The sequence below is a fragment of the Piliocolobus tephrosceles genome, chromosome 3 (genome assembly GCF_002776525.5).
Source record: "Piliocolobus tephrosceles isolate RC106 chromosome 3, ASM277652v3, whole genome shotgun sequence".
Taxonomy (NCBI): domain Eukaryota; kingdom Metazoa; phylum Chordata; class Mammalia; order Primates; family Cercopithecidae; genus Piliocolobus; species Piliocolobus tephrosceles.
Window position 1 is genome coordinate 135,688,371 of NC_045436.1, and position 130,322 is coordinate 135,818,692.

The window sequence follows — 130,322 nt, forward strand, 5'->3', positions numbered from 1 at the left end:
ATGATCAAGTGGGCTTCATCCCTGGGATGCAAGGCTGGTTCAACATTTGCAAATCAATAAACGTAATCCAGCATATAAACAGAACCAAAGACAAGAACCACATGATTATCTCAATAGATGCAGAAAAGGCTTTTGACAAAATTCAACAGCACTTTGTATTTTTTAAGCCTTTTTTAGTCTAGAAAAAATGACCCTTTTTTATGCCTTTAACTTTTTAATAACAGTTTGTGACATATAATTCAGGTGTCATAAAAGTCACCCTTTTAAATGCACAAGTCAGTGGCTTTTAGTATATTACTAGAGTTATGTGATTACTCACCATGATCTAATTCCAGAACATTTTTATGTTTAACTTTTCCCCATCTCTCTTCCCCTCAGCAACCCTACTTTCTGTGTATGGATTTGCCCCATTCTGGATATTTCATGTAAATGAAATCCACACAAGATGTAGCCTTTTGTATCTGCCTTTTTTCACTTAGCATAATGTTTTCAAGGTCTATCTATGTTGTAGGAGATATCAGTACTTCATTCTATTTCATGACTGAATAATATTGCATTTTTGCAAAATATGGACATAGCATATTTTGTTTATCTATTCATGAGTTGATGGATATACCTTGGACTTTTTGAAGAAAGCAGGTCAGTTTTCCTGCAGAGTTTTCCACATGCCAGATTTGGCTGATTGCTTTATTAACGGTACTGTTAAACTTCTCTATCCTCTGTTTTTCTTGTAATTGCAAGAGAAACTCCATGATCTTGGAAACTTGGTTGTCAAACTTTAGTGTGTGAGTCACCTGACACACTTGCTGAAGGTAAAGAATTCTAGGCCCCATCACGAATCCGATTTCATAGGCTCAAGAGGGGACCCAAGAATCTGCTTTTTTTTTGTTTGTTTTTAAAGATATGGTCTCACTCTGTTGCCCAGGCTGGAATGCAGTGGCATGATCATGGCTCACTGCAGCTTTGACCTTCTGGGCTCAAGCAGTCCTCCCTCGGCCTCCCAAGTAGCTGGACCACAAGTGCATGCCACCACACCCAACTAATTTTCTTTACTCTTTATAGTAACAGGGTCTATTTTGTCCAGGCTAGTCTCAAACTCCTGGGCTCGAGCAATCCTCCCACCTTGGCCTACCAAACTGTTGGGATTACAGATGTGAGCCACCACTGCCTGGCCCACTTTTAACACACTTCTTGATTTTGATGTAGGTATTCCCAGAACACAATATGAGCAAAAACTGGCAGGTATCCAACATTTTTATTTTAATAGCACTTGGCATTTCATAGGAAAGCCACAAAAAGGTTATTGACTAAAACTTTTTTTTTTTTAATTTTGAGACAGGTCTCACTCTGTTGCCCAGTACACCATCACAGCTTACTATAGCCTTGACTTCCCAGGCTCAAATGAGTCTCCCATCTCAGCCTCCTGAGCAGCTAGGACTACAGGCATGTGCCACCACACCAGCTAATTTTGTTTATATTTTGTGAGACGAGGTCTCACTATGTTGCCCAGGCTAGTCTCGAACTCCTTGACTCAAGCAATCCTTCTACCTTGGCCTTCCCAAAGTGCTGGTGTTACAGGCATGAGACCTGTACCTAGTCTTGATGAAGACTTTTTAAAAAATAAAGTTAGAAATATTACTTACAGAATTACTAAAAAAGACCTAAGTATCCTGGCTGATGTCTTCTGGAGTGGAAACAGACATTTGAAAGAATGTTGGACAAGAGAATTGTGTTGTGAATGTTAACTACCAGGGGGTGAGTTAAGTAGCCAATTTAACATTAAAGGCAATGAAAACCAAACGGTCTCTAAGAATTAAATTACTGCACACATTTTTACAGTAGTGACTTCAAAATTTACAGATGCACTCAGATTAATTAATTAGAGTAGTTTTCATTCAGGAAATTTAAATTCTGAATCTGAATCCATTTTCTTCAAGGTGAACAGGACAAAGTAAGTTGTAGATGCAGCATTCTAAGGTAACTCTCCTTTCATTCTAGAAACATGTGATAGTGAAGTACAACCATTGTTGTTTCAACATTTTATCATTATTTAAATAATGTATTTTACAACATCAAAAACTCCTGAGTCTGGACAGCTGTTTTTTCCTTATTTAATGAAAAGAGTTTGCTTTCACTTAATAGCTATGTATGCTTTTTAGGGTCTTTCAATGGTTCTCGAGCAGCCAACACTATAAATGGAGTTCCAGTTACTCCATGCATCTCATTAAGCCTTTTAGAGAAGGGAGTAATGCAGTACAGGGAAAAACCACCAGTGCTTTTTTAAGCTTTGACTCAAGGATTTTTTCTTTTTCTTTTCCTTTTCTTTTTTTCTTTTTCTTTTTTTTTTTTTTTTTTTTTGAGACAGAGTCTCACTTTGTCGCCCAGGCTGGAGTGCAATTGCATGATCTCAGCTCACTGCAACCTCCGCCTCCAAGGCTTAAGCAATTTTCTGCCTAAGCCTCCCGAGTAGCTGGGATTTCAGGTACATGGCACCACACCTGGCTAATTTTTGCATTTTTAGTAGAGACGGAGTTTCACCATGTTGGTCTGGCTGGTCTCGAACTCTTGACCTCAAGTGATCGGCCCGCCTCAGCCTCCGAAAGTGCTGGGATTACAGGCGTGAGCCACCGTGCTTGGCTTTTTTTGGGCTTTGAGAAAAATAATAGATTTCAGGATATGAAAACTGAGTTTTGACTTTCTGGAAGGACATTTATAGGGGAGTTATTACGTGAAAGAAATGTTTAATTTCTGAGTAATAAGAACTTCAACTTCTTGCTAAGTCTTCTTGACTTCATTAGCCTGACTTGGAAGAGGAAGGTGCCTACAGCTAAATCATATTTTAAAAACTTTTTATTGTGGGAAATGCCAAGCATACCCAAAAGTAGACAGTATAATAAACCATATATACAACATTAAGCTTCAGCAGTTAGCAATATTTTGTGAGTCTCATTTTATCTGTCCATCTACCCTTACTTTTGCTCAAGTGTTTGCAAAAATACTTGATTCCTCTGAGCATCTCGGAGCTGTCTTTTTACAGTCAGTTTCTTTTAATTAGGATTCAAATAAGACCTACACATGGCATTTAGTTATGTCCATAAGTCTCTTTTAGTTTGAACAACCCTCTTCCTTCATTTGACCAGTGATTTGTTGTAGAAACTGGATTAATTGTCCAAATTTTAGACATGATCCACATTCTGGATTTGTCTTATTATGTCATTTTAGTGTAATTTAACTTATTTATTTTTCTCCCATATTTCCTAAAAAGTGGCTTGATGAAATTCAGGTTGACTTTTTTGCAGAAGAAAACTTCATACTTCCTGGAGCATCATATCACGAGGTACATGTTGTTATATTTGCCCCATTTTTCTGGGCTTCATCAGTGGGCTCAGGTGGTGTAAATCTGATCCCTTCAGTATAAAGCTAGCCATCACCCAGGCCAGGCACTGTGGCTCACGCCTGTAATCCCAGCACTGTGGGAGGCTGAGGCGGGTGGATCACCTAAAGTCAGGAATTCAACAGCAGTCTAGCCAACATGACGAAACCTTGACTCTACTAAAAATACAAAGATTAACTGGACATGGTGGCGGGCGCCTGTAATCCCAGCTACTCAGGAGGCTGAGGCAGGAGAATTGCTTGAACCCAGGAGGCAGAGGTTACAGTGAGCCGAGATCACGACGTTGCACTCCAGCCTGGCCGATGAGTGAAACTCCATCTAAAAAACAAAAAAACAAACAAACAAAAAAATAAAGTTAGCCATCACCCTTTCACTAAATGGCCTTGACATCGGTTTATGTTCATTCCTTACACAACTTTTTTTAATGTTAGTAATTGTAAAATAGTGATTTAAAAAATTTTAAGTCATTCCTTCTGTATTTGTTAGCTGGGCTTCTATAAGGATGGACTTTTCCTCATACACTATTTGGTTACTCTGAAAAACAGTTCATATAGCAAAGGCAGGACACATTATTTTTCTTTTCCTTTATTTATCAAATTTCATAGGAAAACAACCTTCAATAATGACGGGACAGGTTTTGTATTATTATGAATTCAAGACATATATTTGACAATGTATTAAAAACATGTTTTAGAAATTGATGCTGGAGATGGAATTATGAAATGTTGCCATCAGCCTTCTGAGATAGTGTTTCTCAAAGTATGGCCACAGACCATGTAAGCCAGAATCCTCTGGAGGTACTGGTTCATACGTAAATTCCTGGTCTCCATCTGGACCTACTAGGTGAGAATCTTTTAGAGTAGAGCCCTAAAATCTGCATTTCTGGGCCAGGCATGGTGGCTCACATCTGTAATCCCAGCACTTTGGGAAGCCAAGGTGAGTGAATTACTTGAGGTCAGGAGTTCAAAACCAGCCTGGCCAACATGGTGAAACCTCTTCTCTACTAAAAATACAAAAAATTAGCCAAGCATGGTGGCATGCACCTGTAGTCCCAACTACTTGGGAGGCTGAGGCAGGAGAATTGCTTGAACCAAGGAGGCAGAGGTTATAGTGAGGCTGAGATCATACCACTGCACTCGAGCTTCGATGACACTCTGTCTCAAAAAAAAAAAAAGAAACAAAGAAAAAGAAAAAGAATATTCACTTCTAACACACTTCTTCAGAGATTTCTAAAATGGCCGTGGAATGGATAGCCTTATGGGGCAACCTCATTAGAGCCTGGGAATGTCAGCTCCATAAGACAGGTTGAAAAAAAAAAAACCCCACAAAAAAGAGCTTGGGAATAAATGACTAAGTGGATGCACGGCTGAGCAGTTACTCCAAAATGAGATCACACGATCAGCTACTGGTGATTCAAGAGAAGGGAAGGTAGATAAATTAGATCCTTCAACAAGAGCCCAACAGACAGGAGTAGTGCTATGCAGTGCTGAACTCCTTGTGGTGCTGCATTTCTGTTGAGACCATCTGGGTTCTGGCTATCTGTTTTTTTTTGTGTTTTCTTTGAGACAGAGTCTTTCTCTATCGCCCAGGCTGGAGTTCAGCGGCACAATCTTGGCTCACTGCAACCTCCACCTCCTGGGTGCAAGCGATTCTCATGCCTCAGCCTCCTGAGTAGCTGGGATTATAGGTGCCTGCCACCACGCCCAGCTAATTTTTGCATTTTTAGTAGAGACGGGGTTTCACCATGTTGGCCAGGCTGGTCTTGAACTCCTGACCTCAGGTGATCCACCCACCTCAGCCTCCCAAAGTGCTGGGATGACAGGTGTGAGCCACTGTGCCTGGCCTATCTATTGTTATTGGAACTTTAGAAGCTTTTACCACAGTAAATCCTGTAATATATAGTTCTATATGTGAACTAATTTCCCCTGTGGATTGCCAGGGACACAGTGTTGCTCATATCCGTAGCCTCAGATCCTGCACAGCTGCTGTCCACTGGGCCCTTGAGACCCCCACTGCACGATTTGTGTCATCTCATCAGGTAACACAGCTCCTCTTCCATTAGGACATGGAGTGCCATTTGTATTTGAAATATCAGTTAGCACTGTTGCCATATGCCCTATTTTTTGAATTGTTCACCTCCCCTAGGGAATGTACTTTCAATATTTTATTCAAGTCCCCTAATACTTGACATTCTGAGCAAAACATTTGTTTAGTTGATTTTCCATAAAAGTGATAATCCATTTTTATAATTTCATTTGTCTTTATTGAATTTTAAATAGCATTGTTGAATGCACTGATTCACAGGGGAAACATACAGAGGCTTAAAAGGAGAGTCAGACGCACAGATCTCTTTGTCACCTGAATTTCTTGCAGATTAGAGAAAACTGAACTACATCTCTTAGCACTTTTCTGCCCATGTGCAGTGCTTGGGAGGAAGGAATGAAAGTTGGGTTCATGGGGCATGACAGAAGTTCCAGATCTCTCTGGCTAGGTTGTATGCCAGTGGAGCTCTGTGTGATACCAATATCCAATCCATAGAAAGGGAATGAATAAGGGCAGGGTTGGGCAATCCACCAGGGCCCTGCAGGTATCACAATCATATGCAGCCTGTTTTGAGACTTTAAAAAATTGCTGGCAATGTGCAACCATTGTTTTCTCCAGGCAGAAACCTGACCTTGAGGCCATTTGACTAGGGAAGGGGTTGTAAACTCAAATGCCTATGGAGGCCAGGAAAGGGAGAATAAAGCAGTAAAGAGGCCTGGACGGGAGACTGTGGTGAACTACAGAGACCTTTCTCCACGCAGGGAGGCCACTCTCTTTCAGTTACACCTGGCCCATAACAGGAATCTTGACCCTGAATGGCTAGAGCTTTTCATGGTTCAAGAGAGGATGATAATCTGAATTTTTGTGTAAACTCGCTAGATTTCAAGTGTTGGCTATAATTCAAATTTAAACCAGTGATAGTGAAACCAAATATGTCTGTGAGCCACCATTGTGGGGCCTTTGATTTAGGGGGTATAGTACCTGAATGCCACAGTGAAATAGAAAAGAACATCTATTTCCCAGATCAAGGTTAGTGAAAGAGTTTGTAGCTGGTTTGCTGATGCTGTTAGCAGAGACTCAAACCATAAACCTTATAAGGACAAATTAGTTTTATTTTGTTACTTAGCAGTTCTGGATGAATGTATTTGATTAGTGCAGAGCCATGACTTAAAGTCCATGCTTTACTGATGGTTGGCCAACGGTGACATCTTCCTACAAGAAAGCTATCGCATTATGGAGCTAGCCCCTTCGAGTTCTCAGAGGAAAAGAAAGCTAATTATATACATGGATTGCTTTATAAAACTCTAAGCCTTGACTTGCTGGCGAATAAAGTAGTGGGAGTTTAGATAGACTGCTTTTGTCTTTCTGCAGAGTGATAGCCAGATAACATGTTCTGTTGGGACTGGATTTCAGTGTTGAGTTGTCTCCTAATTAGTCAGGGAGAGAAAGCATGGCTATGTAATTACAGCATATGAACATACTGATCTTTTTCACGCTTAGCTAAGTGCATTTACAGAATTAATCTGAACTTTGGCCAATTAAATTGAGTTTAAAGAGAAATTTTAGACTTAAGTATGTTGAATAAAATTCTGGGTAGGGTATAAAAAGCCATGGGTGTATGGACTAGACTTCTAGTTCTGGCTCTGTCTACAGCTGGTGTGGATCTTAATCACCTAATCTCTTGGCTTTCATTTGGTTGTATTGGATGAGCCAAATTGAACTATATATTCTACATTTTACATTTAATTTTTTTAAAGGTAGTTCTCTGTTATTGATTATAATTTTTGACTATTCATTTTTCTTTTCTTTTTTTTTTTTTTTTTTTGAGACAAGGTCTTGCTCTGTTGCCCAGGCTGCAGTGTAGTCTTGATCTCGTGGGCTTAAGTGATCCTCCCACCTCCTAAGTGGCAGCTAATTTAAAAATTTTTTTTGTAGAGATGAGAGTTTAAGCAATGTTTCATATTCTCCTCATAATTAATATTGTCAGACTTTTTAACTTTAGCAAACTTTAGCCTGGCTATGTTGCCAGGGCTGGTCTCAAACTCCTGGCCTCAAGCAATCCTCCTGCCTCGGACTCCCAAAGTGCTGGGATTACAGACATGAGCCACTGTACCCGGCTGCTATTCAGTTTTCTATCATTCTTTGTTTCGAGGAGATATTAAATGAGTCCTTCTCCTTAACAGATGGTTTGGACAGCCCTGTCACATCCTATGTTGTTATCTTTGTATTAGTTGGGACATGGACTGATCATCGACACCATCCTAAAAGGAAATAGGATGATGTGGACTCTTTGCCAAAAATATTTTTATGAGCATTACCAAGTTATAAATGGTTCCCTCTTTTCTGCTATAAAAGGAAACCCAATTGGTTGTTTATTACAGTATTTTAAATTAATACCACAATGAAATACAGCTGTATACTCACCAAAATGGCTAAAGTTAAAAAGCCAGCCACGTGTGGTGGCTCATGCCTGTAATCCCAGCACTTTGGGAGGCAGAGGTGGGCAGATCACCTGAGATCAGGAGTTCGAGACCAGCCTGGCCAACATGGCGACACCCCGTCTCTACTAAAAATACAAAAAAAAAAAAAAAAAAATTAGCCGGGCGTGGTGGTGCGTGCCTGTAATCCCAGCTACTTGGGAGTCTGAGGTGGGAGAATCATTTGAACCTGGGAGGCAGAGGTTGCAGTGAGAAGAGACCATGCCATTGCACTCCAGCCTGGAGTACAGAGTGAGACTCTGTCTTAAAAAAAAAAAAAAAAAAGGATGACAATACTAAGCATGAGGACCATGTGAAACAATCAGAATTCTGACGCTCTGCTAGTGGGAATGTTAATATGATACCTTAAACCTGCTTGGCATTATAAAGTTGAACATATGCACATCCTATGACCCAGCAATTTTACCTAGGTATCTACCAATCAGATATCTGTGCATATGTACACCAAAGGATATACAGAAGAATGTTCATAGTAGCATTTTTGGTAATAGCCTCAAACTAGAAACAAGCCCAAATCCATCAATATTGAATTTGTAAATAAACTGTGGCATCTTCATTTAATAGAATACTATACAGCAATGAAAACTAATGACTACAGCTTTTCTGAGCAACATGGCTGAATCTCATAAATATAATATTAAGCAAAAGAATCCAGACACAAGAGTATACACTGTATGATTTTACTATTTATTTATTATTATTATTTGAGACAGAGTCTCACTCTGTCACCAGGGCTGGAGTGCAGTGGTGAGATCTTGTCTCATTGCAAACTCTGCCTCCCAAGTTCAAGCGATTCTCCTGCCTCAGCCACCTGAGCAGCTGGGATTATAGGCGTCTGCCACTATGCCCAGCTAATTTTTTATATTTTTAGTAGAGACAGGGTTTCACTATGTTGGCCAGGCTGGTCTCAAACGCTTGACCTTGTGATTGGCCCGCCTCGGCCTCCTGAAGTGCTGGGGTTACAGGCATGAATCACTGTGTTCAGCCCCTATTATTATTACTTTTAAGACGGAGTCTTGCTCTGTTGCCCAGACTGGAGTGCAGTAGTGCCATCTCAGCTCACTGTAACTTCTGCTTCCCAGGTTCTCCTGCTTCAGCCTCCTGAGTAGCTGGGATTACAGATGCCTGCTACCATGCCTGGCTAATTTTTATATTTTTAGTAGAGATGAGGTTTCACCATGTTGGCCAGTCTGGTCTTGCACTCCTGACCTCAAGTGATCCGCCCATCTCAGCCTCCCAAAGTACTGGGATTATAGGCATGAGCCACTGCGCCCAGCACATATATATATATTTACATTTATATTTATATATTTATATATTTAGAGATGGGATTTCGTTTGCTGCCCAGGCCAGACTCAAACATGAGCTCAAGTGTATCCTCCTGCCCCAGCCTCCCAAGTAGCTGAGATTAAAGGAGCCCACACGATACCCACCTCACACTACATGGTTTTAGTTATATAAACATACACAAAAAAACCAAGCAAAAGTAAGCTATAGTGTTAGAAGTCAGAATAGGGGTTACCCATGGGGAAGAGGGGATAGCGACTGGAAGAATCAGAGAAGGTTGGGGGTTTAGTGATACTGATAATGTTCTGTTCTTTCACCCTGTCTGGTAATTACACAAGTGTATTTGCTTTGTGACAATTTACTTAAGATTTATGTACTTTTCTGTATGCATGTTATGATTTAACTAAAAACATTAAAAACATACAGAAATTGTGATGCTTTGTGTTGAGACATAAAAACAATAACTCTTTAAAAAGTCATAATAACCTATAGGAACCTACTCCTATAGGAAGTAAATTGAATATAGGAAATACATGAAATAATTGAAACTCATTATTTTATCAGTGATTTCTGTGAAATGGTCATAATCACTGTGCCCCTCAAAGATAATTAAGCTATCCTTGTGTTTCCCTTTTTATTTAAAAAGTCCAAATGGCAATGAATGCAATGCTGAAAATGGAAACATCTACAGTGTCACGTTTTTCAAAGGTTTCAGTTGAACCAGAATTCCGTTTAAAAAAAGCACAAGACATTTGTGATCATTTGAATCCATTAGCACCCTTGAGACTTTTGAATTCATTTACCTGGTTCATGTAGATCTTGAAAGGCTTAACAATTGAGTAAAGAATTTTGCGCTGGTCAGTTACAGCCTACCTCTTTTTGGCCACTGGTGACGGTAAGCAATGTCTGGCATTTGCTTAGTGCTTTCCGAGTACAGAGTACCACAGCTGCCACTAGGAGGATGCTATGCCTGTGGCCCTGCCACTGTAAACCCTAATCTGGCTGTCTACCTAATTTTCCGAGAAGAAGTGGAAGAGTGAAACCCTCACCCCAACTGGGGACAAAACTGTACAGCAAGGACATTTAGAATGGTCTTACCTTGTTTTCAATGGGCCACATGGCTTACAGCTTTCTAGAAGGACAGGACCAAAGAAAATTATAGGGTGCTGCCCCTCTGAGAGAAGTCTCGTTCAGGGTGCCTCTTCGGAATACTTGCCCTTCCACCAGGTGGTGGTGGGATTGTTAAAGTTGTGGAAGTGACCCATAGTAAGGGGCTGGGAGGACACTGAGGAATAATCTGGATAGAAGAAATAGCTTTGCCTTTATTGTAAACAGTGTTTGTGGCCATGGAAGGAATGTAAACATTCCCAAAGAAATTTTGTTCTAAATAAGACCAGGCTACATGTGGAGGCCAAAGCAACTCTATCTTGGGTGCTAATTTACCATGTTAGCTTCTGATTAACCCCAGTGCTGGGAAGGCCTCTGAGATTTCCAATTTATCTATTGTTCCCTGTGTAAGAGCACATACTGACCCCCAGTCCTGGTCCTGCCCTTAGGTCAAATAACCTTGATGTTATAATACTTCAATTGTCCTACAAATCCCTTCTGAGCCACTGCTTTCCCTGTAGTATTTAAGCCCCGGGTCATGGGGGTAATGGTGGGGAATCCACCATTTTGCCTTATGCCACCTGAGACACATACAAGGCTACTGTTCATAAGTACCTATTGAATGTTTCTTTCTGAGAAACCAGATTTCTCAGCCTCTTTCTTCGCCCTCTCAGCTGCCTCGGACTTTGGAGTAGGTTTGCATAGACTTGCCCACTGTGGAACTCTATATTACTTACCTTATCCTAGAGTCTATGCTTAGCACTCTTCCAGTGTTATCCTCTTTGGATCATAACTTCATTCAGCAAAAATGTATTGAGCCCTACTATGCGTCTGCTGTTCTGGGGGACTGAGCAGTAAGCAAGGCAGTGGAACTCCTTGAGCATAACGAAGGAGAAGATATTTCTGTCTATGGAGAAGAGGTACGGCATCTCAGATTAATTTTTTCAACCTAATGAAACGACTTCTCCCTTTCTAAAGCTTCCGGGCACTTGATCTGCCCCACCCTCCACTCCTTCTAATAACTTCCCCCATCAAACCCCCCTGTTCATGAACCTCTCACCTTTTGATGACAAACATACTCAAGGTTTTTCACATGAACTATTTTGATGAAAGGAACAAATAAATCAAAAAACCTATTTATTCTCTTGTCTCCCTGAAGCTGCTGTTTGAGATCTCTCTTTATGGCTAAACCTCTCTAGGAAGTCTCATTTCCATGGAAGCTTCTTGGCTTCAATTTCCTTCCCATGCACTTACCTTCTAAATTCCATCCTCCCATATACTCAAGGGCTCTCAGCTCCATATAATTCAGACCAGAATGTGGAGAAGGGAGAGAACCATCAGGAAAGCAGGGTGGTGAGTATGCTGGTTCTGATCAAGTAAGCCAAGTGTTTCAGGTAAAATCATTCATTACCTGGTGAGTATCTGAGAACCACCTGTGCAGGTGCCTAGCACTGTGCTGGGCAGTTTAGGTTTTTATAGAATTACAAAAAGTGACTTTTAATGAAAACTTACTGAGGAAGATGAGGCTGAGAAGACTTCCTATGGAAGTGAAGTTTGAACTGAGTTTTGAGGAACGAGTCAACTTGAAACAAAAGGAAGATGACAGGAGGCGTTGTGAGCCTGTAGGCCTGGAAGTATGAAGTGAGTGCTGTCTTTGGCTTAAAAGTTGGAAGAGTCAGGGAAGAGCCAGATGAGAAGAGGTCTTTGCAGACCAGGCAGAGAATCACCCACTGAAGGCATTTTTGAGATCTCCAATTGTCTACTACCTATCTCTTATTTCCTTCACAGCCAAACATCTTTTAGAGTCTGTCTTTTCATGTGCTTTTCACTGATCAACCCCTTCCCGTATGTATTATCTCCCAACCATTCCACCCAGACTGCCCTTGATAGAATTCAAAGAACTCTTTAGTAATAGGCTCTGCTGAGACAATGCTCACTGGACTCTGGAAAGTTACTTAAGTTCTCAGCTTCAGCTTCCTCTTCTCTGCAGTGGGGATTTTTTTAAAAATGTCTTTTTTAGAAATGGAGTCTCACTCTGGTCATCCAGTCATCCAGGCTGTAGTGCAGTGGTATGTTCATAGCTCTATGAATTGCAACCTCTAACTCATGGGCTCAAGCAATCCTTCAGCCTTAGTCTCCCAAGTAGCTAGGACTACAGGTGTGTGCCACCATGCCTAGCTAATTTTTTTAATTTTTTATTTTGTAAGAGACAGAGTGTTGCTATGTTGCCCAGGCTGGCCTTGAACTCCTGTCCCCAAGCGATCCTCGCAATAGGAATTTTAATATTACCTCCTTCACAGGGTCATCAAAAGTATTAAATGCAGCTTAAAGTCTTGTTCAAGAAGTGACCATTGTTAATATTATTATCTATCTTCCTTGGTCACTTGGCTGTATTTGATATATTTGACTACTCCCTCCATCTTGAAATACTCTTTGGCTTTTGTGATGTTGTGTGTTAATTTGGATTTTCTTTTTTTAAAAAATTGATTTATTTAGTTTTAGAGACAGGGTCTCACTCTGTCACCCAGGTTGGAGTGCAGTGGTGTGATCATAGCTCACCGCAGCCTGAAACTCCTGAGCTCAAGCAATACTCTGTCCTCAGCCTCCTGAGTAACTATGTCTCCTGGCATGTGCCACCATGCCTAGCTAATTAATTTTTTTTTTTTTTTTTTTTGTGGAGATGGGTATCTCACTGTGTTGCCCAGGCTGGTATTGAACTACTGGCCTCAAGCGATTCTCCTGCCACAGCCTCCCAAGATGTTGGGATTATAGGCATGAACAACTGTGCCAGGCCAATTTGGCTTTCCTTCTGCCACTTTGGAATTTCTCTTTTGATTTTCATTGGCTACTCTTTATCCACCTGCTCTCTGCATGGAGGAGCTCTTCATGAACTACACGCTTGTCTGTATCTCACTTGACACTCTCTGGGCATTTTAATACATAATTGTGTGTCCTCCATTATCTTCTATATGTTAATCACTCTTAGATTTATTTCTACAGTGCAGACTTTTCTTCTGAGCTCTACATGTGTACAGCGAAGGGCTTATTTGATAAAATAATTCAAGTGTTTCATGGTTATCTCAAAGGCGACATTTCTGAACCAAACTCATTTCTCCCTCATTACCTCACCTGAACCTTCTCCTTCAGCATTCCCAATTGTGAAACAAAACAAAACAAAAACCCAAAATGACATTTCTCTTCATTCCAGTCAGAAATCTCAGAAATCTGGGGACTGGCCCTTGTCCTTTATCCCAGGCAATCACAAATTCAGCTGACTACCTCCAAAAAAAGTCTTCAGTATGCCTGTCTCTCTTTTTCCATGGCCACTCCCCTAAATTCAGACTATCAACAACTCTCCGACTCTCTCACCACAGATTTCTAACTGGTCTCACAAAGAAAAATGTTGCTATCTTTTAACCCTTTTTCCCCAGAGTGTAGCCAGCTAGAGTAATCCATTCTTTCAGTTAATCAAAAGGTATTATCAAATAAAAATCTAATCACATTCCAACGTAGCTTAAAAATCCTTCAGTGGCCTTTCACTTGGCAGTTCAAAATATGCCAATTGTTTCAAAGGCTTAAACAACTTTTATTATTATTATTTTTTAACAGAGATGGTGTCTCACTATGTCAGCTAGGCTGAACTCGAACTTCTGGGCTCAAGTGATCCTCTCATCACAGCCTCCCAAGTACACGGGACTATAGGCGTGTGCCACCCTTCCTGGCTAACTTAGGGCATCTTAACCACCCATAAATACACCTATGGTTTTAGATGTAGTTTCCATTGTAGGAATTCTAATTTGATACTCACGCCAAAGTTATCTTATCCTTATACTAATAGCACACAAAAAGTAGCAAAGACATTAATTAACAATGCCAATGAATGCTGCATTAGAAATTGAGTTACGTAAGCGCCAGTTCCACCTTCTTTTATCCCAGGATGGCAAGTGCCTCACACAGTATCTGGCACAGAATATGTCTTTAATAAATATTTATTGGATACATGGTGATTAAAGAAAAGGGCTGTTAAAAAGTTCTGCACAGAATTGAAATATAATTCACAGAAATCAATTTGGTAATCAAACTCAAGTCTACAGCCAGAAAAAATATTTTTCCATATCAGACAGCCAGTGTTTGCATATCAAGTGAGTGGCAATAACTCATTTGGCAGTGAGGGGAAAAGAGGAAAGGAATTAATGTGCCAGGCACAGTACTTAAGACTGGATACGATTTTTTTTTTTTTTTTAAATGCACAAGACAAGATTCCTTCCCTCCAGAAGCTTCTAGACCACTTAGAGAAAGCCAATTGTCCAAATTCAGTATTCAATTTATTGGCTACTCCTATGGACATTTTTCTCTTTTCTGCTTCCTTCCTTCCTTCCTTCCTTCCTTTTTTCTTTTTCTTCCTCTTTCTCTCTTCTTCCCTTCCTTTCCCTTCCCTCCCTCCCTCACTTCCTTCCTTCCTTCCTTCCTTCCCTCCCTCCCTCCCTTCCTTCCTTCCTTTCTTCTTTTCCTTTCCCTCCCTTCCTCCTTCCTTCCTTCCCTCCCTTTTCTCTTTCTTTCTCTTTCCCTCCCTCCCTTCCTTCCTTTCTTCTTCTGACACAGGGTCTCTGCAACCTCCACTTCCTGGGCTCAGACAATCCTCCCACCTCAGCCTCTAGAGTACCTAGGACCATAGGCATGCACTACCATGCCCAGCTAACTTCTGTTCTTATTTATTTATTTATTTTTGTTTTGTAGAAATGGGGTTTCAACATACTGTCTAGCCTGGTCTCAAACTCCTGGCCTTAGGTGATCTGCCTGCCTGGGCCCCCCAAAGTGCTGGGATTAAAGACATGAACCACCATGCCTGGACTGTACTTTCCTTTTTATTTAGTTATTTACTTAGTTAATAGAGACAGAGTCTTGGTTTCTGTTGCCCAAGGATGGAATGCAGTGGCCTGATCATGGCTCACTGCAGCCTCAAACTCCCAGGGTCAAGCAATCCTTCAACCTCAGCCTGCCAAGTAGTGAGGACTACAGGCACACACCACCATTTCCAGCAAATTTTTAAAAATTTTCTGTAGAGATAGCATCTTCCTATGTTGACCAGGCTAGTCTTGAACTCCTGGCCTCAAACAGTCCTCCTGCTTCAGCCTCCTAAAGTGCTAGGGTTACAGGAATGAGCCACCATGCCTGGCTGCCCTCTTTTTTTTTTTGACTGAGACAGGGTCTCACTTTGTCACCTAAGTTGGAGTGCAATGGCACAATTATTGGATCACTGTAGCCTTGACCTCCCAGGCTCAAGTGATTCTCCCATCTCAGCCTCCTGAGTAGCTGGGACCACAGGCACACACCACCACACCCAGCTAGGTGTTTTGTTTTTTTTTTTGTAGAAATGGGGTTTTGCCATGCTGCCCAGGCTGGTCTCGAACTCCTAGGCTCAAGCAATCCACCTGCCTCAGCCTCCCAAAAGGCTGGAATTATAAGTGTGAACCACCATGTAAAATGGTGATCAAAAGCAGACCTATTTTTTCATGTCTGATGGGAGTTGGGATACAGACATCAAATAATCCCACGTACAATAATAATAGATATCACTTATACAGTGCCTATTATGTGCCAGGCACGTTCTTAGGACTTTACATAAATTAACAAAATCACACTCTGAGGGGGTACTCTTAGTATCTTCACCTTATAGATAAGGGAATTGAGGTATAGAGAGGTTAAGAAACTTGCCCAAGGTCATATAGCTAGTCCAGGTAGGCTCACACCAGGGTCTATGTTTGAACCACCCACTTGACTGTCTTCATGCAGTACTCTGTGGCATGAATATATTTACAAATATAAGTGCCACAAAGGGAAGACAGGTGGTGCTATAAGAACATATAACAAGGGTATCCCACCTGTAGCAGGGGACATCTACAGGTTGAGTGGGTGTCATCTAAGCAAAAAGAGAGAGGAAGACAGAGGTGGACACAAAACTGGTCACAGCTGAAGGGTAAGTGTGGAACCATTAGCCACCTGGACACAGGAATTCACTGATGGGCTGGGGAGAGCAGTATGTGTGGGAAGCTATATGGGAAGGTCTCAGGCAAGAGGCACATCTGGAGGAGGCAGACTTTGAACCCTCTAAACTGGTTTAGAGAGCAGTGACATAGTTTGCATATTTGTCCCCCATGTGATCTCCAATACTGAAGGTGGGACCTGGTGGAAGGTGTTTGGGTTATGGGGGTGAATCTTTTCGGAATGGCTTGGTGTCCATGCCATGGTAATGAATTAATTTTTGCTTTATTAGTTACCACGAGATCTGATGGCCAAAAAAAAAAAAACAAGAAAAGAGAGAGAATTCTCCCTCCCCTCTCTTGCTCCCTCTCTCGCCATATGAGACACCTGCTCTCCCTCCGCCTTCTGCCATGAGTTAAAGCTTCTGGTGGCCTCACCAGAAGCTGAGCAGATACTGATGCCATGCTTGTGTAGACTGCAGAACTGTGAGCCAAATAAATCTCTTTTCTTTATAAATTACTGAGTCTTAGGTATTCCTTATAGCAATGCAAAATGGATTAAACACAGGCAAAGAAGAGAGGAAAAGGAAACATCAAAGATTCAGAATGAGCCTAATGAATTTCAGGGACAGGAAGAGACTGATGTATTAGGATTCTTTCAGTTGGAACTAGTAGACATCCACTTTGAACTGGTCAAAGAAAATGAAGACTATACTGGCTTGAGTTACTAAAAATCCCAGGATTCAGATCTGGTAGCGAGTGGATAAATGAAGTTGTTAGGATATCTTTCATTTCTCAGCTTCATTTTCCTGTGTTGGCTTCATTCTCAGGTAGTGGAAAGATGGCTGCTGTAGATGAATATCTTACCAGCTCAGCAAACTCAGGAAGGGGAGCATTTCTTTGCCAAAAGTACCAGGGCTAAGTCTCATTGGCTCAGCTCATATTACATCCTCTTGGCTGAACCAGTCACTCTGGCTGGGGCATGAGGCACTGTCATTGGCCAGGCCTGGATCATGTGCCTTCCTCTGGTCACAGGGGGCTAGGTTAGCCACATTGGAACCCTAGGTCTGAGTGTGGGAGATGGAAAGTTCCCCAAAGTAGAAGCTAGGAGTTATTACTGAAAGGAGAATGGATGCTGGTGAGGCAAAAACAGAAGTCATTCTACCACAAGTCATTGGCTGGAGCAGTGCTCCCCATACTTTTTGGAGAGTCTGATTTATTAGGTCTGGGATGGGAACTGAAAGTCTGTACTTCTAACAATCTCCTGGTGATGCCAATGCTGTTAGTCCATGAACCATACTTTGTGAAGCAAGAGACACATCACCTCCCTCAAATTAGTTTAGGCTACTGTATTAGGCCATTCTTACATTGCTGTAAAGCAATATCTGAGACTAAGTGATTTATAAAGAAAAGAGGTTTACTTGGCTCATGGTTCTGCAGGCTGTACAGGCAGCATGGCACTGGCATCTGCTCGGCTTCTGAGGAGGCCTCACAAAGCTTTCAATCATGGTGAAAGGCAAAGGGGGAACAGGTATCGCATACAGCAGAGCAGGAGAAAGAGAGAGAAACTATACCATTCCACCTGTGGCCCTTCCAAATCTCATGTCCTTCTCACATTGCAAACTACAATCATTCTTTTCCAATAGGCCCCCAAAATCTTCACTCATTCTAGCATTAGCTCAAAAGTCCAAAGTCCAAAGCCTCATCTGAGACAAGGGAAGTTGCTTTCATCTATAAGCCTGTAAAATCAAAAACAAATTATGTACTTCCAAGATACAATGGGAGTATAGGCATTGGGTAAACGTTCCCATCCCAAAAATGTGGAAATTGGCCAAAAGAAAGGGGCTACAGGCCCCACACAGGTCCAAAACTCAGGAGGGAAGTCACTAAATCTTAAAGTTCCAAAATAATCTTCTTTGACACCATGTCCCACATCCAGGCCACATTGGTACAAGGGCGGGGGGTGGGGGTCCTGCTCCTATGCCTTTGCAGGGTAGAGACTCCAAGGCTGTCCTCATGGGCTGCAGTCTGTGGCTTTTCCAAGTATAGAATACAAGCTGCTGGTGGTCTATCATCCCTGGGTCTGGAGGGTAGTGGCCCACTTCCTATAGTTCCATTAGGCAGTGCCCCAGTGGTGACCCTGTTGGAGCCTCCAACCCCACATTTCCCCTCTACACCGCCCTAGTAGAGGTTCTTTGTAAGGTCTCCACCCCTACAATAGGCTTCTTCCTGGACAAACAGACTTTGCCATATATCCTCTGAAATCTAGGCAGAGGCTGCCAAGAATCCATGATTCTTGCACTTTGTGTGCCTGCAGGCTTAACACCACATGAAAGCTACCACGGTTTACTGTCTGAATTCTCCAAAGTGGCAGTCCAAGTTTTATGTAGGCACCTTTGAGCCACAGCAAGAGTGGGAACAGGAGCAGCTAGGATGTGGTGAGCAGTGTCCCAAGGCTGTGCAAGGCACTAGGGCCCTGGGCCCAGTCCATGAATCTATTCTCTCCTCCTAGGCCTCTGGGCCTGTGATGGGAGAAGCTACTTTGAAGTTCTTTGAAACGCCTTCAAGGCTTTTTCCCTATTGTCTTGGACAGTAGCACTTGGCTCCCCTTTAATCCTGCAAACATCTCTAGCAAGCAATTGTCCCACAGCCTGCTTGAATTCCTCTCTTGAAAAAGCTTTTTTCTTTCTCTGCCACATGGCCAGGCTGCAAATTTTCCAAACAATTTTTTGCTCTGCTTCCCTTTTAAACATAAGTTCTACCTTTTGTCTTTGCTCCCACATCTGAGCATAGATTGCCAGAAGCAGTCACACCACTTCTCGATCACTTTGCTGCTTAGGCATTTCTTCTGCCAGATACCCTAAATCATCACTCTCAAGTTCAAACTTCCACAGATTCCTAGGGCATGAACAGAATGCAGTCAAGCTCTTTGCTAAGGCGTAACATTGCGTGACCTTTGCTCTAGTTCCCAGTAAGTTCCTAATTTCCATCTGAGGCCTCAGCAGCCTGGACTTCACTGTCCACATCACTGTCAGCATTTTGGTTTGAAGTCCAGGCTTCTGAGGTCTCGAATGGAAATAAGGAACTTATGGGGAACTAGAGCAAAGGTCACACATGTTTTGCCTTAGCAAAGTGCTTGGGTGCATTCTGTTCACGGCCTAGCCATCAGCATTTTGGTCACAACCATTTAACCAGTCCCTAAGAAATTCCAAACTTTCCCTCATCTTTCTATCTTCTTCTGAGCCCTACAGACTCTTCTAACCTCTGCCTGTTACTGAGTTCCAAAGCTGCTTCCACATTTTCAGGTATCTCTACAGCAATGACTCACTTCTCGGTACGTTTTCTGTATTAGGTCATTCTTGCATTGCTATAAAGAAATCCCCAAGACCAGGTAATTTATAAAGCAAAGAGATTCATGGTACTACAGGCTATATAGGAAGTATGGCACCAACATCTGCTTCTGAGGAGGGCAAATGAAGCTTCTAATCATGGCGGAAAGCAAAGGGGGAACATACATCTCATATGGCAGAGTAGGAGCAAGAGAGAGTTGGAGGGGTAGTGGGGAGGTGCCACACACATTTAAATGACTAGATCTCGGGAGAACTCACTCATTATTGTGAAGACAGCACCAAGCCATGAGGGATCCTCCCCCATGTTCCAAACACCTTCCACCAGGCCCTGCCTCCAGAATTGGGGATTCCAATTTAATATAAGATTTGGGTGGGGACAGATATCCAAACCATATCAGCCGTTTAGTGCCACCCTCTAACCCATCCTTCCATTTTCTTGCTTTTCCCAGCCCTAACGATACCTGCATATCAGCTTATCTCAAAGTTCTCTCATTAGCTTGTCAATATTTTTAAGGTTTTACCTTTATCATCCCTGAATAATGTTTCCTCAATGAGTGAAGCTAAGATTATGATTATTCTTCTTCAACCCAAGAATTTTCCAATTTCGACCTGTGAATACTACACTTGTGGAAATGTAAAATGTATTTAATCTTTCATGAGTCTGACAAGCTCTGCCATGTTCAATTGATTTGTTGTGTATGTAATTCACTGCCTGAGTTTCAATCTGGATGTTTATATTGAACACTTCAGTTTTAGGATATACACCATTAAAATGTATGCAAAAGATCCACTTAACTTGCTGATATAGCACTCAGTAATCAGATGCTGTTCAATTTCCATTATGTTGATGGTGTTTTCAATCCTGTGGACTTTGCAATCCATGTGCCAATGTTGGCAGAAATACTGAACTCTTATTATAAAATTTTCATATCATTTAAAGATTTGGATTAATGCCTTTATAGTGGAACTTCTGTGAAATTGAGTCCTGAGATCTGAGTTTTAGCCTTGAGGTTGCTCCTGACCTTGAGACATTAATCCTCAAATCTTAAAGTTTTCTGGGCCTCTGTGTTGGGACTGGTCATAGCTCAGTTGTTTTTTGTCTTCCCTCTTCTCTTCCTCTCCCAGAGTGCTCAGCCCAGGTTACCACACCAACATCATCTGTAGCATTTCGGTAAGGCATCTGGGCAAGATACTTGATCCTCTAAGCCTTATGTTACTGATCTGCAAAAAAGGAGATAATAGCATCTACCGGCTAATAGTTATAGTGGCGATTAAAGGAGATCATGAATGTAAGCATTGGGTGCAGTGGTTCACGCCTGTTGTCCCAGCGCTTTGGTAGGCCAAGGTGGGATGATCACTGGAGCCCAGGAGTTCGAGATCAGGCTGGGCAACATAGAGACCCTGTCTCTTAAAAAACAAAGAGAGGGTGATAGAGCGAGACTCCGTCAATGGAAGAAATTATCATCAGGATGTATTTGGAAATAATATTTAGGTTGAAAGACTTAAGCAGGAATATTATTTCTTATGTCCACTGGAAAACACAGTGACATGACTCCCAAAACCTTCAGTCAACGAGTCTGTCTTACTGTTTCCTCCCCAGATCCTAGGGATATTAGCAATCAACGGCTCTCAAATGTTTACTCTTGGTTAGATAAAAGCTATCTTCAACTAATTTTTCTTCTGATTCAATTTGTCATTAAATATATTAAGAATCTATCACGCATCTCACTTGTACAACTTCTCCCATGAAAGCATCGAATTGCAACCTTGTATGTGTAACTGTTTCACACATTCAGAAACCGGCCCCTTCAATTCGCGTGGACCTATCTGCTAAGTGGTGCACAGACTCACCCTCTGAACCCACAGACACGACCTTTAATGCGGGAAATGTGCATGATCCCATACAGCGCCCATCTCAACAACTGGACGCTGGGCATGCCTGAGAGGGGTATGCCTGCCTTGAAGATATGGAAAAGTTTTGTTTTTGTTCCTTCCGCTCCTTAGTGCTTGCGCGGAACCGGGACATCTCCTTTGGACCCGCTAATGTTACAAGCCGCCCAAGCACGCCGCTGCTGGCCTCCGCCCAGACCCGGATTCCTCTCCCCTCCCGGCGCCCTTTCTCGGGCGCCCGGCCCGCGGCTGGCGAGGGCTCTCTGACCGCTCCGGTGTCCTCGCCCCATTTTACTTCTTGGGTCCCCGCCGGATGCCATCTGGTTGGAACCCTCGGGAGGAACTAAAAGTTGGACGTTGCCACCCCTACCCCTCGCCAAAAACTAAACACCGGAGGCTGCCGAGGCGCGGCGGGAGGAAGGCGACGAGGAAAAAGCGAGGACGGAAGGCGGCCCCGGGTTCGCCCTGGCCCGGGCCTCCCGCCTCCCCACCCCGCGCCCGTGCCGTCCCCGGCTCCCTGGCTCCCCGACGGCGAGGAGGGCCGCTGCTTCCGCGTCGGAGTCGGCCAGGGGGACCTGTGGGGTGCGGCTGCCGCAGCGGCGCGCCCCGGAGCCTGGCCCGGCATTCCAGTCCGAATAGAGAGAGGCAGGGAATCAAATGGAAAAGCAGGAGGCCAAGCCGGGCGGGGAGGGAGGCAGCGCGGCGGGGCCCGGGAACCCAGCCCGGAGCGCTCAGAGCGGCCGGCTCGGACTCACGCGGCGCGCCCGGGCTGCCCCTCCTCCCCGCGCCGCCGGCCGCGGCCCAGGCTCCCTCGCTCCGCCACTCCCCGCCCCTCCGCGCTCCCTCCCCGCCCTCCCCGCGCCGCCGCCTCCTCCTCCTCCCGGCCTCCCTCTCCCAGCCAAACTGAAAGCTGGACCCCAGGCCGCCGCGCCGCCGCCCGGCCTCCCCGCCAGCGCGCCACCATGGGCAGTCCCGGTTTCCCCTTGTAAAGATGGCGGTGAGGGATCGCTGCAACCTTTAGACTAATGACTGTCCGAAACATCGCCTCCATCTGTAATATGGTGAGTGGCCGAGCCGCCTCGGGGTCGCGCCCGACTCGCGGCGAGGCAAAGAAAGGGAAGCCCGAACTGCACCACACGCCCGGCGGCTGGGGCGGCGGGGTCCGCGCCACCAGAAGTTACCGGCCGCCGAGCTGGGCGCGCGGTCGCAGCCCCCTCAGCGGCCGGGGAGGGTCCCAGAGCCCCCCGCGCCCGTCTCAGCCCCGGTACATCAGAGCCCGCCCGGCGATCCCGGGGCCCAGCTGCTGCGCCCCCGCCCTTGGGTTGTGGTGGAAGCGGCTTGAGGGAAGGGAAGCGACCGAACCTGAACGTCCCCAGGGAGGGGTGGGGGATAAGGTGGAGGTGGGGGCACCCATCCTCTTCTTGCGGTCAAGTCGGCCTTGTTGGACGCCCAGACTGCCCTCATGTCATTTTGAGTTCAGTCCTTCAGCGGTGTTTAAAATTCACTTTGCAACACCAATTGTGTATCTGGAGAAATTGGAAATGTAATAAAGCTGTAAAAAAGTGCAAAATTGTGGCTAGAGAAGTGAACTTCAACCTGGTTTGAAAAAGCACCGTAATTTGCTCCGCATGCCTCAGTTTCCCCATCTGTGAAAAAGGGAGAAGGGTCTGTAGCGGTAATATTTGCAGGCCCTAAGGGTGGGGCCGACTGTGGGCTTGGAGGAGGTCTCCAGGGTTATCCTACCTTATCCGCTGTAGACCTAGGGGAGGTTGGCGGGCATGGATACAGCCAGGGACATCACTGGGTTCTGATGCAGTCCGAGCCCATGACGCGGTGGTCACTTTAATTTGGGCTTCCCCCATTGCTTTCCCTGTTTCTGTAGGAAGAACCTCCAGCCCTTGGGTCCCCAGGGTGGACCCTGCTGGCACCTCCACTTGTCAGAGCCTTTGGGAGCTCAGACTGGAGTAAGGCATTGCTGTCCCTTGCAGGGTGAGATGATGTGTGCTTTGCTCCATTCTTTAGACTGCACCCCGCCCCCCTCCAGCCCCCTCCCAAGCTGGTCCCCGGAGGCAACACGTGCTCTTACAGTGCCAGTTTGAGGAAAACCTCCCTAGAAGCTAGTAATACTGGCCCCTAAAGGGAATCCAAGGAAGCTTGATGGAGAAGCCCTGGTGTAAGGTGATCTGGCTGCCCTTCCCCCATCACATAGCTTTTTAAATCTTCTGTCCCACATTCTGTTGCAAGATCAACACATGGCAAAAGGGCATTAAGAAACCTTGTGTTAGCTCAGGGGTGGAATTGAGACCTGCTGGCTTCAGCTTTCAGCACAGTGGGACATGCCACTGTCACGGCCAGCAGAGCAAATGCTGGGGCCTCCCAGAGTGATAGCTGCACAGGTATTGGTTGGTGCCGGGCGAGTTCCATACAGGGAGTGGATCCTGGAGCCTTTCTGTTTTCTCTTTTTTCCTTTCTCTGCGAGGAGACAGATTTACTCTTACTCTTGTGGAGGGGCTGCTTGTGAAGAGGTGATGCCTTCTCAGTTTCTCTCTCCTATGACCAGCTTCTGAGGGAACTGTGAATCGGGAGCAGCTTGAATACTCTTTCATGTCTGCTGGTGTGGCCGCAGGCCTAAGGATACCACAGGGTAGTTAGGCTCCGTCCCAGCGCTTGGTGGTGGTCTTGTCCAGCTTGTGTGTGGTTACACCTCTCTGTGTAGAAGCAGGCTGGAAACTTGAGAGCTAGCATGTCCCCCCTAGAGGAAGCCAACCCTCAACCTCCCCCCACCCGCCTCCCTCCCGCCCTCAGTGCTGTTGGGGCTTTCTGGCACACCTGGGCTGAATGTCACAATGTGTTTCAGTGAAACTCAGCCAGGGAGACAGGGTGTGGGGAGGACCTGAGAGGAGCAGGCCAATACTACCCTGAGAGTTGACATCTCGGGTGGAGACCTAAAAAGGTACCAAATTTAGGACCATCACCCAGATGAAGTGAGGAACGAGTAATTCATTAAGGAGTCCGATGTGCCTATTTAGACGCCGTGTCTAGAGAGAGTGACAGAGTTTGGGTTCTAATGTCAGACTTTCTGGGTTCAGGTCCTGGTTCCTTTTTTTTTTTTTTTTTGACAGGGTCTCACACTGTCACTCAGGCTGGAGTGCAGTGGCATGAACATGGTGGCTCACTGCAGCCTCCACCTCCCAGGCTCAAGCGATTCTCCCACCTCTGCCTTCTGAGTATCTGGGACTACAGGCACGTGCCACCATGCCTGGCTAATTTTTAAATTTTCCATAGAGACTGGGTCTCCCTTTGTTCCCCAAGCTGGTCCCTAATTCTTATGCTCAAGGAGTCCTCCCACCTCAGCCTCCCCAAGCGCCAAATTACTGCTGTGAGCCACCATGCTCGGCAGGTCCTGGTTCTAACATATGTTGGCTTTGTGTCCTTGAACAAGTTGCCCAGTCTTAGACTTTCCTTATCTACCAAAAGGAGATGTTAATATTGTATTACTTGGGCACAGGGCCTGGTACATGGCTAGAACTCAGTGTCATTGTCAACATCATCTTTCTCATTGTTATGTCATCTACCAGGTGTTTAAGGGACAGTGGAGATCATGCCATTTCAGACCTGGTGGAAGCAACCACTAATATAAACACTGCCCACGTATAGGAAGGCTGGAGTGGGAATCCTTAACCCCGCCCCCTGCTCAGGTCACCCCCCTCACCGCCCCCACCGCCCCTCCCGCCCCTCCCAGTCTTCCTTCCCAGAGGAGAAATGATATGAGAAAACTGCTGTCTTTTCACTGGATCAGACGTAAATATTCACTGGACCGTGAATCTTCGCTCAATAATGAATTGTTTCCAGGTAGGTGTCTTACAGGTCCTTTCTCACTGCTTAGCTTCTCTGTGGGCCTCTTACTGACCCTTCCCACTCCTAAGTTTGTTTGGTCCCAGCTGGTTTGAGTAGTTGTAGTAAGAGCAAGTGGGGATTGCATTTTTTTTTTTTTTTTAAGCAGATCGTGTGACATATTTTGAACAGGCTGATATGTGACCAGAAAGGATGTTAGAAGATACCATTTTTTCTGGGTAACAGGAAAAAATGAAGATCTATCATTGAAAGTGGATTTGTTTCCTCCACCAGATAAGAAAGGACCCGGCAGAGTAGAAACCAAACTTGTGGCAGATACTTCGTGTGATTGAGAACTAAACATCCCCTCTTTTCCCCATACTTCTTGTGCCAGTTTTAGATATAGAAAACTCGGAAAATATCTTCATTTCCTCCACTTACCCACCCACTTGCTGAACTTTTATTGTCCACTGGAAGTTTAGTACTAGTTTCCATTTGTTTTAATTTTTCTTCCGTGTGAATTCCTGCCATGGTAATTCTTGATGAACTTGCTCAGGGCAAGGCAGCTTGGCCACACAGCAGTGTCTGGTTCAGATATAGTAAAGCTTGTTTGGCTGGTGTGTTGTAATTTTCATAATGCACTAGCTGCTACCAAGCATGAGGAAATGTCTTCTGTTGATAATCCTCTGATTTTTATCCAGACCAATGGATTTAACTTCCTATATATATTTATGGCCCTGCAAATGGAAGGTTTTTGTGTTTGGGTTTTTTTAAGTTTCCTGTTTGAAGAGCTTGAGGAATTTTCTAAAAAGGAAGCATTAGTTAGAAGAAACCAAATGTGACATATCAATGCAAATTGGTCCAGATCTTCTAATCTTACTTCATTTGTTAATAATGCTGTAAGATGTACCTCTGAGAAAATGTCGTGTATCAAATAGATTACGAGTTTTGTTCTGATAAATGGCCATCTGTTGAGGACCTGCTATGTTAGTGTTGGCACAGACTGTATTCAACTGCTTAATAAGTGAATGAGGTGGGTCCCTGTCCCCAAGGGGCTCAGCTGTTCCTTATCTTGTGGGTGTAACATTGGTAAAGATGAAACCATTTCAATACAGTGTGATACCAGCACAGAGAGAGGTTGCACAAACTCCCAGCAGCTGTACAGTAGAAAGACCGATTAATACAACAGGACATTTCAAAAATATATTCTCATTTGACCAAAGTTGGATACACGTTCTACTTCTGGCTTTTATTTTATATGAGGACATGATTATAGTCAATGTGAGTTAGAATTAAAATCGGCACCATTGGGTGTCTCTCCAGTTAAGCATGAATCTAATGGTGCTTTTGGGCAAATTGTTGTATTTCTGGGGACCTTCGTTTTTGTCATCTTCTAAAACTGATTTTCTGTTTTTGGTCATGAAAAGCTTCTTAGTATAATTTCTTAGATAAAGCCTTTATAAAAATCTGCACCTCTTAATTGGTTAGCAACCACTTCGTTACCTAACTGCCTTGTTTAAAACTGCATTAAACTTATGAGATATTAGCATTTTAGCATCTGTAGAACAGCCTCAGGATAATTTTTGACACCAGTTTGAGTACCAGATTTTAGTTCTTTTAAATAAATGAAGTAGGCTGGCTATGGTGGCTCACTGGTAATACCAGTACTTGGGAGGCTGAAGCAAGAGGACTGTTTGAGCCCAGGAGTTCAAGATCAGCCTAGGCAACATGGTGAGACCCCATCTCTACCAAAAACAAACAAATAAAATCATGTAAATAAAAACATATACATATAAATAAATGAAGTTATGTTGAAATAAAGGGAAAGTAAACGTTAAAATTTTGAAAGAAAACTAGAGAATTTTTATAGTTTTATCTTCATAACTACTTACCTAAGGCAAGTATTTTGAGAATGGTTGGAAACAATTTTTTAATTATTAAAAAATATGTCAGTCTTATGATTTGGGGGAACAGATATCTTGCCTTTTCCTCTGTTATTGTTATTCATGCTTTCCATTCTCAAAGATAGTTGGCAACTGTAAGTTTAGTTAATGTATCAGCTAGGTGTAAAGTCATGTGAGGGTCTACTCTGATAGTTGCTGGGGTTAGAAAATACAGTCTGAGGTGAGGTGAGTTAATGTTTAAAGAAAAGAAATTCTGTTTTTCTGGCCCCACTGGTCTCATATGCAGAGGTTTATGTTAGGTTGGGACCTGACAATTAGTTCTGCGGATTTTTCTGTTTTTCTTGCACTCCTCCAAGAAAACGAAGTTGAATGCCGATATTTAGTTAGAAGGAAAGATTATGATACCTTTTCTGAATAGCAACTTTATGTGCTTCAGTTCACTCATACCGAAAACCTGTTTATTCTTTACTAAGTGGAATTTTGGTATGTTTGGGTTATAATTGAAAGACATTTTCAATTTTTATTCTCTTAGCAATTTAGAGAAATTTCTCTAGCTCAGATGTCTTTTTTCCCCCTTCCTGGTCTTTCTAGTTAGTGTGAATGGATTAGGGTTCCATGATGGTATTAAATTCTGTGGTATCATCAGAAGGATATTTGGTAACCACCTATCTCTATCACTAGCCTACCCATGAAGCCACCCAAAGCTAACTAACTAGAAGAGATGCAAAAGATGGTGTCTTTTAGTCTAGTTAACTTTTCTGGTCTAATTATTTTAATGCAGCTTCTTATAACAAACCTTCAATTTTGGTGGAACCAAATGCTGGCCTAAGGGTTTGAAAGGCCTTGGTGGTCTTTAAGAGGAAAGGCCACCCAAAAATCAACCAGCAAAATCTTTTTTTTTTTTTTTTTGAGATAGAGTTTTGTTCTTGGTACCCAGGCTGGAGTGTGATGGCTCACTGCAACATCTGCCTCCTGGATTCAAATGATTCTCCTGCCTCAGCCTCCCGAGTAGCTGGGATTAAGGTGCCTGCTACCATGCCTAGCTAATTTTGCATTTTTAGTAGAGATAGGGTTTCACCATCTCTACTAAAATTGACCAGGCTGGTCTCAAACTCCTGATCTCAGTTGATCTGCCCGCCTCAGCCTCTCAAAGTACTAGGATTAAAGGCATGAGCCACTGTGCCCTGCTGCAAAAACATTCTTGAGACAAACTCTGTATTACCAACCAACCCCAATGAGTAAAGGGTTTTTGGAATATTTCTCTTCTGGGACTATGGCTTGAAGTTTGAGGGATGTTTTAAGTGCTGTACATGGAAGTTTACCACAATTCTGAGAATGATTCTTTGTGATGGATAGTTTTAAAATCATGGTGGTGGGACTCCGTGGTCCCCAAAGCTTCACTTTACACTCATAGGGCCAACCTTCCTTTTCTTCCTCAAGTTCCAATGCCACTGTCAGAACCCTCAGATACTTTTAAATTAGCTTAGACTTTGGCTTTTTTTCTGAGTGATGGTGATTTTTAGACATACAGAAATGTAGAATAATAGAGTGAATCCTCGTGTACTCCCCACCCCGTGAAGAAATAGAATACTATATATACATTTAAAACCACCTGTGAGTCCTTCCTGGTCTCGTTGCCCCTCCACCACTATTCTACATTTGTTGTTTATTGTATATTTTTATATTTTTACTAGATTTGTGTGCATTCATAAACTAGATATAGTGTATTTTTTCATGTTTTAAACATGCTTTATAATACTAAACATTCTTCTCAGTTTGCTTTTATTGTTTAAATTGTGATTTTGCTATTGAGAGACACATAATCCTAGTTTATTTTAACTGCTGTATAACAACATTTTATTATATAAATATGCTATGACACATTCATTGTAATGTTGTAAGCAGGCTTACAAATTTGTGAGTGCTGTTTTAGTGCAATGAACAGTTGTGAACCCATCTCCCTGTGTATAGTATACACAGTTGACAGTTGACAGTTTCTCTGTGGTGCAAACCTGGAAGGGAATTGCTGGGTCAAAGAAATTAGACCGTCTTCTTTAATAAGTTGCCAGATTGCTCTCCAAAGAAGTTGTCCCAATGTGCATTCCAACCAAGCAGCATTTGGGGGTTCCAGTTGCTTCACATGTTTATAGATATTTGATATTGCTAGACTTGATGTTTTGCCAATCTGATGGGTGTGAAATTGTGCCTTTGTGGTTTAAAATTTCACTTTTTCTGTTTGCTAGGGGAGGTTGGACATCTTTTCATGTGTTTGTTATGCTGGTTTGTTTTCAACTCAGGGGCTTGGGAGCAGTTTTCCAGGGCTTGAAAGTCAGGATTGTAGTTTTGGTTTTGTCTGAAAACAGGGACAATGAAGAAAGGACAATGAAGAGGAAAATCAAGGAGACCAAAGCAAAAGTCATGAAAGGTAGGGATGGATTGAAAGATGCAGGCGAAAAGAAATGATGACAAGGTAATCACTGTGGAGGGGTGAAAACGAGTAACAAAAAAATAATAGAGTAGCACTGAGAAGATATCTTGAATTTTGATAGTAAATTCAGGAGACCTTCCTGTGCCAGCCAGGCCTTGGTCAAGCCACATTTGCTTGGTTTAATTGAAATTGGCTTTAGTGAAAATTGTGTCTGGGGCCTGTTCTGGTGAGAACAGCAGCAAAACTGGACTTGCGGAATTTTCCTGTTTACCCAGTTGCTTTTTCAAGTTCTTTTAGAAAGGCATTGTGAAATGATGGTTATCTTCCTAAAATACATTTCTTTGTCCTTCAGGTTAGGTACACAGTGCAGGAAAATTTTTATCTGGATCTGCTTGAATATATACTGGTGGAATTACTGTCTCAAATATTTAGAAAGTATTCTCCACACTTCATTTTAATTTTCAGAGTATGACGAGTATTACCTCATTAAACAAAGAAATGTATGGTTTTAGGTTCTTTGGTGTACCAAAGAATGGTGCCCACATGTGCATTCTCTTATTAAAAATTTAGACTCTGGGGTTCAACACCCAGAGAGTTTGATTAAGTAGGTCTTAGTTGGGGCTCTGGAATCTGCCTTTTAAATTAGTGTTCCCTCCTCCTTCCTACTCCCTCCACATTCTGTTATAGGTGAGCTGAGGGCCATGCTTGGAGAAATATTGCTTCCCTTGGGTAATAACCCTAGCCTCTTAAGAAATATTGCTTAATAAATTACTCCATGTGAAAGTTTTTTAAAAATGAATGTAAAATTATTTAAGCTAGTAACTTAACTTTTTCTGTTCTTTTTTCTTTTTCTTTTTCTTTTTGTTTTTTGAGATGGAGTCTCGCTCTGATGCCAGGCTGGAGTGCAGTGGCGCAATCTCAGCTCACTGCAACCTCCACTTCCAGGTTCAAGCGATTCTCCTGCCTCAGCCTCCTGAGTAGGGTACTACAGGCACGTGCCCCCATGCCCAGCTAATTTTTGTATTTTTAGTAGACACAGGGTTTCACCATGTTGGCCGGAATGGTCTTGATCTCTCGACCTCGTGATCCGCCCACCTCGGCCTCCCAAAGTGCTGGGATTACAGGCATGAGCCACTGCGCCCAGCCAACTTAACTTTTTCTTGATATTAAATAGCCAGGTTTTTTATTAGTATATGTTCTCAGAACGGAGATTTTGAGCATTGGCTTTGTATCACATCACCTGTGAAGCTTTTGAAAGAAATTTTCAAAATAATAATTGAATCACAAAACATTAACATACAAAAAAGCATGAAAAAAATAATGTTATATATGTTTACCTACCCTTCAGATTTAACAGATATTAAAATGTAGCCATATTTGGTTGCTTTTATTTTTAGACACATTACCTTAAAAACAACACTAACTCTTTTTAGACTCTTTTACCTTAAAAATGGACACTGATTCACCCCTATCGCTTTCCTTTCTCTTCCTCCCAGAGCAAACCATTTTCCTAAAGTTGGTATGGTGTTTACCAAACATGTCTTATACTTTACTTTGTATTTATGAATTCATAAGCAATGGATTGCAACGTTTGTGTATGGATAAAACTGTGTAGCGTTTTGCAACCGTCTTTACTCAACAGGTATGTTTGAGATTATGTCAACACATAGAGGTCAAGTTTATTCATTCTGACTGTTCTGTAACAGGATTCTTTGACTTAACCATGGTTTACTTATTCATTCTCTTATTTAGGGGCAATTTGGTAGTTTCTACAATATTCTCTCTGGAAACAGTGCTGCAGTGAATGTTCTTGTTTCTGTCTTCTTTGCTCAAGTGTCTTCATTTCTTTAGGATATAATCCTGGAAATCAATGCGCTGCTTTTAGGATGCGCCCATCTGCAGCTTTGCTACGTGTGTCAAATTGCTCTCCGAAGTGGTTCCCCCAATTGGAGCTTTTTTAACATGCAGTTTCTAGGGTCCTAGTCTCAAGCGTTTCTGACAGTATGTAGATGTAGGTAGTCTGGGGTGAATTTTAGGCACCTGTGTGTGTATGTGTGAGTGTGTATTTTACGCGCCACAGTTGATTCCGATGTGAGCTTCCAAGGTTGAGAAACCACCATGTGAGACTGACAACTCTATGAGGGCAGGAACTATATTTATTTGTATTATTCACTGTTGATTTCCCAGCTGTCAGCACAGTGCCTAGCACATATGTGGTTAGTGCTCAATAAATAAATATTGATAAATGAATGAAGGGATGTAATTTTGTAGAATGGAAGAATTGCCCTGCAGTACAGCAGTATGCCTCCAATTTTATTATGCATAGGCATTAGCTGGAGCTCTAGTTAAAATGTAGATTTGGATTCAGCAGGTCTGGGGTAAGGCAGAGATTTTGCACTTCTAACAAGCTCTCTGGTGATACAGATAATGCTGGTTTCAGGACCATTTTTAGAGCAGCAAGGCTTTGGGAAAAACAAAACAACTTCTATTTTCTATATAGTTGTAAAGTGGAGAAGTTTGGAATTCAAAATCCTGTTTGGTAAATCTTGGAGCCTATTTATCTTTTTACAACAAAGGTAGTCAATGAGATACCGTCTTTAAAGCTGTGGTGTTGAGAGAAACAGGTAGAGACAGGCCCACAGGACTCTTCTAATCAGCGCTGTAGCGGGTGATAGGACAACAGGAAACTGTCTAATTGGGTTCCGAAGTCAGATACTTTTCAAAATGAAAAAGAATGCTCAGAGTGATTATAAAGCATTAATTGGTCTATAGGTGTGATCTGAGCTATTCAGGGCAAACTCGAGGTAGGTCACTCTAAGGTTAAGCCACCACAGGACACTCCCATTTAAATGCAGAGTTTCAGGATGCTTTGGGAACTGGGTTTCCCTGCCTGGTGAATCAGAGGGGTACTATAGTAATGGAGAGAAGGCAAATACAAATAAATAAATAAAAATAACATTCAGAACGAATGCATATTGTATGGTTGGCAGGGTAGGGGTGAATAACCTATTATTTCCAAATTTTTCTTACTCTAGAGAAAAACTGTGGGATGGATCCAGTTGCTTAGGTCAGTGATACTCAAATGTCAGTTTGTCATCATTCTTCATGGTTTTTGCTACATCTGTGTATCACTTGAACTTATTTACTTAGTTTTCCTTAATCTATTCACCCTCATTTGACCTCATTCTGAAACATCTGCAAAATGATGGGTTTGATGAGCTAGTTTTATGCTTTTCTAATCCTTTTCAAAAACATTATTTCTACAGTTAAAACTGTTCATACTGGTGCCATCTAAGAGTAATTCCTCTCCCTCCAGGATTCATGGCCCATAGTTTGGGTGACATTGGCTCAGATGAGAGGTTCTTTGTAGTGGCTCAAATAACCGGCTCTTAGGGGAGCACCATTTGTTGAACTGCTTTGTAGATGATGGATCTGGTCAGTGAGCTTCCTTGGGAGGCAGGTGAGCACATGGCTGAGATCTGGTTGGACTTTCTATACCACTGTTGATTGGGTATGAGAGCTTGATGTTCTCTACCCTTGTGAAGACATGCTTCTTATCCATAGCCTGTGGGTGATGAGAGAACTTACCTTCCTCGGTTATTGTGGGGCTTAACCAGAGAGATTGATGTCTAGTGCTTAGCCTGTTGCTTGGGCATTGCATTACCACTTTCTTCCAGTGCCCTTCTTGTTTCCACTAGTGAAAGAGTCCATGAAACACTGTAGTAGACAGAGCCCTGAGCTAGGACTCAGAAATCCTGGGCTCTGATTGCTTTCCAGCTTTAGCGATGTTGGGCAAGTCACTGAGGCCTCTCTGGGTCTATAAAATAAGAACCACTCCTGCTGGTGAGCAGTGGCAAGAAGACGAGTGTGTGTGTTATAAACCAGCTATGGTTTTCAGTCAAGGAGAACTAGGGAACGGCTGCAGGACAAAGGGAGGAAGAAGCTATGATTTCTAACCAAAATGCCATTGGAAGACACATGCTGGTGGGGTGTGGCCAAGCTTTTGTTGTCACTAGTCAAGATACAGTGTTTTTTCCTTTTTCTGAGAATGAGGGCACGTGGTGAATAAAAGATATGTTGTCTTTGAATGAGCTTATACCACACTCTTTTGTGTCATTTGGCGCACACAGCCTTCCTAACTGAGAAATACATGAAGTAGCTAAGTGCAGTTTCTTTTTTAAATTTTTAAGTAAGGTGTCTGAATAGGTACTCTGAGTTTATGTGGCAGACATTTCAAAATGTGGACAAGGTTGTATGTTGAAAATAGACCCACTGTCCAATTCTTATCTCTGGCATCTATCAATAGTTATAGTTTCTTATGCTTCCTTTTAGAGTTACATGCATATACAAGCAAATGTGTTTATATTTCTCTCCTAGTTTTTAAAAACACAAACAGTACATAGAGTATACCCTGATCTGTCCTGATCTGCCCCTTGCTGTTTGTGTCTTGTAGGAGGGTCCGTGGGAACAGCCGCCTCATTCTTTTTTTTATCACTGCAGAGTATTCAGTTGCTTGAGTGTATTGAATTCACTGAACCAGGCCCTCACTGACTAGCAGAACATGTTGTAGGTAGTTTTCTAGTCTTTGGTTTTTACAAACAAGGCTGTAAGGAACAACTTTGTCCATATGTGGGAGTATATCTGTAGACCGAGTTCCTAAAAATGGATTTGCATTTGTAACTGGGATGGATTTTGCCAAATTGCCCTCCATCAGCAACATGTGTGACTCTGGCTGCCTGCAGCCTTGCCAAAGCAGTTTGCTACCCAGAAACCTTTTGATCTTTGCCAGTCAGGGGAAAGATGGTGTCTTAATTTGTAGTTTGCATTTCTCTTATTAGAAGTGAGCTTTAGCAGCTATTCACACATTTAGGAAAATAAACTCAATTTTATTTAAATGCCTTGCTGTTGGTAATTATTTTCAGAGTCTGCAGGGAAGGACCAGTTTTATTGTTATTTTCAGTCTGTCTCAGACCAATATATTTGTAAAATACAATAAAAAGGAATAACTAGCAAAATTGAATTAAAAAAACCCAAAAGAGAAATAAAATGCAAGCCTTAATTTTTTGTGACTAAACTTGACAGATACAAAATTACTCTATCCACTCATTTTATCTCCATGTTTTCAGTTTCTGGATGTAGCTCACCACAGAGCATTTTGAGTAGCATTGCTGTAAAGAACAACTTGCTCATATTTTTTCTCCCATTGCTACCCTATTGGGGGTGGGAGGAGAGAGCCCAGAATTTTATATTTTATATTTCTTAATCAGCACATTTCAGGATGTTTTTGTTACATTTGTTGAAAAGATCTCTGATGGTGCAATACTGACCCAGGAGGGACTGGTTCCCGAGGGCAGGGTTGCTGCATAAGTGCACTGAGGCATGTTGATGCCTGCAGTGCTCCCCATGCTGTGAGGTGGGAATGCAGGAGTTGTGATTTTCACTGATGAAGACCTTGAGCTTGGATGAGAAGATAGGAGGATGAAATCACCCTATTAATAAAATTTGCAGAGCAGGCCTATGTTAGTGCATTCTCACACTGCTATAAAGAACTACCTGAGACTGGGTAATTTATGAAGAAAAGAGGTTTAATTGACTCACAGTTCCAAAGGCTTAACAGGAAGCATGACTGGGGAGGCTTCAGGAAACTTAAAATCATGACAGAAGGTGTAGGGGAAGCAGGCACATCTTACCATGGTGGAGCAGGAGAGAGCAAGAGAGAGGGAAACGGAAAGTGCCACATACTTTCAAACAACTGGATCTTGTGAGAACTGTCATGAGAACAGCAAGGGGAAAGACCACCCCAATGATCCAGTCACCTCCCACCAGGCCCCTAGAATTGTGGGAATTACAATTCTAGATGAGATTTGGGTGGGGACACAGAGCCAAACCATATCAAGGCCTCTTTGACCTGGGATTTTGCAAGGACCTCAGCCTCCTCTGCTGCCTTTCTGGGAAGAGATGGGAAGTGTATTTCTGCATAAAGTAGGAGCTTAAGGGACACAATAATTCAGGCAGCATCTTGGTGGCTTTGTAGAAAGATTGAATTGAAAATGAGGTTCTTGCTTCTAGCTCACTGAGTTCAGTGGCATGAGTGGCTACTTCCTTGTCTTCCACCTGCAGCTAGAAAACAGACATGGTCTCAAGATTCTTTGTTCTGCTTTTGACTTGAAGTTTTAGTTTTGCATGAGGACTTCATTGTGTTATTTCTAAATATATGGAGAATAGTTTTGCCAGCCAAAGCTTCTTTCTAGATATTTTTTAACGCTCCTTGCTAGAATGACTTGGGATGGTCATGTAGTCAAGTATCCCAGGGTCAGCTTTCTTCAGTGGCAGATGTTTTGGCCTCTGTGTACAATTATTAAATGGAGTCATGTTGAGGTTTTTGTTTGTTTGTTTCTGAGATGTAGTCTCTCTCCGCCTCCCAGGCTGGAGTGCAGTGGCGTGATCTCGGCTTACTGCAACTTCTGCATCCCGGGTTCAAGCGATTCTCCTGCCTCAGCCTCCCAAATAGCTGGGATTACAGGTGCATGCCACCATGTCTGGCTAATTTTTGTTTTTGTTTTGAGATGGAGACCCTCTCTGTCCCCCAGGCTGGAGTGCAATGGCATGATGTCAGCTCACTGCAACCTCCGCCTCCTGGGTTCAAGCAATTCTCCTGCCTTAGCCTCCTTAGTAGCTTGGCTTACAGGTGCGTGCCACCATGCCCGGCTAAGTTTTTGTATTTTTAGTAGAAACGGGGTGTCACCGTGTTGGTTAGGCTGATCTCAAACTCCTGACCTTGTGATCCGCCTGCCTTGGCCTCCCAGAGTGCTGGGATTACAGGCGTGAGCCACTGCGCCTGCCCCAAGGTTTTTTTCAGTTTTTTTTTAATTCAGTATCATGTAAGATAGCGGTCCCCAAACTTTTTGGCACCAGGGACAGGTTTTGTGGAAGATAACTTTTCCACAAACCTGGGCAGGGCTGGGGATGGTTTTGGGATGAACGTTCCACCTCAGATTATCAGGCATTAGACTCTCAGAAGGAGAACGCAACCTAGATCCCTCTGCTGCGCAGTTCACAATAGGGTTCACTCTCCTGTGAGAATCTAATGCTATTGCTGATCCGACAGGAGGTACAGCTCAGGTGATAATGCCTGCTTGCCTGCTGTGCTGCCTGGTTCCTAACAGGTCACAGAACTGTTCCTGGGGGTTGGGGACCCCTGATATAAGACATAGAAGTGACACTCTGTCATGCTGTGGAATGAAAATGCCCCTTAACTGCCTTCTTGTTCATGATTGCTTTCCCTGTTAAAGCCTGGAGAGGAATGGGCTGTTGAAACAGGAACCAGTGTTGTAGAATAATGGTGTTAAGATCATAGGTTCACCACTTACCTCTGCCTTATGCTAACACTTGACCTTGGCAAGTTAGTTAACCTCATTTCCTTCAGCTATGACATAGGGATAATGAGTTCCCATCAATGATTTATTTGGCAGAGAGAGTCACATTCAGCATTGCTCAGTGGGACAGGGGCTCAGTGGTGACATGTTGCTAACTAAACAGGTCAGGCATTTGTAGCCACTCTGGGTAAGTGCCCGGTGGTTAGGTAATGTGTGACAGCCAGCAGCCAAAGTGGACATACTCAGAGACAGTTCTGGCTGTCTGCCCAAGCCTTACATCTGTAGCTAAAGAATTACTGAAAATGTGAATGAGAATATCTTCTCTCCTGGCTTGTGGTCCAGAGCTCAGACTCAGGAATGGAATTGACGTAGGTTTGAATCCCACATCTGCTCTTACTGGCTGAGTGAGCTTGGGCAGGTTCCGTACATTTTTTTCATGTGTAGAATGAGGATATTAAGAGTAATCTGCCTTGGGTTAGCAAGCAAGATTAAATGAATATGTAGATGTGAAGTTGTCTGAATGAGTGGCACCTACTGCTAACGTTCCCCCTGCTTCCCAAGTTTATTCAATGAGCAAATTTATCAAGTGCCTTCTATACACCAGACATTCTACTAGGTGCTGGCAAATGAATCATACCTAATTGCTGCCCTTATAAAGTTTATGGCCTAGTACAGGGGTTGGTAAGCTTTTCTGTAAATGTCTGGACAGTAAATGTTTTAGGCTTTGTGGGCCGTAGTGTCTGTATCACAGCTACGCAGTTCCGCTGTTAATATTGTGAAAATAGCTGCCATAAGTAAATGAATGATCATGGCTGTGTTGCAGTAAAACTTTATGTATGACAACAATTGGTATAATCTGCCCATGGGCTGTTAGTTGCAGACCTGTGGTCTAGTGGGAAGACAATTGTTAAATAATTACAATTATGATGTTACAGATTGTTCTAAGGGCTGTGGAGGAACAGACAGGATTCTATGAGTGGGAAGGGTCAGGGAAGGTAGCTTTGAAGAGTGACGTTGAAATAAATGATGAGGAGAGGCAGCTAGAGGAGGAGATGGATAGTGCTCCTGGCTGGTCTGTGGGTTCGTATCTTTTAAAGGCATAACAGATATTCTGCAACTTTCTTTGGATTAAAATAAATAATTTCTTTCCTCGGTTTAATTCATTGCCAGTTCTCTCCTTCTCCACCCCTCTCCCTGCAGTAATCTAAGAGATAAGATATGTTACCAAGAGATAAGCTATAGTCATATATTAACACATTTTGTTCTGCGTATGCACTTTCTCTCTCTCCCTTTTCCATTGTTTTTGTTATATTATTGTCAGTATCTATCCAAGTATTTAGTAGAGAAGATTGCACATTACTTCATTATTAGGTGTAAAATGGTTTACTCCCTAGAATTCAAATTCGCTTTTTGATATGGTTTTCTCTTTTAGCTTTTTAAAAGTTGACATTATTTGTTTTTATTATTTGGCTAGATAAAAGGTCCACAGTCTTTGAAATGATTTTGAAAAAAAATCTGCTTTCCTCTTGACTACATCTCATGTCTCCCCTGACTCCCGATCTCAATTTTATGTTTCCTCTAAACAGGTTGCCAGTACTCTGTAGAGATTTCACGGAAAAGGACTTGTATGTTCTCATTCTGGAAAATTTCAAGGGGTGCTTCAGAAGGAAGGGGGTTCTCCTGACAACTTCGTGACCTCTTCGGTTTCTTCACTTCTTTCAGTTCTGTGGTTCCAAGGAGACTCTGCCTCCTTGAGTGTCAATATTATGTAGTAGTTGGGGGTACACACCCTGGAGCCAGATTGTTCAAGTTCAAACCCAATTCCAGTACTTAGCAGCTGTGTGAACTTGAATAGTTCCCTGCCCTCTTAATTTTCTTATCTTTAAAATAAGGCCAGTAGCAGCATCTGCCTCAGAGTTGTTATGAGGATTAAAATGAATGAAATACAGGTAAAATCCCTAGAATGTGACTATACACAGTCTATGCTATTTATGAGTTCTCTATTATTATAAATTACATGAGAGGCATCAGTGGCCATAATTCCTCTGTGATCACACTTGAATTCTGTCAGGTGACTTCTGACTCATCCTGAGATCTTGGGCTGAATCACTTCATTTTTGCTTCACTTTCTCCATAAGACTATAGGAATGATCTTTGTTATCAGATTTCTGGAAACACTAGTCCTTTTGAAAATAGGTCCTTTATGTGCTTTGTACTTTGAAAGTATAGTTGATAAGTAGAGTAGCCTTTTGAACCATAGATCTACAAATGTGGTTTTAGCAGCAATGTTCACCTCTCCTGTCATCTACTTTAATTATGGTGTATAATTAATGACTTATTCTCTATGTACTTAGAAATCCTTACATGTTATCTTTGGCCTTTCTTGTGTCCCTTCCTTGTACAAACTTGAAAGAAAGGTTGCATGTCCTAGGACGCAGATAAATGAGCTGCCTTGGAAAGATCTTGGGCAAGTACGTTTACTTCTTTGGGCCTTCGTTTTTTAATCTGTGGCATGGTCTGGCTCTTCTCCAAGGACCCTTCCTGGTCCCTGTGTTTTTGTTTTAGGCTCTTCCATATTTCGACAGAGTTCTCATTGGTTTTTCCAGACCTTTTAATGCCATTGTTTTCATTGTTTCCTCCTTCTGGGCAAGGCCATCTTCATCCTTTACCTCCCAACCAAGGAAGAAATTCTAACTTGTTTTTCTTGTGAATTGCTTCAAAACATTTCTTTCTTTTTCCATCTTATGCATTTATAAATCATCCTTCCTGGGATTTTGTTATTGTTGTTTGTGTTTTAGTAGCACCCCTTGGTAGTCATAGAATTACTTTCAGAGGTGCTTTGAGGAGCTAAGATTATAGTCTTGTTGGAACTCGTCCCAGCTCAGATGCTATTTTTAATAAAGTTGGCTGCATTGTTTTTCAAAGGTTACCACATTTTTTACTGATGGAAATAAGAACCCTATGTTTCTTATGCTTCCAGACCCTGTGATTTAGCCCACTAGATAGGTACTTTGTTCACCATCTGGTCATATAGCAATTATTTTTCAGTGCCCCTCATTGCCTTTTGTGTCTTGTGCAGGGTGCTAGCAATAGAAGTGCAGTCTCTTGGATTTGTAACATACTTTACGATTTATACAGTGCTGATAACATTCCCAGTTTTTGCCTCATTCTCTCTGCTGCCCTGAGGAATAGTCAGACTGGATATCAGCAGCCCAACCTCTCAGCCAGGAAGCTAAGGCCACAAAGAGGTAAAGTGACTGAAATCAAAGGCATTTCATAGTGGTGAAAAAAAAATGGCCAAATACAACTCTGAGGTATTTGCCAAGGGCCTTAGGCAACTGGTCTACAGGGCATTCATTTACTAAACTTTTATTTACATTTTTTAAAATTTGTTAATTATTATTCTTTTTTTTGAGATGGAGTTTTGCTCTTGTTGCCCAGGCTGGAGTGCAATGGTGCGATCTTGGCTCATTGCAACCTCTGTCTCCCGGGTTCAAGCAATTCTCCTACCTCAGCCTCCTGAGTAGCTGGGACTACAGTCATGCGCCACCACGCCTGGCTAATTTTGTATTTTTTTTTTAAGTAGAGATGGAGTTTCTCCATGTTGGTCAGGCTGGTCTTGAACTCCCAACCTCAGGTGATCCACTTGTCTTGGCCTCCCAAACTGCTGGGATTACAGCCATGAGCCTGACCTAAAATTTTAATAAAAAATAATATATGCTAATAGTGCAAATTCAAAGAGTTAAAAAGATAATAAGAAAAGCCCGTTCTTAACCTCCTCTTCTTCTAGGCCTACTCCCCGATGCTGGGGACCACTGTTATAATCTCTCAAGTGTTCTTTCAGAAATTTCCATTAAAATGTAGATGTTGAATACAGTGGCCTGGTCTGCTTTGTTCACCTTGTGTCCCTCAGATGTAGAATAGAGCCAGGCACACCACAGGGCTCAGTGTCTGTTGATGGAATGAACCACATTTACAGTATTGTCCTATACAACACGTTGTTACTCTGTAACATGTTTTTACTTATCATTGTATCTTAGGCAAATTTTCATAGCAGTACCTGTAGGGTAACTTTACTTTTTAAATTAGCTACATGGTATTCCATCATATGAATTACTATAATTATTTAACCAATTCAAGTTCCTTTCTTTTTTCTTTTTCTTTTTTCCTGATACAAACCTTGCTGCAGGGATATGACTGCTGATTGTCCCCTCAGTATCCATTTTTCAGCCAGGCACAATGGCTCACACCAGTAATCCCAGCACTTTAGGAGGTCAAGGGGAAAGGATTGTTTGAGCCCAGGAATTTCGAGACCAGCCTGGACACATGGCAAGACCCTGACTCTACAAAAAAAAAAAAAGCCAGGCATAGTAGCACATGCCTGTAGTACCAGCTACTCTTGGGGTCGAGGTAGGAGGATCACTTGAGCCTGAGAGGTTGAGGCTGCAGTGAACCCTGTTGGCACCACTGCACTCCAGCCTGGGCGACAGAGTGAGAAGCTGTCTCAAAAAAAAAAAAAATACATTTTTCATTTCTAGAGATATTTTACCTGGTCATGGCTGCCCAGGTAAAGACCACCTTTGCCAAGCTCCCTTGCAGCTAGGTGTGGCCATATGACTAGATTAGATTCTGGCTAGCAGGATTGTGAGCAAAAGTAACTTGTGCAGCTTCCAGGAGCATCTTTGAAAGAAGAGGATCAGTCCTTTCCCATTTTTTTTTCTGCTTCCCCCTGGCAGAGGTCATTTGATGGTATGAGCTAGAGTAGCCATATTGGTTCGAAAGATAGAAACTGGCTCTTCAGGATGATAGCGCAACAAGGTAAAAGGACCCTGAGTCCTCAACACTGCAGAGCTGCTGTATCAAGCCCACACTGTGTCCTCTTGCATACTTACATAGAGAAAAATAAATTTCCATCTTGTTTAAGCCACACTTATATTATTTGAGTCTTTTTACAGCCTTTATCTCTTTTTCCACCTGTATGAAAATATAGTAGAATAAAAAAAGTCGAATTGCAGAGTTGAAGGTTGTGGTCATTTAAAACTTTGATACTACTGCTTAATTTATCTTTAAGCAGTTATCATCATCATCTCATGAAACATTCCCCATCATGTCTGTGTTCTTTTATCATGCAAACATTTACATTTCACATATTTAAGCCCTAAGTCTGTTAAGGATGCACAAAAATTCACGTTACCAATGAAAAATGCTAGCATGTGAAGTAAGAGTTTGGTTCCAAATGTCAATATCAGTGACATTCTGTATCCATGGAAACCAATTCTTAGAGTATGTGTCTATAAAAGGGAAGGGAGAATGGGGAAGTGATGAAGGGTACTGCTTATGCCTCACTGAACAGTACATAGGGAGTGCACAAACATATGTTTCCAAATTATCATACACATGGAAGCTACCCAGGCAGCCCTACCCATCCCTGTCCACGCACGCATTCATCCAGGCATCAGTTCATGCAGCAGGTATTGTGGGACTACTATGTGCTAGCCACTGAGAGCGCAGTATTGGGCAGGTCAGACACGTTCTTTGCTCCCATGAGCAATATCTATATATATTCACACAAAATTATATATATATAATTTATATATATAATTTAGGGCATTGGACAGATGTTAATAATTATATAAATAATAACTGGAATATACTAGGGAGACATACAGGATGCTATGAGTGGGAAGTGGAGCTTGGGGAGGGGTGTATTACTTTCCTATTGCTGCTGTAAAAATTACCAAAAACTTAGTAGGTTAAAAAGACACAAATATATTATCTTACAGTTCTGGAGGTCACAAGCCTTAAAATCCAGGTGCAGCAGGGCTGTACACCTTCCAGAGGCTCTAGGGGAGAGTCTATTTCCTTGCCTTTTGTACTTTGTAGAGGCTGCCTGCATCCCTTGGCTCATGGCTCCTTCGTGCCTCTTCAAGGCCAGCAGCATGGCATCTTCAGTCTCTCCGTCTGACCTCTACGTCTGTTGTCAGTCTCCCCACTGACTCTGACCTTCCTGCCTCCCTCTCTTGAAGTCACTTGTAATTACACTGGGTCTCTTGGATAATCCAGGATATCTCCCCATCCCTAGGTTCTTAATTATTTAATCATATGTGCAAGGTCCCTTTTGCCACATAAGGTAACATTGTCATGGGGTCTAGGGATTAGGGCCTGGACAACTTTGGGAGGGGCAGTATTCTCTCTGTCACAGAGGCTGACTTAACTTAGGGGTGCCAGTGTAGAATTCTCCTGGGAGCTGACCTTTAAGCTGGCCTTGCAGGATGCTGGGACACAGGCGTCTGAAGAAGCAGGGAAGGAGGAGTACTCAGATAGTAAGCAGGGGGCTTTTGAGGTACCAAAGAACAGCACGAGGGCCACTGGGACAGGGGATGGGGGCAGGAGATGAGGTTGGAGACAGCAGTGAAGCTCACTGGAGGATTTTTAGCAGAGTCATATTTTACAAGAGCACTTTTTGCAGCGTTGATGTTGGGGTTAGAGGTAGGTAAGATGGGTGGTAGAGGCCACTCAGCATGTGGTTGTCATTCAGATGAGAGATCTGGTAGTCTGACCTAGCTGGTGGCAGTAGAGTAAAAGAGAAGCACATGGGATCGAGAGATTTAATGAGGGTGAGGCAATAGGACAGTGATGGATGGGTGAAGAGCGCAGAGGACGATGTCGGCATGACCCGTAGGTTTCTGGCATGAGCCAAGAAGAGGAGGGTATTGTCCTTTTCTGAGCAGGGAAACACCAGATAAGTGAAAAATCTAGTTTTAGGTAAATTGATTTTGAGATCCTGTGAGACAAATAAGTGGACTTGCCAGTATTCATTCAGCCTGGAGCTCACAAATGAGGTTTCCAGGCTGCTGAGAAAGAGTTGGAAATGGTTGGCACATAGCAGCTGATTAAAGCCATGTGAGTGGTTCCTGCCTGGGCCTGGGAGAGGGTGGAGGGCCCCAGACAGCCCCTGGAAAAAGTCAGCCACCTAAAAGTGCCATGGAGTTTGCCACATTTGAAACTCAACAGTGATGAAGTGAGGGTAGAGCCCAGAAGGGGCTTTTTGAGGAGTGATTTGGAGATGAGGAAGTAGAGACAAGTCTTAAGATTTTATTAGGAGGCTGGGTGCGGTGGCTCATACCTGTTATCCCAGCACTTTGGGAGGCCAAAGTAGGCAGATCGCTTGGGCCCAGGAGTTTGAGACCAGCCTGGGCAACATGGCACAACTGTCTCTACAGAAAATACAAAACTTATCTAGGTGTGGGGGTTCGCACCTGTAGTCCCAGCTACTTGGAAGGCTGAGGTGGGAGGATTGCTTCAGCCTGGGAGGTCAAGGCTGCAGTGAGCCGAGATCACACCAGTGCACTGCAGTCTGGACAATAGAGTGAGACCCTGTCTCATAAAAAAGAAAAAAATGATTTTATTATGGAACGCCTGAGACATTTTGTATTAATTTACTATTACTGCTGTAACAAATTACCATTAATTTAGTGTCTTTTTTTTTTTTTTTGAGATAGAGTCTTGTTCTGTTGCCCAGGATGGAGTGCAGTGGCACCATCTCGGCTCACTGCGACCTCTGCCTCCCAGGTTTAAGTAATTCTCCTGCCTCAGCCTCCCGAGTAGCTGGGACTACAGGTGCCTGCTACACGCCTGGCTAATTTTTGTATTTTCACTAGAGACGGGGGTTTCACCATATTGGCCAGGCTGATCTTGAACTCCTGACCTTGTGATCCGCCCGCCTTGGACTCCAAAGTGCTAGGATTACGGGCTTGAGCCACCACACCTGGCCAACTTAGTGTCTTAAACAATATACATTTTTGATCTTACAGTTCTGGAGGTCAGAAGTCTGAAATGGGTCTCACCGGGCTAAAATCAAGGTGGTGCCAGACTGTGCTCTTCCAGGAGACTGAAAGGAGACCCATTTTCTTGCCTTTCCTGTTTTCCAAAGGCTTGTCTCTGGCCTCTTCCTCCATCTTCAAAGCCAGTGAGGGCGAGCTGAGACCTCACACATTGACTCACTCTGATCTCTTCTGCTTCTGTCTCTCACTTGGAAGGACCCTTGTGATTGATCCCATTGGGCCTACCTGGAGAATACAGGACAATCTCCCTATTGTAAGGTCACTGGGTTAGCAAATTAATTCCATCTACAGCCTGAATTTCCTTTTGCCATGTCAGGTCATGTATTCTCTAGTTATGGAGGTTAGGGGGGCTACTATTTTGCCTATATACATATATGTGAAAAATAAACAGAAAGCACAGTGAGCCCCTACACACCCATCACTCAACTTCAACAACATAGCTTTATCCCCCCAACCCCCACTTGTCCTCACCTCACCACCAGATTGTTTGAGACCCATCTCAGAAATCATCTGATTCATCCATAAATGTTTCAGAATAAACAGTTGTTTAAGAAAGTTTAGCTCTGAGGGGGAAGTGAGGAGGACCTGATAACTGGAGGTGATGTTTGGGGCAGTGTGGGTGTGTATATTTTTGATATGGGAGCTGGAGCATGTTTAAATGCTGATGGGAAGGATCTGATAGAGGAGGAGAGATTGCCCTTGGACAAGAGAGACCTCTCTGTCATTAGCAAGAAAGAGGCATGTAGGAAGTTGGGGGAGTCCCTGTCTAACAGTTAATGTTTTGTTTTGCTTTTTTCTGTTGAGTGGAAGGCCAGTGAGAAGGGTCAAGGGGATGGCAAGGTTTTGAGGAGCTTGGGGACCGCTGGAAATGAGCACTGTGGAGTGGAAAGTGAATGCACTGGAGAAACCCTGGAATATGGGACCTGTTGTGGGCCACTTGAAATGGGGGCATTCCAATGAATCTAGTCAGCTTGGTTGTTTGACTTTTTTTCCCTCTAGCATTGCACATTTGTCTGGGTGTATGTTCAGAGAGGAAAATGTTTGGTTTACACTGGGTTGGCTTTCTTACCAGATGGTATGGCCAAAGGGCAGGGTGAGGGCTATTTAGAAGAGCAGCTGGATCCATTATCCACAGACTCAAAGCTGAATGAGAAAGTAGAGGACTAGAGGTTCTGGAGAGATGTAGGTGTGGCTAGGACTGCGGGCTTAAAAGAAGCCAGTGGTAACATTGCCTGGAGGGTATAAGGAGGCAAAAAAAAAGAAGAGGTAGAAGCAGCCAGCTGACAGCTGAGTTTGGGTAGATTGTGGGCAGCTGCATTTGAGGATTTCAGGGTGATGACCAGATCCAGGGTGTCTATGGGAGGGGTAGCTGAAGTGGAATGGAATTTTAAAAAGTGGAGTGAAATAAAAGACAATTGAAAAATAGGACATCAAGTTGCTGCGAGAGCATGTGTGGGATGGCTCATGGGTGTTGAAATCACCTGGGATGATAAGAGTTGTAGTATAAGTGTAGGTCTTCCATGAGCTGGGGTGAGCCAAGAAGAGGGGCAACGAGGGAGCTTTACAGTGGTGGGAGTTATAGACCTCAGAAAGGGAGATGTTTTGACTGGGCGTGGTGGCTCACACCTGTAATTCTAGCACTTTGGGAGGCTGAGGCAGGTGGATCACTTGAGGTCAGGAGTTTGAGACCAGCCTGGCCAGCATGGTGAAACCCCATCTCTAGTAAAAATACAAAAATTAGCTGGGCATGGTGGCGGGTGCCTGTAATCCTAGCTACTCAGGAGGCTGAGGCAGGAGAATTTTTTTTGTTTTGTTTTGTTTTTTGAGACGAAGTCTTGCTCTTGTCAGCTAGGCCAGAGTGCAATGGCACGATCTCGGCTCACTGCAACCTCCGCCTCCTGGGTTCAAGTGATTCTCCTGCCTCAGCCTCCCGAGTAGCTGGGATTATAGGTGCCCACCACCACGCCTGGTCAATTTTTGTATTTTTAGTAGAGACAGGGTTTCAACATGTTGGCCAGGCTGGTCTCAAACTCCTGATCTCAAGCAATCTGCCCGCCTTGGCATCCCAAAGCTCTGGGATTACAGGCGTGAGCCACTGCGCCCGGCCCAAGAGAATTGTTTGAACCTGGGGGGTGGAGGTTGCAGTGAGCCAAGGTCAAGCCAGTGCACTTCAGCCTGGGGACAGAGCAAGACCGCGTCTCAAAAGAAAAAAAAAAGAAAGGGAAGTGTTTTTACAAGAGGGTGAGGGTATCATGGTCTAGAAGCAGCGCCAAGGATCAGGGCCCAGCCAACTTCTCCTCATGACCCTTCCAGACCTAAGCAACTCAACCTGAGGGGTGGTGAGGACTTGCTGACCTCAGAGTAGAGCAAGGTTTCACTGAAGGCACAGAGAGCTCACTTTGATTTTTTGCTGTGCTGTGCTGTGCTGTGCTGTGGTACACCCAGCTTCCTGCCTGAGTGGGCCAGGCCTCTGTCTCCAGCGTATTTCTCTTGAACACTGGCCCCTGGGTTGCCATCCTTTGTATGAGTCATGACCTCCACCTCCAGGTTGCCACCTCCCAAAATGGGAAAATATTAAGATAGGTAGAAAAAGCAAACCGAACCTAAGAATTTCCAAATAGCAAAAATCATGGATTAACTTGAATATGTTCCTACCTCATAAAGAAAGATTTAATGGTATCTGTCTCCATGTGCTATACTTTTATATCTGATATTCCTCCTGGGCTCTAAGCCATATATCCTAATTTTGCTTGAAAAATGGCTATGGGGGTATATTTAATATGCATTATTTACATTGATTTGTGCTTGAGATATAACTTAATTAAAAATTTTTAGTGATTTTTGTCTACACTATAAAGTCCTACCATCATTTGATATGTTATTTCAAAAATTCAGCCTTGTATATAATGTCACATTATTGTGAAGGCAGTGACTAATGAAAAAACATGGAAACTATCCTAGACACAAATGATCCTTGAACTCTAAGTCTCAGATGACAGGTAAAGGGAGTTATTAGTTTGGTGCAACAGTATTAAGGACCTAGGAAACAAGTGGAATTTGAAGGATGTTATGATGAGGGGAAGCTGTGTACCATTTCTACTGTAGTTCTGTGGTCTGAGGAGGGTCATTTTGCATTTAGTGTTTACTTAGGGACAAGTGGCCATTTTGACTGGTTCTCAGTTATGTTTTGGTCATTTCTTTCTGCGAGAGGAGATGGCAGTTGTGAGTCCAGAATAAATAATAACAGCAGATCAGTTTTTAAAAATGAAACTTCCTTCCTTCCTTCTTTCGTTTTCTTTTTCCTTTTCTTTTTCCTTTCCCCTTTTCCTTTCCTTTCCTTTCCTTCTTTTCTTTTCTTTTCTTTCTTCTTTTTTGAGACAGGGTATCACTCTGTTGCCCAGGCTGGAATGCAATAGTGCCATCACAGCTCACTGTAGCCTCTACCTCCCCAGGCTCAGATGATCCTTCCACGTCAGCCTCTTGAGTAGCTGGAACTACAGGTTTGTGCCACCACGTCCCGCTAAATTTTGTATCTTTTGTAGAGACAGGGTTTCACCATGTTGCCCAGGCTGGTCTCGAACCACTGGGGCTCAAGGGATCCGCCCACCTTGGCCTCCCAAATTGCTGGAATTACAGGTGTGGGCCACCATGTCCAGCCAAAACTTTTTTCTTATTCATTTAAAAATACCTGTCTCTCAAGTCTTGACTTTCTGTGAGCTGTTAGTCTTCCATGATGGCCTGCGAAGGTAGACAGAGCCTTCTCTAGAATGATGATAGAGTCCATGGTACAAATGGAGTCTTATTTTACCTGCTTCCCAAACTACTTACCATATTGGACTGAACTTGGGTCACTTTTCCTAATCCTAGAAGACTCATTCAGGTCTTGTGAAGTGATGATAATCATTTGCCAGTAACTGACCCTTAATGGGACTCAACAAAAGGTTTAATATTAGAATTGCTCTGTACAGCATTTGCTTATGATTGTGGACTCTCAAGTCTGCCTCTTGGGTTCAAGTCCTAGCTCTACCACTTACAATGGACCTTAGGTGAATTCTTAAATGCTTTTGAGTCTTAAGTTCCTTGTCCGTGCAATGGGGATAGTAATAGTACTTACCTCACAGGATTGTTGTGAGCATAAATAGCACAGTCCGTGGCACATGGAAGGTGTACCCAGTAGCTGTTATCATGTCGGATTGTCATGTGGCTTACCAATTTGATGCATTTGGGAAAGGTTAGGTTTTAACTTGTATTTCTTCACTATTTACAATATTCTTTGGACATTTGCCTTCTCAGTAAGGCCTTCCCTGACCACTCTATTTAAAGGTACAGGCTGGGTGTTGTGGCTCACACCTATAATCTCAGCACTTTGGGAGGATGAGGTGGGAGGATTGCTTGAGGCCAAGAGTTTGAGACCAGCCTGGACAACATAATGAGACCGTGTCTCTACCAAAAATAAAAAAAATTAGCTGGTCATGGTGGTGTGCACATGTAGTCCCAGCTACTTGGGAGGCTGAGGTAGGAGGATCACTTAAGCCCAGGAATTTGAGGTTATAGTAAGCCATAATCCACTGCCCTCTAGCCTGGGTGATAGAGTAACAACCTGTCTCAAAAAATAAAATAAAAAAATAAAAGTGCTGCTATCCACCCTCTACAGCTTGCATACCTCTCCCCCATCCTTACTCCTTGTCTTCCCCATCCCCATTTCCTACTTTATTTTTCTCCATTACAGTATTTTCCTCCCTCCCTCCCTCCCTCCCTCCCTCCATCTCCCTTCCCCTTCCCCTTCCCCTTCCCTTTCCCCTTCCCATTCCCCTTCTCCTTCCCTTCCAGTGGAGTCTCATTCTGTACCCAGGCTGGAGTGCAGTGGCACAATCTTGGCTCACTGCAACCTCCAGCCTCTGGGTTCAAGCAGTTCTTATGTCTCAGCCTCCTGAGTAGCTGGGATTACAGATGCCTGCCACCACACCTGGCTAATTTTTGTATTTTTAGTAGAGATGCGATTTTACCATGTTGGCTGGGCTGGTTTCGAACTCCTGACCTCAAGTGATCCGTTCGCCTCGGCCTCCCAAAGTGCTAGGATTACAGGCGTGAGACACTGCACCCAGCCCCTGCACTATTATTTTTAAATAAACTCTCCAACACACTTTTCCTTTCAGTCTGTCTTCATCTGCTAAAATGCGAACTCCATGAGAGCAGGCATCGTGTGTTTAGTTCACTGTTCTGTTATCCATGCCCAGACCTAGAGAACAGTGTCTGGCTTAGTGGGTGTTCAGTAAATCTTTATTAAAATGAAGACATTGACTTTGATAGTGGTAATGTGATTCTGTATGCCATCAAATATTACAAAAGCTGCTGTAGCTGTTTGAAATGCCCATGTTCCTTATTCAGAAGTTCTTGGCGATTGTTTGTTCATTTGCCTATCTCAAACTTTCTTTTCTAATTGGAAGAAAATTGAAGTCAAGTAGATTAGGTTTGAGGGGATGAATAAGTTCAATGAGGAGAAGAATAAGGCTGACATTATTAACTGCTCTCCTCCTTTACTTCTGACACATTTTCCTTCAGCGCAAACATCACCAAATATCATGTTGACCGGGGGAGATGCTTGTCTCAATAGTAGACTCTTCTAAGTATGATTTTACTTTTCATCTATTTTACATGCAACAGAACTTTTGCTATTTTTCTCTTTTAGGGCACCAATGCCTCTGCTCTGGAAAAAGACATTGGTCCAGAGCAGTTTCCAATCAATGAACACTATTTCGGATTGGTCAATGTAAGTATGTAAAATGTTTTATTTTCATCAAATGTTTTAGGGTATATGAAGCAACTCCACTCTAAGTGCATTTTCATCACTACCAATTTTTAAATGATTGGTTATGCCCCTTAGTAGAATGCCAACGTTGGGGAGGAGGCAACTTAACCTATTTTTGAAAGTATGAGTTGTCCCAGCAAAAAACATTTAATTATTGCAATTTGGGTCAAATTTACATTCCCACCCCCCCATGCTTTAAGGAATTTCCTTTGCACACATAACTTTCATAATAACTTCATTAGTCTTTGTAGCCAAATCTGTTTTTTTTTGTTCTGTTTTGAGGCAGAGTCTTGCTCTGTCATCCAGGGTGGAGTGCAGTGGCGCAATCTCAGCTCACTGCAACCTCCACCTCCTACCTCAGCCTCCCGAGTAGCTGGGATTACAGGCGTGCGCTACCATGCCTGGCTGATTTTTTAGTAGAGACGGAGTTTTGCCATGTTGGCCAGGCTGGTCTCGAGCTCCGGACTTCAGATGATCTACCCGCTTTGGCCTCCCAAAGTGCGGGGATTATAGGCGTGAGCCACTGCACCAGGCACCCAAATCTGCTTTTATATGTTCTCCCTGTGTCCTCTGGATGAACTGTTTAGCCAGTCTTTCTTTAAGTTTGCATCAGTACAACCAGCGTTTTAAAAACGTTACCAGCACATTGCCAGTGTCTTTCTTTAACAGTGTAAGTTGGTGGTGTACCTGAAGCAGGACAGGTTGGGAGGGAAAACTGGGACCATTTTATCTCAGAAATTCCTGGCCTCATTTTTTTTGTGCTCAGCAGTAACCTCCTTTGTAGAAGGCTGGACCCAGCAGCTCTGCTTCCTTGGTAGGTTGATGATAACGGAGTATTAACACGGTAGAGGTGGTGTGCCTCTATCCTCATGAGCTTTCTTCCTCACTTGATCCTTTTTCTCTGTGATATAGGTGTTAAGTGACATCAAATACTAACTCATAAACAATTGGTTTTCTGAATAATTATGCTGAACGTAGTCTGTCAGTGCCCAGGTGTGGTAAATAGTAATTTCCACTGGGAAAGCTGGAAATATTCTCTGCAAGTAAGTGCTGCCCATGACATAATAGGAATAACATTGGCTTTAATGTAATACAGACTTCGGTTTGAATTCTGCCTGTGCTACTCCCTAGCTTGTGTGATCTTGGGCAATTACTTGCTTTCTCTGAGCCTCCATTTCCCCATCTGTAAAATGGGGGTCATAATGGCTTCTACCCTTTGGGTGATAATGAAGGGTAAATGAGAGCGCCTATTTAAAACCCTGACATGAAGCTGAGACATACTGTGGACACTCGGTAAATGTTAGTTCCTTTCCCTTCCCAGGAGTTATCCACTGAATTGGGGCCAAGTGTTACTGAATGGTGTCTGGGGAAAGGTGAGATACTGAATAGAAGAGAAAAGAATGGAAGGAGGGAAGCTAAGTCCTGGAATATAGGGCATTGTGTTGGTGAAATACTGACTTAAAATTTTAAAACAAACTTTTTAGCCATTGTGCACAAGCCTCTGCTTAGCCCTGTGAAGTGAGTTATTCAAGGCATGGGAATTCTGCCCTGGCTAAGAAAAATAACAAATGCAGATTGTGGAGAGGGGGGGAAAAAAAAAGAAAGAAAGAATTAAGGCCATTTCCTAGTTTGTGTAAGGATTGTGGGATCTGTGTTTATTAATAGCTTCATTTATGTTCCCTTTGAATGGTAATTTATGAAAGTTCCAGCGTCTCTGTACAAAGAGGTTTGTCTCCTGTTACATAATTGTGTCAAAGTAGATTAAAATATAAAAATAGGAAGTCTTCTATCTTAGCATACGTAGAAATGTCATGTTAAGTATGGCAGAGCATCTGTCTCGCTCTTGGCTAAACGACACACAAGCCAACAACCAGTTTTGAGAAGGTGTTCGTGTTCTATTTCAATCCTACATAGCATTTTGTAATCTGTTATTAATCTTGTTAGTTATTTCCTTAGAATTCTTTTCTTTAAATTTCATTGTACACGAAAAATTCTAAAGTGATAGTCTCAGCTGTGTTCTTCTACAGAGGTGGTCTTACAGTCAGTTGAAAATCAGTGAGACGTTTTCCCTCTTTAATAATAATCTCAGTATCCATGCTTTGTGAGAGGTATAAAATGTTACTGGGTGGGCCCTAATGTGATTGCAGGCTAGGAACTTGGGTAATATGGTATTGGCACAATTGCTGTCTTGGCAGAGGCAAGATCAAGGGCCATTTGGAAGTCCAGAGGGTGGGAAGCTGGGAGAGTGACATGAGGCAGCATATTTTTGCCTGCGTTCCTCGGGGTTAAGTGAGGAAATGTGGTCTGAGCCAGTGGGCAGGAGCCCTGGAATATTGAAAAATGAAAACCAGCCCCCGTTCAGTTCAGGCTGTTTCAGCCGAGCAAGTGGTTCCTAATTACTGGATTTCTCTTTGATTCAGATTTTTATTTTCCCTGTCGTGGGAGTTTTGATGTGTTGCAATGTGCATCTTTTATTTAGCCAGCTGCTTTCCTGAGTCTCTGCATTATGTAGATTTTTTTTCCCTTCTCTCTCTCTTTTTTTTAAGCACCAGCAGGTCTCATTAGACTCTTTATTGAGGCAGAGTGCTTGTTATCATTCTCGAGACTTTGATGGTCTAGAGAAGCACCAGAATGATGTGCATTTTTCTTCATTTCTCTGTGGATCAGATGGTCACTGGTGTTTAGAGTAGTTAACTAGTTTTCTGATACAGTGAACTGGATTCCAATACAGGGACATCCAGGCCAGTTCATGGAGTGGGGACCTTCTCACCCTCACTACTTATTCCAAAGGTGGCTCGTCCCCAGGCAATGACTTGAACCATCCCTGTTGTCCCTTGGCAGTTTGGAAACACATGCTACTGTAACTCCGTGCTTCAGGCGTTGTACTTCTGCCGTCCATTCCGGGAGAATGTGTTGGCATACAAGGCCCAGCAAAAGAAGAAGGAAAACTTGCTGACGTGCCTGGCGGACCTTTTCCACAGCATTGCCACGCAGAAGAAGAAGGTTGGCGTCATCCCACCAAAGAAGTTCATTTCAAGGCTGAGAAAAGAGAATGGTGAGTAGTAAGCAGTATAATGTGTTTAAGCCTCTGAAATAAGGAGAATTGATGGTTCTGTATCTCCTCAAAAGGAAGAGCTGAGATTTTTTTCAAAAAGGGAAAATAAGCATGGTTAACTACTCGGTGTCATTTTTTAAGAAACATTTCTTCTCTGCCCAGTAAACATAAAACAAAACTGGGTTAGAAACATGCTTAAAAATGCACATTTATTATTCCAATTTAGAGTGACCTTTTTATTTGCTCCATTCTGGGCAGTATCATTGTAAGAGAGAAAAGTGTCCAAGGCAGCCTTCTGAGTGGGATACTCATTGGCCTAAATTGGTTGATGCAATAATTGAATAAAATAGTACTGGTTTATACACTTGTCATAGGTGATTAAAGTAAGTGCCTATTATCTAATCAGAGCCTCTGCTGTTTTAAATATCATACCTCTGATTTTCATTTGCCTAAGGTAATTGAAGGATATCAAATTGATTGCTTTATATGATGTTTAAAAGTCCTGATTTTTCTGGTTTTTCTATCTTCTTTTGGGGAGTAGGTAGTAGAAACTAGGTACATATTCCAGAAGTTTTGTATTGGCAGTTTTTATGACTATCAAGATATTTGTTATGGCAATTACTATTTATCTTAGATTCAGCCTTCCTGTATCAGATGTGCCTGGTTAATCAGGTATTTGTTTTATAAAATCTCTTTTAATTTGATTGCTATATTTTGAAGTTACAGTTTATACATACCAGAATAAAACTAATTTGAGTGGAGAAGAAAACAGAGCACTCTGTCAAGTTGTGAACGTGATTAATAATGAAGGTTCACAGCTGCATTCATCTTTTGATTGTTTGTCCTTATGGCGGGGAGCAGCGGTAGGCTTCTGGAATCATTTGTATTTGGTTTCAGAACACTATCAGATAGATGCATGCTTACACATATCCCTCATCTCCCTTCTGTGTTTCATCTAGGCTGCTTCCAGACTGGTCCAGGGTTTGATATGATCTTTGGGAAGACACCCTAGTTGTTCTGAATAAATTACCCAATGAATAATTAATTGATCATTGGTAGTTACATCATACTAAAAATTGATATTTTATCAGGGAACTTATCTGGTAACTTCTGTTCCTTTGTAGAACAAATAGAACTTTTGGTAATTTTATATAAATGTGATGACTAGGGAGATATGGGAAATTTTGTTCTTGGTACGTGGTGGAAAGTGGAAATGAATTTAAAAAATTCTTTGGAAACTTACTCATTGAAGCTGCCTCGTAGAGATGAGTATGTTTATATTCCATACCTGTTCATCCTTTCAGTATAAAAATTGAAGTATGGGCTCTGGGCACGGTGGCTCACGCCTGTAATCCCCGCACTTTGGGAGGCTGAGGTGGGCAGATCATGAGGTCAAGAGATTGAGACCATCCTGGTCAACATGGTGAACCTGGTCTCTGCTAAAAATACAAAAGTTAGCTGGGCATGGTGGCACGCACCTGTAGCCCCAGCTACTCAGGAGACTGAGGCAGTAGGATCTCTTGAACCTGGGAGGCAGAGGTTTCAGTGAACTGAGATCGTACCACTACACTCCAATCTGGCGACAGAGCGAGACTCCGTCTCTAAAAAAAAAAAAAAAAAAAAAAAAACATTAAGTATGGCATGTAACACTAACTACGTCCATTTGCTTTTCAAGAACCAGAGACTGAAATAACCACCTTCTCCTTTCCAGATCTCTTTGATAACTACATGCAGCAGGATGCTCATGAATTTTTAAATTATTTGCTGAACACTATTGCGGACATCCTGCAGGAAGAGAAGAAACAGGAAAAACAAAATGGAAAATTAAAAAATGGCAACATGAATGAACCTGCGGAAAATAATAAACCAGAACTCACCTGGGTCCATGAGATTTTTCAGGGAACGCTTACCAATGAAACTCGATGCTTGAACTGTGAAACTGTAAGTACTAGGGGAGCTCTCATGTAACTCGCGTGTTCATATTTATGTAGGCTATGTTGCATGTGATTGCAATGTGGTATTATAGCATTTAGCAGTTATCTGCAGTATATATAAATGATCCTATTTATGCATATGAAACTCAAGTGCAAACTTTTGGAAGCCCATATCCATCCAGGATGTCTCAGCAGGCCAAAGCTGAGTAATGAAGAAAAATCTCAAATGCTGAATTGCTTTACATCATGGGCAAATTTTGGGGTCTACAGATTTAACCTATTGAATTGGATGTCAACCAGTTACCTTACAAAGATTTTGGTCATTGGGAGGTCATGTGTAATGTGGAACAGGACCATCACCCCAATTTAGAGGCAATCAGCTGTGGTATGTTGAACTTGGAGTCAGAACTGCGTATTTGGGGCGAGTTACTTACAGCACTGTTTTGAGGGTTGGATGAGCTTATGTGTTTGGATGGGTCTGACACATGGTAGGTACTTAATGTTAATTGAATTTGAAGATACGTTCTCCAGAGCATGATTCAGGATGTCATATTTGCTTGGCATGTTTAACTTCAACTCTGTGGGTGGCCTCATATTTTGCTGCTTAAGAGCTGAGCTCTGGAACCAGGCTGCCCAAGTTTGTATGATGGCTTTTCTGCTTAATAACTAGCGGACCCTGTGCAAATTATTAATCTTCTCTGTCCTCACTTTCCTCATCTGTAAAATGGGGATGATGAGAATGCCCATCTTGGAGGGTTGGTGGGAGGATTAAATGAGTTGACACCTAGAGCCATGCTTGGCACATGGCAAGTGGGCAATAAATGTCAGCTATAATTTTTTATTCTGACTACTACTGACAGCATAGAAAGTCTATGGGTTCATTAGGGATCTCAAAGTTTCTTGACACTGTATGAAAAATTCTATAAGATTGTGCATTTTTCTGGAAAGAGAGTTAGTAGCTTTTGTCAGATTCTGCAAAGAGCCTGTGTCTTAGTCTGGTCTGCCTACAACGCAATCCTTCTTGGATTGCTTAAACAACAGAAAATCATTTCTCACAGTTCCAGAGGCTGGAAGTCCCAGATGAAGGTGCTAGCAGGGTCAGGTTCTTGGTGAGGACCTTTTTTCTGCCTTACAGACAGCTGCCTTCTGGCTGTGTCCTCACTTGGTGGAGATAGAGAAAGCAAGCTCTCTCGGGTCTCCTTTTATAAGGGTACAAATCTTATCATGAGGGCTCTACCCTCATGACCTGTTTGCCTCCCAGAGGCCCATCTCCATATACCATCCCATTAGAGATGAGGGTTTCAACGGATGAATTTTGGGAGGACACAGACATTCAGTCCGTTGCGAGCTGTGACCCAGAAATATTTAAGAAATGTAGATTTACACATCAACATCTATGTTGGGAGAAGCTTTTTGGGTTTTGGCGGTCTTTCTTCCATCCTTTTAAACAATTTTTGAGTCAAGCATTCTGTTTTACCCATTGTAGAAGCAATTAGAAAACATAGCTAAACAAAAAGAGACTAAAAGTTACCAGTAATCTTCCCACCTAGAGATGATGAATTTGTAACATTCTAAAAATTATGATCACATTAGCCCAGAGATAACCACTTGAACATTTAAAAATATATCCTGCCAAAACATTTTCTGCACATAAATATGCCAATAAGTATCCAGAGATCTTCCCTCCCTGCCACCATCTCTGTATTGCTGTCTCTTCTTCCCTCCCTCCCATTTTCCCTCTCTTCCTTTCTACTTTATATTCCAGTAAAATTCAAATGAATACAAAAGTAGAGGCAGTAGTGTGGTGTTTCCCATGTGTGTATCATTCAGGATCAGTGATTGTTAACACTTTGGCCAATCCTGATCCTCACCTCCAGCCTCCCCCCGCCACCCTTTTTTCCTTGCAATTTGTTTTTTGAAGAAATCAGGGTGTTGATCCTATAGCATTTCCCACATTCTGGAAACATCCTTGTGGTGTACTTTAACATGTATGGTAAAATGGCAGTATGTTTCCACCACCCTACTCTTTGTTTTTATTTTTATTTTATTAAAAAAATATTTTTTGAGACAGTCTCGCTCTGTCGCCCAGGCTGGAGTACAGTGGCTTGATCTCAGCTCACTCCAACCTCTGCCTCCCGGGTTCAAGTGATTCTCCTGCCTAAGCCTCCTGAGTAGCTGGGATTACAGGTGCCTGCCACCATGCCGGGCTAACTCTTGTATTTTTAGTAGAGGCGGGGGTTTCACCATGTTGGCCAGGCTGGTTTCGAACTCCTGACCTCAGGTAATCTGCCTGCCTTGGCCTCCCAAAGTGCTGAGATTGTAGGCATGAGCCACCGCACCTGGCCCCTACTCTGTTTTTATTTAATTAATCTATTTTATATTCATTTTTCTGTCTTCTTTTGGGTCAGTGAAATATTTTTCATCTTTTGGCATTTAATATATTACATTTCCAAATTCATTTAGAGGTTACTCTAGAGATTACAACATGCATCTTTGACCTCTTTCATTTTTTTCCCACTTTTCCAACAATGTTAGAGCCTTTAATATACTTTATCTCCCTCTCTGTCTTTTGTATTACCATTTAGTGATGAATTCATGAATTTTAATATATTCCGTGTGTTTTAATCCATTATAGTTTTTTATTCCTTTTGATATTCAGCTTATTTTCAGAATAATTTTGTATACTTTTAAACATCAAAACTAGGGCTATATTGTAAATATAACAATTGACAGATTTTCAATATTTGTCATTTAATAAGGGTGTACTCCTTCACACCATCCTTACCTCACCTCTTACATCTATTCTGTTGCCACTCCCTGTCTACTTCTCCCTTAATATACTTTTCTTCTTCCCTGCTACCATCCTGGCTCAGGCACCCATCAACTCTTGGCTGGCAGTCTCAACTAAACTACTGTAGTAACTCCTACTGGATTCTCTGTTTTTTCCTCTGGCCTTCCTCCATGTTACTCTCCTACCTAAAGTATAGTAGTGGCCTGCAGTCTCACTGAAAATACCACTGCCTACAAATTCTTACATAATCTGGCTCTGTCTGTCTCTGCAGGGTCATCTTTGCTATTCTGTTTCTTACTCTAGCTTTAGTGTAGCTTCTCAAGTGTTTTAAACCCCTTCCTGCTTCAGGTCCTTTGCACATGCCACTTTCTGTCTGGAATGCACACCACCTGCCCCTATTGCTTTACTAAAACCTCTTCAGGTTTCAACTTGTGTTAAATCCCAAATTCTCTGAATTTCCAACTTAATGAAGTCACCTTGTATAATCTTACAATAGTCTACTTTTCTGTGATAGCACTTTGTTGTATTTATATATTTATCTATATGTATTTTGTATGCAGCATCTATCTTCCTCACTAAACTATAAGATTGATGAGGACAGGGATAGTGCCAGTTTTGTTTCTCTCTCTGGTGCCCAAGGAGTATTTGACATATAATAATTACTCAATAAATAGTTGAGTGAATAAATAAATGAAAATGTTTGTCATGTTTCTTGAAGAAGAAAACTATATGTTATGGGAAAATATTTTGATTTATTTCATGAGCTAGAATTGAGGAATGATTCATAGTAAATCCTGGTCTAGACTGGTAAGTATTGAAATTATTTTTTAAATTAGGAGATACATCATGTTTATGAAGAAGTGTATGTGTGTATAGTGTATGTTTATATATGGGCTACATATACATTTTAAAGAATAGTTTAAAAAATCCATAGGCATATACACCTATAAAAAATGGAACATTAACAATAACTTTGAAACCCTCTGTGTACTTCTTTGCAATTTAATTTTCCTCTCAATCTCATCCTTTGCCCAGGAAATAACCACTGTCTTCCATTTTGTGTGTCAATGCTATCTTTTCTTTGTAGTTTTACATACATATGCATGTGTATTTCTAGACATTTACTTAGTTCTGCATGTTTATGGCTTTTATATAGATGAGATCATATACATGTATTCTCCTAAACTTGCTATTATCATTAAAGGTTATATTAATATTTTTGAGAATTGGCCATTTCTTTGTAGCATGGTTCATTCATTGTTATTTTATAGTATACCATTGTAGGAATATACTGCAGTTTGTTTTTCTATTCTTCTATATGGTGTGTCTAGTTTTGGCTTGTAGACAGTGCTGCTACAAACTATCTGCTGGCCCACATGGGCAAAATTCTCTCTGGGGTATCCTTTTGGGAGCAGAATTGCTGGCCATAGGGCATGTGCATCTTCAGATTTCCTAAGTAGTGCCAAATGTTTCTAAAGTGGTGGTAAGTTAGTTACATTAGTAGAGTTTTGGGTTTGTTTTGTTTTGTTTTGTTTTGTATGTGTGTGAGACAGAGTCTTCCTCTGTCACACAGGCTGGAGTGTAGTGGCATGGTCTTGGCCCACTGCAACCTCTGCCTCCCAGGTTCAAGCAATTCTCCTGTCTCAGCCTCTGGCGTAACCAGGATTACAGGTGCGCACCACCACACCCAGCTAATTTTTGTACTTTTAGTAGAGATGAGGTTTTACCATGTTGGTCAGGCTGATCTTAAACACCTGACCTCAGGTGATCTGCCCACCTCAGCCTCACAAAGTGCTGGGATTACATACATGAGCCACAGCGTGTGGCCACATTAATAGAGTTTCTAATGTTGACCCCACTTTGTATTTTTGTGATAAACTGAATTGGGGCTTTATCTTTTATATACATGGTTGGATTGTGAGATCTAAAATTTTTAGGATTTTTTGCCACTATGTTTATTAGTGAGATTGGCTTGAACTTTTCCTTTCTCCACTGTACTTGTCTGGTTTTGCTATCAACATTCTTGTAAAATTGGTTCTCTCTTTTCTTTGGAAGAGCTTCTGTAAGTTTTTATCTCTTTTAATGTTTGATAGAACTGATGACCTATTTTTGTATATCTGAAATATATAGTTCAGTTTGGCTTGTTTTTGATATTTTGATACATATCATAAATATGTATCATTTGTGTTTTGCCTTTTGCTCAGTGTCCCTTGTGAGATTCATTTGTGTTGTTGCATGATGCTTTAGTTTATTCATTTTTATTGCTATATGGCATTCTATTGCATGGATATGCCACAGTTTACTGATTCATTTTACTGTTGATGGATATTTGGCTGTTGCCAGTTTGGGGCAATATGAACAATGCAGCTATGAACATTTTAATACATATACTGTAGTGCACATGAACCAGTTTCTTTAGGATATGCACATCAAGTAAATGTGTTAGGTCATATGGTATGCTTTTCATTAATATCATTAGAAAGTGTCAAATTCCCAAAATGGTTATACCACTTTACACACTCAGTATATGAGTGAGTGCTTTCATTTCTCTACATCATCTATCCCTGCTATTCTCAGATATCTTCACTTTTGCTAATCTAGTGGCTTTGTACAGTATTCTTTTATTCAGTAAATATGTGGGTTTTTTTTTCCCACATTTGCTATATAAAAGCCTGAGGCACTTGAGGGTACAGTGAGAGCCCTGCCTTTCTGGAACTTCCAGCATGGACACAGTCTTTAATGACAAAATGAGTAATTAGTTAAGTAATTATAATTGCAAGATGCCATGAAGAAGAAGAACAGAGTACTTCATGAGTTTATGATATGGGAACCAGAACAAGGGGGCTTCAGTTCCTACATTTGTAGCCAGAGAACCTGTACCAGACTCTACAGTAACACTGTTGCTAAATCCATCTTTACTCAGTGTGGATTTTCAGGAAGACTCAGAAGATGGACTCAGACACATCTGTAGTGTTTTTTTTTTTTTTTTTTTTTTTTCCCTTATGAAAAGGTCAGCTGACCCCAATAAATGCAAATATTGCATTGTCAAGTATTTATATTGCAAAAGCTTTTACCTAGCTTGTTATCTCCTGGAGGGTTATCACGAGTGGGAAACCTGTGCCCAAAAATGCCTTCGAAATTTTTGGATGATACTGTAGTATTTGTTATAATGGATTCCAACTGTTTATACTTGTTTTGTAGAAGTAGATGAGAGTGTGCCGGTATGTCTTTCTGGAAAATGGGGCAATCTGTAAAACCTACTTTTCTTCCTCCTGAAATGATAAGATGATTTCAGGCAAGAGTGTTTTTTCTCTGGAGTTACTTGGATAATCACCTTCATTTTCTTAGCTCCTTCAACTGGATGGGATCCTAGCAGTCATTTAATCTTTTTTTTTCTGCCAGTGCTGAGTCCCTTCTATGATATCCTAGCCAGTTGGTCAACAGCATCTGATGGACCCAGTCCAGAGGCAGGGAATCAATCTCCCAAGGCGTTGCATTCCATTTTTAGAAAGCTCTAATTGTTAGAAAGCCCTGTACTTTCTAAGAAAACACATAGCCTGCAGGGTTTTTCTGTTACTATAAAATGTTGAGTACTTGGTGTGCAAGAAGACCTAATGGGAAAGATTTCCTTCACCTGGATGAGAAACAGGGTGCCTCTTTTGAGTAACATCCTTTGCCTAGGACAGACAGCCTTTAGATGGTGCTTCAGTCAGAATTGCCAAGACCCATGTTTGTGAAGTCTCACTGTGGGATTAAATGGCACTAGATCCTGAGCAGCAAATTAGCCCCTGGGGGTACCTTGCCATTGTCGCTGCCTCAGCTGCTAGTTCCTTCAGTTGTGGAAAACCTTTTTGCCAGCCTTCGTGCTTTCAGAAAACGATGATTTTCTTTTGCTTTTTTTTTTTCCTGGGTCTCACCCTGTGTAAATGTTGCTTATGCTTGCAGTGCAGATGTCAACTGAGGGATTTGTGGAGACAAACAGTTTCATTCTGCAGTAGACTTGGAGAGACTATTTTAAGGGGTAATTCATTGCTGACTTTTCTGGATAACCTTGATAAAGGCACTTCAGAATTGGGGCTTGGGGATTTTCCACTGTAGCCTTGCATGTTCCGTTGGTTATTCTTTTGTTTGGTTCATAAGATTTGTTAGCCCAGTTGGAGCTTAATTTTGCCACTGTTTATTTTAATTTTCCCTCTTTCCATTTAAGCTGAGCTTTTGCTCTGCAAATCTCTGATTTTCCCATGCTTCTCAGTGGCTTTAACACATTTGTATCTGCTACTGGAGCCAAAGGTTGTTTTAAGAACTGCTTTATTAAGTACCAATTTTACAGCTCCTCATTGCTTTGTTTGCAGAGGTTCAAATTGATTAGTAGAGCTTCTGAGGCTTTTGCAGATAGGAGTAGAGCTGGGTAATGGAGAGAGGTGTGATACTCAGTGGAGATTCTGAGTCCCAGAGATTCATTCAAATTGGCTGTAGTTGCACTTTTCCCAAGCCCACCACTGGGTACCTTTACCTTTTAAAGCCAGCACAGTTTCGGCTCATGATTGAACAGCGCAGAACTGCCACCTCATCACCTTTTCTACTAAGCCCAAGAAAGGAATATGGGGATTTAGAAGCTAACTTTATCTATCTATCTATCTATCTATCTATCTATCTATCTATCTATCTATCTAGAGTTAGGGTCTCCCTCTGTTGCCCAGGCTGGAATACAGTGGTGGTGATCAATAAGATTTTTTTTTGAGATGGAGTCTCACTCTGTCACCCAGGCTGGAGTGTAGTGACGTGATCTTGGCTCACTGCAACCTCCCCTTCCCGGGTTCAAGCACTTCTGCTGCCTCAGCCTCCCGAATAGCTGGAATTATAGGCGCCTGTCACCATGCCTGGTTAATTTTTGTATTTTTTAGTACAGACGGGGTTTCACCATGTTGGCCAGACTTGTCTTAAACTCCTGACCTCAGGTGATCTGCCCATCGTGGCCTCCCAAAGTGCTGGGATTACAGGCGTTTTTGTAGTCTGGGCCTCACTATGTTGCCCAGGCTGGTCTTGAACTCCTGGCCTTAAGTGATTCTCCCACCTTAGCCCTCCAAAGCACTGGGATTATAGACATGAGCCACTACTGCGCCTGGCCTGAATATGATTTTAATTTCTTAAGAACTTAGCAAAGCTCGTGATTTATATGTATACCCTATATGTAATCAATTTTATTAATTGATTTGCAGTTAATTACTTTAAAAAGAATATTAAGTGAGAGGTCTCTTATATGCTTTTAAACTAAGAGTTTTTGAGAGACCTCCATGCTCAAAATTGAGGGAGAAGAAAGGAGAATAAGATATAGCTTGCACTTGCTAAGAGTATTGGAGTCTCTTAGTGATAGATGTTTCCTTGGAGACAAGCTGTATTTTCAGTTAGACCAGAATGAGATCCTTGTGTGTGGGAAGAAAATGGTTTTCTTTTCTGGCAGCTTTCTTGGAAGAGAGAGAAGCAAAAAAAACCCAACAACAACAAAAAAACCCTACAGAACCCCCAAACCTTCCTCTGCCCCCCCGCCCCCCCCAAAAAAACCCCACATTATTTGATCATTAATTGCTTTTGACTGTGTCAGTCTAGGGCAAGGAGAGAGAAAAATCCAAACGGAAAGGTTTAGCGCCATGTTTTGATGGCCCCGCAGGGGTGATTCCTCTGCGCAGCACTGTCACACACTCTCGTTCAGTTTGCGTTTGGAATTGGGAGAAACTTTTTTCAGTTAATGAATTACATTTGTTCCATTTCTCCCTCTCTCCAAAACCATTAAGTTCAGAAAAAGATTTGCATCCAACAGGACAAAATGTTTTTGTTTTTATTCCCTTCTTCGTTTAAGAGCTTAAGTAGAATGAGATCTAGCTATCTAATTTATTTATGGTTTCAGTTGGCTATAATCTTCTTATTTCAGAGAAGGGCCATTTAGGTTAAGAAAAATGTTCTGCCAATTAAGGAAAATACTGTGGATTATTTTTAAAAATTAGAAACAGAAATGAATAAAAACTCATAATTCTGCCACTCAGATGCCACTGTTGTCATTTAGATATCTTTCCATTTGTTCAGTCTTCTGTTCATTTATTATTTATTTAGTAAATATTTATTTCCTGTTAAATGCTGGGAATTATTTTAGGTATTAAGGATATAGCAGTTAAAGTAGAAAAATGGTCCCTTTTCTTTTGTTTACTAACATACAAATATAAAGCTATAAATTTCCCTGTAAGCACTGGTTTAGCTGCATGCTACAAATTTTGATGGTATGTTTTCTTTGGCATTAGTTGAAAATATTTTCTAATTTCTCCTGTGATCTTTTTTATTTGATCCGTACACTAATTGGAAGTATGCTGTTTAATTTCCAAATATTTGGGATTTTTCTTATATATCCTAATGGTATTTATTTCTAATTTTGTTGTGGTTAGGGAATATATTCTGTATGATTTCAGTTTTAAATTTATTGAGATATGTCTTGTGTCCTTCCACATGGTCTGTCCTGGTAAATGTACCATCTGCCCTTGAAAACAGGATGTCTCAGCCAGGCGTGGTGGCTCACGCCTATAATCCTAGTACTTCGGGAGGCTGAGGTGGGCGGATCACCTGAGGTTGGGAGTTTGAGACCAGCCTAGCCAACGTGGTGAAACCTGTCTCTACTAAAAATACAAAAATTAGACGGGTGTCATGGCACACGCCTGTAATTCCAGCTACTTGGGAGGCTGGGGCACAAGAATCACTTGAACTCGGGAGGCGGAGGTTGCGTGAGCCAAGATTATGCCACTGCACTCCAGCCTGGGTGACAAAGTGAGACTCTGTCTCAAAAAAAAAGAAAGAAAAAGAAAACAGGATCTCTTAGTGTTAGAACTATTGACATTTTTGGATCAGATAATTCTTTGTTATTGGGGTAGCCCTGTGCATTATAGGATATTAAGCAGCATCTCTGGCTTCTACTTGCTAAATGTCAGTAGCATCTCCCAAGATACAACATTGAAAAATGTTTCCAGACATTGTCAGATGTCTCCTGGAAGCCCAATTTCCCCTGTTGAGAACAACTGAGTTGAAAAGAATATTTGGCAGTTGTTGGGTGTAGCATTCTATAATCGTTAGATATGTTGGTTGATAAAGTTATTCAGATCCTTTATGTCTTTGTTGACTTTCCTGCTAGCTTTTCTATCAGTTGCTGAGAAAGGAACATTAAAATATTTTTGTGGGATTGTCCTATTTCTCCTTTTAATTCTGTCAGTTTTTGTTTTATGAATTTTTTGACTTTTTAAAAACAAGTTTGGTGAGGTATAATTTACATGCCATAAAACCTACCCAGTTAGTGATTTTTTTTTCTTTAAGTAATTTGCTGAGTTGTATAACCAGTACTATAACCTAGTTTTAGAAAATTTTCATCACACCAGTAAGATCCCTCATATCTGGCAGTTAATTCCTGTTCCGTTTGAGGTCACTACTAGTCTACTTTTTGTCTTTAGAGTTGTGCCTTTTCTGGATGTTTCATGTAAATGGAATCATACAATATGTGGTCTTTTATGTATGACTTCCTTCACTTACATAACATTTTTGAGATTCAGTGGTGTTGTGGCATGTATCAGGAGTTTATTCCCTTTTATTGGTGAAATAGTGTTCCAGCTTCACGTGTTTTTGAGACTCTGGTGGGGACTCTCCATATTTGATTGTTGTGTTTTTCTGATAAGTTGATATTCTTATCATTAGGAAATGTCCTCTTTTATTTATCTTAATAACTTTATCTTAAAATCTATTTTATTTGATATTAGCCCTCTACAAACTTATGCTAAGTCTTTGCATAGTATGTCATTTTCCAACCATTTACTTTCAATCTGTGTCTTTATATATGAAGTTTAGCTCTTGTGGATGGCATACAAATTTGTATTGTCTTAAAAAATATCCTTCATTCAATATTTGTCTCTTATTTGTAATTATTAGTCCATTAATGTTTATGGTAATTACTGGTATAGTTGGATTTTGTTTTCTATTATTTCCTCTATTTTTTGTTCTTCTCTTCCTCTTCTGTATTTTCTTTTTGAATTATTTGAATAATATGTTTTTATAATTCCATTTTAATTTTCCTCTTGATCTTTTCTGAGTACATTTTCGCATGCCTATGTGTATTTTTAGTGATTTTGCTAGAGATTACAATAGATATTCTTCACTTTTCACAGTATCCTTACAGATAATGATACTATTTCACCTGAAATCTAGAAAGCATGTACATGTATAGGTGTATATTCCCTCTGCTCCCACTCTACCTTTTTCTTTATGCTGTAGTTGTTATATGTATTACATTTATGTACAATATAAATCCCACAGGACAGTGTTATGCATTTTCCTTTAAAGAGGTGTGAATATTACACAAAAATTAAGAGAAAAAAAGTCTTTTTTATTTACACAAATATTTATTATTATTGATGCATTTTATTCTCAAGGATCTGGATTTCAAACTGGTGTCATTTCTCTTTGGCTTAAAGAATTTCCTTTCACCTTTCTTGTGATGCAGGTCTGTTATATCAATGAACTCTCTTCATTTTGCCTTCATTCTTGAATGATCTGTTTATGGCATATGAGAATTCCAGGCTGATCACTTTTTTCTTTCAGCACATGAAAGATGTTTCACTGTCTTCTGGTCTCCATAGTTTCTGATGAGAGGTTAGCTGCCAATTGAACCATCCTCTTGTCTTTTTTTCTTTTTTTGGTCTAGATATTTCAGATTTGCTTTTTATTTTTGGTTTTCAACAGTTTGCCTGTGAGGCACCTTGGCTGACCTTCTTTGTATTTATCCTGCTTGGTGTTGGTTGAATGTCTTGAGTCTATTAATGGATGCCTTTCACCAAATTTGGGAAATATTCAGCCTTTATTTTCTCAGATAGTTCTACTGCCCTGTTCTCCATTTTCTCCCCTTTTAGGACTCTGATTATATGTACAGTATTAGCTAAAAGATTCCTAAGTATCTGTTAATTTTTACTTCAGTCTTCTTTCGTTAGTCCTCATTGGGTGATTTCCATTGATCTGTCTTCATATTCACTTGTTTTTTCCTCTGTCACCTCCACTTTGCTGTTAAATTCATTCAGTGTATTGCGTTTTTCAGTTCCGGAATTTCTATTTGATTCTTTTATATTGTTTCTATTTCTCTACTGGGGTTTCACGTTTTTTGATCCATTGCGAGTATATTTTATTTTATTGATGATAGTTATAATGGCCTCTTTAAAATCCTTATCTGCTAATTCCAACATCTGGGTCATCCCAGGATTGGTCTCAGTTTGTTTTCTTTTAAGAATGTCTTAGGTAAGTCATTTGTCACATATTTTAACTTTGGATCTTATTCAGAACATTGAGAATGTTAAGTGGCAGAGACACTGGATTCTGTTAGATTTCTTTTTTTTTTTTTTTTTTTTTTTTTGAGATGGAGTCTTGCTCTGTTGCCCAGGCTAGAGTACAGTGGTGAGATCTCAGCTCACTGCAACCTCCACCTCCCGGGTTCAAGCGATTCCCTTGCCTTAGCCTCCCAAGTAGCTAGGATTACAGGTGTCTGTCACCGTGCCCAGCTAATTTTTGTATTTTTAGTAGAGACGGGGTTTCACCGTCTTGGCCAGGCTGGCCTCGAACTCCTGACCTAGTGATCCACCTGCCTCCACCTCCCAAAGTGCTGGGATTACAGGTGTGAGTCATTACGCCCAGCCAGATTCTGTTAGTTTTCTTTAATGCATATTGAGTTTCTTTAGTTTTAACAGGCACTTATCTTGGTTGGATCTAAACTATTCACTATGTTTCTTGGGTGGCAGCTTGAATTTTGGGTGGCAGCCATTTTGTTAACAGCCAAGTTGCTTTGTGTGTATTCCATGCATGGGTGGATCAGGGGCCAGCCACATGTGGGCAGAGTTGGAGATACCCTCTTTCCTTTTTTTCCAGTGGGCATGGTTTCCCAGATTTAGTCTTCCGGCTTGCAGACCGGGAAGACTGCGTTTCCCCCTCAGCACCCCCAGCTAAAGGCTATGAAACCATGAACTCGTTATGTACGGCTGTCCTCCTCCAAGTGTGGACTCCCCATGTGCTTGCTTGTGTTCACTCTCCAGTGCCTTCAGGTAGCTGCTTTTAGTTTTTGGTTATGTGAGTTTATAGTTTCTAGTTTTCTGGAGAGTATTGGTGTGCTGGGATCTTAGTTACTATGGAAGCCAGTCTTTTGAACTTTCATTTTAGTGAGCGGGAGATGGACAGTAAACATATAAAAATAAAACATATAAAAGGATAAGTAGTTGTATCAGTTATCTATTGCTTTGTCACAAACCACCCCAAAACTCTGAGCCTTAAACTATCATTTTTTATTATAACTCATGCAATGGTGGGTTGGCTTGTGGTCGACTGGTCTAGGCTGGGCTCGGCTGAACTTGTGTATTTGTAGTTCAGCTAGCCCACTCACATGTCTGCAAGATCATTAGGGGTTTTACTCTAGATTGGGCTTGGCTGGATTGCGTTAGTTAGGACAGTTTTCCTCTATGGGTCTCTCCTCTTTCTGGGAGCAGCAGGCTAGCCTGGGGTTATTATTCTTATGGTGATGCAAGAGAGCAGTTTCACAAATGCTTGTTCTGGCTTCTGCTGGTAACTTGCCTTCTAGCATCCCACTGGCCAAGGCAAGTTACATGGTCACACTCAGACTCAAGGGTGGCAAAACATAATCATCTCTTGATAGTATCTGTGAAGCCATATGACAAAGAAGCCAATAGAGGCAATGGTGAGGATTTGGGGCTACTAATGCATTCTACCATGGCAGAAATAAATGGCATTAAAAAATTAAAACAGGATGGTAGAGAATGCCAAGGGAGGGGATGCATGTGTGTAAGTATAAAGATGCCTTTTTTTAAATACAAAATTGGGATTAAATTATATATAGTTGTATAACCTACTTTTTCATTTAGTATGATAACCACAATGTAGAAAGCCATTCCCAACTTTTTGACCATTTTAGGCCACTTAAAATTTTTTGCAATTCCTAATTTATTGAGTCCTTACTTTTTAAAGCACTTTACATGTACTATCTTATTTCCTACTTACAATGGCTTTATGAGATAGACACTCTTGCTGTCCCCACTTTACAGATGAGGAAACAGGCTGAGTAACTGGCCTGAAGCTATCGACTTTATAAGTGGCAGAGACAGGATACAGATCTGGGCGATACCCATTCTTGTGTCTCAGTATCCATTCCCGTGTGTACTTTTTTTTTTTTTTTTTGAGACAGGGTCTCACTCTGTCACCCAAGCTGGAGTCAGTGGCACAATCTCAGCTCATTGCAACCTCCGCCTCACAGGTTCAAGCAATTCTCCTGCCTCATCCTCCCAAATAGCTAGGATTACAGGCACGTGCTACCATGCCTGGCTAATTTTTTGTATTTTTAGTAGAGACGGGGTTTCACCATGTCGGCCAGGATGGTCTTGAACTCCTGACCTCAAGTGATCCACCCGTCTCAGCCTCCCAAAGTGCTGTGATTGCAGGCGTGAGCCACCACGCCTGGCTCCCGTGTGTACTTCTGAAAGTATAAAAGAGAGCATACACATCTCTGAATATTTCTTCAGATAACTTCTGGAATTTTGGGTCATAGGGTAGTTGTCACACTTTAAAAGGAATATTGTTTTCATTTTGCTGCTAATTGACTGAGCACCTGAAGGTTGTTGCAAACTGTTCCTGCTACTCCGGGAACAAGGCAGTAAAACCCCAGGGTTGTCAGTGAATTAGTGGAAAGTAAGCACTTACTCAGTGAGCTTTGAGATATATGAGATCCAGAATTAGTGTGGGGTGAGCTGTTGAAGGCTGAGAGACAGCTGGGGCCACTGAACCAGCTCGGCTGAGAGCTGTCCACAGTATGGCGGGCCTGTGTGAGCCCAGGCTCCACGCCAGCCCCAGGTCTGGTCATTGTCATGGACAGCACAGGGCTCTGCATGTGATGACCACTTCCTGGCCAAAGAACAGCTTCATGTGTGGTCAGTGCAATTCTGCAGCCCATTGCCTGTCAGGCTCCCTGGCCCGCCACACGGTTTGAATGATGGGGTTTGAATGATGAGAAAGGGAGTGATTTCAAGGGACTGGCAAAAAGTGGAAACAACTCAACAAGGGATGGTCATCTGGGTGATAGATTTTGTAAGTCTCTTGTCCTTTTTCCGTTTCCATTTTTTATCACTCTGCAATCTGGGCTATATGGATATTTAATACTCCCTACTTTGAAACAATGGGAGAAATGAATGGAGAGGAAGAGAAATCTGGTTGAGTTTTAACTATTAAAAGCTGTGAGTCAAAACTGGGATAGGGATGAGGTTAAATTGAGAATTTGGGATTTTCTCTAGATTGGATTGCTTTTGTGGTAATTGGGTGCCAATGAGTATACATGTCCATGCAGGACTTTAACTACAGTTATGGTTTTTATTGCAGTCAATGATTACCTATACATGTTCAAAGTGTTATCTACTACATATTTCATGCCTAATGTATTTTTTCCTGTTTTTGTTTCAGGTTAGTAGCAAAGATGAAGATTTTCTTGACCTTTCTGTTGATGTGGAGCAGAATACATCCATTACCCACTGTCTAAGGTAACCTTATGAACTCTGAGGCAGTTTGAGCTTTTGATCAGGCTTGTAACTAAGTGGGAGAGAAAATCCTGTATTTCTTCAGGACATAATCTACCCTCCTCTTAAACCAATATGATCGTATTATTTTCTATCTCTCCTTTCCCAAGAGAGATTATGTGGTCTGAAGAAGAGTCCCACTGAGAAAAAAGAGCATAAAATAGAAATAATTGGTTGTTAAATTTAAAAATAAAATGCTACTCTTTAATGCAGATGTAGGCTTTGGCCTTCATCAATCAGTGTTGCTCTTTCTTACACACACACATACACACACACAGTCTCTCTCTCTCATATAATTAAGTTAATAAAGGCTATAGATGCCTACGATTACTCTTTTTCTAAGATAATCTATTTTATTATTTTAAATATTATGCACTTTGGGCTGAGAACTAATGAAGGAGTTGCCTGTTCCTCCATCTTTTAAGCATTCTATGGAGATCATCCATGGAAAGAAATTCTTTCTCATGAGGGTGAAGAGAAGATAAGGAGCCCTGAGTGTAACAGTAATGCTTGCCCAGGATTACTGTAGACATTTTTATTGACTTGTGCATTGAAAATGTGCTCAGAGTTGTTGTAAAGACGTAATTCCCTTTGAGCCCCTCACTCCCTTCTGCCTTTCTTCCTTTCAACAGGAGGCCATGAGTGCTTATAATTTGCCTGGTTGTGTTGTAGACACTGGGGATAGAGGAGTGAACCTGACAAGGCCTGTGCTTTCACAGCACTTACATTCTAGTGGGAATGCACAGACAGTGATCATTGCTTTGAAGGAAATAAAACAAGTCTAAAGAGTGGCTGGTACTGGAGGTGCCTGTGTAGACCAAGTGGTCAGCATGGGCCTCCCTAAGGCTTGGGGTGTTTCAGCAGGGTGTCAGAGACATTGTTATAGTATCATAATTTTTATGAGTAAGGGCCAGATGACAGAACCTTTATTTCAGGAGCTCAGGTTACTTGGAACCTTTTAGAAGAATAGATTAAAGGGATTTGGCTGTGGTGGTTGCAGTTAGAAAGCCATCTTTCAGGGAAAAGGCACCAACAACAGCTTGGAAGAGCTTCTTGGTTCATCTGGGTGTAATGTATTGTGTGAGCTGGGGGCTGATTGCGTTCCCATTTCCCAGGGCTCTGAGAGTTCCCCACCCTGGCACTGATAGTTACCTGAGTGCTTCTTATTGGTTTGGCTTTTCTGCTTGTGTCCAGGTGTCTAGGACAAGTTTGTAATTTCTTTGTTTGCAAAGAGTTTTATAGGCCATGATGGCCTCTTTTTTCTTCTGAATGTTTCTGTTTATGGCATGAGTTTCTGTATTAGTCCATTCTCAGACTGCTATAAAGACATACCTGAGACTGGGTAATTTATGGAGAAAAGAGGTTTGTTTGACTCACAGTTCTGCAGGCTGTATAGGAGGCATGGCTAAGGAGGTCTCAGGAAACTTACAATCATGGTGGAAGTGAAGGGGAAGCAGCCACAGGAGAGAGAGAGAGAGAGCAAAAGGGGAAGTGCTACACACTTTTAAACCCCCAGATCTCATGAGAACTCACTGACGATCTTGAGAACAGCAAGGGGGAAATCTGCCCTCATGATCTAGTTACTTCCTACCAGATACCTCCCCCAACATTGGAGATTAAAATTCAATATGAGATTTGGGTGGGGACACAGAGCCAAACCATATTATTCCGCCTCTGTTCCCTCCCAAATCTCATGTCCTTCTCACATTTCAAAACCAATCATGTCTTCCCAGCAGTCCCCCAAAGTCTTAACTCATTCCAGCATTAACTCAAAAGTCCAAGGCCAAAGTCTCATCAGAGACAAAGCAAGTTCCTTCTACCTATGAGCATGTAAAATAAAAAACAAGCTAGCTACTTCCAAGATACAATGGGAGGTACAGGCATCAAGTAAGTACTCCCATTCCAAAAGGGAGAAATTGACCTAAACAAAGGGGCTACAGGCCCCATGCAGGTCTGAGACCCAGCAGGGCAGTCATTAAATCTTAAAGCTCCAAAATAATCTCCTTTGACTCCATGTCTCACACCAGGGCACAGTGACACAAGGGGTGGGCTCCCAAGGCCTCAAGCAGCTTCACCCCTGTGGCTTTGAAGGAGCCCTTGCAGGTGCTTTCACAGGCGGGAATTGAGTGCCTGTAGGTTTTCCAGGTGCACAGGGTGGGCTGTTGGTGGATCTACCATTCTGGGGTCTGAAGGGCAGTGGCCCTTTTCTCACAGCTCCACTAGGCAGTGCCCCAGTGGGGACTCTGTGTGGGGGCTTCCACCCCATATTTCCCCTCTGCACTGCCCTAGTAGAGATTCTCCATGAGGGCTCCGCCCCTGCAGCAGACTTCTGTCTAGACAGCCAGACATTTCCATACATTCTCTGAAATCTAGGTGGAGGCTTCCAAACTTCACCTTTTGCTTTCTGCACACCCACAGGCCCAAAGCCGCATGGAAGCTGCCAAGACTTAGGGCTTGCATGCTCTGAAGCAACAACCCAAACTGTACCTTGGTGCCTTTTAGCCATAGCTGGAGCTGGAGTGGCTGGGATGTAGGCTGCCATGTCCTGAGGCTGCATGGTGCAGTGGAGGCCCTAGGCCTGACCCGTGAAACCATTTTTCCCTCTGTGAGAAAACATTTTAAATGTTTTGTTTTCAAGGCATAATAAATCTAAGTACTGTCAGCCAGCCTACGGTTGTGACAAACTGCACAGCTCATGGCACCTAGAAAGTCACTATAAGTGAACAGGATATAGAGGAGGGTCAGCACATAAAAGGGAAGAAAGTTTTGTTATTGGGAAATTGAAACTTAAGCAGGGAAGGGGACTGGGGTATGACCTTATGAGGGAATAATGAAACTTAGGCAATGTCCGGGAAGATTGTAACCCCATAGTACTCAACCAGTGAGGAACTGAGGGAGGGACTTGTGTGCTAGGAGATAAATTAGCTACTGAAATTAGCTGCTGTACCTGCCCCTGGTGTGCCTGCCTATCAGACATCCGATTTTGCAAGACTACCATTAAAAGTCTTGTTTCCACTGTTCTTTGTGACTCTAAGTCCATTCTTTGGGTTTGGATGGGTGAGTGTGTTTCTCACACCTCTTAGGCCTCCAAGCCTGTGATGAGAGGGGCTGCCGTAAAGGTCTCTGAAATTTCCTGGAGGCATTTTCCCCATTGTCTTGGCTATTAACATTTGGCTCTTCTTTACTTAGGCAAATTTCTGCAGCCTTGAATTCCTCCCTAAAAATGGATTGTTCTTTTCTACCACATGGTTGGGCTGCAAATTTTCCAAACTTTTATACTCTGCTTCCCTTTTAAATATAAGTCCTAGTTTCAGGTCATATCTTTGTTTATGCAAACGAGTATAGACTTAGAAGCAGCCAGAACACATCTTGAACACTCTGCTACTTAGAAATTTCTTCCACCAGATACCCTAAATCATGTCTTTCAAATTCAGAGTCCCAGAGATCTCTCGAGCAGGGGCACAATGCTACAAATCTCTTTGCTAAAGCATAACAAGAGTGAACTTTACTTCAATTCCCAATAACTTCCTCATTTCCATCTGTGACTTCCTCAGCCTGGAATTCACTGTCCATGTCACTATCAGCATTTTGGTCACAACTATTCAAGTCTCTAGGAAGTTCCAAACTTTCCCACATCTTCCTGTCTTCTTCTGAGCCCTCCAAACTGCTCCAACCTTTGCCCGTTACCCAGTACCAAAGTTGCTTCTACATTTTCAGGTATCTTTATAGCAATGTTCCACTCTTGGTACCAATTTTCTATATTAGTCTGTTCTCACACTGTGGTAAAGACATACTGGAGACTGGGCAATTTATGGAGAATAGAGGTTTAATTGGCTCACAATTACACAGGCTATACAGGAGGAAACTTGTAATTGTGGCAGAAGGTGAAGAGGAAATGCATAATCTTCATATGGTGGCAGGAGAGAGAGAGTGAAGGGAGAAGTGCTACACACTTTTAGACAGCCAGATTTTGTGAGAACTTACTATCACAAGAACAGTAAGATAGAACTTACTATCACAAGAGCAGTAAAGATCACAAGAACCCCAGTGATCAAATCACCTCCCACCAGGTCCCTCCCCCAACATTGGGAATTATAATTCAACATAAGATTTGGGTGGGGACACAGAGCCAAACAATTATCAGTTCCTAACGTTCCGGTGAAAAGAAGCCATTTTTTATTTCCTAAGGTTTTATGATCACAGGTCGTGGAAAACGTTAAGGGTGTACCATCATTAGTTTTTGATGAGGGAATGGGAGAAAGCCATTATATGCCCATTCTCCTCCTTGGTGAGAATTTGGAGTTAGGGAGGCTGGCTACTTTCCCTCTTTTCCAGGAATTACTTGAACTGTTCAGAAGGGCAGGTGGCAGTGGCTGTAGATTTGAGATCAGTCAGGTAAAGTGTTAAGTGATTGGTGATAATTTCAACCTTTGGGAAACCTTGTTATAAGAAATAGAACTGAAGTTTAGGTTTCCATAAATATTTTTCCTGGAGAAATGTGTATATTGGTTATCCATACTTGGTGAAGTCAGGCTAGAGGCACTTGGAAATGTTCGGGCTAGGGTGGGTGAGTATAAAGTAGCCTCTGAATGCCTTTTAAACATTCGACTCTGTCTTATTGCACTGTGCAGGCTGGTATCTCTGAAGTGCCTCCCACTCCCTTGTTTTACATTACACCTAAACTAGACCTTGACCAACTCCGCTATACCTGCCCTAACATGTGTGTGAGATGTCACCTCTACAGCAGAAAGAGAAGCCTGCCAGGTGTTGCCACTCACCACTCAGAGTTCCATGATGGGAGAAGGACCTGCGGGAGAAAGATGCAGGGAGCAAATGATGCCAGTGGAGTCGTTAGCTTTCTCTGTCTCTGAGACAAAAGAGAAGGAAGGGTGGGCTCTTGCTTGGCCCCTTTCATGGTTTAATGTGGATTGCATTTTTGAGGATTTGTTTTTTAAACTAGAATTATGAATTTTCTTCTCTAATGTTATGTCTGCATTTCTCTTCTGATATGTTTCTTTCATTTCGGTAACTTTAAAAAATAAAAAATTAAGCTAAAATGGTGGGGTTTGAATGTAAGATCTCTGGTACCTTCTTCCAGAAAGTTTTTAGGTGGTGAATTATAATGTATTTTCACTGAACTTTTGTTCCAGAGAAATGATATAAATAGTGTTTAAATTCAGGGTACAGATCTGGAGAAACCATTAAGTTTGTGTGGTAGCTGAGCTATAATTCTAATATTTCAAACCTCAGTATTGTGTCTTAGGCAGAGTAAGCCATTTGTGTCATAGGAGAATACTGAGAAAGAAAGATGTTTTTTCCTTGTGAAAAGTTCAGGGCTGGCCTCAGGCAAAAACTTAAACTATGTGAAGTTTATCTTAATTATCCTTGCATGGCCTTTTTGGTTATTTTTGTCTTCCACTTGAGTGCCTTAGACCCTCCCCATGACTCCTTCCCAGAATCTCCCCTTTCTCCTCCAAATGCTCAGTGCTCTAAAACCACCTTCCCTTTCCTCTGTCTTCCTCTCATTTTAAATTCCCATTCTCCCAGTGCCGACAATATCCCCAGGTTATTGGGAAGCATTGGAGTAATGACTCTCTGCCTTTACATTGGAGTTCTGGCAGCACATTGGAAGATTTAAGAACAATAATGCCTGGGTTCCACTTGGAGAGATTCTGATGTAATTGAATGGAGGGAGAGTCGGGGGTGGAGGGGTGTGGGATTGGGAATTAGGATTGTTGTTAAAGCTCCCCAGGTGATTCTAATGAGCAGCCAGGCGAGCAGGAGGGGAACCACTGTACTAGATTCTAGAATAAAACTTCCCAACTGGTGAGCCAGGGAAAATGGGTTATATGTATTCATCTCCTCGGTTCCTGGGAGGCTGGGAGGGCCTGGCAGTGCCAGAGCCCCATGGCCAGCCATAGGAGCAGCCTCGTCAGTATATCCTACTGTGTTTCTCATGGTAGTATTTCTGTGTGGATCATGACATGGAAATTATCGGGAAGTGTTGCTTGAGGATTTTTAATATCGATTTTAAATTATTGTGATGAGTGAAAAAGAAGATTTTAATTGAAAATGTATCAAAGATAGACATTAACTTGGACACGATAGCTGTGTTTACAATAAATGATAGCCTTCCCCAAAAAGAGTCTTTCTCCATTTTTTTAAGTTTTAAAATATTTGCATAAGGCTTTAGTGCCTTTTTTTGTAATAGCATGCATTTCTTATTAGATTTGTTCCCAAAGTGTATTTTCTTTCTTCTCTTTCTCTCCTTCCCTCCTTCCTTCCTTCCTGAGAACGGATGAAAAAGTAGAACAAGGAGTTTGATCTATAACTGACTGTGAACCATCAGTTGAGATAACTCACTACTTTTGGAGCAGCCCTATATTAGTCCATTCCCACATAGCTATAAATAAATACCTGAGACTGGGTAATTTATAAAGAAAAGAGGTTTAATTGGCTCATGGTTCTGCATGGTGTTGGCATCTGCTTGGCTTCTGGGGAAGCCTCAGGAAATTTACAATTATGGCAGAAGGTGAAGGGGGAGCACACACATCACATAACTGGAACAGAAGCCAGGGGTTGGAGGAGGGGCTAAACACTTTTAAATGGCCAGATCTCGCAAGAACTCAACCACGATGTATGACGAGGATATCACTGGGAGGATGGTGCTAAACCGTTCATGATAATTCTGCCCCCATGATCCAGTTACCTTCTACCAGGTCCTACCTCCAACATCGGGGACTACATTTGAATATGAGATTTGGGTGGGGACACAGATCCAAACTATATCAAGCCCCAAAGTGTATTTTTAAGTAATATTTTATTGCTGCTCTGCCTCTTTTTAAAGCAATACACAGAATTTTGTGTTTTTCTCCCAACCTCTGCTCTATGCTTTGGTAATTTATCCCAAGTGTGGGAGAGAGCAAGTGCCCCTCTGTCTTTCTCATTGAAGAGTTTCCTACACCACTGTTGCCCATTTTTGTTCTAACAGGTATGGAGCATTAACTGACAGCTGCTCTGCCTCAGCATTTACTGCTGGGGTCCTTCCCTTCTCCTAACTTACCTTCATTTTCTAATTCTCAACTCATGGATGCCCTAAGAGCATTACTCTGTCAGCGACTTTCTTTGTAAAATGGGTCATTTCCACCTGTCTGGGTGTACAAATCAAATAACTTTTTGGGGAAAATAAGAATGAGTAGGAATGAATGATTCCCTGTTTGTTGCTGGCCTTTCTTTGGCTATCGTGACCCTTTAGCTTGGTAGTACAGCTTGTCCACAGTAGACATTGGGAGGATATGAAGCTCCGTAACGCCCATACTCACCTCCCTGCCTCTGGCTCCCTGGTTCCACTCCAGTCAATCCCATGCAGCCAAAACAAGATTCCACAGCACTTACTCAATTGAAGTATTCCATCAGCTAAGTATGAGTTTGTTTTATATACCACATACTTGAAATCTGAAAGTCTAGTACATTTGCATTCTAATGGCTTTCTTGCCTTTTAGCCCTCTCCAATCCCCCCTCCACCATGCTGTCAAAAGTGGAATTTCCAAAAAGCACTACCTGATGATGTCTTTTCTTTGTTGAGACTGTTGGTTAGGGTTCATGCTGGCATCTTGGTAACGTATTCCAGGCTGTGTGACTTGCTGCCTGATATGATTTGGCTGTGTCTGCACCCAAATCTCATTGAATTGTAGTAATTCCCATGTGTTAAAGGAGGGGCCAGGCAGAGATAATTGAATCATGGGAGCAGTTTTTCCCATACTGTTATCGTGGTAGTGAATGAGTCTTACAAGATCTGATGGTTTTATAAATGGGAGTTCCCCTGCACATGCTCTGTCTTGCCTGCTGCCAGGTAGACAGGAGCAGACATGACTCTGCTCCTCCTTTGCCTTCTGCCGTGATTGTGAGGCCTCCCCAGCTGTGTGAAACTGTGAGTTCGTTAAACCTCTTTTTCTTTATAAATTACCCAGTCTCAGGTGTGTCTTTATTAGCAGCATGAGAACAGACTAATACACCGCTGCCGCTATTCCCTACCTCCAGGCCTCTGCACTGCGGTGTTCTCTCTCTGGAGTCATTGACTCTTATTCGCTTGTTCACCTGGCACACTTTCCCTCTTTCTCTGTGCTTTCTCCTGGACTTTACACCTGCTTCTGTCTTTGTTGGTTCATTCATTCCACCAACAAATATTAATGCGTTCCATTGTGTGTCGTGCTGGGGATATAGGAATGACAAGCGCACTGCCCACATAGAAGGGAGGCAAGTAATCAAATGAACAGAAGATTGGTTTCAGATGCTGGGAAGAAATAAGACTGCAATGTGATAGGGGCTGGATAGGCTTGGACAAAGTGGCCAGAGAAGTTTTCTCCAAAGAGGGGATGTTTAGGCTGAGTGCTGAACAACCATGTTAGCCAGCCATGGAAGCTTCTGGGAGGAAGCTCTCAGTGCTGAGAAAATAGCACCTGCAAACACCCTAAGGTAAGAAGAGGATATCCCAGGGCCAGTGTGACTGAAGCAGAGAGAAGGAGGCAGGGTGGATAAGTGCAGTGGAAACTGCTGGAGGGTTTCAGCAGGGGAATCATGTAATACTTTTTATTGAAGCTGCACTGATCGTTTCATGTTGTCAGTGGTTCATTTACACGCATCTCTGTTGAAGTGTGAACCGTATGAGGGCAGTTATTTTCTGTGGATCCCCAGAATCTAGCCAAGAGGACTGGCAGGAAACATTTGGGGACTTAATGAATGAAAGAATCCATGTTTTCTTTTGATATGTTTTGTGTAAGTGGTAGAATCACCTAACACATTTTAAATAACATTTTATGTTTAATAAAATCTGGTCATTGTGGTACTAGGACACTCTGTGAACAAGGAAATGTCCCAGAATTTTTCAAAACTGTAGGGTGTTAGTCCAGATGTTCTTTTCAGCCCTTGAAGCAGTACCACAGAAATGTTAAGTAGAAGCTCGATGGCTGGAAAAGAATGAAAAATCATGACATTTAAAAAATAAAAACCATAAGTAGCAGAGTAGAACCTCAAGATAAGGCAGATACACATATGACAAACACAGTGGCTTTTGTTCTCCAAAGGAGGCAGGCAAAAGTTCATGTCCTCTGGCGGGGGAGCAGTGGGGAGCAATGGTTGGTAGGAGGTGGTCGTCTGATTAACTCAGGATTTCTTTAGTTCAGTAAGAGGGCAGTTTTGTATATGGTTTAAATTTCATTATCTTTACTTTCGTGCTCTTTGAAAATATGGACTACCAGAGAAATACTGTTTTTCATTAACTACACAATAATGTCACCTTGCATATTATCTGATTTACTTTTTTGGACCTAAGTTTTAGTGTTTATGGTGAGCTTTTACTCAACAGCATTTTTCTATTATGATTTTAGTTTCTAGCTTATAGGTATTCTCCATTAAATCATGAGTTTTTTTTCTGAATCCAGTTGGAAACCCTAATTTGTATCTGCCTTTATATATCCCATAAATAAAACTATATTTGAATCTCTCATGGTAAATTCATGATTTGATGAAAAGAACATGTCTACCATCATAATGGCACCCAGTCTTCTTTTTATTTATCCTGTAGTTTCTCTTCCATCCTAGATTTTTTTTTTTATTACTCCTCCCGTTTTTACTTAAAAATTACCCTACAGGTTAATTGAGGGATTTAAAACATGGTAAACCAAGTAGATTTGGACATTTTTTAAAGATGAAAATATTTTCCTCTACAGAGACTTCAGCAACACAGAAACACTGTGTAGTGAACAAAAATATTATTGTGAAACATGCTGCAGCAAACAAGAAGCCCAGAAAAGGTAGGTAAAGATTTAGCTCAGGGTTATCTTTGTGTGGTGAGAAGGATCCAGACTGTGGGGCCCAGCAGGGTTGGCTTTGAATCGATCTCAGCTTCCTGGGCTTGTAGCCATGGAACCTTGGGGAAGTCAGTTACCCTCTTCACCAGTGAAACTGGGATAAGAACGCTGACCTTGGAGAGGACAACTTGGAGAGTTGTCTGTCCGATTGTTTACTTATTTGTTTATTCATTCAGTCATTCAGCAAATATTTGTTGAGCCCTGCCGTGTGCCAGATACTATGCTAGATAAACAAGTAACGATTAAATGTAATCACTATTCTCTTGAGATTAAAGGTAAATTATATAAATACTTAGCAGAGTAGATACCCAATAACACATAGTAGATACCCAATATTATTTTTGTTTGTATTGCTTAAACATTGGGACCTCTTATTTAGAGACAGAGGTTTAAAAAATATATATCATTTCATAAGGATTCATGAGGAAATTATTAACACATCAGTTATAAGAATAGGTGATTAGAGGCTGGGCGCAATGGCTCACACCTATAATCCCAGCATTTTGGGAGGCCGAGGAAGGCCGATCATTTGAGGTCAGGAGTTTGAGACCAGCCTGGTCAACATGGCGAAACCCCGTCTCTACTAAAAATACAAAAATTAGCTGGGCGTGGTGGTGGGCGCCTGTCATCCTAGCTACTCGGGAGGCTGAGGCAGGAGAATCAGTTGAACCCAGGAGGCAGAGGTTGCAGTGAGCTGAGATCACACCACCGCACTACAGCCTGGGTGACAGAGTGAGACTCCGTATTAAAAAAAAAAAAAAGAAGAAAAAGAACAGGTGATAAGAAAGAAAGTTATTGCACCATCTTTTCTGCACACCAGACAGTTACAGCTCTTGGAAAATCTGGAATAACCAGTTGTTCCCCATTAATCTGCTCCTACAAGCCAGGAAAGTTGCCATTTCAGTCATCCTGCAAAGGCTTCCGTGAGTTAAATCTATCTTGTCAGTGGTCTGGAGTATTCAAGGCAGCTGGCAGATGCTCAGTACTGCTGTCTAAAACCCTCAGGGGTCTAGACCTGAGGTTGAGATCATTTCTCTGCTCAGCCTTCCCAGGCGTTCACTCCAAATGTGTACACTTTTCTTTGCTGCAAAACTTGCAGATGGTTAGTCACTGTAGCAGGCAGGCCTCAAGGAGGTAGGTAGATATCTTTTGCTAGTAAAGAAGGTCACTCACATCTGCCCCCATCCTTATAACCTCAGTCTGCCTAAGACTGGCCTTGGGTCTTCCTTTGTGGCATTAAGATATTTTTCGTTCAGCCCTGGGGAGTTTATACATTACAATGTCATGTGTTCCTGTAAAATATGGGGTTCCCCATAATTCTTATTTCTCTAGTGTTGTTTTACTTGCTTTTTTGTATGAACAGGGCTTTTCCTTAATAGATTCCTTAAAACTATTCTTTTAAAATTTGTCCTTTTCACATACTATGCATTAAAAATGTATGCCAACTAAATGGCATTTACACTTATTTCAGTACATTCATGGAATGGGGGCCTGGAAGATAACTGGAAGACCCATTATTCTAGCAGTATACTCTGCATAAACTGTTATCTTTGTGACTTTTTACTGAGGAATGTTAACGATCACCTAATATGTTTATATAAGTTTGGGAAGTCCAACATCAAACAACAAAACAATTCCTTTACTGCAGGATTTCTCAAAATCTTCAGTGTGGTAATGTACACTTAGGATCTTCAAAGCAGAAAGTAGCATCGTCCAAACTTACTTAGCCACAGAAACATCACATCTGTTAACATCTCCAGTGCTCTCATGCACCCAGTTTGCAAAATGTAGCCCTAAACCAACCCCTGCATTTTATAAATGAGGAAACTGAGAGCTAGAGAAGGGAAGTGACTTGCCCAAGATCACAAGGGTCGGAATGAGAGTGAGCCTGGCACGCTTGGTGTCCGAATGCCCAAGAGTGTGTGTCAGAAGCATCCATCCTCCTGCCAGTCCTCGGAACCTGTAAGTCCAGCAGTCGGCACCGTCTACCTTGTCCTCCTCCCATCTTCATGTTCTCAAAAGCTCTCAACCCTCTTCCCCATCATCTGAGGGGGTAGACTGTCCAAGTATCATTTCTCTCTGGAAGGCACAGGGCAGTGGTGGAGAACAATTGCACAACCTATTTTTATTTGTACAAAAATTCTGAAACATCTCCTTTCAACAAATAGACACACACCGTTGTACATTTCTCCTGCTGGGATGCTCCTAGGAGCCAGGGACGTAGGTTAAGTCAGCTCTATATAAGCCAACATACTTTTATCCTTGCAAACTGTTTGGTTGTTTGCTGGTTTGAAGTTGGATAGAACTTCCTCCTGTTCTGTTTGTGCAGATGACAGTGTGTTCTCTTCCCCTGATAGGTGTTGGGTACAACTGATTTTCTATTTCGTGGTTTCTTAGGATGAGGGTAAAAAAGCTGCCCATGATCTTGGCCCTGCACCTAAAGCGGTTCAAGTACATGGAGCAGCTGCACAGATACACCAAGCTGTCTTACCGTGTGGTCTTCCCTCTGGAACTCCGGCTCTTCAACACCTCCAGTGATGCGGTGAACTTGGACCGCATGTATGACCTGGTTGCTGTGGTCGTTCACTGTGGCAGGTAAGGGCAGGAATGGAAGCAGACATACAGGGTACGTGTAAGGGTTGCCCCTTCGCTGAAGCATACCCAGCTGCACCTTTCCTGGGCTGTGGCACTCAGTACTTTTGGGATATCTTCCAAACTCTTACTGATCATCACAAAAAGTATGTAAACATGCCTGCAGACACATAAAATAAAGAGCATTCCAATAATGAAAATCTAAATGTTCTATCATTAGAGAAATCACTTAATAAATCTCCTTTGCATGGAAATGATGGTTATGAGGAATTTGAAATAACATGGAGAAATGTCTATGCTATGATTTTAATTTTTAAAAAGCCAAGTTGCATTTATAGTATGATCTCAAAAGTATTTTAAGATGTGTAAATAAAGACTGGAAGCAGTGGATCAAATTTAATATTTTTTTGGCACTTTGAGTGATTAAAAATATATTCTCAAAAAATATTCTTTGTTATTTTTGTTCTTTCCCCAACATTCTGTAATAAGTATATAATCAGAAAAAAGATAAGAGAGAGAAGGCCTCTAGATATGGAAAGGCAAAGCATTTTGCCGAAATTCCTTTGAGCAGATATTTTTTATTCCATAATTTGGTATAAGGAAAGAAAAATATATTGAAAATTCACCTGTTTGTTATTCTTTGCTCAGCTGGGACAGGTATATGTTCTGTCTTGGGAGTAGGCACAGCTTTCCCCTGCCCTTGTAGGTTTTAGATTGGGGCGTGTCACAGAGTAAGAGTCTTTCACCATCTGCTAAAATTGGATTATGGTGAACACACCATTACCAGGAGACTACCATTGCCACGCGCAGGAATAGATTGATATATTTTTAATTGTGTACTAGGGTAGATGGCATCAGAAACTGTAACTTCACATCTGAACCACCCCATATTTTATCCTGCATGTATTAACTTTAAGTCACTGGATGTTTTCTTGTATTCTCAGTAAAATGATATTTATTGGCTAGTTATATGCCAGTTTTGTGGTGTTCTCCCTAAAGAAGAGCTGTTATTCTTTTGAAGAACCCAGGGTTCCAGTGACCTGGAACCTAGCCTTGAGCACTGGGTGAGGCCTCACATTGGTGCAGGGTTCAGGAAGGTCTTAAGGCAGGCAGAGCCTGGGACCTGGTGGGCATTGTGGCTAAAGTGGGTGGCAGGGGTGGTGTGAACAGGAGGGCCCCTTGCACAGGGTACGCAGGACTTTCAGTGTGGGTCTCTGTGGGTGCCCAATTCAAATCCTTGGGAGGACTGGCAGAGACCCAGGTGAGTGAACTGGACGTCCAGCGGGAGGTTGAGTTCTCTAAGATCAGTTTCTGTAATGTGAGCACAAGGTCAGAAGAGCCCTGGTAGCAGAAATCAGTTGGTGCCAAGTCATGCATGCCACTAACTAGGATTCTTCAAACTCCTCCCCACAGAAGTAGCATTGTTCTCCTATGTGGAGCAGGGTTGGCCTGTGCATGCGGATTGGGTGGCTTCCAGGTAGCACTGGAAAGCTTTGAGGTTAGGGAGCTGGACCTGCCTTCCCTTCCATGCCAGGAAGGCAGGCCCACAGTTGCAACAGGTGCATAGCCTCATGCATTGATTTCTGCTGCAAGTTTTTTTTTAAGCTCATATTTTCTGGGTTCCATGCCAGGATCTGAAGATAGAGTAACAAAAAGATACACAGCGCAGGGGCCTGCCCTCACAAAACTTATAATCTATCTGGAATGACTGATAATGAACAAGTAAACACACTGCCCTGCTACCTCCAAAACCAAACCACTGCAAGATAATTTGATTTTGATCAGTGCTATCAGGAATAAACAGGGAGATGAGTGAGTGATGGGAAATACCTCTTCAGGTGAGGTGGTCAGCAGAGATTTATCTGGGGAAGTGACATTTGAGCTGAGGGCTAAAAAGAATGCAGTTGGGGTAGGATTTTCTCTGGCAGAGTTTACAGCAATGCAAAGGCCTGTAATGTGAAGGGGGTGGCTTGTGAGAGGAGCCCGATGGGCTGCAGCTCAGAGGGAAAGGGAGACAGTAGCTGGAGGAGGCTGGAGAAAGGGCAGGAACAGATCATTGGCATCATCTTGTGTTGAAAGAGGGTAAACAAAGGGGAAAGTTTGGCTTTTTCAACTTTAACTGCATTAAAAAGCAGTTTTAGGTTTAGGATTAAAATCTCCTCACTCGTGCAAATCTAACCTAACTACATAGTGACAACTGCTTAGTTGTCCGTTCTGCTTTTTTCCATATAGCATAGTATATGGCTTTTTAACACTTGTTACTATGCTTATTGGTTTGTTAACGTCTTTCTAAAGCACAGATCATGCAACTCCTTAAAATTCCCATTTCTTCCTGGCTTGCTCGAAGCAAAGCCTAAAATCTTACCTGCGATTCCTACACCTGCCCCTCAGCCCCCTCCGGTCTTCCCCTCCTCACTCACTCTGCTGCTCTGGCCTCCTTTGGCCTCTCTGCTGTTCCTGAAGACACCAAGTGCTACTCACCCACCTCAGGTGTTTGCACTTGCTATTCCCTATTTCTGAAACTTCCATCCCAGAGTCACATGGCTTCTCCCCATGCCCTGACCCCAACCCCACCCCTACCCCTACCCCTGCCATTTCCTTCAGGGAAATTTCCTTCTGCTCACATTATCAAAGTGGCCTCCCTTCACTTTCCATCAAATATTACCTCCTCCCATCACTCATATCCCATTAACCTGCTTCATCCTTCTCCATGACATTTCTCACCACTTGACATACATTTATAAGTTTAGTTTGTGTATTGCCAGTCTAGCCCCTACCCCAAGTCCCAAGTAAGTGAGGTCTTTGTTTTGTTCACTGCTTCTTCCCCTGACAGCTAGAATAGGGCCTGGCACAGAATAGGTAGAGAGTAATTTTTGTTAATATTTACTGAATTTGAGTGTCTGTTTTTGCTGCTAGATTATGAGTCCTTAGAAGACATCTCTTCTGTCCACTTTTGTATTCCCGTGTCCAGCATAGTGTCGTGAACATAGACATGAACTATATTCCAAGTTCTTTATGCTGATGACATAGTTTGTTTCCCAGAGAATCACTGCTTATAAAGAGCTAAGTAGAGTTTTATAAAGAGATAAATGTTAACTTGCTGACTTTCTTTTATTTGTTCTTTTCCAGTGGTCCTAATCGTGGGCATTATATCACTATCGTGAAAAGTCACGGCTTCTGGCTTTTATTTGATGATGACATTGTAGAGGTTGGTTCGCAGATTATTCTCCAGTAGTCATAGAGCATCAATAGTATTTCAGGGAATGTATATGTATAGATGTTTTCTAAAATAGGCCTGTTTCCCCATAATGTAATTTGAAAACAACTTAAATTTCTATTCAAAACCAAATTCTGCTAATCCCCGTGCTCCATGGAAAGGGAGAAGGGATGTGATCACGGACTCACCGACAAGTGTTCTCTACGGTTCAGCTATAGACACGGGATCTCTCTATCTGTGCCACCGTAAATCATACTTAAGTATAAGTCTTGTTTCCTATCATGACTAAAGCCCCCTCTGATACAGGGCAAACAATAGACTTCAAAGTTCTATTAAAATTATTTTATTATAACAAATTTTTCATGTATCGATTATTGTTTAAAATATTTTTTTCAGTCTGTTGGATCTGTAAATCTTTATATTACACCAATACATTCTATGTATTGATGTTGTTATAAAAGAATACTAGCTGGAATGAATTCTACACTCAAAGACATGATCTATTTTAACCCACTAGGGTAGCAGTTTTAGCAGAATAACACTAAAAGAATAACACTAAAAGTGGAATAACACTAAACTCTGGTGGCCGGAAAGACTTAAGGCTATTTCCAGGACCCATCAGTTTACCATTTGGGAGATGTCTTGTCTTGTTCTTCAAAGAGTGCCCATGCAGGGTTGCTAATGCATGAAGGCGTTGCCTACTTTCCCAGAGATGTACAATTTATGTGATGATGTCCTTCAGCCAAGTCTGTGGAATTCTCCATTTGCTATTGAAAGTTCCTAATCATGATTTCATAACAAATTGTCCTCCTTGCATTTTAATATATATTCCATTAGTTTTTATCTCCTTTCCCCAGAAATCATATTATATAATTGTATTGTTTTCTTTCTCCTTTATTGCAGAAAATAGATGCTCAAGCTATTGAAGAATTCTATGGCCTGACATCAGATATATCAAAAAATTCAGAATCTGGATATATTTTATTCTATCAGTCAAGAGAGTAACTTAAAGAACTGTGGAACTGAGTCAAGTAGGGGAAAATGTTCAAAGCACTATTACCTGGTTTCTCTGCAGTCTTTCTTCTTCCCCAGTGGCCCACTAATGGTATCACTCTTGAGTCTCAATGGTCTGGCCGAGTTACTCTCCCTTTGTGTTTTTACATGCAGCACTACTCTTGGTTTTATTTCAGTCTGACGTAGAGTTAACTGCAATCAGATTGTAGTCTGATTTATATGAATAACAGTTGCTAATTTTAGGACTGGGTGAAAGCTATGCCATTCATTATGTCTGGCTGTATTAGAATGACATTTCCTATGAATGTCTATGGTCTATTTTAGGTGTTTGCTAAACTTCTGTGGCTTCCAGGGTCTTCTTACAATGCATTCCTTTAACTTGTCCCTGGAAGCATTGCTACCCATTTTCAGCTTCTCTGCCTCTTTTCTGATAAAAGGACAGAAGAATTGGGTAGATATTCACCTTTTAGAGGTGAAACTATAGCTTTAAGTTTGTGCAAGTGAAAATGTTGAAAAGTGAGTAACCTCGATACTGAAATCATCCTTCACGTGAAACAGGGTGAAGAGAAGCTGTCCGCGGTGGGTGGTGTTGGCTGGCATTGGCACTAGGCTGTGCTGACCTAGCCATTAGAATTCCAGGGGCTAAGAAGGCTCAGGGCAGGCAAAGCCAAGAGGGGGAAGTTTTTGTGGACAATGAAAAGTTATTTTCATACCTTTCTACCAAAACCCAAGTTTCAGGAAAATAACTCTATGTTGTTTATTTTCAGAGACACTTCTGTAAGGCCCTGTGAGTTGTATTTATCCTGTATCGGGCACTGCTAAGCTTTTCAAGGTATCTTTCCAATCCTGCTGATGTGTCACAGTTAGTGACTGCAGGGCTGGCAAACCTCCCCTTAGCCAGTCAGCATGGCATTGTTCCTTATCAGGAATAACAAAGGTACTGCATCTTTCCAGCCATCAGCACATTGTACAACTTAACTTTTTAACATAGTCCGTCTGTTTACTGAGGCACTGGCGAGTCCCAGGGCTGATACAGAACCTTCCCTAGAGGGAATACCAGAGTTAGGTGGGTATGAAGGTGGCTCAAAGGAAGTGTCTGTGGGCAGGGGGAGGAATGAACAAAATGGCGCTGTTTCTTTGGCTCAGACTCCTAAAATGCTTGACAAGACAGAATTTTTTTGGAAGAACCTCATCTCACTATAGTTACTTTTTTCACTTTTGTTATATATGTATTTATTAGAGCATTTGAATATTGGTACCTTTAATTAAAAGGGTCGTTTGGTGTTTTGCCGTTGAGCTGGTTTTTGAGTCTTAGATCTTGGCTTCCTTTGGAAGTCACATAACTTCCATACACTATAATAAACTGTGAACATATTTTTGTTACCTAATGCATCCGCTAATGAACATGCAAACTTTGGGCATAATGTGAACTAAAATTGAAATGGAAAATGTTAGTGGCCATTTTGCAACAATGAAGAGGATAGCACTTTATCTAGATGAAAACTGGATTTCTTATCTTTGAAATATCTTGAACTGTTTATTGCTCAGAACTTAAGTAAGCATGCCAACATTTCATTTGTTTATGCTTGAAGTGAAATGTTTTACTTTTCACTGGAGAAGACAAAACAGAGTGATCTTCATGTTGTTGTTTTATACAGTGATGGAAATGTACCTTGCCTTGTTTAGAGGCAATTTCACATTTATAAGCATTGTTTTTCTCTCCATGAAACTTATGCAGTGATCACTACCTGGAAGGTGAGTCTTTGTCTCCTTTTAAGGAGAGGCACTTTCCGACTGAAGGTGATTAATGTAGGAAAATGTTTGTACTACATAGAATCCATATATTTGACTGCAAGTTACAAAGTTTTAAGAAAATGATGGTTGGCCTCTAATATATTGGAACTGATTCATAAGAAAAGCTATTAAAATTATCTTTGAAACAACTGTTGAAACTAATTTATTAGAAAAAATATTTCGATTGGAAACCTATAGAAGTAATGTTTAAATACTCAGTCATAAGTTCAGGATATTTCTTTTCTATTTGGTTGTGCAAAATGTTTTTCCCAGTGATTTAATCGAAGTAATTCCTTTTAATAGAAAGAGTCAGTTAAAATTCAGCATTCATGGATAGATTTTTAGAACGAAAAAGGGTAAGTAAGGGAAAATATTGCAAAGACATTAAAACAGTTGTATGGTGCAGAAAAAGAAGATTGGAAAAAGACCAAAACACACTTCTCCAGCAACACTCCATCAGCTTTTTAAAATTTAGAGCTATCTGCTAATTTTTTCACTCTTCCTCCTCAATAAATGAAACAAACACTAGGCAGCTACAAGTTTTTCCCAATCATGTATCTTTATGTAAAGACAGTAACATGCAAACACTTTTAGTTTACATCCCTCATTCATAGTGTAAAACAGGAAATGGTATGGGAGATGTGAGACCATTCTGAGGTCAGCAATAGCCCAAAGGCTCCTCAGTATTCCCTCCAATGGCCAAGGATTTCCTGTGTCATCTGCAGAAGTGAGTAGGCCTGCTGTATTTCTTTTAACTGCTGGGTGTTATAAAATAAGTTACAGTGTTTTACACTTAAAAAAAAAAACAGAAGGAACATTTGCTGTATTGGTTACTTACTAGTTTAGCCTCTAGGTTATGGCATAAAAAATGCTAAGAAATCATGTTTTTAAAAGTAAATGTTGGTAAAATGCTGGCATCAAGTCCTATTGTGTTGGTGCATTTTCCCTTATATGGTCATAGGAAATGGACTGGTCTGAAGAGAGTGAGGCACAACATAAGCAGGGCATTAGTTTGAATAGGAAGTCAGTCATATTTGGTTTTATGGCCTGGTATATTTTGGATTTAAGATAAAATGGGGAAAAAATGTCAGAAATGGTCCCTATGCATTTATTTTCATGGATACCCTTAATTTCATGGGCATGCCGAATAATGATCTATGTTCTAACTGGAGCTTAGGGCTTATTTTAGATATTGGAGTGTAGCTTTATTACAGATGGATTTTATCTTTCAACATTGCATTTTGATCAACTTTGTATATTCATGTGTATTAAAATATTGTGCACTAAATGTTTTGCCCTTGTTTGCTATTATATGGTCAAGGCATTTATCAGCACTATTGTAATGAACTCATGTAAATGGCATGGGTCAGGGAAAATTATTTCCTACTTTTCTGCCTAATTAAATTTCTGTTTTCCAGTATTACATTAATTTATTTTTGGCTTCCATTTCTGTGTAACCAAAATAGTTACTGTATTTGTGTGGCATTCCTATTATTTTGTTGCTAAAAATATTGTAGTTTTTATTTAAAATAATCTGTACCTTAATTTTTAAAAATGTAACCAATTCAAGCACTTTAAGCAATAATGTCAATCTTGTGAAATTTTAATCAGTTTAACACCCTGCCTCTAAAATTGTTTGCAAAAAATAAATAAATGAATAAAATGGAAATTCTCTTTCTAGAGAATTATATCCGGTTAATGCTACACACATGGACTTAAAATCATTTTTATAAAGTGTGAGTCAGTGGCAAGTCTTATGTCCAAGTAATTATTACAAACTTAATTTTGAAGCAGTGGAAATGTACAGAACATTCTGATCACTATAAAATATAAAGGCAGCGTTACTCTCAAGGTTGATAAAAATCAATGTTCTGGAGATAACTCATCACTTTTTTGAGTGAAAAAGATCAACAGAATTTAATTCAGGGAACAGTATCTGGAGAATAGCAAATTGAGAATATCAGTGAAAAGAAGTTAGGGATAGTTAACTAGGCATCACAGTGAATTTCTTTTTGGGGACTTTGCATATAAAATCCTCTTAACCAGTTATGAAATGAAAGATCCATTCCTCAAATAAGGAGGTAGCCTACAGCATCTGGTTTCTAGGAAGGAGTAGGAGTGTGGTTGGTCCCTGGTGTCCTGATGGCCAGCTGACTTCTGGGCTTGTTTCTGAGCCACGGGGAACCCCCAGCTTCAGAAATCCTCAGGTGGGTTCACACCACTCCCTGCCCCAGAAGGGGGGCAGGCACAGGTCCATGCCATGTGGCCTCAGTGAAGCCTACAGTAATCATGGGTAGGGCTGCTTTTCCGCATCAGTCACCCAGGGCATCTGTGGGTGGACAGATTGTCATCTGAATATATGCTTGGGTCCATTTATGGGAATAAAACCTCACAGACCAAGAGCAGGGAATGTGCCAGTAAGTGTTGAGTCTCCCAGCTGCTGTCCATCTTCTCAGGGCAGTGCAGTTGAACCTGACTGAGCTGAAACAGAGACTGTTGGGAAAGTCACTTCTGTCTGCCATGAAGGCCAAAGGAAGAGAAGATCCTCTTGGGAATGTGTTTTTCTTTCCTAGACCTCATTTTGTCAGTGGGATTTATAGGATAGGCCTGTCACTACCAAGGTGACACAAATTCTAGAGAATGTATTTTCCCATTTCTTCAAATTTCCTTTCCTCTCTTTGTATTGATACTTAAAATACCTTTACTAAAAAAATCAAGTGTTCCATTTCCATTGCCTTGTATTTACATGAAGATAAAAATATTTGCTAAGTCATTGTATTTGCCCATTCTGGCAGTGCTATAAAGACATACCTGAGACTGGGTCATTTACGAAGAAAAGAGGTTTAATTGACTCGTGGTTCTATGGGCTGTACAGGCTTCTGTTTTGGGGGAGGCCTCAGGAAACTTAAAATCACAGCAGAAAGCAAAGGGAAAGCAAGCCGATCTTACGTGGCAGGAGCAAGAGGAAAAGAACAAAGCGGGAGGGATTACACACTTTTCTTTCTTTTTTTTTTTTTTTTAAGATGGAGTCTCACTGTCACCCAGGCTGGAGTGCAGTGTTGTGATCTCAGCTCACTGCAACCTCTGCCTCCCAAGTTCAAGGGATTCTCCTGCCTCAGCCTCCTAAGTAGGTGGGACTACAGGCATGTGCCACTATACCCAGGTAATTTTTGTATTTTCAGTAGAAACAAAGTTTCCCCACATTGGCCAAGCTGGTCTGGAACTCCTGACTTCAGGTGCCTCAGCCTCCCAAAGTGCTGGGATTAAAGGCATGAGCCACCTTGCTCAGCTGGAGTTACACACTTTTAAACAGCCAGATCTTGTGAGAACTCAGTCATGAGGCAGTACTAGGGGAATGGTGCTAAATCACCTATGAGTCAATCACCTCCCACCAGGCCCCGCCTCCAACACTGGGGATTACAATTCAACATGAGATTTGGGTGGAGACACAGCCAAACCATATCAGTCATTTTTCTTTTACTGAGGGAAAATTTTGGTTGTGGGGTTAGTACTAAAGATAGCCCATGTAGACTTTTTGTGAAGATGCCCCAGGTGGAGATATTTTTAATTAGGCATTTGTTTGGCAACTATTACATTCTAGGCATGTGACGGGAGTTGGCAGATAAAAAGGTGACACAGATTGGGTCCCTCTTACAGACTCATTTTTTGTCTCAGAAAAGTCTGGATGAGAAAGAAATTTAAGTTGTGGAAATAACACTTGTTCGGGAAACTCCTTGCAATTCAGCACAGTTTGGTATTCAGCCCCAGCCTCACCATGCAGGTGGCACTGCTGGATGAAGTCACCTCATCCTTTTTCCTGGGAGCCACAGGCTCTTCCCAGCCTGCCTTCCAGCTCAGGGACAACACATTTTGAAAAAAAAAAGTATAAATCGGTTATGTTGCAGCAATGAACTTCACGTTTTGCCTCTTCTCATGTTAAAAGAGCCAGTATCATGAAAGCCTCAACAGTGGGCTTTATGAATCAAGTATCTGTTATTTCTAAACAATCTGTTTACGTTATGACTAAATAATTAGAGCCTATGTAGACTTACCAAAATAAGATAGGGCATAAGTGGTTTATTGGTGCATCAACCTTTGTTTGCTTTTTAAGGTTCCTTTATGTTTTAAACTGATTTGAACAAAAGACATTAGGAGCTTACAAAGGAAAAGTAACTTCATTTTGGCTATGAGATAACAGAGTCAGAAATGACGTTAGATTGTGTAGGAAAGACTTCTAATTGTGTGCTTAATTCCCACATGATTATAATAAACTATGTATTAACCTTGGTGGGGTCGTACTCAGGTTGTCAATTACATGGATGCATCTTTCACTTTTTTCTCTCCCAAGAGTGAGAGAAAGAGTGAGGTCGTGCTTAAGGCAGTGTGGAATTCTATAGAAGCTCTTCATGGAAAAGGAGTTCAAGCACTTGTGTTTAGATTGCATCTGATTCTGTTCTTACTTCCTCTCAGCATAAGGGAGCTTTGAAAAGAAAATGGAGACTTGTATCCGACTTGGCTAGAAGCAAAATAATTTGATCATTGGAGCCACCATTTCTATGTATTTGATCAAGTCCTCCTCAGGAATCCAATACAGCTGTATTCATATTTCACTCTCTCTTCATGGACCTTGCTGGAAAGAACATTCTGTGCTAAGAAAATGGAAAATAAATGCAAGAAAACTTTAAGAGTGAGCCTTCACGTCTCCCGCAGCGGGTGATATCTCTGTACTTTAAAGCTTGTCTCCTGAGAATTACCTGTTTTCCACTCTGAGGAGATTAGAAAGATAATTTTTTAATGGGTTATAAAACTTGTGTGAAGAAGATTGACCTCCACCTCTCCTGTGAAATAAATTGTTTGAAAACTCTTTGAAGAGAAATGGCTTCGGTAGATTGTTCTATCTGTGCTACCCCAAAGCCCGGAGAACAAATATTAAGTATAAATTGCTAGGCTAAGTATGTCATATGTACCAGCTTCGACATGTAAACCAAAGAAAAGGACTGAGCCAAGTCTCAATCAGTGTACAGGTTATTTTGCCAAAGTTGAAGATACACCAGGGAAAAGAGACACAAGCCACAGTATGATCTATGGCCCCTGCTTTTTACAAAGAGGAATCTGAGGGCTTCAGTATTTAAAGGGGAAAAGTAGGCAGGAGGAGGAAGGAGGAAAGAAAAAAAAAAGAGGGAGAGTATGGTCATATTCTTAGGGGGCTTTGATTCACACTCGCTGAATCCACATGCTGCGTGTGGAAAGGAATAGGTAGAGGAACAGTAAATTATGTATGTCTCCTACTCAGTAAAACTACACTTTTCAAAAGATAAACAGAATAGAAGAAGAAGTCAAATATGCATTTATCTCAAGGTGGGCAGTGGGGATGATTTCTATTCTCCTCTTGTCCCATATTGCAGGAGGCCACCAGGGGAGACATGGCCTCTTTTTGCTATCTGTTTAGGAACAAAAGGAAAGACAGTTTTCTGTGACCCAGCTTCCAAGCTTAACTTTTTTCTTTGGTATAGTGAGTTTGGGGTCCTGAGATGTTCTTTTCCTTTCACAGATGTATGAGACTTCAGCAGAAGGGTGAAGGCTGTAGAATGGAGAGAAAACTCTCTTCCTGCATGGCTAATGATTGACTTGGTCTTTTAACTGATTATGTCATCTGAGGAGTCTGTGAAGGTTTATGAAGAATGAATTCACCATAGAACCTCCCCTCAGATGGAAATGTATACACAATGTAGAAGAATAAGGGGCTGTGAGTCTCAGGAGTAAGAGGAGGGGAATAAGGTTAAGACTCCTGGTACTGCTTAGCTTCTAGTCTTGGGTCTTGCCGCAACACCTGCCCAACACGTGTGTGTGTGTGCTTTGCAAGGTTAGCTGGGACCCAGGTAAACCCCACTTTGTCCCTGGCTGACAGGAAACCTACACATTCTCTGTCCTCTCTGTTGTTTCCCTGACCTCGCTCTCCCATGGAATTTTAGATTCAATTCAATGGAGTTCAGGTTCCAGTGTGGGTTGTCACCAGCCGATGCAATCCCCCTAGTGTATGGGAAAGCAAAGGATCAGGAGACATGAGATCCTAGTTCAGTCCTGGTCTTTGCTTCCTGGTTTGCCTAACTCAGATGTTAGACATAGTATTGGGGTAGGATGCTAATGAGTGGTAGTTGGTGGAGGGGCCATTTTCCACAGAAGTCCCCAAGGGGGAGAGACCAATTGGCAACACAGTGGAAAGTATATCATATTAGCTACTTAAATCATAAATAGTTCTGGGAAATAGGCTCTACTGTTTTATTTATTCCCCACAACATTTCCTAACATTTCCTAGGCATGAAATACGACACTGAAGACATGAGAAAAACAAGCATCCCCTGACAGCCAGGGGCTAGCCTGAGACAGCCACCCTCTGATGTTGTCAGGAGCCATCCTGGCGCTCATCGCTGGGCTGTGGTGTTTCTTGTTTGACGTAAATCGCACAGAACACCAGCCTTAGACAAGGTCATGCCGTGACTGTGATGAAGTGAGATGAAAAACAAGACCACTTCATAATTTCATCCCAGCATAGACAAACACAAGGTCACTGTATAAACCATGAAATCACAAACATCCCCCACTCTCCTCATCACCAGTTCCCATTTTAGCTTCGCTGTCATCTGTGCTACATGAGATTTACTGCGATCTCAATCAGATCATCTCCCCCACTTCCTGACAGCACCCAATACAAAGCACACCCCTATCCGCGGAACATTCCCATGAATGACCTAAGCAAGGCCTCCATCCTCAGTTCTTTCTGACAGCCGCTTACGAGATGCCCCACAGTCCGCCAGAGTGTGTGGTCTCTCAGTGCACTGAGCATTTGTTCAACCACAGTTGTGTTTCTAGTGGTCTAACTGGAGAGTGCTAGACTGAGAAGTCATTTCCTGAGGTCTGCTGTTCTCATGAGGGCAAGGGGGAAAGGAGCATCATACACACAAACAGGATGGCTACTGGTATGCTGGCGCCTCATTGATCTGCAGCAACTCCTCCTGCCCACGGAGTTGGTGGTGGTGGCCCAGACACCAAAGGAGGCTTCTTACAAGTAACTCTGGAGAAATCTGGACTTCAGTTTTTCCTAACCCGTAAAACAAGGTCAAAGCAGGTTTGTAATGAATAGAAATGCTGGAAAGCATGTAGTGTGATAGTGGGCATGGCCTGGTAAGACTGACATGCTTTGCTCATTGTTCATAGTTCCTGGCACCTTCACACCTCCCCTTAGAGTCCCTCAGGCTCAGGTGTGTCTGTGTCTCGAACCCTTGTTTTCCTGAGGGGTCAGAACCACTATTTGAGGCAGAGCCTGAAACAGAGGAGATGGGGACTGAGCTCCCTCTGTATGGAGGGTTCAGTCAATTTCAGGAATTCCAGTTTGCTCCAACAGAAAGTCCAAGTTCTGTCTGGATCCTGTTATATGTGCTCAAGAGCTTTCCAGAATCATAGGGCTGGGGTGGGGAGGGATGATCCTGGTGTGGATAGGGCAGGTGGCAGTAGAGATGACTGAAGATGCAGGGACAGGGTCCGGTGCCCTCTAATTTGAAGGGCCCACTAACACCTCCTGATTGTCCTCAAAAGAGCTGTTGTGCAAGTCTTGCTCTTACTTTACTTACATTACTTGTCTATGTGTTTTGTTTAAAAAAAAAAAAAAAAAAATCCCAAATGTGACAACAGTGATCTTGAATCCAAACCAAGGCTGAAGTTAAGCCCTTACCTTTCTGCAAGACAGGGCAATGGAACAAGAGCTCATGAAAAGGGAGAAGAAGACATTCTCCATGAAGACAGTGTCCTGTCCCTCTCTGAAGCTGGTGCCTAGAAAGGGTTGTTGAGTTAAAACAAATGTAAACAAATGTGTGGCAAGGAGATGTGGGGCTAGTGTGGAGAAATCTAAGAAGAGAGGAGAAGTGATTCTTATTCCTATTTAGCTTTTTAACGTTACAAAGCAGGAAAGGAAAGGTCAACCTGAAATAATTTAAGTCAGGATCCAATTAAAATAGTTTAAGTGCAAAGACTGAGGGTAGCTGTCCAGGCACACCTGGACACCAGAGAATGATTACTAGTGTTCCCGGTGTGGGGATAAGTGAAGATTGTTTATATAGGCAAAAATAGGTGTAGAACAGAATCACAACATTCTCCATACAAAGGCTAACACAGAGATATAAGATTTGATTGGCTACTGTTGATTACACTCCAAAGGATTGCTTAACATCTAATTGTAAAGAGGTAAAAATCATGAAGGTCTTTATCTCATTTAGCCTAGGTTTGAATAAAGATTAGGGAGTCTGGTTAATATATAACATCTCAACACAAAGATCAAGAAGCAACAGTCATTCACCAGAGAAGAAAAACAACTGTGACTCAGTTTCCAGGGCTTAACTTTTGCCCTCGGCATAATAAATAGGGAAGGTCCTGAAATTTTTTCTTTTCACAGAAGAACAGAAGAAGAAAAGAAAGAAAATGGAGAAATCAATGTAAGCGTTTAAATAAAAGATCTGAGAGCCACTTTCTGATTTTGGGAGGTACAGGAAAAGAGCCCCATGGCAAGCCAACTAAAGTGGCAAAGCATAATTTTAATCCTTATAGTCCTCCCCTACCTGAGAACAAATATCCTGTTTTGTTTCTGCTATTCAAGTTTTGGTTACAATTTTTTGCAAGCTATTGATTTTTGTAGGCAAAAACTGTGAGACCTCTCAAAAGTGATATGGGATAGGGACTCATTTATCGTTTTAGAAAAAGTGATGTAGGATAGAAACTCATTTACTGTTTTAGAATTTCTGGAAAATAGTTTTGCATTTTGAAGCTTTCATTATTTTTGCTAGAAGCATTTATTTGTAATTATGTCTGCTGACCCCAGACTCTAAGCTACATAATAGAACTTTAATTACATTAGGCACAGGATTTTTTTCTCTTCCCCATTTACGTATATGGAGGAATGGAGTATTGGACAGAAAGTCGACCGGGCATGGTGGCTAACACCTGTAATCCCAGTACTTCGGGAGGCCAAGGCAGGCAGATTGCTTAAGCCCATGAGTTTGAGACCAGCCTGGGCAACATGGTGAAACCCCCATCTCTACAAAAATTAGAAAAATTAGCCAGACTTCCTGGCATGCACCTGAAGTTCCAGCTACTTGGAAGGCTGAGGTGGAAGGATCACCTGAGCCTGGAGAGGTAGAGGTTGCAGTGAGCCATGATCGTGCCACTGCACTCCAGCCTGGGTGACAGAGCAAGACCCTGTCTCAGAAAAATAAAAAATCTATAGTGACATTCTGAGAGCAAGTGTTGTGAATAAGTGAGTGATGGAAGTGTAAGGAGAATATTCAACAGAGAAAAATGGCGAAGCAGAGCTGAAGGGAGCAGAGATTTAATGCATTCTTCTTAGGCATGGCTGGTGAGTGAGTGACTTCTGTCACACTAAAATTTAAAGAAATCTGCCTGATAGAATGTATTTTAAAATAGATTTAAAATAGATATAGTTTATTTTAAAAACTTTATCATGGGGAATTTAAAACATGTACAAAAGTAGAGAGAATAGAATACTGAACCTCTGTGAACCCACGACTCAGCTTCAACAGTTAATTATAGCCAATCTTGTTTCAGACTGCTGGAATTTTCAGATGGTAATGGAAAGTTATCAAATGAACAGGCCCTCAACTATTCAGGATCTCTAAACCCATAAAGGACAGATGTATGAAGTGTTGATGTGGTTTAGATTGACAATCAACTCTAAGGGATTTTCCATGTATTTTGTCATCCTCTAACTTGAAGTAACATAATCATTAGCATAAATGCAAAAACATTTTTGTGATGCAGAGATTTAATTGTTGAAATGTCCTTAACTTTTACAATGGCTAAATAATATAAAAAATAATGAGACTGAAGCTGCAGTATAAGGAAGTAACCACATTTATTTGGAAAATTGTAATGAAACAATAGCACTTTATAACTAATATAGATTATAGAATATAGTTCTATGAATATACATATGCAAAAGTGACAACTTCTACCTCTCACAGCTGTTTTACATGCCTTCTAGGTGTTCACTTTTCCGTCTACCCTTACTTTTCTGAAATTTTCCCAAAAGGATGGGGCCAGACTCAAAATTTATGTTTGTCCTTTCCTTTTGATGTTTTCTCTTGTGGCATGTTATTAGAAGATTTTACTGATCAATGCATTAAATCAAAGAATGCTAGAGTGGAAAGACAGTTCCTGGAAAACAGTTCAAACTTTCCAAAGTCAAGATAAGGAAACAGAAGCCCTGAGATCTTATCAATACTTGCTTGCATCACTTTTCAAGTTGGTTTTACCTAAAGTAAAAAAGGAGGGACTGGTGACCGTTGTCCCAGAGTAGAAGCAGAGTCACTATTCTGTGTGGTGGGCGCTTGCAGGAGGAAGGGAATGCAAGCTCAATTGTAGCTCTTGAAATCTCCATCTCTCCCTGGTGCCTGCTCAAAGAAGCATGTGGAGGCCTGGACTGCAGGGGTTGGGGCAAGGAAAGAAAAAGAGCTGCTCTTAGCAATCAGGAGGTAGAGCAGAAACCAAAGGGTCTTATATATAGAATTTCACCCTCTCCAGTCCATCACCCAAATGATCTAGGGCTGTTAAGCTCTTGTTTCAGTAGCACAACCTTTTTGAAAAATAAAATCTAATGTAGAACCTAATTGTGTGTATATGGCATATTTTTCCTCAGCTTTATTGAGGTATGATTGGCAAATAAATATTGTATATATTTAAAGTGTACAACAGGATGGTTTGGCATATGTGTACATTGTGAGATGACTACAGTTAATTAGCAAATACTCTTGTGTATGTGTGATAAGAACATTTAAGATCTCAGCAAATTTCATGTATATCATGCATTATTATTAACTATGTCACCATGCTATATATTAGATTTCAAGAATTTGCTCATCCGAAACTGAAATTTGTAACCTTTGACTAATACCTCCTCATTTTCTCCTTCTCTAGCCCTAGTAACCACCATTCTACTCTGTTTTTATGAGTTCCAGTTTTTTAGATTCCATATATAAGTGATATCATGCAGTATTTGCCTTTCTATCTCTGGCTTACTTCACTTTGCATAATGTCCTCCAGGTTCATTCATGTTCTTGCAAATGACAGGATTTCTTCCTTTCTGAAGGCTGACTAATATTTCATTATATATATATATATATATTATATATATGAATGACATGTATTTATCCATTCATTTGTCAATGGGCACTTAGGATGCTTTGCATCTTGGCTACGGTAAATAATGCTGCAGTGAAGTGGTAATGCAGATATGTCTTGAGAGTTACCGAATTTATATCCTTTGGATATATACCCAGAAGTGGGACTGCTGGATCATATGGTATTTCTGTTTTTAATTTTTTGAGGAACCTCCATTCTTTTTTCTCTGTAATGACTGTACCACTTTACATTCCCCCCAGCAGTATATAAGGCTTCTGTCTTAGTCCATTTTGTGCTGCTTGTAACAAAATAGCTGAGACTGGGTAATCTGTAAAGAACAGAGATTCACTTCTTATAGTTCTGAAGTAATGAGAGGTCCAAGATCAAGGGGCCCACCTCTGGGCCTGGGCTTTAGTGCTGTGCCATCCCACAGTGGAAGGTGGAAGGGAAAGAGAGTGCAAGCAAGAGGGAACAAGAGGTCAAAATCACAGCCTCAAGCACTTTATTATCTGCATTAATCCATTCATGAGGGTGTAGCCCTCATAACCTAAACACCTTCCATTAGGCCTCACCTCCCCACACTGATGCATTGGGGGTTAAGTTACTAACACGTGCTTTTTCGGGGACACGTTCAAACCATAGCAGGTTCTTTTCTCCACATCCTTACCAACAATTATCTTTCAACTTTTTGAAAATAACCACCCTGACAGGCATGAAGTGATGTTTCATTGTGATTTTGACTTGCATTCGTCTGATGCTTAGTGATGTTAAGCATCTTTTCATATATCTGTTGACCGCTTGGATATATATGGTGTTTTATATGGCATTTTATTAGTATACATTCCTTTTATAAATTATTTTTAGAATGAGAACAGTGCAACTATCTGAGGAACATGAAATTTTGAAATCAAGGATTGTCAGTGACAATAGTATTCTTTTATTGGTCTCAGAACCCAATTTACATCTGAACTTTTATTTCACTCACATGAAATTATGAAAATTCAAGTTTGCACTGATACATGGTTGCATATTGTGTTTCATTTTGTTTTTTAAACAGCTGCCTTGCAATCTCCAAGATCTTTTCAATAAAACCAAAAGAGTGGGGAAACTTTTATTTTTAAGATTTTTCATTAAAATAAGTTAACCTCTCAGATTACCTCAGTTAGAGTCTCCAAAGAGTTCAAATTTGATTTATAACACAGTTGAATATTTCTGTTGGTTATTAAGCCAAGTTGTATTTTAAAAGTGAAACTCTAATGAAAACATTTGTGGAACCCCTGAAGCAGGGTTCTATAGAACATAGTTTGAAAACCACTAATCTGGTGTTGAAGAAGTAAGGCCTCCTTTATTTCCTCACCCCAAACGTTTTTCAGCCTTTCCCGCTGCCCTCTCTTGGCTTATTTTCCCCTTTAGAGTGGTGCTGAAATCATTTTAACTAAATTTCATTAAATTAGCACTGTGGTTGGTAGGAGGATGGAAAAAAGGGTAAAGTGGCTGCTTGTTCTGCCTGGGACCTAGCATTCCCAACTCCCTTCTTTCCCCCTCCATCCCATGGCATAAAGGGGTGGATTCGAGTCAGCACTAAGTAAAATCGTGAAGTAGGTGGACTTCTTTCTTACAATTTCTTCAGTCCTGGAGCTGAACTGTTTTTGGCATCCCCTTCCCTTTAGGAAGAAGGAAGACATGGTAGCAAGCTGCTCTGTTTGAACATTCTGGGCTCCCTGTGCCCGCAACACACACTGAGATCCCTGGGGGCTGTGATCCAGATTTTTTTCTTCTGCCTTATCAAAACTTACAGAATGGGAAGTGTCCCATGACTTAGATGCTGCTTTCTGCTAGGTGTTTTCTAGCTATAGTAGCAAGCTAATCCAGCCAATATGTTTACTTGTGTGCTTTTGCAAATGTTATTTATTTTTCTCACACATTTATTAAGCAATTACTCTGCAATGAGTAATAAGCTGAGTACTTTACATGAACATCGGGTTCTCACAACAACCCTGTGAGATAGGTTCTCTCTCTCATTATCATTCCCATCTAGGGATGAGAACACTGAGGCCAGGATTTAAAAGAGCTTTCTGAAAGTCCTTTTGGAACCCTTTGTTCTGTGACCACCCAGGCTACCTGATGCAAATTTCAGGTACAAATGATGAGGTGGTTTAGAAGCAAGCTTTTGTTCATCTGAAAGAATAGAGCTTTCCTCAATAACACAGCAGTTAAGAACACAGTCTTTGAAGTAAAAATAACACACATTTGAATGTTGGCTCAGCCACTTACCAACTGTATGAAACTCAGTTTCCTCATCTGTAAAATGGGAAATAATAACAGTACCTACGTCTAAGTGTTGTTGTGAGGATTAAATGAGATAAAGTGTGTCAAACACATAATAACATAATGCCTGTGCCTATGCTCAGTGCATTCAGTACATTCAGTGCTGGAATGTAAGTGGTTAGAAAGTCTTAGCTGTTATTTTGTTTTTATTAACTCATTGTTAAGCCTGAGTTAGCTGAACATGGAAGAACCACTCAAATCTTCCACTGAAGCACATGTTTAAAATAGGAATAAGTATAAGTTACCTGCAATAATTTAAGAAAGAAAATGAGACTGTGCTAACACCATTTAACTTAATTCCTCTATTCTTTGAAGGTGTGATCACCTCTTTGGATCATATACAGTGTCTGCTGTGGCCTGGTTCCAAAAATAGCTCTAATATCTTCTTTTCTTTTAGGGCAACAAACCCTGCAGATTGGGCTCTTGCACATAGATGGATGCTGTTTTTGTCAGCCAATGAAAGAGAGGGCAGAAAGAGCTGATATCATCAAGTCATACTTCTTGTTCTTCGAGCAAACTTTTTCTATTTTAGCTTTGGGACAAATTTTGCCCCCGGGAGCCAATTATGCTGCTGGTGTCCAACAAAGTCAGCATTTTATTCACAAGTGCAGTTTCTGCACTTCTTGGAGGACAGAGGGTCTTTTCTGACACAAGCCTTCCTCACATGTATGCCAGGGACCCACTCAGAGAGGGGCAGTCGGTGCTCACAGAGGTCCGGATTCACAGCTATTAGAACCTCTCCGGAGCCCAAAGTCAGTGGGGCCCATGGTGAGGGCAGCCTTCTCTGCCCCTACTGATCCACTGAAGATGGCCTGGCCAACACCAACGGCTCCAAATCAGCAATTTGGCAACCTCTTACCTGAGCCATTCAGGAAACCTCTTATACAGAAACATTCTTGAGTTTCCCTAGTTCCAGTCAGATCACATGTTTGGTTTTGTTAAAACGTGTGTATTATTTAAAAGATGAAAGTACTAAATGCTTATTGTCCACAATTAGGAAAACATAATAAAAAAGAATCTTCACACGGCTTTTTTTCTTATTATTTTTGTAGTTTGACTTCTATATGCATTTTAAAAAATAAAGTTACTTGACTCATTCAACACTTGCATGTGGATAGCTAAGCCTCTGAGCCTACTAGTGTAAGACCTTCCTGCTCTATGTAGAAAAGTGTTAGGTTTAAAAGTGCTGTTTACATATGTGTGAAGATAGTCACTGCAAAGTTGCACATAATATCAAAAAGACCTAAATGTTCTTTAAATAAATAATGATACATCTATATTATGAAATTATATGCAGTAATTTTGACACACAAATCATGATCATATTTAAAAATTCACCAAAAATATCCAGTTAAATAGAGTGAAAACCAACAGTTCCCCTTTATTCCAGTTCCATTTTTTTCCCCAAAGATAACTACTCATGAAAGTTTGTGGTAGGCCCTTACAGACGCGTTTTTGCATTAACACATGTATATTTGCACATAGATATATAAATATGTTTTTAGTTTTAATTTTTAAAACAAAGATTATTAAGTTTTATTCTGCAACTTGCTCTTTCTTTCAACTTAATAGTCTTAAAGATTTTTCTATACTAAAGTGACTTCATTTAAAATAAATTCCTGGGCCAGGCGCAGTGGCTCATGCCTGTAATCCCAGCACTTTAGGAAGCCGAGGTGGGCAGATCACTTGAGGTCAGGAGTTCAAGACCGGCCTGGCCAACAGGGTGAAACCCCATCTATACTAAAAATACAAAAAATTAGATGAGCGTTGTGGCGTTTGCCTGTAATCCCAGCTACTCAGGAGGCTGAGGCAGGGGAATCACTGGAACCTGGGAGGTAGAGGTTGCAGTGAGCCAGGATCATGCCACTGCAGTCCAGCCTGGGAGACAGAGTGAGACTCCATCTCAAAAAAAATTACTGCATATAATTCCATAATATATATATATATATATATATATATATATATATATATATACACACCATATCTACTTTTATATATACATAGAACCTTGCAAGGCCAAGCAAACTGGCTGATGTGTATAATTCCAGCACTTTGGGAGGCCAAGGGGGGTAGATCATTTGAGCTCAAGAGTTCAAGACCAGCCTGGGCAACATGGCGAAACCCCGTCTCTACAAAAAAATATAAAAATTAGCCAGGTGTGATGGTGCATGCTCTGCTACTCAGGAGGCTGGGGTAGGAGGATCACTTGAGCCCGGGGAGGTTGAGGCTGCAATTAGCCATGATTGTGCCACTGCACTCCAGCCTGGGCAACAGAGTGACAGAGTGAGACCTTGTCTCAAAACAAAAACGAAAACAAAACCCACAAACAACAACAGCAACAAAAACCTTGGAGTGAATATCTTTGCACACATGTAAACAGCATTTTTAAACTTAAAAATTTTCCCTATAGGGCAGGAAGGACTTACACCGGTAGGCTTGGAAGGCTTAGCTGTATCCATGTGCAAGTGTTGAATTCGTCCTGAGAAAGTGCTTGGGGAAATTAGAGGAACTCATTAAATCTATTGGACCAAGAGCTAACACTGAACCCTAGAACTACTTGGTTTTATGAATGCCAAAAGAGATTTTTTTAGTTTCACATTTGATTAATGAACACAGGGCCTGGAACCATCATCTAAGTATAGTAATTTGAGATATAATTTTAAGATTACTGGAAGACAGTATAATAGGCTTGATGTCTGTCCTCATCTGGTGTTTGAAATTCTTTCCTCTTGAGTATTCCGGGCCCAAGAGAAGCTTGAAAGTTGATAATGTGTGTTTTTCCACTGTTGCCCTTTCAACAGGGTCTCGAATTTCCAACTGGTCTAATTGTGAAACTTGTCTTTTTGCTGAAATGTTTTTCCTTGATTTGGGTTTTCTTGAAATTATTGCCAAAGTCATATGACATAAATTGTAAATGCCACAAAATTTATTCTGCTATTCTTGAGATAAAACATGGAAATCTAAAAGTTGAAGGCTAGGACTTGGGAAGAGAATTTAAGAAGCTACCATTTCAAAATCCTTAGTGAAGGGATTATATCACCCCCTTGCTTTGACTTGAAAGTCTCTTGAATGATCTTCTTCCTCTGTTAGGCAATCCCTGCGTCAATGATTAATAAACCTACTCTAGCCTGAGGGTGGGTTTCTGCTGAAACACTGAGGGAGGCAAAGTGCAGCAGGAGTAGAATCTAAATTCCAAACCCAGACTATGCCTAGAGCAGGAATTCTCCAGCCTGACTGTATCAGAGCCAGCAGGACACTTTCATCACCACCAGCACCACCAGCAACACCCCCAGCACCAGCAGCACCAGCAACACCACCAGCACCAGCAACAGTAACATAGTTTCTCATCTATTGAATGAAAAACTATGACCTGATCAAATTTTTCACCTTTCAGTTACTTCCATTTCAAGGTAATGGCAATTTCTTACTCTATCTCTGTTTCATAGCTGAACTCCCAGAACATAGATGATGACCATAACACCTACCAAATCCCAGACTCTGGCATGGTTCCAGATCACCCATGAGCATTTACTGTATCAGTGGAAATAAGTTATTGGTGTGGTGTTTGTGATAGTCACATGAATGATGATACTTATTTACATTTATGCTTATAGTGATTTTAAATGATTATTGTCATACCTTGAAAGATATTATATTGATAGACCAATAAAAAAAAAAAACTGACCAGGTAGATTTGTGATGATGGCAAGTATGAATAAAACACCTCCTTTCCTTCATTCCTCCAGGTTCATTCCTTCACCTCCAATGTATACATCAATTACAGAGGTATTGCTTCATGTCTATTGCCAACCCCCTAGTCCACGCCACCATACTGTCTTGCTTCCTCAATCCATTCATGGCACAGCAACCTGAGGGCTTTCTTTTGTCTTTTTATTTTGAAAAATTGTAAACCTACAGAAAAGTTGCAAGACTAGACAACAAGCAACTATCTATCCTTCATCTAGATTTACCAATTTTAATTATTTGTTTTATCTCTATATATGCATATTTTGATTATTACAGTTACTGTTACTACATTACTGTTGCTGATTCATTTTCGAGTATGGTGGAGACATCATAACCTTTTGCTCCTGAGTACTTTAGTCTGTATCCTTTAACAAGGACATTTTCTTCCATAACTACAGTTACAATGATCAGTAAATTTGACACTGATTCAATATTCTTATCTACTATACAGTCCAAATTCAAATTTTACCAAGTGTCCCCAAAATGTCCTATCTAAAAAGTTATTTTCTTCCAGAATCCAATCCTGGTCAGATACTTGGTTGTCACGTGTCTTCAGCCTTCTTCAATCTCAGGCTTTCTTTGTCTTTTGTGACATTGAAGAGTACAGACCAGTGATTTATACTACACTCCCCCATTTGGGTTTGTCTGAGATTTCCTCATGAGGAAATCCAGGTGATGCATGTTTGGTAGGGTCCCTCTCAGGTTATCACATCAGGAGCAGAAGGACCTTTGAACCCAGTGGGTCAGACTGTGCTCCCATCGGGCATATCATCCTTCAGCGGCATCTCGTGGAGTCAGCTGTTCCATATTAAGGTCCTACACACTCCAACCCCCGCTTCTATCCTGCTATGCTTCTTCCTTGCACTGAGTTCTGGCTGCACTGGGCTTTGTCCAGTTCCTTGAGCAGGTCAGACTCTCTCCTTTAAAACTTCTTCCTCACTCTGTTCTGCTTCCAGTTGGTTGGCCCGTACATTCCAGGAGTTCAGCTACAAAACAGAGATAGAGTAAGAAATTGCCATTACCTTGAAATGGAACTAACTGCAAGGTGAATTTTTGTTAAAAAATTTTTCTTTTACCCCCCGACAGCTTTTGGATTACTCCAAAGTCAGAATAAGCCATTCTGGCACTTGACATACTCAGAAGTATGACTCACCCCTCTCCCATGTGACAGGTTTAGTTGGTTGTCGTGTGTGTGTGTGTGTGCACATGTGTGTGTCTAAAATTTTTGTAATAAGACAATCTAAAAGGCAGCTCATAAAAATAAATTAAAAATATTTTTTATGTTTTTATTTGAAATATTTTTGGCACCTTAGGTATAAAAAGTAAGTGTATTCATATTTATAAAGCTAGATAATCTGGTTAAATAATTCCATTTAGAATTCTTGGGGAAATCAAAAGCAATTATTCCTAATAGGTCTTCTCAAATTCCATTTGAAATCATCACCATAAGTCTGTTTCCCAGAAGAGCCTTGTGTTACTGTTGCTTTATGAAATGAAGCCATGTGGGGGTATCATGAGGTGAAGATATTTACAAAGATGCAATGCTGGAGGTTGAGAAGTCCTAGATCAAGGTGCCAGCAGATTCCATGTCTGGTGAGGGCTGATTCCTCATAGATGGCACCTTTTATGTGTCCTCACATGGCAGAAGGGCAAACATACATTTTGAATTTTAGAATAACTTAGGCTTACAGAGAAGTTACAGATAGTTCCTGCACTTTCTTCACACAGCTTCCCCAAATTTTAATATCTTACATTACCTTGATACATTTGTCAAAACTAGGAAATCAACATTGGTATATTGTTTTTAACTAAACTTCTGATATGGTTTGGTGGTGTCCCCACTCAAATCTTGTCTTGAATTGTAGCTCCCATAATTCACATGTGTTGTGAGGGGATCTGGTGGGAGATAATGGAATCATGGGAGCAATTTCCCCCATACTGTTCTCATGGTAGTGAATAAATCTCATGAGACCTGAAGATTTTATAAGGGGTTTCCCTTTTCGCTTGACTCTCTCATTGTCTTTCTTCCCTGACACCATGGAGGATGTGACTTGCTCCTCCTTGCCTTCTGCCATGATTGTGGCAGCCTCCCCACCATGTAGAACTGTGAGTCAATTAAACCTCTCTCTTTCATAATTACCCAGTTTCGGGTATGTCTTTATCAGCAGCATAAGAACGGACTAATACAACTTCAGACTTTATTCAGATTTGACTAGTTTTCCACTGATGTTCTCTCTCTGTCTGAAGATCCAATCCAGGTTACTACACTGCATTTTTTTGTCATGTCTTCTTAGTCTTCCCTGGTCTGGGACAATTTATTTTAAAAGTCACTTTTTATCAACATGATACATACATCTGGCACCAAAAGATTTACAATGCAAAATAGGAGTTCATCACCCATAATCTATGCAATACCCCAGAAATAACCACCCTTGCCTGTTTTGGCCACTTCTGGTGTTTACCTCTGTATTTATAAATAATACAAATTACCTAATTTGTATTAAATTACTTTGAAATTAAGTTACTATTAAAAATGCAAACATACGTTTGATGTAAAATAAGACATGCAGAACACCACACAAAACCAATGAATAATTTAATGGGATGTTGTGAGTTGAGCACTTTTGTAACTACCACCCAAGACAAGAAACAGAATGTTGGCAAATACCCTAGTAGCCCCTCCACCTGCCCTATTCTAATCAGAAGTAACCACTCTCCTGACTTTTATAGCTATAATTGTCTTGTGTTTTTAAAAATAGTTTTATTACCCAGTGTACATTGTTGAGCACTATGGTTTGTTTAACCATGGAAAAATTGTTATTATTATTTTGTGAGACAGAGTCTCTGTTGTCCAAGCTTGAGTGCAGTAACACAATCACAGCTCACTGCAGCCTCGACCTCCCAGGCTCAGGTGATCCTCCCACCTCAGCCTCCCAAGCAGCCTAGGACTACAGGTACATGCCACCATGTCTGGCTAATTTTTTAACTCTCTTAGTCTGCAGATTTATTCTCCATCCCTTTCTTTTCTTTACAGTCCCCTCCCCTCCCTTCCCCTCCTCTCCCCTCCCTTTCCCTTCCTTTTACAAAATCCACAGTTTGAATATTCTTACTGTTAATCTTGGAGAGGATCGTTTATGTGACCTTGTCCTAATGCCCAGAGTCTTTTATACATTGGCTAGTAGAGATTGCCTACCCTGAGAAACATGTATTTTTTTCTTTTTTTTTAAATAAAAAAAGTTTGTGGGCACATAATAAGTAGCTGTATATATTTATGGGTTATGAGATATTTTGATATAGGCATATAATGCATAATAATTACACCAGGGTAAATGAGGCATTCATCATCTCAAGCGTTTATCCTTTGTGTTGCAAACAATCCAATTGTACTTTTTAAATTGTTTTTAAATGTACAATTAAATTATGATTGACAATAGTCACCCTGTTGTGCTATCAAATAATAGATCTTACTCTTTCTATATTTTAGTACCCATTAACCATACCTCCCCTTTCCCTGCCAACTCTTCCCAGCCTTGGGTAACCATCACTCTACTCTCTTATATTTTCACCTCTCATTTTTTGGAGAAAGACATGTTGTAAACAATCAAATCATCTTGGGAAGGCAGGAAGATGAAAGCTGAATAAAAGTGTAAGTACTTGGTAGTGGCTGGCAGAATTTTCCTCATATTTTTGCCTTTAGCAGAAAAAACTCTATTTTATATATATTACATCTAGTTTTTGAACAAAGATGGCTTTAAAAATAGCTTACTGGATCCTGAGCAAGATGGCCGAATAGGAACAGCTCCAGCCTCCAGCTCCCAGCACGAGCAATGCAGAAGATGGGTGATTTCTGCATTTTCAACTGAGGTGCCGGGTTCATCTCACTGGGGAGTGCTGGACAATTGGTGCTGGTCAGCTGGTGCAGCCCAACCAGTGAGAGCTGAAGCAGAGCGAGGCATTGCCTCACCTGGGAAGTGCAAGGGGGAAGGGAATCCCTTTTCCTAGCCAAGGGAAACTGAGACACACAACACCTGGAAAATTGGGTAACTTACACACTACTACTATGCTTTACCAAGGGTATTAGCAATCGGCACCCCAGGAGATTATAACCCACACCTGGCCTGGAGGGTCCTACGCCCACAGAGCCTCCCTCATTGCTAGCACAGCAGTCTGAGATCTAACTGCAAGACAGCAGCGGGGCTGGGGGAGGGGCACCAGCCATTGCTGAGGCTTAAGTAGGTAAACAAAGCCACCTGGAAGCCCGAACTGGGTGGAGCCCACTGCAGCTCAAGGAGACCTGCCTGCCTCTGTAGACTCCACCTCTGGGGACAGGGCATAGCTAAAAAAAAAGCAGCAGAAACCTCAGCAGATGTTAATGCCCCTGTCTGACAGCTTTGAAGAGAGCAGTGGGTCACCCAGCACGGAGGTTGAGATCTGAGAACGGACAGCCTGCCTGCTCAAGTGGGTCCCTGACCCTTGAGTAACCTAACTGGGAGACATACCATACTAGGTGCAGACTGACACCTCACACCTCTGAAACGAAGTTTCCAGAGCAAGAATCAGGCAGCAACACTAGCTGTTCAGCAATATTCTACCTTCTGCAGCCTCCGCTGTTGATACCCAGGAAAACAGGGTCTGGAGTAGACCTCAAGCAAACTCCAACAGATCTGCAACTGAGGGTCCTGACTGTTAGAACGAAAACTAACAAACAGAAAGGACACCCACACCAAAACCCCATCAGTACATCACCATCATCAAAGACCAAAGGCAGATAAAACCAAAAAGATGGGGAAAAAGCAGGACAGAAAAGCTGGAAATTCAAAATATCAGAGCGCATCTCCCCCTCCAAAGGAATGCAGCTCATCGCCAGCAACTGATCAAAGCTGGACGGAGAATGACTTTGATGAGTTGAGGGAAGAAGCCTTTGGTCAATCAAAATTCTCAAAGCTAAAGGAGGAACTACGTACCCAGTGCAAAGAAACTAAAAATCTTGAAAAAAGAGTGGAAGAATGGATAACTAGAATAATCAATGCAGAGAAGGACATAAAAGAACTGATAGAGATAAAAACCATGACATGAGAATTACGTGACAAATGCACAAGCTTCAGTAACCGACTCGATCAACTGGAAGAAAGAGTATCAAAGATTGAAGATCAAATGAATGAAATGAAGTGAGAAGAGAAGCCTAGAGAAACGAGAGGAAAAAGAAATGAACAAAGCCTCCAAGAAATCTGGAACTATGTGAAAAGACCAAATCTATGTCTGATTGGTGTGCCTGAAAGCGAGGGGGAAAATGGAACCAAGTTGGAAAACACTCTTGAGGATATCATCCAGGAGAACTTCCCCAACCTAGTAAGGCAGGCCAACATTCAAATTCAGGAAATACAGAGAATGCCACAAAGATACTCCTCGAGAAGAGCAACTCCAAGACACATAATTGTCAGATTCACCAAAGTTTAAATGAAGGAAAATATGTTAAGGGCAGCCAGAGAGAAAGGTCAGCTTACCCAGAAAGGGAAGCCCATCAGACTAACAGCAGATCTCTTGGCAGAAACTGTCGAAGCCAGAAGAGAGTGGGGGCCAATATTCAACATTCTTAAAGAAAACAATTTTCAACCCAGAATTTCATATCCAGCCAAACTAAATTTCATAAGTGAAGGAGAAATAAAATCCTTTACAGACAAGCAAATGCTGAGAGATTTTGTCACCACCAGGCCTGCCCTACAAGAGACTCTGAAGGAAGCACTAAATATGGAAAGGAACAACCGGTACCAGCCATTGCAAAAACATGCCAAAATGTAAAGATGATCAATGCTAGGAAGAAACTGCATCAACTAACGAGCAAAATAACTAGCTAATATCACAATGACAGGATCAAGTTCACACACAACAATATTAACCTTAAATGTAAATGGACTAAATTGTCCAATTAAAAGACAAACGCTGGCAAATTGGATAAAGAGTCAAGACCCATCAGTTTGCTGTATTCAGGAGACCCATCTCACATGCAGAGACACACATAGGCTCAAAATAAAGGGATGGAGGAACATCTACCAAGGAAATGGAGAACAAACAAAAGCAGGGGTTGCAATCCTAGTCTCTGATAAAACAGACTTTAAATCATCAAAGATCAAAAGAGACAAAGAAGGCCATTTCATAATGGTAAAGAGATCAATTCGTCAGGAAGAGCTAAATAAATATATATGCACCCAATACAGGAGCACCCAGATTCATAACGCAAGTCCTTAGAGACTTACAAAGAGACTTAGACGCCCATACAATAATAATGGGAGACTTCAACACCCCACTGTCAACATTAGACAAATCAATGAGACAGAAAGTTAATAAGGATATCCAGGAATTGAACTCAACTCTGCACCAAGTGGACCTAATAGACATCTACAGAACTCTCCACCCCAAATCAACAGAATATACATTCTTCTCAGCACCACATTGCACTTATTCCAAAATTGACCACAGAGCTGGAAGTAAAGCACTCCTCAGCAAATGTACAAGAACAGAAATTATAAAAAACTGTCTCTCAGACCACAGTGCAATCAAACTAGAACTTAGGACTAAGAAACTCAATCAAAACCGCTCAACTCCATGGAAACTGAACAACCCGCTCCTGAATGACTACTGGGTACATAACGAAATGAAGGCAGAAATATAGATGTTCTTTGAAACCAATGAGAGCAAAGATACAACATACCAGAATCTCTGGGACACTTTATTTAAAGCAGTGTGCACAGGGAAATTTATAGCACTACATGACCATAAGAGAAAGCTGGAAAGATCTAAAATTGACACACTAACATCACAATTAAAAGAACTAGAGAAGCAACGGCAAATACATTCAAAAGCTAGCAGAAGGCAAGAAATAACTAAGATCAGAGCAGAACTGAAGGAGTTAGAGACACAAAAAACCCTTCAAAAAATCAATGAATCCAGGAGCTGGTTTTTTGAAAAGATCAACAAAATTGATAGACTGCTAACAAGACTAATAAAGAAGAAAAGAGAGAAGAATCAAATAGTCCAATAAAAAATGATAAAGGGGATATCACCACCAACCCCACAGAAATACAAACTACCATCAGAGAATACTATAAACACCTCTACGCAAATAAACTAGAAAACCTAGAAGAAATGGATAATTTCTTGGATACTTACACTCTCCCAAGACTAAACCAGGAAGAAGTTGAATCCCTGAATAGACCAATAGTAGGCTCTGAAATTGAGGCAATCGTTAATAGCCTACCAACCAAAAAAACTCCAGGACCAGACGGATTCACAGCTGAATTCTACCAGAGGTACAAGGAGGAGGTGATACTATTCCTTCTGAAACTATTCCAATCAATAGAAAAAGAGGGAATCCTCCCTAACTCATTTTACGAGGCCATCATCATCCTGGCAAACCGGATTCAGCAGCACATCAATAAGCTTATCCACCATGATCAAGTGGGTTTCATCTCTGGGCTGCAAGGCTGGGTCAATATAAGCAAATCAATAAACATAATCCAGCATATAAACAGAACCAAAGACAAACCACATGATTGTCTCAATAGATGCAGGAAAGGCCTTTGACGAAATTCAACAGCCTTTCATGCTAAAAACTCTCAATAAATTCGGTATTGATGGAACATATCACAAAAAAATAGGAGCTATTTATGACAAACCCACAGCCAATATCATACTGAATGGGCAAAAACTGGAAGCATTCCCTTTGAAAACTGGCATAAGACAGGGATGTCCTCTCTCACCACTCCTATTCAGCATAGTGTTGGAAGTTCTGGCCAGGGCAATCAGGCAAGAGAAAGAAATGAAGGATATTCAGTTAGGAAAAGAAGAAGTCAAATTGTCCCTGTTTGCAGATGACATGATTGTATATTTAGAAAACCCTAATGTCTCAGCCCAAAATCTCCTTAAGCTGATAAGCAACTTCAGGAAAGTCTCAGGATACGAAATTAATGTGCAAAAATCACAAGCATTCTTATACACCAGTAACAGAGAAACAGAGAGCCAAATCATCAGTGAACTCCCATTCACAATTACTACAAAGAGAATGAAATACCTAGGAATCCAACTTACAAGGGATGTGAAGGACCTCTTCAAGGAGAACTACAAACCACTGCTCAGTGAAATAAAAGAGGACACAAACAAATGGAAGAATATACCATGCTCATGGATAGGAAGAATCAATATTGTGAAAATGGCCATACTGCCCAAGGTTATTTATAGATTCAATGCCATCCCCATCAAGCTACCAATGACTTTCTTCATAGAATTGGAAAAAACTGCTTTAAAGTTCATATGGAACCAAAAAAGAGCCTGCATTGCCAAAAGAATCCTAAGTCAAAAGAACAAAGCTGGAGGCATCACGCTACCTGACTTCAAACTATATTACAAGGCTACAGTAACCAAAACAGCATGGTACTGGTACCAAAACAGAGATATAGACCAATGGAACAGAACAGAGCCCTCAGAAATAATACCACACATCTACAGCCATCTGATCTTTGACAAACCTGAAAAAACAAGGAAGGGGAAAAGGATTCCCTATTTAATAAATGGTGCTGGGAAAATTGGCTAGCTAAAAGTAAAAAGCTGAAACTGGATCCTTTCCTTACTCCTTATATGAAAATTAATTCAAGATGGATTAGAGACTTAAATGTTAGACCTAATACCATAAAAACCCTAGAAGAAAACCTAGATAATACCATTCAGAACATAGACATGGACAAGGACTTCACATCTGAAACACCAAAGGCAATGGCAACAAAAGCCAAAGTTGACAAATGGGATCTAATTAAACTAAAGAGCTTCTGCACAGGAAAAGAAACTACCATCAGAGTGAACAGGCAACCTACAGAATGGGAGAAAATTTTTGCAATCTACTCATCTGACAAAGGGCTAATATCCACAACCTACAAAGAACTCAAACAAATTTACAAGAAGAAAACAAACAACCCCATCAAAAAATGGGCAAAGGATATGAACAGACCAAAAGAAGACATTCATACAGCCAACAGACGCATGAAAAAATGCTCATCATCACTGGCCATCAGAGAAATGCAAATCAAAACCACAATGAGATACCATCTCACACCAGTTAGAATGGCAATCATGAAAAAGTCAGGAAACAACAGGTACTGGAGAGGATGTGAAGAAATAGGCACACTTTTACACTGTTGGTGGGATGGTAAACTAGTTCATCCATTGTGGAAAACAGTATGGTGATTCCTGAAGGATCTAGAACTAGAAATACCATTTGACCCAGCCATCCCATTACTGGTTGCAATTATATTTCCAAAGGATTATAAATCATGCTGCTATAAAGACACATGCACATGTATGTTTATTTCGGCACTATTCACAATAGCAAAGATTTGGAATCAACCCAAATGTCCATCAGTGACAGACTGGATTAAGAAAATGTGGCACATATACACCATGGAATACTATGCAGCTATAAAAAAGGATGAGTTCGTGTCCTTTCCAGCTACGTGGATGTAGCTGAAAACCATCATTCTCAGCAAACGATTGCAAGAACAGAAAACCAAACACCGCATGTTCTCACTCATAGGTTGGAATTGAACAATGAGATCACTTGGACACGGGAAAGGGAACATCACATTCCGGGGCCTATTGTGGGGAGGTGGTAGTGGGGAGGTATAGCATTGGGAGTTATACCTGATGTAAATGATGAGTTGATGGGTGCAGCACACCAACATGGCACATGTATACATATGTAACAAACCTGCACCTTGTGCACGTGTACTCTAGAACTTAAAGTATAATAAAAAAAAAATTGGCTGGGCGTGGTGGCTCAAGCCTGTAATCCCAGCACTTTGGGAGGCTGAGACAGGTGGATCACAAGGTCAGGAAATTGAGACCATCCTGGCTAACATGGTGAAACCCTGTCTTTACTAAAAATACAAAAAAAATCTAGCCGGGCGAGGTGGCGTGCGCCTGTAGTCCCAACTACTTGGGAGGCTGAGGCAGGAAAATGCCATGAACCCAGGAGGCGGAGCTTGCAGTGAGCTGAGATCCGGCCACTGCACTCCAGCCTGGGCGACAGAGCTAGACTCCGTCTCAAAAAAAAAAAAAAAAAAAAAAAATCTTACTGATGAAAAGTAGGTGCTCTGATGGTCTGCCTGAGTTTATATCCTGGCCTGTCCTTTCTTAGTGGCTTTGTGACCTTGGACAAGTTATTTAACCTCTTGGTGCCTCAATATTCTCTTTTGTAATATGGAGGTGATAATTGGCATAGGGTTGTTGAGAGGACCAAATGAGATAATAAACACTTTGAAAAGTAGTTGGCAAGCACAAAGTAAATGCTTAATATTTTAAGCTTCCATTACTATTCTTTGCGATGGAGAATAGATTCAAAATGATCGATTTAAGTTTAATGTACATGCCCAGGATTTTCAATTCATTTATTTACTTTTACTCCTGGTACATTTCCAGCTCTTATTCATGTGATGAGGATAAAATTAATTCATCCGCAGCTGTTCTTCAATCTCTGGCTATTTTCTGACTCTTCGGCAAATAAATTATCAGCCTTTAAACTAAACAATTAGTCCCAGCTTGAAAGAATTTGTAAATATCTCCAAGGCCATGCACAATGGAACAAATCCTTTGTTTCCTCTGTTTATACATAAACTTTGGAATGTAACTACTGAAACCACTGCTCTGCTCTAGGGCATTTCAGGAAGAAAAAAAAAAAAAAAAGACCATAGTAATTAACATTTGGCAACAAAGAGGAAGCAAATATATTTCTATGCACGTCTTTAAAACCCGGAAATCTCTCTCCCCAAGTCTGCAATTATATTTTCTAATATATAGGTGGTTATACCCTTGTAGTGAGTTGAATTGAATCCCCCAAAACAATATATCCAAGTCCTAACCCCGGATACGTGGGAAGGTGCACTCATTTAGAAATAGGGTGTTAGCGGGTACAACTAAGTTAAGGATCTCAAGATGAGATCATTCTGTGTTCAGGGTGAATCCTAAATCCAACGACTGGTTTCTTTCTAAGAGACAGAAAAGGAGAAACAGACACAGAGAGACACAGAGGGAAAGCCAGTGAAACCAGGTAGAGATTGTAGTGTTATGTCTACAAGCCAAGGAATGACAAGAGGGGCTGGCAACCACCAGAAGCCAGGAGAGTGGCATGGAGCAGCTTCTCCTGCAGAGCCTGCAGAAGGAGCCAACCCTGCCAACACCTTGATTCTCTCCCAGAGCTGGGAGAGAATACATTTCAGTTGCTTGAAGCTGCCAGCTTTGTGGTAATTTGTCATGGCAGCCCTGGGAAGCCAATATAACCTTCATGATATAAAGGATACTCTGAACATCTAAGATAAATCAAAACTAAAGAAATTAGAGGCAAATCTAGACATTCTACTTCTGCCAGAACAAACACTCACCTCCCCCATACATCTTTTGTTTACCCTGAACTAAATGCATTTGGGAAAAGGGCAAGTTCTTGTTAGCTACCATGTCATACACCAATGTCTGTGCTTTCAAGGAATCCAAATATTTAAACTGCATTGCACATAAACTAATCATTCTTAGATGACTCAGAAAGCATTCCACATCTTCAGAAATCAGGGAGTTACTTGCTGCCTGAGTCTTTTCCTGCTGATGTAACAAAATCCCACAGGCTGAGTAATTTATAAAGAATGGGAATTAATTTTCTCACAGTTCTGGAGGCTGGGAATTCCAAGATCAAGGTGCCAGCAGGTTTGGTGTCTGTGAAGGCTGCACTCTGCTTTCAAGATGGTACCTTGTTGCTGCATTCTCCAGTGGGGAGGAACATGATTTCCTCACACATTGGAAGGGAGAGCATGCAGATTTATGAGTCTTAATCCCATTCATGAGGGAGGAACCCCTCATGAATCAACTCTTAAAGGCCCCACCTCTTAATACTGTCATATTGGCAATGCTTGGATTCTGGAGGTGACACATTCAAATCCTAGCACCTGTGATGCCTTCATCATTCTCATCATGACATCACCAAGTTCTATATACAATACCTTCTAAATATCTCTTGAATTCATCCACTTCTTTCTGTCCCCTGTCTCTCTTGGGTCCAAGCCACCATTTGTTCTCTCTCTGACAGCTGCAGTGGTCTCTGAAATGGTCCCCCATCCCAGTCACTGCACTGCAGCACAGCACAGTCTCTTGACAATACAAGTCTGATTGTGTTTTCTCTTTCGGTGGGGCCCCTAGGGCTCCTTGGACAAAATCCAAACTCCTTGAGAGATGAGGCCTTGTTTTCTTCTTTCCTCTATATCAGTACCTGAAACAATGTGTGGCACACAGCAGGTGCTCAATAAACACTGTAATAAATGACTTCAACTACAATGCTACACATAATCTCCCTCAAGATCTAGTCTAGTTCCCAGTGAACTGGCTGTGTGACTTTAGGAAAATCATTGAAATTCTCAGGCTTCATCCAGAGTCCCACTCCTTCTAGACTATTTACTGTGTATTAGCCACACTGGGCTTTAGGGTCTTTGCATCTGTATGGTTCCTTTTTCTCTCAGGGGTTTTTTACCAGGCAGTTCCCTTTTCATTCTCACATCTTCTCCCCTAGCATCTACACACCAAATTCTCAGTGCTATGATCTGAAAGTTTGTGTTCCCTGAAAATTCATATGTTGATTCCAAATTGCCAATGTAATGTTATTGGGAAGTGGGGTACTTGGGAGGCAATTGAATCATGAGAGTGGAACCCTCATAAATGGGGTTAGTGCTGGTATAAACAAGGCCCAAGGGAGCCTTGCCTCTTCTGCCGTGTAAGGACTTAGTGAGAAGTCTGTCTGCGAACCAGAAAGCAGGCCCTCCCCATATATGAATCTGCTGGTGTCTTAATCTTGAACTTCCCGGTCTCTGGAACTGTAAGAAATATATATCTGTTGTTTATAAGCCACTTGGTCTGTGGCATTTATTATGGACCTAAACAGACTATGAGGACACCTAGTGAAACTTCACAGATGAAGTAGCATGTTCCTATAACAGGCTCCCATAAGACTTTGTACATTTCCTTCACATTGCATATGACTTTGTAATAATATATTTATTTGGTGATTAGACTCTCTCCCACGCCTACTAGACTTCAGGTTCCAGAAGAGGAGTGCCAGGCTCCTTTGTTCACCACTTATTCATCACTATATCCCCAGAGCCAAGCATACTGTCTGGTACATAGCAGTTGCTTAATAATAGCGGTATGAGTGAATTTGCCCTGTGGTGTCTCAGCATTGCTTTGTGGCTATCAATAAGCAGAACGTGTTTTGTAAAAAAAGAAGAAAAAAGCGTGGAGATTTCTGGCTTTAAAGTTCATGATATTTAGGTTTTAGGCATTCACAATAACATTCACTGAAACCCAAGATGGGTAGAGGAGTCTGTGTTCTCCCTTGGCCACACAGCTGGGGTGTGGTGGAGGTTGAGAGAGAAGGAGACCAGGTAGAGGTGGTGCATGGCAGGCAGGATGTTAAGGAGAAAGGTGCAAAGGCAGCAAGAAAAGTAGAGCTTTTGGCTTCCCCTGCACTTTGCACTCGACAGTCCTGGGCGGGTAAACTACCAGTCAGAGAAGGAACACCAGGATGGAGGCAGGGCAAGGAGAGAGGGCAGGGACATGTGATGCTTCAGAGGCTGCAAGGGGTAGAGACATGGAGCCCATTTTTTTGGGGAAATGCTTTTCTAGCTCTGTACCTCATGGTTTCCATGAGAAATAAAACAATATTTTGTGTTGCTTAAAGTTTCCATTTTCTCCCTGATTCAGCTATCATAATGTTGTATATCAGCAGGCCAAGAAAACAGAAGGCAAGATGAGAATCAACACTTTGTGAGCGCCTTCAGTGGGCTAGGTACTGTGCTAGGCAATTTCATATTCTCAGTCTTTCCTATCTCCCTCCCTCCCTTCCTTCCTCTCTTTTGCTCGCTCATTCACTCATTTATATGTCTTAAGCACTGTGTTAAGTGCTGATAATACACTGATGATTGAGACCTGCATGGTTCCTGCTGTCATGGGGCTTACACTTCAGTTTTTTTTTTTTTTTTTAATCCTCCTAACAATCCATTACAATCGGTATTATCCCTATTTTACAGGTGGGGAAATAGTCTCCAATAGGTTAAGCTGATTTACCCGAGGAAATGGCCTGGATTCAATATTTAATCTATACTCCATTATTAGGTATGTAGAATTTGAATTCCTTCCCACTCAGGATGCTTTGCAGCCCTTGGGAAAGTCACAATCTCTACTAAGAGCCTCACTGTAGAGAAGGCAGTAGGAATAGGGTAGAGGTAAAGGAAGGGGCATGATGGGGGTCTCTGTTCAGAAACAGGAACCTGGCAGAGGCATTGGTGCCCAATAACATCCCTGTCACCCTCACCATTCAGGCACATGTCAGAGTCACCTCTGCAAGTTCTGGGGATTGTCCACACAAAGGATTGCTCTCAGCCTGGCTAGAGGGAGCATGAATGGGCCAGGGAGGGAATGCTCCTGGGAGGAGGTCTCAGCCAGTGAGAGCAGAGATGGGGCTGGAGGATAAATACCCTCAAGGGGCATGTCCTATACCATCTCCCAGAGTTCCCCTGCAGGATGAGCCTCAGTTGCCCACAAGAGTCACCTGCTCAATAATGCATGCTTTACTGCCTTCCTTCCCTTTCTTCTCTTATTTCTTCACTTCCTGGGATTGACTCTAAAATTAACTACTTGCCCTCAAGTCCTTGTCTCAGGTCTGCTTCTGGGAGACTCCATACTAAGAAAGGCAGTAACACTTCATATGCTACCACCTTCTAGTGTAGACCCTACTATTTAATAGCCATATAACCTTGGAAAGATCATTTAATTGAGAACTCAGTTTATTTAGCCTTAGAGATGGGGAATAATATCTTCCATGCCTCCCTCATGGGGTGAATTTGGGGCAAGGATCAAATGAGAAAATGTCTTTGTAAATTATACAGTCCACAGAAACCTGGTGTAGAGTTGGTATACTTAGAGATTTTTCATGGTGTTGAAATGAAATAGTTAAAGTGCATGTGAATCCCCAGTTCAAAGGCCACCTCAGGCTAGGTCCCCAGGGATGGGTCTTCTTAACAACATGCCCCAGATTGTGTGGTCAACCAGTGGCAGGGCTGGGGTTTCATCCCAGACAATCTGGGACCAGAGCCACTTCCCTTGGCCACCTCACTACACCGCCTCCCGGAAGAGTAGAGCAGTAAGACTTGGGTTCAAGACTGAGCTCTGCTGTTCATTTACTCCTGCTTCAGTTTACTCATCTTTAAAGTGGAGATTAATGATTGCTATCTCTCAGAGTGGTTGTGAGGATTAATTGAAATAATGGACATGCAAAAGCTTTAAAAACTGCAAAGTATTATGCAAATATTATAATTTTGATGTGGATAACAGAGAAGATCCAGAAGAAAGAGAAGCCAGCATGCTGACTTAGAGTGATGGGACAGAGAACAGCGGGAGGCTCATGAAACCCATGTCTGTTTCTTCCTGGGAACAGAGGAAGATTTCATTTCCCAGCCTCCCTTGCAGTTAGTAGGGACTCCTCACTGAGTTCTGGTCAGAGGGGTATAAGTGATGCTCACTTCCTTGCAGTTAGTAGGGACTCCTCACTGAGTTCTGGTCAGAGGGGTATAAGTGATGCTCACTTCTTCCAGCCTGCACCTAAATCCTCCCGTATGCTCCTCCTTGCTCTACCTTCTTCCCTCTTCTGCTGATCAGATTCAGAAGTTCTATGTAGTAACCCCAAGACTCAGCTAGAAGGCAGCCCCCTAGGCTGCCTCCCCAACAGTCAGTTGAGCTTTACAGGAGCAAGAAATACAGTTGTCTTCTGTGATGCCACTGAGAGTGGGGTTATTTGTGAGCATACCTAATTGAGCAGATGACAATATATACCTAGTTTTATTTTGTTTTCTTTTATTTTACCTTTTTGCCCAGACCAAATAGCAATCACATTCTAGAATTCAACAGTATATCAGTTGGGTAGAGAATAATTTTTTTAAAAAAGCTGACCAGAGATGAAATTCTTGCTCCATACTGTTTTAACTAACAAACAGGCCAACAAATAATTTGCTGTCGCTTTAATTTCACTTTCTAACAAAATGAAAAACAGGATTTAAAATATAGTAATTCTTTGAAACTTTGGGGATACATGCTCTGGTATTAATCCTATTCCCAAATCTCGTTATCCCATGGAGAATCCCTGATACAATTTACAGGGGCTGGAGCTCTATTTGAAAAACAAAAAGTGCAATCATCTCTTTAGGATGGTTTTTCCTGGGGGGAGGGGTGTGATTTGTGGAATGTGGTTTAAGTTAAGCTTTCGCAGCAGGGGTATTTCATATGAACAGGGATTATTCTCTTGGCTAAACCCTTTAGAAGGTTACCGTGATCAGCAGCAAAGGGCAGCATATCTATTTTAGGCACCAGGCTCAAACTTGGAATTGAAGAAAAACACAAAATGAAACCTGCCCACTCCATGAAAACAAGGGCACCTTGGTTTTGGGAGGCAGACAAAACTGCGAGTCAGGAATCTCAGCTATCAAAATCACCGCAGCAACCTCTAAACAACCGGAAGGGGTTTGTCATAGCGTGAAATTTGAAGAGTGGAAATATGGCATGAGCCCGCTGAATCTCTGCAGCATTATGGTGGTTTACTTTATATTTCAGATTAAGAAGAGTTTCTGGGTTTAGCTTGCAGGAACTGGGTTCTTTTTCTTGCTGCAGAATTTTTTTGGTAAATCCAAATGGTAGAACTTTATGAGAATCACTTTCCTTTCTGGGGTCTGAGAGATCTAGGAAATCTACTTTATTAGGCAGTTCGTTATTTCCTAATTGCAATCACTCAAATCACTTGTCCTCCCCAGATTTATAAACACATAGGCACTGTATTACCTGACAGAAACAGTGGCATCCTATTCCCAAGCTCTTAGCAGTCCTAAGTTCTGGGAGGAGGACCAAGAAGATCTGTTGTTTTCACATCTCCCTAATCAAGTCTGCTGGTCCTGGGCCTGTTTTCCTTCAAGTCACATCAGTGAGGCGTCCCTTCTCTGCTTTCTCACTAACTTATCAACTAGGCTTCTTCTTTATGACAGTAAAGGTATTGCAAGCTAGTTTAAGTGAAAATGGGAAATTATTGATTCATCTGGATGAAAACTTGAGCTCTATATCCAGTTTCAAGTCCAATTTGATTCAGGGCTCAAATAATGGCACCAAGATCCAATCTGTCTTCCCTCTTTTCTTTTGTATCATTTATGTTTCCTTTTCTCTCTCTCTGTCTTTCAGCTGTCTTTCCTCAATTTTAGCTCAAGTGCCCAACTGGTTAAAAGATGGCTGTAGTCCTAGGTCTTCCAATGTCTGAGGTTGAAGTTCATCAGGGAGCACCTGCTTCTCTTCTGGCATTTCCACAAAAGGTCTCATTGCATTTCACTAGCTCTGCTTAGAATCAATGTTGCTACCTCAGACTAATCACTGTGGTGAGGAGTTTGAATGAGTCACTTGGCTTTAGTCACATGCTTCTTCATCCCTGTGCTTCATGGGGTGATGTCTTGGGAGCAGTGGGAGGGCTGGTGTGCATCTGAACCACATGACATAAGAATAGGTGAGCGTGGATTTCCAAAAGAAAATGAAAACAGGACCTATTGTGGATACTGGATGACCCAAAATCAACAAATGCCCATTGCCATCCCTGCCTAAACCTGTGCTCTACATTAAGACAACTGAAGTCTTTAATCCCCTAAATATTAAAGGGAGACCTCAATTTTCCCAATAGTTTTACTCAGAGTTGCTTGAGAAATTTTGTCTAGAGTGTGAATCCAAGTGTCCTGGGGAAATAAAGTTTCAGATAAGAAAGATGTTTCTGGAAATACGGATATGCTGTCAGCATTGTCAACTTAAAAATAATCAAAATGGTCAGCATCAAATTTAAAGAAAATTTATTCAAGTGCAAAATTTGAGGATGGACCGCCCAGAAACACCAACTCCAAAGAAATGGAGTAAGCATTCACAAATAAGAAAGTTAAGGTTTCATTTATTTATATTGGCAGAGCCAGAAGGGTTTTTTAGCAGGATTACAACATTATTCAGCCAAGGTTGTTGCATAGTTACAGCAATTTAATTGCTTATAGGCAGATAGGCAGTTTTTCTATTTAGAAAGGGTACATTTAACTATTTCACTTTTTTTTTTTTTTTTTTTTTTTTTTATCACAGAGGATGTAATATTCATGAGTTTTCTATCATCTGGTCAGTTAATCTATAATCTGAGAACAGATGTTGTAACCACATTTGACTCATATCAGAGTCACATCTTTCTCAAGACTTCAAGTGTTTTGGGGGTTCCAATGGCTTTTACATTTTATTTATCTTCACAGCCTTGAACAAAAAAGGGTAGAAAGAAGAGGCGTTTATTGGGGGAAACCCACCCCTGGTATTCAACGTGGGTCCTTTTCTATTTTCCCTAAGTGTCAGCTGGTCTGAGAAATAAAGGGAAAGAGTACAAAAGAGAGAAATTTTAAAGCTGTGTGTCTGGGGTAGACATCACATGTTGGCAGGTTCTGTGATGCCCCCCAAGCCGCTAAACCAGCAAGTTTTTATTAGTGATTTTCAAAAGGGGAGGTAGTGTACGAATCGGGTGTGGGTCACAGAGATCATATGCTTCACAAGGTAATAAAATATCACAAGGCAAATGGAGGCAGTGTGAGATCACAGGACTGGGGTGGAATTAAAATTACTAATGAAGTTTCGGGCATGCATTGTCATTGATAACATTTTATTAGGAGACAGAGATTGAGAGCAGACAACTGGTCTGACCAAAATTTATTAGGTGGGAATTTCCTCGTCCTAATAGGCCTGGGAGTGCTATGGGAGACCTGGGTTTATTTCATCTCTTATCTACAACCATAAAAGACAGACGTTCCCAAAGCAGCCAATTCAGAGGCCTTCCCTTAGGAACGCATTCTCTTTCTCAGGGATGTTCCTTGCTGAGAAAACTCAGTGTTTGTTCTCCTATTTGCTTTTGAAAGAAGAGAAATAAGGCTCTGTTCTACCCAGCCCACAGGCAGCCAAACTTTAAGGTTATCTCCCTTGTTCCCTGAAAATCACTGTTACCCTGTTCTTAAGGTGCCCAGATTTCATATTGTTCAAACACACATTCTCTACAAACAATTTGTGCGGTTAGCACAATCATCACAGGCTCCTGAGGTGACACACATCCTCAGTTTACGAAGATGATGGGATTAAGAGATTAAAGTAAAAACAGACATAGGAAATCATAAGGATATTGATTGGGGAAGTGATAAGTGTCCATGAAATCTTCACAATTTATGTTCAGAGATTGCAGTAAAGACAGGCATAATAAATTATAGAAGTATTAATTTGGGGAACTTATAAATGTCCATGAAATCTTCACAATTGAGGTTCTTCTGCCATGGCTTCAGCCGGTCCCTCTGTTCAGAGTCCCTGACTTCCCACAACAGGTGTTGACTCCAGCAGCTGTAATATCAGCATTTGTCCCTGGGCACCGTGCTCAGCACATCCATGTGTTTCTATGCCCAACAGAGAAAAATGCAGACAATAGAAATGAGAATGTGAGATTGCCAGCTCCTCCGTGGATGGGCCAGGGACCCACTGGGAGTCAGGGATCCTTGTTGACTCATTGTCCACTCACCAGCCTGCCACTCTGCTCCTGGATGGCCATTGTCTTCACTCTTCTTGAGTTTATCAAGACCTTGTGTTTCCTAAGATTTAGAAGCTAAATGCATCACGTGTCATCTTTTGCTTACAGTTAGAATGAGTGGATAAGTTTTTCCTAAAATTGGTCTTGCTGCCTTTAAATTTCATTCCCATGAGAATGTAAGCTCCATGTAAACAAGGAGTTTTCCTATTTTCTTCCCTGTTGTATCCTTGGTATGTAGAAAAGAGAGGGCCTCAAATAAAATAGGCAGCCTCCCCAAATCCTCCAGCTTCTCCAATCTTTTCAGGTTTGAACCTGGAGGGCCATCACTGGGAAGGACTCTGGGAGGACTCTGGAGATGACAGTCACAGAGAAGGAGACGAGGCATCTACCAGCAGGACCCTAGCATGTACTGAAATCTGGAGGAGCCCTTTCAAGGAAGTGAACTCATACTGTCCTGGCATGTACCCACACCTCTCTAACAGTGGTTTCAAAGATGTGGAGTCCCTACCGAGTGAAGGTGGATTAGGGCCTCAATGACAGACACAGAGTCTGGCTCTTTTCTGGACCTTTCAGTGATGACTTCTTTAAGTGTCCTAGAAAAACACTAGGTTAATAGGTAATACCATTCAGGGCATAGGCATGGGCAAGGACTTCATGACTCAAACACCAAAAGCAACAGCAACAAAAGCCAAAATTGACAAATGGAATCTAATTAAACTAAAGAGCTTCTGAACAGCAAAAGAAACTACCATCAGAGTGAACAGGCAACCTACAGTATGGGAGAAAATTTTTACAATCTATACATCTGACAAAGGGCTAATATCCAGATTCTACTAAGAACTTAAACAAATTTACAAGAAAAAAATCAAACAACCCCATCAAAAAGTGGGCAAAGGATATGAACAGACACTTCTCAAAAGAAGACATTTATGCAGCCAACAGACACATGAAAAAATGCTCATCATCACTGGCCATCAGAGAAATGCAAATCAAAACCACAATGAGATACCAGCTCACACCAGTTAGAATGGTGATCATTAAAAAGTCAGGAAACAACAGGTGCTGGAGAGGATGTGGAGAAATAGGAACACTTTTACACTGTTGGTGGGACTGCAAACTAGTTCAACCATTGTGGAAGACAGTGTGGCGATTCCTCAAGGATCTAGAACTAGAAATACCATTTGACCCAGCCATCCCATTACTGGGACTATAAATCATGCTACTATAAAGACACATGCACACTCATGTTTATTGCAGCACTATTCACAAGAGCAAAGACTTGGAACCAACCCAAATGTCCATCAATGATAGACTGGACCAAGAAAATGTGGCACATATACACCATGGAATGCTATGTAGCCATAAGAAAGGATGAGTTCATGTCCTTTATAGGGACATGGATGAAGCTGGAAACCATCATTCTGAACAAACTATCGCAAGGACAGAAAACCAAACACCACATGTTCTCACTCATAGGTGGGAACTGAACAATGAGAACACTTGGACACAGAGTGGGGAATATCACACACCAGGACCTGTCATGGGGTGGCGGGGTGGGGAAGGGATAGCATTAGGAGATATACCTAATGTAAATGATGAGTTAATGGGTGCAGCACACCAACATGGCACATGTATACATATGTAACAAACCTGCGTGTTGTGCACATGTACCCTAGAACTTAAAGCATAATTTAAAAAAAAAGAAAAAAAAAACTCACTAGGTTAATATGGCCCAAGAAATTGCAGGTAAACTGAAGAACAGCCTTGCTTCCAATAGAGAAAGTTCAGTTGAGTGTTTCTCCATGTCATATGGCCACTAGATATTCTCGCTCATGCAATCACTTATAGGTACCCACCCCTCTCTGACATCAATGGGAAGATTTAACAGTTAATTCTGGCAGGTTGAAAACATTCACTTACCTCAGCTGACCACCTCATTCCCACCATCAGTGTACAGTAAAGGAACAACCAAAGGCAAAATTACAGGAGCACACCAACCGAATAGTTAATGCCCTCTTTCCTAATTCCTTTCTCCACTAGGTTCTGAAAACACATGAAAACAGAAAAGAGGCTTTACAGCCATCTTTATCCCAGGCAGAAATTGGAGTATTTCTCTCTGGCAAAACCTATCAGTCCAGGAGAAAAGAATTAGTGGTGTCGAGCTCTATCATACAAACAATTATTGATCTCTAGCTCGATATCATACTAGAGAAGCCCACCAGTCAACAGCACTGTGCTCTCCATTTCCATTATTCCTCATTTTGTTCCCAGACTAATTTATGAGGACTTATAAAGATACAATAGGCCGGGCGTGGTGGCTCGCACCTGTAATCCCAGCACTTTAGGGGGCCAAGGTGGGCAGATCACCCAAGGTCAGGAGTTCGAGATCAGCCTGGCCAACATGGTGAAACCCCGTCTATACTAAAAATAGAAAAAATTAGCTGGGCATGGTGGCGTGTGCCTGTAATCCCAGTTACACTGGAGCCTGAGGTAGGAGAATCGCTTCAACTTGGGAGGCTGAGGTTACAGTGAGTCGAGATTGCACTATTGCACTCCAGCCTGGGCAAGAAAAGCAAAACCCCATCTCAAAAAAATAAAAAAATAAAGATACAATAGAGATGTAAAATGTTGTCAGCAAACAGGCTGACAAAATGTAAACAAAATGTAAACTCACACTGGCTAAGGGGGACATGCATTTGGCTCGCTCTTTCAATGGACAGTTCTAAAAGGAAATAGGGCAGTTAGTCTTTGCTCTTACTATGCCTATCTCCCCTAGTGATGGTTGCCATGGAATCTTCATCAGGACTCCGCTTCTGCAGATTTAGTGTCTGGCCTTGGGGGTACTTCAACAAAATTCCAGTAAGCTGTGCTTCTATTTTAACTGATGTTGCTCTGATGTGTCTGTTACTATTAGCATACACATTTCCGTTTCCATTACAGCTGATGAAGACACCTCTTGGGTACCATAGAATATCATGGGTTTTGACTTCTAACCCTACAATCCATTAGATCCCTAAAGAAGATTAAAGAGATGAGGGAGGTTAATTTTAAAAAGAAAAAAAATTCATTGTAAGGGTTGACTTCTAAAGCTTTCCTGCCCCAGGGGGAGTATTGCTTAGATATCTGTTTTGCCACAGAAGTTCCCATGAAGGAGCAAGGGTGATTTGCACTCTCTAGGAATCATGTTTTGGAACTTCAGAGTGCTCTCACTGAAGCAATGATGTGATTCAACTCAACTCAGGGCTGTGCGCTATACATTGACTATGTGGAAGCATAAAGCACATGTATTTTCTTCTGAAAGCATGAGAAGACTCCTGTCTGATGTTTCTTAAATATCTAAACAGTACCATATGTACGGTAGCACATTTTGTCTTGCTACAAAATGGCCCAGCAAAGCAGAACTTTATGTCTTTATTAAAAATGGATAGGACAAAGAGTTGTGTACACAAATAAGGTATTTTTAGTTCTGTACACACTCAGAACATATATTGAGTACCTATCATGTACCAGACATTGTGCTAGGTGTTGGTGATACAACAACAAAGAAAACCTTTCCCTCCTCAAGGGGTTCCCAGTCTAGTGGGGAAACATACATGTACATAAGCACTTCACAATAACACCCATTGATCAGTTTGTTTTCTTTCTTTCTTTTCTTTCTTTCTTTCTTTCTTTCTTTCTTTCTTTCTTTCTTTCTTTCTTTCTTTCTTTCTTTCTTTCTTTCTTTCTT

The 130,322-nt window shown here is 41.5% G+C and overlaps 1 protein-coding gene across 2 annotated transcripts; it reads left to right on the top strand.

The window, feature by feature from the left end:
• Positions 1 to 22,387: 22,387 nt before the first annotated feature.
• USP46 (ubiquitin specific peptidase 46) lies at positions 22,388 to 91,329 on the top strand. 2 transcript variants are annotated; one of them, XM_023183156.2, is made up of 9 exons: positions 22,388 to 22,611; positions 50,626 to 50,706; positions 53,587 to 53,800; positions 55,512 to 55,741; positions 71,051 to 71,127; positions 80,892 to 80,975; positions 83,430 to 83,627; positions 86,754 to 86,832; positions 87,745 to 91,329. In XM_023183156.2, the coding sequence occupies exons 1-9, from the start codon at positions 22,576 to 22,578 to the stop codon at positions 87,844 to 87,846; spliced, it is 1,101 nt and encodes a 366-aa protein (XP_023038924.1). In that variant the 5' UTR covers positions 22,388 to 22,575; the 3' UTR covers positions 87,847 to 91,329. The 2 variants fall into 2 exon arrangements, with proteins under 2 accessions (XP_023038924.1, XP_023038925.1); XM_023183157.2 differs by lacking the exon at positions 50,626 to 50,706 and having other exon boundaries at positions 22,431 to 22,611.
• Positions 91,330 to 130,322: the final 38,993 nt, after the last annotated feature.

What these genes read in the sequence shown, in the direction of transcription:
- USP46 (XM_023183156.2), top strand. Translation starts at nt 22,576, where the DNA reads ATGACTGTCCGAAACATCGCCTCCATCTGTAATATG. An exon ending in TCCATTACCCACTGTCTAAG is followed by an intron (nt 71,128 to 80,891) that starts GTAACCTTATGA and finishes TTTCCTCTACAG; the next exon opens with AGACTTCAGCAACACAGAAA. An exon ending in TTGATGATGACATTGTAGAG is followed by an intron (nt 86,833 to 87,744) that starts GTTGGTTCGCAG and finishes CCTTTATTGCAG; the next exon opens with AAAATAGATGCTCAAGCTAT.